Source organism: Mytilus californianus, unplaced genomic scaffold (assembly GCF_021869535.1).
Source record: "Mytilus californianus isolate M0D057914Y unplaced genomic scaffold, xbMytCali1.0.p SCAF_13, whole genome shotgun sequence".
Lineage (NCBI taxonomy): Eukaryota > Metazoa > Mollusca > Bivalvia > Mytilida > Mytilidae > Mytilus > Mytilus californianus.
The window spans coordinates 32705966-32850144 of NW_026262615.1; the positions used below are offsets into that span (position 1 = coordinate 32705966).

General features: G+C 32.9%; 2 protein-coding genes across 2 annotated transcripts; both read left to right on the plus strand.

The window, feature by feature from the left end:
- Positions 1–10845: 10845 nt before the first annotated feature.
- Positions 10846–32581, plus strand: LOC127723526 (uncharacterized). Its single transcript, XM_052230166.1, has 4 exons — positions 10846–10908; positions 23215–23439; positions 24280–24345; positions 32197–32581. Exons 1-4 carry the CDS (start codon positions 10848–10850, stop codon positions 32400–32402), a joined length of 558 nt encoding a protein of 185 aa, XP_052086126.1. The 5' UTR covers positions 10846–10847; the 3' UTR covers positions 32403–32581.
- Positions 32582–43536: 10955 nt separating this feature from the next.
- Positions 43537–121400, plus strand: LOC127723527 (uncharacterized). The gene is made up of 11 exons (XM_052230167.1): positions 43537–43645; positions 44391–44531; positions 46268–46393; positions 47329–47407; positions 49046–49179; positions 54088–54112; positions 55023–55108; positions 55394–55465; positions 56147–56350; positions 57802–57867; positions 114790–121400. Exons 5-11 carry the CDS (start codon positions 49083–49085, stop codon positions 115005–115007), a joined length of 768 nt encoding a protein of 255 aa, XP_052086127.1. The 5' UTR covers positions 43537–43645; positions 44391–44531; positions 46268–46393; positions 47329–47407; positions 49046–49082; the 3' UTR covers positions 115008–121400.
- The last annotated feature ends 22779 nt before the right edge of the window (positions 121401–144179 follow it).

Consider the following 144179-nt stretch of genomic DNA (forward strand, 5'->3'; position numbering starts at 1 on the left):
CACACGGTATGAATGTAATTGCATTATACACGGTATGGACGCAATTCCTGTATGTTATACAGTATGAAATGGCAATGACCGATAACAAAAGAAAGTTCACTCTTCTTATTAAAAAGCCAAAAAATTCAATAATAAAACACTGTCGGTGGCGATACTGACCAAAAGTTATTTCTAAACAACAATCGTACATTTTAAAGAGATTATTTGTTAAATTGTGTTATTAGAAATATACATGCAAATACACGATGTTTTATGTTCAGTATTTATCGAGATAATTGTGTTTGAAGCGTGTGAAAATGAAATCTAAATCATGTTAATCTTTGCTGCATATTGATAACAAAGATTGGAAAAAATCATGTACATTCAAAATTTATAGACCTTTCAGGTCACGTGAACATTCAATATCAATCTATTGTCTTTTCGTGAATAAAACAATTTAAAAGTCTGTGGAGGTAAAACATTTATTTATTTTTTTATAAATTAAGTTATCCGTTAAAATTTTTTTACAATTATGTATACAATTTTAGTTAAAGGTCGTCCAGATTTATTTACACTCGATGTTTACATCGGAGTAAGGTCCGATAAAAAAATAGTAACTTAAAGTGTTAATCTTTGCTGTATATCAATCAATTCTTTTGGATTTTTTCCCTGAACTGATCTAGTTGTATACATATATGGTTACTTGGCAGGTTTCTGAGAGGTAAACAGCCAGTAAAAAATAAAATAGATTTAAGTTTATACTTCATGCATTTATTCGCATCACACCATTTTTAACAAATTTTACACCAAGCTCGAATGGCCTGCTGTACTCGTCGTTCGCTTTTTTAAAGAGGAAAATGACAAAATTAAATGGAAATTTTGTTTTTATTTCAATTTATTTTTATTTGTACTATTTAATAGTGAGAAAGTTTTCTCGTGATATTTTAATTGAAAGCGTGCTTGCTAAAACGGGACAAACATTGACAAGATCAAGTTACCAGTGTTTAAGGGAGGTAACATTGTGTCACAAGATTACCAACTGTATGGAAATAAATTCAAATTCAAATATTTATAGCCATATAAACTTCAAACAATAAGTTTGTGACAAATACAAAATAATTAGAACAATACAACAGAAATTCACACATATATATATATATATATATATATACATATATAAAATGACTGAATAATTGCCAATGATAAATCTTACGGGGAGATGGATCATATAATTATGATACAATACACTACAAAATATAATATATAACAAGTCTAAAAGGGTACAACATCACCAAAAAATAACAAAGAAATAAACAAATGTTAAATATTTCGGATAAGTAATATCCTTTATCAGTAGACTCATGAAGGATATCTGTTATCCGAAATATTTAACATTTCTTCATTTTATTGTTATTTTTTTGTGATGTTTTACCCGTTTAGACTTGTTATATACATATATATTCAATTAAGACTTGTTCATATATATATACATATATATATACAAGTCTTAATTGAAAACAACGTTCAAACCTATGATTGCGTTGGATAAAAACCGCATTTTTATACGTGTGCATGCAAAACAAATTTATTGGTAGAGGTGTCTAAATACAGCACAAACAACATTTTCTGCTTACCCTTCCGGAGCACCTGAGATCACCCCTAGTTTTTGGTTGGGTTCGTGTTGCTTAGTGTTTGGTTTTCTATGTTGTGTCATCTGTACTATTATTTGTCTATTTGTCTTTTTATTTTTGGCCATGGCGTTGTCAGTTTGTTTTCGATCTATGAGTTTGACTGTCCCTCTGGTATCTTTCGTCCCTCTTTTCCAAAAGACCAAAAAAGTGAAAAAGTATATTTTAACAAAACGGATTGGACTAGCAGGTCGAACAACAGATGTTCTTAAACCCTGCTGACTGCCATGACGATTGCCAAATAAACGGATCACAAGATGTAACAAAATGGATCTTAATTATTAATTCAATACCAAACAGAAAACAATATACTTGCGGAAAAGATGGTATACCGCAAACATAAGGTGCAAAAAATGGTACACAATATCCGGATTTCGACAATTAATGTATCTTCAGTGATGTTAGGAATCGAAACGGTATTTGGAAGGCCATATAATTTACCTCAATTTAGGATTGACTCTTGGATTTTGAAGAGTCGAAATAGGATAAACGGATATATGAACCCGAAGGCAAATATAATACAAGCCCAAACGAAAAAATATAAACAAGTCTAAATTGAAAACAACGTTCAAACCTATGATTGCGTTGGATAAAGACCGCAATTTCTATACGTGTGCATGCAAAACAAATTTCTTGGTAGAGGGGTCTAAATACAGCACAAACAACATTTTCCAATATATATATATATATATATATATATATATATATATACGCATTCATTTAATAACAGCAAATAGTCCATTGTCCCCTGTCCCCTGTCCACAATTCTAATGACTTTTTGATGTAGGACCCCAATTTATTTCCTTGTGACGGTGATGATGGATTGAGTACAAAAATAACCTTTCTTCATCAGACAAATCTTTAACAGAAAAGTTTAATTTCAAATTGTCAAAAAAGTTGTTTCTCAGTTCCCTATTTAATTTACAATCTAATAAAAAATATTTTTTCATCTTCTAATATAAAGTAAAATAACAAAAATACTTAACTCCGAGGAAAATTCAAAGCGGAAAGTCCCTAATCAAATGGCAAAATCAAAAGCTCAAACACATCAAACGAATTGACAACAACTGTTATATTCCTGACTTGGTACAGGTATTTTCTTATATAGAAAATGGTGGATTCAACCTGGTTTTATAACATGTATAACTAGCTTAACCTTAACTATGTTACATTTAAGGCATAATCTCTGCTCTCTAGGAAAATAAGAATGTCATCCGTTTTCTATATTTAAATTAGGGCCACTAATTAATTGCTGTACATTACACGGTATGATCGTAATTGCTGTTTTTTTTTATAGCAATCATACTCGAGTTAACCGTAGTAAATTGTTCTTGATTATAATGACTTATTATTATTCTGAATTATTTTTATCTAGAATAATTACAGTATTTCCAATACGATCTCAGTTAATCGTAATTGTTTTTGTCATGAAAAATATATTTTTGTATAGAATAAATGTACTGTTAGACTTTCAAAATACAGCAAAGGCTTACCGATGAAGTCACAAGTCATTGTTAGTAGAGAGTATGTTTTACAATGTGTTTCGATAAATGCATTTAATGAGATAGGAACATACGTTAATAAAACATCCATCCAACAATCAAAGCGAAATAAAGACCATTTTTGACAAGCATTTTGACTTTGAACAGGCATATTAATAGGTTTACACAATTTGCGACAGTTAAACCTTCGCTGGACGTCCGCAAAGTTTCAAATACAATAAAGTTATCTCTAAAGCGGAACGTTGTACATCTTGACCGACACACCTGTATATTGGCTGCCAACCGATTGTTTTCTTCATTTTTTGGTTAAAAAAGTTTGTTGATAATAAAAGATTATGCTGAACTCTTTACATTACATAATAAGAAGGGAAGATATAATTGGAGAAATGAAAAACCGTAAGTCGAAGCGAACAAGCAGGCATCAATATGAACTAATAGAAAAACGACGTCGTCGCAAAGACAATCAAATCAATAAAATACTACATATAAATCTTAAGGTTGGGCAGCACGAACTCAAACAAAACACGGGGGTGAACTTATGTGCTTTTGGAAGGATAAACAGTTTCTGCTGCACTAGAAGTTAAGTCTGCTTTTCAAAATCTGTGTTTAAACCTCATCAATTCTATACAGTGGCCTAATAATATCCATTTCAACTTTCAAAGTCTTAGTTTGGTCACCAGAAATGTCTCGAAAGATACTAACCTGGCTTTTTGATTTGCCTACCATTAGACTCATCAGTGGCACTAGAATCAAAATATGAAGTTAGTGGCGCTCGAATCAAAACACTGAATTAGTGTCGCGCTAATCAAAATATTGAACCACAAGCACTCGAATCAAAATATTTGAACCACTAGCAGTAGAATCAAAATATTTGAAAGACCATTGTAAAAATTTAAACAAAATTATGTGCTTTATACAGCTTAAACATGTTAAAATACAACATTACAAGCAAGAGTAAACTAAAAACAAATCTTGTAATTAATATTTAACTAAATGAAAACAATTCTTTGTACTGTTTTTGTTATGTTAACCTTTTAATCTGGTATTGTATATTGAGTTGTACCTCTTTTCCAAAATTTGAAGTTTCTATACAAATTTCCTTAATAGATTGTTGCTGCTTATATGAAAACGAAAAGGTAACTTAATGAATTGTTCCACAAAAAAAGAATGTTTTTTGCAGAGATAACCACAAGTTACATTTGAAAATTAAGAAGATGTGGTATAATTGTCAATGAGACAACTGTCCACCAGAGACCAAATAGAAGTTAATAACTGTAGGTCACCGTGCGGCCTTCAACAATGAGCAAAGCCTAATACCCCATAGTCAGCTATAACAGGCCCCGAAATGACAAATCAATGTAAAACAATTCAAACGAGAAAGCTTACGACTTGACTTATGTAATAAAAAATAATGAACGAAAATCAAATATGATATACAGCAACAAACGACAACCATTGAATTACAGGTTCTTGACTTAAGATAGGCATTTACAAAATATGGCAGAGTTAAACATGTTTGTGGGCGCTCAACTCTCCCCATAACCTAGGACAGTGGTGTAACAGCACAACATAAGAACAAACTGTAAAAAGCAGTTGAAAAGGGCTTAACTCATCAGATCGTTACATAGAACAACAAAAACAGAAACAGAACGTTGCAGGTATATATCTATACCTCATCCCTAACAACAAAAAAGACGGTAAGAACATATATGCGAGTAATCGCAGTTTCTGACAGCTAGTTAAAAGCCAATAACAACTAAAAAAAAAGACTAACATATCAATCAGTACACATTCAACATCCAATGGATTTAGTAAAAAGACGTCATTGACAGTCAGAGAAAAAACATGACATTGTGAAATGCAAAAGTATAGGTATCGACAGATTGAAGTACCGTGAAAGTACATATGTGTAATATTGAGTATGGGTTTAATTTACTGATAACAAAATCAATACTTATACCAATAAAAACAGTATTGAAAGATTTAATTACAGTATTGAATAGGTAACATTTTAAAATAAGATTATTCGAAGGATTGATTAGTTTACCCGGATCGTATCTAAATTTCCGGGCAGGTTGACAACATCACCATAAATTGTAGGATGTGCTTTTTTGTTTGAAATAAGTTTTCTACATATACAGCCAAACTAGTTTGCTAGCAACACCCCTTAACTTTGGACAGTGGTGTAACAGTACAACATAAGACCAAACTATAAACATCAATTGAAAGGGCTTAACTCATCAGATCGATACAAAGCAGAAAAAAACATCTAACAGATCTGAGAGTACTCGTAGTTACTGACAGCTAGTTAAAAGACAATAATAACTAACAAAACAATTATGAATCTAAATTAAAAAAAAAATTAGTACACATCAAACGTCGAATTGATTCAGTGTGAAGACGTCATCAACAGTAAGGGAAAACACGACCTTGTGCAATTCTAAGATACAGGTATCGACAGATTGTAATAGCGTGAATATGCATATGTATATAAAAATGATATTTAGTTTTGTTTTACAGGTGCAACAAAACTTCCAAACAAAATATTCAGATACATGGAAGAATTTAGTAAAATTGTCCCGTTTGTCGCAAGCTGTTGTGTCAAGTTTTTAGTATAGAACTGAAATAACTTAATCTAGGAAAGGACAGTTATTACCGTTTATATTTGATTTATAAAAAGTAATTTCCTTTGGGTAATTTTCGGCAGTCTATTTAGAAAATTATTGACTGTTTAACGTAAAATATCATCAAAATAGCGGTAAGCTTTGTTAAATTTATCAATTAAATGCAATTTAGATTGGTCTTTACTAAGTTTGGCTATAAACTCTGATTCAGAACAGTACAAGAACATGTCTTCTATTAAAGGGGTGCAATTGGTGCCCACAGGAATTTGTTTCATATGCTTTCCGTCAGCGTCTCCCGGGTTCTCACTCATGGAAAGCATGACCTGGTTTTAGCATGGAATTATTGGTTATATTTTAGTTTTCTATCGTGTGGTGTTTAATGGAGTTGTTGATGGACTTTCAATATTTTGCCATGCTCTGACATATATTATGTTTTATATACTAAACTTCTTAGTTGTTGTAAGGAGCACAATATTTGCCACTCAATATGTAATTAGAAAAAAAACTCTTTTCATTCTAAACTTCCATACTTCGTCGTATATTCGGTTTGTATGATTCAAATTCAACCAAGGTTTACAAAATGGATAAGATAACATACATGTACGAATCCGCTAGTAAGGTTCGTGTTGTTGAATCTTTGGCTTTTTGTAAGGTGTTTTGCTTCCTCGGTTTATCTGTTAGTTCTCTTTTGTCATTGTGTTTATTTTTGTTGTTTTTTTTGACATTATTATCGTGATTGTTTCATTGATATATTCCTCCAATTTTTACTTTGTGTAGTCTCTTATTAACTGATATAGTTTAATAAGGGAAAATAATTGGAATGAAATTACAAGCCTGGTAAGTTGATGTTTGGATCAGAAGCTCGTACTCATGAACATCTTATTTGCCGTTTTCGGTTGATTGCTATTATCGTAGTAACTAATGGACTATAATTTTATTTTTTCACTTAATCATTATTTTCGAAATTATCATATCAGTTAAAACTTTCGCCTGCAAGGCACACGAGGGGGCAAACCAACTAATTGAATATTTTATATGCAGAAACAGGGTTGCTAGTTACACAGTTTTTATAGACGACTTGATTGCTCGTTACCAAGATCAAACGCTTAAGATTGAAAACAACTCTGCATGTTCAGTCAAAACCGTTATTATATATATATATTTATATTTTCCGTTTAAACGGTAAAACAGTAAGCAAGTTAGTATTCTTACGACATTTTTTTTCTCTGAATACCTTCATCAAGTCAGCTTGCGAAAAACATATCGGAAAGAATAAATATACACCAGTATTCAAAAGTTATCACACCTTATCAGCGACAATTGAAAAGAAATCGAAAAACATCCTAAACTAAACAAGATCTTCCCCGAGCATCCCGTGCTGGCTTTCTGTAGACTTTTCTTTGTCACTTCGTCAGTGGGCTCTTGCAAGGGGTGTGGAAAGCAACGATGTCTGACTTGCAAGCAAAGACTGAAAACTTAGACTTTTGAAGTCACTTTACTTCTACAGAATACGCCATATTTTATTCAAATGCCGCGTATCTTCTGCAGAGTAAATGTAGTAAACGGTATGTTGGTGAGTCAGAACAGCCATTTCCCAAACGTATTAACGTCCTTCTTAGTGACTATTAATGCAAGCAAGACCTTCCTCTCAGTCGACTGACTATTACCATTATAGACCATAACACTGCTTGGTCTAGGGAGCGGAGATTCACTCGGGAATGATTTTGGATAAAAAACATTATAAACGTTGTCAACAAACGTCATCAATAAAAAAACTGTAGTTCTAATCGCGCAGTGCTATTCATTTGGGTAGTATCACTACACAGCCTCTGTTGTAAGTCCTTTACTATCGTCAACTATGACATTATAGATTCATAGTGGTTTAAATCGCATGGAACTATTCATTTGGTATGTTTAAATATGCAGCTTAATTGTAACTACTAATCCTCCGTCAAAATTTGAAATTTAAAAATCATACCAGTTCAAATCAAATAGAGCTATTAATTTTGGATGTATCAATAAACAGCCTATGTTGTTATCACTTAAAAGAGAGGTGAAAGATACCAAAAGGGACATTCAAACTCATAAATTGAAAACTTTCGTCACCTGTAAAATTTTAGAATTGCACCAGTTCATATAGCACATTTCTATTCTTTTTAATTGTAAGTCATTTTTTAAATTTTATAACTATATAAGCGTTGTTCGCCGTTTTTAGTTGTAAAACGGTACATGTTGTTTTAGTTATAGGTTGCACTTCTGTAAATAAAGACAATGCAATTTCCCATAGGACCTCCCTTTACGGCTAAAACTGTGCCACTTTTACTATGAAGTTTCGTAAAAAATTATATCCTAGAATGGAAAGTTGATATGCACGACTATTTTATCCAAAGGTCAAAACATAGGGATGTGCGGCATATTTTCAACATGTATATCCCCTGAACTTATAAGAGTTTAAACTAATACTTAAATTCTGTACTACCCCTTCCTTCACTTTGAGTCTTTCTCAGAATTCAAGATTCACCGCAACCATGTGTATGTTTACTGGTAACATTCCCAAGTTATGTCTCTACGAGATGAAACATAGAGATCATATCTGGGAACCAGTACGTAAACAAAACAAAATATCCATAAATATCATATATTTCCCCAAAAGAGGCGTGGTTTGTGAAACAGCTGTATTTACTAAGTGCAACCTATAAATCCGAATAGATTAATATGATTCATTTTACATCACTATAATTATACTGATGAAGGATATCTGTTTCCTTTTTGTGATATTAGTGTTGTTTTGGACACTTTTTCAGGCGTACAATTAATTTTTGTATTGTGTACAGAGAGAGAGAGAGATACAAACGTACTTACTTAAAAGAATTTGAAACAGTGTCAAGAATTATATATTTCACTAAAATTATGAAGCAAGAAACGTTTTGACATTTTTGCGATTTCCTCCATCTTGGGACTTGTCAAGACTATTGCGCTGTTATGAACACCGTCCTTAAAGGAGGACCATATCTCTGTTACATGAAGTAAGATTTGACACAGGTTCATAGGAGAGTTAACTTGCCATCAAACTTAATGTGAAATATTTTAATATTTTTTTTATCCAGTTTCTTTACCTATTTCTTTGAGGAGACTGATCAATAATATAATTTTCCTCAAGCGAATGTTTCTAAATGTATACACGGGATTTTTCTGTAACATGTTTGTTGGATTTAATGCTTGTAAATGCTGCCTCTTTCGCAAATACTGTTTCCAGTTTGTCCAATATAGTTCTCTTGTCAATTGGGGCTAATTTTACGATTAAAAAGTTTCAGACCTGCATGCCATGTTTGCATATGATTTACAAATTTTGAGTTTGAACGCTTTTTTAATTCCTAGTTTAAATAATCGTAATTTTCTATAGAACATCGTGCGTCTCTACATACAATGAAGTTTAATACCTTTTCATCCGTGTCGAACTTGTCTTTATCATTTTCAAGTTATATTCTGCTGTAAATGATGGAAATGTCGTTTAACAATTTTTTCAATTTTGTTTTAAATAGAATCTAAAGATTAGATTTTTGTTGAAAGTTTTTGGAAACGACGGATCGTAAGTAGCTAGGAATAAAGTCAATACTATTTGTTCGTTCTTTATGTGCTTGTAACCTTGTAATAGATGTTTCATTTGCTCGATTATTAACATCTTTTATTAATGACAAATTATATGTATTTGACATGTTTGATTCTCATTCATGTCTTATTCAAATAAATATTTACATGTTTGAGACATATGTCATATGTTTATTGTTTCTAACTACCGGTCGAAGAAAATTGAATTTGATTTTTGGTAAATGGAAAATACCACATATTATAGAGAAAAAAATACCACACATTATAGAAAAAAAATACCACACATAATTAAGAAAAGACTTTCATCTTTATTCAAAAAGGAATTTTCTGATCCATTGTCACTTTGTGCTAAAACTGGTTTGTGATATGAAAATGTAAAATAACTATTAATTGGTTCACGTCAAGCTAAATATATAACATACAAATGATAAATATTCAGGATGGTATTATTATAATGTAGTGTGAAGACATTGATTTTGTCCATGGCCAGCATATTGAGTCTGATGTTTGATAACCTAAGTAAAACGGGGAGGAAGAAACCTATTGGGACATTCCGAACTCATAAGTCAAAGAAAAACTGACAACGCAATCATGGCAATGACAAACAGTGAACAGATCAACATATAGACAAGCAACAGCCAAAAACACTTTAAAGAAAACCAGAGGCTGAGCAACACGAACCCAACAAAAACCTGGCTAGATCGCAGGTGCTCCAGAAGGTCATTCAATTCTGCTTCTTTTGTGGCGCCCGTCATGTTATCAAAGTGACAAACCATTTGAAAACTTCATACAAATATATGTGACTTTCTCATGCATTTATCTTTCCCAAACAGTAAAATGTATGTTCTTAGTACACACATTGACGCTGAATGAACTTTTTAAGTTCAGTTTTTAAAAGTAATAGGGGTCAGTGTAGGAATTAAATGTGAATTTACATTGTTTTTAAATTAAGCCATGTGAACGGCTAACGAATGCCATATGAATGTTTCAATAGACCAAGTAGACGGATCTTTATTAATATGATTAATTTGTACTAATGAAACAATAAAATCAAAAATTCGAATCTAAAGAAAAACAAGTTAACATTTAATTGAGAATACAAGTTTTAACGTTGTAGGTACAAGGACATACGTTCTAGTGTTGAATATCTATAAATAGAAATAATATTTCCCAATGATTATTTATAGCTAAATATTTGTTAATCATGTTTTTCACTTTTTTTGTCAATACTCATCATATAATTTAAAAACCGAAAGAGTTCCTATCACGTCTGGTCAGATTTCTACTTGCATTTGAAAGTTCATACATTACATTTGCATAACACAATAAGATAGACTGAAAAGCGGAAAAAAAATCTAAATTATGAATAAACTCTATGAGCGGAAAAAATCTGAAATTATAAATATACGTGTCAGTCCGCGGTAAAAAAAAATCAATGTAACAAGATGGAGACAGACGGTACAACCAAAAGGACAGTTAGTATACATACACGTATGCTTGCAAAAAGTAAGTCTGATTTAATATTTTTACAAATCTTTAACGGTTAATTATTTAAATGTTATCAACTAATAAGTATCGATATTATAAGCAAACATAGGGTCTATTTTATAACTATGATATTAAAGATACATAATTCTTGTAACACGTCTATGCAATTATGAATATTAAGGATAAATAATTTAAAAATAATCTGCTTTGCTCTCCTATGATATAATAAGCTGAATATTTTTCTCTTCTTTTTTTTTTTAACTTAAAATAGTCGCATTGGATTGTGTTAAGTTCTGTCTTCTAATTGCATGTCATTGTTTTACAATAAAAATTCTTATACGAATCTAGTATTTCAATAAAATCAATAAGATCAAACCTCAAAAAACAACATTAACTTATGAAGCATGAACATTAGGTGTTTTATGAGAGATTTAAGTTCTATTGAATACAAAAGGAATTGAACTTAGTATGTATCTTAAACGCTCTGAAATGTTATCATCTTTTTATGTAGATTTTTTTTTCTAAAATGATTGTGTAAGGGACATACTAGTTTATGTTCTTCATTTTCATTTCATCAAGTGTGCAATTGATGATCAATGCATATATGTTTTGCATATATTTCTCTCTCCATCTATATCTAATTCAATTTTGTATGTAACACGTCTTGATTGGCTGATAGTTATTTGTCTATCATCTCACAGACATAATTTTGTCATTTGACCGTGACGTCATAACGCGGGTTATTCATTATATCTTTTGCAACATTAAAAACGTAGGGTCTTGCGGCATTTTCGGCCATTGACATTGCCTTGTTTACAAAAACTGTAGATTAACACTAAATTTTTTATACTCATCCCCATTACTTTTAAAACAAGTAGAAAAAAAAAGTGCATTCAGCATATTTTTCAACCCTAGTTTTGATCGATCTATCACAAAAATATTTTGTCCAAACATTAACCTCCAATCAAAAGAGCACAAGACTTCATTATTATACAGAGAGCTCTCGCCCAAATGGGCAGTCCTTTATGACGTTTATGCATTCACTTAATTTACCTCTATAAGAGAAATTGTTTCCTCATTTCCTATTTTTGTTTGTATTGATCATGTAATTGAACCAATTATCAAGTTTCAGTTTCAGTACAAGATTCATAAATGATAGAGGAAAACGTATACTTTGTCCCATAATGCGGCCAATATGTATTTTGTAAATAAAGTTGCCCATTGACTAATTTAAACGAATGATGTAAAATAATATGCTCAATAAATATGAATTGATTTCTGTGTTTGCTTTGACCAGTATTGCAAGTGCATCTAGGAACTAAAGTCTTGGTGTACTTTTAGTTCAATTATGCCTAATATGGAAGTTTTAGTTATATACCCTGGAAAAAACCCATAAGGCTTTTCAAAGGCTTTTCAACCAGTTTCATACAAAAAAAATCAACAACAATTATGTTTCATTTTACTAAATCTGTGTTTTAATTACTTGTAAATTTCTAAAACTGTAACTGACAAACACTCTGCAGTAATTCCTGTTATCCTAACTTCAGTTTTTTTTTCCTCCAAAGCTTGACAGCCACAACTGAGTAGAAAAAAATGCCAAATTGATTGAAGAAATGCAAAGAATTGTTTGAAAACATGTCTTCATACGGTCAGATTATTCAAATGTTAAAAATACATGAAAAGTGCTTAATTTCTAAATCTTAATCTGCAAACTTAACATGGGGAAGAGATCTAAAAATTTAAATTTATTCCTGGTTTACCTTTAGCAATCAGGAGCTTTGATATATCATTCATTAGTTGACGTACAAATGTAGCCCTATTGTTTGCAACATTAAAAACATAGGATCATCCGGTATGTTTTGGTCATTCACATGCCACAAAAATAATTATCTATTTGCGTTTAAACTTCTTGCATGGCGTTGAACTATCGAATATATTGCGAGACACAAATTGTAAGATCCTACTTTTGTTTAAGTCCAAAAGCATGAAATCACAATTGATATTTTTTATGTACACTCTAAATAATTCTGCTATTCACAAAGTATAATTTGTCCGTTCCTAAATACAAACGTTTACATAAAACAAAAAAAGTTGGACTATTAAGAAAAAATACCTTTATATAGAAATAGGAAGATGTGATATAATTGCCACTGACACAACTCTCCAACAGAGACCAAATGACCTAGTACAACTATAGGTCATCGTACGGCGTTCAATAATGAGAAAAATCCATACCACATAGTCAGCCATAAAATAACAAATGTGAAACAATTAAAAACGATAAAACTAACGACCTGATTTATGTACAAAACAAATATGATATTAGCAAAAAACGAAAACCACTGAATTACATGCTCCTGGCATAGGACAGGCAATTACAGAATGTGTGTGTGTGTGTGTGGGGGGGGGGGGGGGGGGGGGGGTTAAACTATTCTACTTACTTGGTACAGAGGTGTGACAGTATATAATAAGAACATACTTTAAAAATCATTTGAAAAGGGCTTAACTCATCAGATCGATACATCTTAGTCATATATATATATAAAAAGCCGTACACGTCCAATAGAGTTTGTGTAAAGACGTCATCAACAGTCAGAGAAAGGCATCACCGTGTGCGATGCCAAGATACAGGTATCGACAGATGAGCAAAATAGAGGTATTTAATCCAACAAAAGGCAAACTTATTTATATAAGATCCGTTAAAAACATACTGATATTATTTCAGTAATCATGCAATCACCACGTTTTCGTTTTGATAGCAATTCTCTGTAACCACCAACCAAGATGCGGCACACATAGTCTCAGATTTTCTTGAAATTTTGTTTGTTGTTAGCTATTGATAAACAAACAAAAAATATATTGACAATTTTTTTAATGTCCCCGTTGCCATGGTAACGGGTCCCCTTGGTTTTTGCCCCAAAAATGCATATTTTAACGAACAAAAAATGACCAATTTTAAGCAGTTATCATGCACATATTTCAATTTTGATGAATATTTTGACTTTTGTTAATTGAAATATAACACTTATTGAGTAAGATGAAAGATGAAAACTAATTCTGGTAAAAAGGGGAGAAGGGGGTATCACTGATTTAAATAATAGAGTTTTCAATGTATTCAAAAAGTCAAATTATAGGCATTTTGAATGACATAATTTCACACTTTTGCATCACAACCAATTATATGGAAGTAATATATGCAAACTATCACTGTTGCCCAGGAATAATTTATAATCAAAGGTTTGGGAAATTGGTTGCTGGGGTGGTTGCTATGGGAACATAAAATTATCATTTTTGTTATTTTGTAAAAGAATTTTGACATTGTTTTTAGAATTGCTCAAAAACAGTGACAGATAAAGGATGAAAATGACTTGACACATGTTGTGCATTCAAAGACCAAAATTGATGACCTTGACCTTTGACCTTCAGTCTTTTTTATTAGATTTGTTCATTTTTGTTAAGAAAATGTAACAAATCAACCCATACAGTATATATATAAAGTCTTCAAAATGATTATTGCTTTTATTTGGTAATAAAGCAAAAGTTGGAGGTCAAGGTCATGTCATACATTCTTGGCAACGACCCTTATTTGATATAAAAGAACCATACATAGTTGGGTTCGGATTAATATAAACTATAATATAGATTCTTATTGAAAGATAAGGGGTCAATATTGGAAACATAGACTTTAGCAGCCATTTTCGTATAGTTATAAAATGCCTAGCAACCATCATTGTATTGTTGTCTAAGGTACAAATAATGTGAATTCCGAAATATTGAAACTAAACTTGTAATTATTTCTTCCAATTAGACTTTCGAATTCCTTTTAAGAACAGTAATTGTGTTTCTTAAATAATTAACAAACATGATTTTACTCATGTGAAATTCAGCTAATCACCAGCCACTTTTGAAATACAAAATTAATGCTGTTTGTTCCAGGCATATAGACATGTTTATATAAAGTAGTAAGAACAAGAAAGGAATATTATGGTTAGTTGGTATTGATCAATCGTAAAATTTCCAGAACAGTTGGACAACATAAAATGTCAGCTTTTAGCAAATTTCGTAACCCAAATAACTCAGTCCCTATTGTTATATTTTAATGTTTTGTAAATATTGACCTCTGGTTAAATTGGCTTTATAACTGTTTATTTGTGTACAGAGAAAATTAATGACGCAAGGCTAATTTGACAAATGGCTAGTTTTATTATCTGCAGTTAAAGTTAAACTGTCAGATGTAATAAAGACAAGTAGCAATGTCTTGGGGTGTAGGGTAATAAAATTAAATATGCCTATTTGTTTGTCTAGAGATGCAGTAATTAAACTCTATGATAAAGGTCAGTTGGTCAGAGACTGGCAGATTGTTTATCAGCTGTGATACTGGAAGGATGTGATTTTCCTTGAAGTCTTGAATCAGTAGATTCTGGAGGACTTGTATTTAAAGTTTATATGTTTTAACTTTGTAGCTAACTTTGTCAATAAGTCGGAAGTAATGTACATTTGTTAATAAACTTGTAAATATATATCGCATTATTTAGTTACTGGAAATTACCACAGGATACATTGTCGTGCCATAGTATGGTTATGTCCGTCCGTCTGTGTCGTTGTCGTTCTTCCCCTCGGTCACGATACAATTTTGGGTGGCAGCGGTGTGGATATTATTAACATGGATTAGTTTATTTCTCTTATAAGAATTGATGTGCTATTTGAAATTTAACAATGTATTTTCGCAAATTCTATTCTGTGGATTTATAGTAATATTCAGATAATATTGTGTGAGAGGATTATTGCAAATGGAATAAAATATTTCTTGTGTGTAAATAAAGCAACTTTGATTAAATTGTTAAAAAAATGGATAAACGTGATTCTTCTGATAGAGAAATTTATTTCGGAGGTGCAAGACCTAAAGTATCAATGGATACAGGGATAGCATTAAGTTCAACCGTGTTATTAGCTTCAACGCCTAGAATGATTGAAACCAAAGAGAAATACAGGGTTTAACTAAAGAGTATGAAACTCTTCAGGATTAAATTTCAAGTGCTCTGACCCCGAAAAGATCATCAATTCCATCTGTGTTCCAACCTTCTCGTAATCAAGGATCGAATTCACATAAGCATATGGGATCTGAAAAGCCAGTTGTCCGACCCTCTAAATATGATGGTTCTGTTTCTTGGGAAGATTATAAAATTCAGTTTGAAATGATATCCGATTTAAATTGTTGGGCGGATAATCAGAAAGCAATGTTTCTTGCAACAAGTCTAAGTGGGAATGCGCAAAGTGTTTTAGCCGATATTGATCCGATGAAGCGTAAAGATTATCAATCGATATGTGCAGCATTACCAAGTAGATTTGGAACCGAAAACAGAACAGAGCTTTTCCGTGTGCAGCTTAAGAATATCCGTAAAAGAAGAGATCAAGAATTGCCTGAATTGGCGCAACATATCAAGAGACTAAGCCGTAAAGCATATCCAAAAGCTCAATTGGAACTACAAGAGATGTTGAGCCGAGATCATTTCATTGATGCATTAGATGACGCGGATACACGGTTGCGTATACATCAAGCTCACCCAAAGACACTAGAAAATGCAGTTAAGTTGGCTGTTGAGCTTGAGGCTTTTAATATTGCGGATAAACAGAGGGACAAACCTGCAAGTGTTCGAAATTTTGCTATATCGGAAAGTTCAGAAGTGTCTGGTCAAATCAAAACATTATCTGATGTGGTAGAGGAACTTCGACGTGAGCTTCAGTTTCTTAAGCGCGATATGAGTCAACAGAGACGCGGATTTAATAACAATAACAACAAGCCGGGGAAAAGGGGATGTTGGACTTGTGGAAAGACAGATCATATTAGAAGAAATTGCCCTAATGATGACAAAAGTCACACAAATTCTCAACAAAAAGACAGAGTTAGAACCGGTCGTGTAGCGAGTGGCGATGGAGGAATGTATATTCCTGGTAAATTTCAAGGTACAAACGTTCAATGTTTAGTAGATACAGGTGCAAATTTGACAATTTTGAACGATAAGGTATACGATTCTCTGTCCGATGGAAACAGAGTGGTGTTGCGTCCAACACATACAAACATGAAACTTGCCGACGGTAAACCACTTAAAGTTAGGGGAATAGGTAAAATGAACGTTGAAATTGGGAGCACACGTCTCACACACGATGTGTGGGTAGCTGATATAGATGAAGACATAGACTGTATTATCGGTTTAGACTTCATGAAACAAAATATGTGTTGCATTGATGTGGCTAACAATACAATGACTGTTAATAAAGAAGAGATATCATGTGCAGTATTAAATACACAGGGTGTGCGATGTTGTCGAGTTGCTGTGTCAGAGACAACAGTTATTCCGCCGGGTGTCGAGCAGATTATTCCGGGGAAAGTTATTGATATTGGTTATGCTCCAGAAAGTAGCATGTTAGTAGCTTCAAATAAATTTGTGGAGAAACATCAGCTCCTGTTGGCTAAAACAGTAGTTAATTCATCATCAAATGTCGTTCCGATTCAAGTTTTGAACGCAACAGATAAGTCTGTTAAAGTGTATGGAAAAACTATTGAAACGCAATGTGAAGCAGTAACAGTACTTAACGAGTCAGCTTGTTCTCTAGATTCGTCAAATGAAGATATTCCAGAACATTTATCTAGTTTATCATGTTTATATACAAACAGTATTAGTGACTTGGTTTACCGTATTCAAAATTCAGAACCAGTAAAATCAAGAGTTGTTCATTACAACAGATCTGGACTAAAACCGTATTATGGAGAATTTGGCAATTGGCTAAATAAAACTGTAATTCAAAAAGACACCGAGTCTCACGCTACCGCAATCGAAGAAAATAATTTTGAGTCTGACATAGAATTAAGTCAAAATGAACAGTGCGATATGTCTAATTTTCCAACTGACAATATTGAATACGGTGGCGGACATCGTGTGAAACGTCCACCCAACAGATTCGTGCCTGATTAGAAATTTGTTGAAGAGATAAACTATGAACATTTAAAATGAACATTGAAATGAACATTGCATGTTTTCATGATTATGATTGAATTATTTGATTTATTTTATTGTTAAAATGTTGAAATTGATTTTTGATACATTTTGATTTTTCCATTTAAATTTTATTGCGTATTTTTGTTTTATTTTTGAAAGTGGTCTTCCATACTTTAATAAGTTAAAGTAGTTTTTTTTTTACATGTGGGACACATTTTTTTCAAAGAGGGAGGCAATGTAATATTCTAATGTTTTGTAAGTATTGACCTCTGGTTAAATTGGCTTAATCAACTGTTTATTTGTGTACAGAGAAAATTAATGACGCAAGTCTAATTTGACAAATGGCTAGTTTTATTATCTGCAGTTAAAGTTGAACTGTCAGATGTAATTAAGACAAGTAGCAATGTCTTGGGGTGTAGGGTAATAAAATTAGTTATGCCTATTTGTTTGTCTAGAGATGCAGTAATTAAACTCTATGATAAAGGTCAGTTGGTCAGAGACTGGCAGATTGTGTATCAGCTGTGATACTAGAAGGATGTGATTTTCCTTGAAGTCTTGAATCAGTAGATTCTGGGGGACTTGTATTTAAAGTTTATATGTTTTAACTTTGTAGCTAACTTTGTCAATAAGTCGGAAGTAATGTACATTTGTTAATAAACTTGTAAATATATATCGCATTATTTAGTTACTGGAAATGACCACAGGATACATTGTCGTGCCATAGTATGGTTATGTCCGTCCGTCTGTGTCGTTGTCGTTCCTCCCCTCGGTCACGTTAAAGTTTTCCCTATACTCTGCTGATCTACGATGGCTCACGTGGAATAAAATCAGACAAGGAGAGGAATTGGATAATTTGAGTTACAAATTTTTCAGTTATTTTACTTCATAATTTTTTTTTAGATAAAACAGTTACAAAAAGGTTTATAGACTTTAAAAGACGATTTTAAAACATTTATTTTTATTTTGCGAGCCTAGCCATCGGGGCAAATAAAATTCTTCATCTCTTGTCGTTTGTCTGAAATTACTGGGCAAATTGCAACCAAAACATATCATTCTTTTTTTCTCCTGTTTTTTTTTTCTTTTCTCTTCTCTCTATCTTGAAGATTAAATGAAAATGAATTATATCAAAGAATGATTTTATGATAATTTATGTATTGGTCTTAAGCTGTTGCAATTACCTAATTGCTACAGCTTTCACAAACAAGGTACCCTGGTATATTAATATCTGTACGTTTAAAGTTCTTTCTTTCTTTTATGATATTTTTGATATTAGGCAAAAAGGCAAAAAAAAAAAAAAAAAACGTCTTTAAGGGGCATAACTCCAATAAAAAAATCAGCTGACGATTTCAACCAAGTCAATATTTTGTAGACCTGGTGTTGTTGACCATTTTTCCTATATAAAATGTTTCTCTTTATCTATTATTGTTTTCGAGATAATTGGGTAAAACAAAAAACAAAATGTAAAAATTCATCGTTTAAGGGCAGACACTCCCGTAAGAAGTTGTCAAACAGTTTTGATGTAAATAGACCAATATTATTTAGGAAGATCCCATCACTTGGAATATTAAAGCTCTTGTCAGATTTTTCTCTATTTATAACAATTTTGATGATAATAGACAATCATAACTTGCATTTTACCCCCATATTCAATTTCAGCCATGTTAGCCAAAATGGGACACATTTTTTAAAGTGCATACTCTAATGATGATTATCGCCAAGTCTGGTTTAAGAAGAAGTCCGGTTAGGGCTAATTTTGGCTAAAATGTTTTACATTTTTAAACACTTAAAGGTGAACTTCATTTGACTCAATCAGTTTGTGTTAAAGATTTGAATTGGTTAGGTCATTACAAATGCTCAAATTCAAGTTTAAATATGAAAAATCTATCAAATATGCAATCAAACGTCACTGTTAAGATGGTTTTTGACTAAAACGGATGTGGCCGAAATGTTCAGTCTCAAAATGTATATATGTAATGCGTTTTCAGTAAATACAATATTTGTTATGCCCCATTTATGTGCATTATGTTTTCTGGTCTGTGCGTCTGTTCGTCCGTCCAAAGTTTTTGGTTAAAGTTTTTGGTCAAGGTAGTTTTTGATGAAGTTGATGTCCTTGAAACTTAGTACACTTATCCTTATGATATGATCTTTCTAATTCAAATGCCAAATTAGAGTTTTAACCACAATATCACGGTCCACTGAACATAGAAAGTGAAAGTGCGATTGGGGCATCCAAGTACTATGAACACATTCTTGTTTAATATTAAGACTGAACACTAGTGCCGTCACTTCCATTGAAGGCATCTAGAAACTCTAAAGAGCCTGTGTCGCTCACCTTGGTCTATGTTTATATCAAACAAAGGACACTCTTTAACATTGAATTTGTAGACAAGAATAGACTTCATGACAAAAATCTGTATTTTGTTGATCTTGTATTTCTAATCTTTAAGTCTGTTTGGTTTCTATCTATCTTCTTTAGTTTTTGCTCAAAACACAAACGAAGATTAGAGTAATCTTTATTTAAGGGCAATCACTCCTATCAGTTTTAGAGATATAAGCCAAAATCTGCATTTAAGCCCAATTTTCTTATTTTTTTAGCCATGTCGGCCATGTTGGATAATAGGCTGGGTTATCAGACACATTTTTTTTAAACTAAGAAGATACCCAAATGATTGTTGCCAAGTTTGCTTGAATTTGTCTTAGTACTTTCAGAGGTGAAGATTTTGTAAAAGATGACAAAAACTTACATAAAAATTGTTTAAAATTGACTTTAAAGGGCAATAACTGAATTTTGTTCATATTGGCTTATTTGTAGTTCTTTCTTGGCTGTTCATTATTGCTGTTTACAGTTTATCTCTATCTATGATAAAATTGCAGATCAAAAACAAAAAACTGCAAAATTTTCTTAAAAATACCAATTCAGTGTCAGCAAGCTTTAGCCAACAACGGGTTTTCTGATTTGTCTGATAATTTCAGGGCAGATAGACCCTATCCTGATGAACTTTTTATTCCAATGTCAGATTTTCTTTAAATGCTTTATTTCCAGAGATATAAGCCAAAATCTGCATTTACCCCCGATGTTCAATTTTAGCCATTTCCGGGTCATCGAACACAAGATACCCTAATGACGATTGTGGCTCAGTTTGGTTAAATTTGTCTCTGTAGTTTCAGAAGAGAAGATTTGCAAAAGTTAACGACGGACGACAACGGACGACAAGTGATGAAAAGGCTTACTTGGCCCTATGGTAATGAAGATCAACAATATTGCACAAGACATGCTGAAAAGGAATTTTCTGTACATTCAGATGCACATCAGCCACATACGATTTGATATACGAAAAAGAAGTGTACACAATGAAAAATAATTTTTCAATGAAAAATAATTTTTCAATGAAAAAATTATAAAATGAGTTATCCATCCTTATTACCAGTGAAAATGATTATTCTGTCTGTACAAAACCTCATGTCCGAAAGCCTAACCCCAACCAAAGAAATAATCTTGTTATCCTCTTAGCAGTTATGTTCTTTTTCTCTTGTTCTTGTAGATTCAATGACCTGTCTAAAAAATAAACTATGGTGTCTTGTGGAGAGTTGTCTCATTGACAATCGTACGACATCTTTCTTTTTTGTATTTGAATGTGTAATCAGTCTCTCAAAATTAAATTTGCCATGTAATTTACTATTCTGGTGTAAACATAAAGGCAACAGTAGTATACCGCTGTTCGAAAACTCATAAATCGATAGAGATAAAAACAAATCCGGGTTACAAACTAAAACTGAGGGAAACGCATCAAATATAACAGGAGAACAACGACACAACAAAGACACAACATTAAAATGTAACACACACAGAAACGAACTATAATATAACAATGGCCATTTTCCTGACTTGGTACAGGACATTTTAAGAAAAAAATACATGTGTTCTTAAAAAAAACTGCATGTTAATATAATTTTTTTTCTGAATTTTGTACCAATGAAACCGAAAATATATTGTTGCTCGGCAGTCTTCCTATATAAATAAATAAATGGTTGCTAGGCACTTGTTCAATATAGATAGATGGTTGCTAGGCATTTTTCTAATATAAAGAAATGGTTGCTAGGCACTTTCCCACTTTAAATGAATGATTGTTTAAAACTTATGTGATGACAACTCCCCTAGCCGTTTTAGGTAAGGTCTATGTACTGGTTTATATAGTCTTGAATCAAATCATGTATGGTTACTAGGTACTTTTTATCAAATAAGGGTGGTTGCTAAGCACTTTTGACATGACCTTGACTTTTTATTGTTTATATGTTAAAATAATAATGGCTATAAACGTCCTGAACATTTTCCACATGTAAGGTATGCTACTTTCTTTTATATTTCCTTTTAAATTCAATTTATATACACAAGGTCAAAGGCCAAGGTCATCAACGACCTTTGACCTTTGGTCAAATTCATGGTAAGTTAATTGCCAATAGATTGCACATCATATGCATTCAATAGTTTTTACTTTTTGTGGATTATTTTAATAACATGGTCAAATTTCAGAAGTAAAAAGGCAAAAAAGATAGATTTTTGTTTCCATAGCAACCATCCTAGAACCCAATATCCCAAACATTTTGTTATAATTTTTTACTTTAAACATTGATACTTTTAATTTATAACCACAGCTTAAATGGAGGTGGATGCAAAAATGTATATTTTGTTCATGCAAAATGTGTATAATTTGTCTACTCAGATACTATGAAAAATGACCTCTGCTCATGTGGTTGTGACAATTTTCAGCAAAAATATTTTTTATATATGACATTGCTGTTTTGTATGTTAAATTTCATGTATCTGAAAAATATTTACAAATATCACCAAATAAAACCTGGTTCTGATTTTGAATAACTTCAAAGTAATTGTTTTGTCGATGCTAAATTCCTAAAAATATACGGGAAAACTCATTTACTTAGTTACAATGGCAACCGTTGCCTAGCAACAATTTGGTCGGCATTCTACTTACTTTTTTACATGATTACATGTTTTGGCTAAGTTTCATGAAAATCGGTGACTATGCGTGCCGACCTCCCTATATAAAATGGTTGGTGGTTACAGAGAATTGCTCTTAATCATATTTACTTTTCGTCTGTTGTTTTGTACAAAAATCAGGCCGTACGTTATCACGTTTGAATTGTTTTTATATTTGTCATTTACGTTTATAGCTGCTTTGCGGGATGAATATTATTCATTCTTGACGGCCGTACGTTGACCTATAGTTGTTAAATTCTATGTCATTTCGTATCTGTTGGAGAGTTGTCTAATTTGGCAATCACACAACATTTTCTTAATTTCATAAAGATGATGATGAAGATGACGTTAGAATGTGTTTAAGATCTGCAGATGGTAGAGAGCTTTCAACGAGTTCAGATTGTAGAGGCTATCTTGCTGCCATGCCAATACCTGTTGATGACGATGAAACATTTGTAAAGAATATAGATGATAATAACGATGACAATGACCTGTCAACAGCTGATCGTTATGCACCCGAAAAAAGAACCCTAATGGTTGCACAACACCCTCAAGGTATAGTGATTTTTTTTAGAATATACAGCTATTGTATATGCACTGTTGTGTTTTGTGTAATTGTGTGATGTATATTCTAAGAACTAGCTATGCACAATGCGTCTCATTTGTTTTTATAGATAAAAATCATTTTACTGGGCATTAAGCAAATACAACTCAATTTATTAGTCATCATGTCAGTTAATAATTTGTAATTTTTTTGACGATTTCTCAAAAGTATTGACAGCAACATGTACAATCAATAATGCAAACATTAATTACACACATCATAAAATACAAACAATATCGGACAGTACAACTGGCAATACCAACTGTCTTAATAGAACACAGATGTAAAACAATATAGTCTAGCTTCCGGCAGGATGACCACCCATTTGAACTAGGGAATAACATACCTAACCTTATTAATATATAAATATGACAGTTGTTTCCCATTCGTGTGATATGTTCGAACATTTGATTTTACCATTCGATAAGGTACTTTCCGTTTTGAATTTTCCTTTGAATTCGGTATGTTTGTTCCTACAGGAGGTTGTTCATGACAGCTACACCTTTTGTTCAATATTGCCGCTCAGGACAACTTTACATTCAGGCATTATGGGTTCTTTCCTTATTTAAAAACAAAATCAAATACAGTTCATCGGAAATCTTAAATAAACATAGCAAACCAAGATTGTAGCAACAAACAAAAGTCGAAGTCTCAAATCGGATCTTATCATACAAAAAAAATTAACATGTCCCACTTCAAGTAGTGCTTATGAAGAAATGCCCTGTAATCCTAATCAGTGCTGACATGTCGTAATGAAATTATCAGTTACAACAAGTCATTTTGCTTTTTAGAGGAAAACACAGACATCCGATCAATCGAACATAACCCAAAAGTGTGGATAGACGCTGATGTTCATGGTAAGTGTTTTGTTGCCATGATGCTTACTTTTGTGATATTCATTTAGAACTTTTTACTCACTTTTCTTGAAGCGGCCAGTTGCAATACGATAATGGTTACTTGGGATAAGTATTAATTCAATTTTGAATAAGGTCGAAAAATGGTTTCATGACATGGTCAAATAAATGAATTTATATCAAATCATTTTACATTGGAAATGATTTAAGAGTTATGGGTTAGTCCAAATGAGATGCCAATCAAATGTAAAGAAATTTTGAACACATGTCATGATAGCCAAACGAAAAACAAGTATATTTTAAAATTGAATTGAATCACATCCTATCACTAGATAACCAATATTTCAGTCAATACTTGCATCTTATGTATCCCAGTGATCTTGAAATTAAAGATACAACTGATACTAGAAGGACTGCTTCATACCTTGATATTTTCCTCAATATTGACACATGTTGTCTAAACTAACTAACGACATTTTAACCACGTCATAGATTGTTGTTTACCATCTACGCCACCAGGTCTGCTCAGTTCCAAGCGTGACCTGTTCTTGAATGTGACTGTTTTGTCGAGTGTGGGTCCAGATTGCTATACGCCGTGTCTCGGTATTTGTATATCCAGCATTCAACTATTTAGTTATGATGTTTCTTTTGTGGGTCTTGTTTGTTTTTTTTGTTGTTATGTCTTGTGTTTGCAGTTGGAGATGACGTATTTCCTGCTCTCGGGCAGTTTGTTGTTGATTTTTTGCGTGTCTGTCCGGTGGGTCGTTTTGTGCTGAGTTGTAGTATGTTTGTTTAGTTTGTGGTTTGGGTTCTGTTTTTTTGCGGTACATTCCGCGTGTGTCTTGTTTGTAAGTTGTTCGCTGTAGTCTAAAGGGTTTTTGTTTTGTGTTGTTTGTTTGGGATAGGAGCTTCATTTGTATGATTTTGGTTATAAACTGGCACAGTTTTTTTGGTTTGTATACGATTTGGGTTTGAAAAAGGGGCCGACATGGTTGAAGAGTGCAAATGGTTACACCATTGCAGACACAATTCCATTTTGATATGCTTGTCATGGTAAGAAAACACATAAAACAACACCATCACAAATTCATTGAAACGAATCTATTTTGTTTTTGGAGATTTGCCTGTGATTATCTGGACGTCACAAACCGTGCGTCACCTTTTGTGACGTTGATACATTCATATGAGACACAGTTTATATTTCGTTTGTGGTAACCAGGTGTGCTGTCGTAAATTCATGGTAGGTGTCAATTGTTTTTATGCGCTTTACATATTATAAAATACTATCATATTATTTATTTATGTATTTCTTTGTGCTGAGTGTTCTTGTGTTTGTTTGTACAGTATCCCTGTCACGTAGTGTAGTCATTTTAGCGGTATTTTTAACATTGCCATACAAGCGGAAAGTTGGGCTTGCCACAAAGACAGGTTCAACCCACCATTTTTTTTTCTTAAAAAAACCTGTCCCAAGTTACAAATATGCCAGTTGTTATCTACAATAGAAAAACAAACGATATAGAGTATCCATCCATGACACAAAATCAGTTCATGCACAAACAAACAAAAAAGACACAAAAAGCAAAGGAACAGCACTTTTATTGCTGTTCTTCATTTCAAAGTCACAGTGAGGCCTTCAACATGGAGCAAAAAAAAAAAAAAAACTCTCACCTTACTGCAAGTTTAAGACGGCCCCTAGTACCGGCTTGAGCGGAATTCCTTGCAAAAATTATTTTGATAGACTTTGTAAGATGTATCATCAACCTATTGGGCCCGTTTAGAAAAGAACATACAGGAAAGTAGTACATATCTAAAAACAAAATAGTTCCTACGTATAAAGGTAAATCATAAACTATGTAGCATATATTTAAGTAATTTAGGTATCAGATGAAAGGTGAAGTACTGGTGATCCTTGTAGAACACACCATTTATTGATAATTTTGAATAATATCAAAATGAATGAATGAATTCTAAAATTGAGGGGACATAAAGCCTGTTTCTCAGTTATAAAGTTTCTGGTTTGTGTATCTAAAAATCCGGTAATCAGTAGTACGGTCTGATGTATAAATACAGGTAAATTGATCGCGCTTTTATAAAATATTTTGAAGTGAAAAATTTAACGTGGATAGGAATGAGGACCAAGATTAGGTGGTGTGCGTCTTATTAAAATTTTAGTTTACATACTGGCCTCAACTTGAGAGAATGATATTTAGTCCAGTGTTGGCGATGTCCACTTGACGTGGCTCGGTACTTGTATATCCCGTCATTGTGTTATTATGCTATGGTAAATTTTTGTATTCTTGACTTTCATTTTTGCTTATGTGCTTTGTCTATATGCCCTTTTGTATTTCTTTGTTGCCTATTTGTTTGTTTTTATATTGATTAAAATTATAACACAATGTTGACTGTTGTACCCTATTTAGACATGTTTACCTATCATGTCTGTTTGTTTTGTTCACACATTGTGTCAATATAATCGAACTTTAAGCGACTGTCATACAAGTGAGAGGTTTAGCTAGCAAAAAAACCAGGTTGAATCCACCATTTTCTATATAAGAAAATGTCTGTACCAAGTCAGGAATATGACAGTTGTTATCCATTCGTTTGATGTGTTTGAGCTTTTGATTTTGCCATTTGATTAGGAATTTTCAGTTTTGAATTTTCCATTTCGGTATTGTTTTTATTATTTTACACATAAGAGAGGTTATATCAAGAATAAATACACCTTAACTTTAACAATACAGAAGAACATACATCAATGAACATATCAAGCACGGGGATACTTTCTACGGCATCAACACAGCACGAGAAACAAACTCCTTTGATATAATACAGTATGTTTCTATGTATAATGGCGTTTGCTTTTGTTGTAGTTCAGTGTTTCTGTTGGTTACTCTGTTTTATTCTTATACTTGATGTGGTTCCCTCGGTTTTAGTTCATTACCCGGATTAGTTGTTGCTTAATCGAATTATGACTTTTGACCTGTTTAATTTTTTTACCCAGAATCGAATATAATTAAAATATTCTGATTTCAGGGCTGAAATAAACATGACATTGCGTATACATAGTGACCTTCTAAAATGTGAGATTATTCAAAGAAAATTTAAACTATACTAAAATAGAACATTCTACAAAAATGAAATTGTATCTAAGGTTATATCGCAGTGTGGTCCGTATAATGTTAATATCATAGTTTCCAGTGTACTCCAGGTCGTGTGAGACCTCTTGGTATATATTTTTTCAAACTTCGTTGGTGAAATTTAGTCTCCTGGACATTTATCCCATATCTCTTCTTTTTGTCCCGTCAGTATCCCGTTGTTGCCGGGGATAAATAAATACTGTTCGTCCTTATGTCTGTCCGAACATATGACCAGTTTGAAAACGCTCTATCGTATTTAATCGTTTTCGAATTTGAATAAAATTTATGCTTGAGCTTTCAACATACAAGGTTGGAAATGAGCCCTGTTAACACATTTATGGGGAAATTAAAAATCTGTTGGTTATTCATATTGCAACACTTTTTGTCTTGCCTGTGACGAAAGACGCAAAATGAAAGACAGTAATGAAAATACGACGACGGCGGCGTACACTTTTTGTATAAAGCGTTATATATTTTAGAAGGAAGAAGACCTGCACGCTTCATACCTTGTATACAATTACCTTATTGTACGAAGTTTCCTTCTGTCATATGTCCGTTGTCTTTGACCTAATTTGCATGGTTCAGTGATTGATTAATGAGAAATAAGATAAAACAATATTTGGTTTACCGGTTACTTGCACCGTCTACATGTCCGTCAGGTAGGGTTCACCTGACCTCGAACTCAATTCAGTAATTAAAATTGAAGCTACGTGGTCCGTATCCATTGTATGGTGAAAATGTCCGCCTGGTAGGTTTCACCTGTCTTGACCTCTTTTTCATGGTTCATTTGCCAATGTTCAGTTTGTGATTTAGTTAAGTTGTTTTTTTTTTTTTTTTTTTTTTTTTTTATTATTTTTATGATGTAAGCAACTATATTTAGTGTATGGATTACAAAGTGTATTCTTTTTGTCAGGGTTTGTAAGACCTTATCGTCAATTGCATGTTGTTTTAGTCAATGTTTAGATTTTGTGTACATGTAAACCAGCTTGTTAGCTTTCCTAAATAATGAAATAAAATCGTGAAGATTCAATAAATGAAGGCTGGTTTTGAAAAGGCCAAAAAAAGTTCTGAAAGTTTTCCAAAAATTGTAAGAATATTTGCATGCTTAATTTTAGCAAGAAGACAAAAAAAAAAAAAACTCGTTATAAGGCATTTGTATCCCGAAGAAAGAAACTGTCCCTGATATCTGTCTTCGTAACTTCACTTTTACAAATCACTACTTCTCTGAAACAATTGAACCAAATTGACCTCGTTTTACAATCAACATGGCCGAAACGGCAACGAATAAAACAAAGGAGGTAAAATGCAAGTTTTGTCTTTAATCTTGAAAACTGCGTTAATAATTACATATAAAAAACGTCTGACAGGGGCAGAACTTTCAAATCATTGAGATCGCCCTACGGTCTATTAATTTTAAAACTGTCAAACGACGATGGCCTTTTTTTACCATATTTTCTTTAATTATTGCCAATTATTTTGAAAATTGCAAAATAATGATAGACACTTCGTAAGCAAACATGATCAACAAATTGGTCAAAATAGAGGATATCGATATCGTTATTTGTTTCATATGGGTCTCAATTCTGTAAAAATAGACAATGCAATTTCCAACTAGAAATCCCTTTGCGGCTAAAACTGTGCCACTTTTTCTATGAAGTTTCGAAGAAAATTATATCATATAACGGAAATGCACATCTATTTTATTCAAATTATAGGGCTGTGCGGCATATGTTCAACAATTTAACATGTTAAAAGCCCTGAACTTCTACGAGTTTAAACTAAAATAATTTACTACCTCTACCTTTCCTTTGATTTTTCCTCAAAATTAAATGTTCGCCTCTACCATGTGTTTCAATACTAGTATCATGCCCAAGTTATGTCTCTATGAGATGAAACACAGAGATAATATCTGGGAACCAGTACGTAGACAAACAAAATATCTATGAATATTATAAATTTCCCCAAAAGAGGCGTGGCTTGTGAAACAGCTGTATTTACATAGTGCAACCTATATGAATATATGAATTATTGCCCCTATTTGATGTTTTTTATCTCTTTTTATGTTTTTTTTTTTGTGGGGGGGGGGGGGGGGGGGGGGTTGGGGTTGGGGGGCGGCAAAAACTATAAAAGATAGAGAAATTACCGGCAATACAAGTTCATCAAAATAGAGATTTAAACCATTAATTTAAATTTGATTTTATTCTACCATATACAAAAGTGTTTACTGTTGAGGATACACATAGACGCAGAGGAGCTATGCGGACTCTTTATAGCCTGTAGTTGTATAAAGGCGGAATATTGAAAAATATTACTGTTAGTTTGGTACCATTTGGTCAAAATAAGCACTCACACATTTCAAATGTTTTATTGGCTTGCCCGTCAATAATTTCACTCATTTGAATCCATATTCATGCAACCTTCAATTCGACACCTTGTTATAAGGAAGAAAAGCATGTCTACACTGAATAGTAAAACGAGCTCGGTAGCCACTAGGAATATAGTATTTCGTTCTACAAACAAAAAATCATTCATAAAAAGGTAAAGAGATTTATTTACTCTTTAACCAGAAATCAAAAAATAAGTGAAAAATCTTTATGACATAATTGCACATGCACATCTATCTGTTTATATTTATGTTTATATCAAGTGATAATATGTGCGTATTGTTATGCGTTTACTTTTCTACATTGGCTAGAGGTATAGGGGGAGGGTTGAGATCTCATAAACATGTTTAACCCCGCCGCATTTTTGCGCCTGTCCCAAGTCAGGAGCCTCTAGCCTTTGTTAGTCTTGTATTATTTTTAATTTTAGTTTCTTGTGTACAATTTGGAGTTTAGTATGGCGTTCATTATCACTGAACTAGTATATATATTTGTTTAGGGTCCAGCTGAAGGACGCCTCCGGGTGCGGGAATTTCTCGCTGCATTGAAGACCTGTTGGTGACCTTCTGCTGTTGTCTGTTCTATGGTCGGGTTGTTGTCTCTTTGACACATTCCCCATTTCCATTCTCAATTTTATAAGACTGTCGTCAGTCTTTGGAGGTCGTATCTCTGGTTAAATAGAATTGCCTGTCCAAATTGTGTGTAAAAGGTCTAAAAATAAAGATATATAATTATTTAAAGGAAACAAACATATGAAAAGAATTAAGATTTGTTAAAATTTGACGAGTTTACTTTAATGTAAATGTGACAGCACTAACAATTTGTATAATTGGATTTCTTTGGATAATCAATCTGGTTCAAATTAAAATCAATATTTCTGGTGACTGTAATTTATTTAATATCTTCACCTGTTGATGCTCTTAAAACAAACAACACTTGTAAACTACTCAGGCTACATGTTTATACAGAGTGGTATATTGAATTTCTTTATCTGTTGTCAAAATAGCAAGTTTTTGCATTTTTCAAAAGACAACTCGTGTTGTCAAACAATTCTTTTATTACTCAAGGGTGTCCTTTGATTATATTTACTGTATGCAAAGAAAGAAAATATCGAAACACTTATCATGTAACAAGAGCATTATGCCTAATTGATTTGAACTGTATTATGTCCCTCTGTACCATAGAAAATCTCAGATATTGAACGTGTATTATTTCTGGTGTTAATTTCTAAGTATGCTAATGCTTTCATAAAAGTAAGACTTACATTTACAAAAATATCAGATTGAGATTGAAATTCATTGATTCATTGACAGAAATTGTAAACTTAAATATTTTTAAGGAACGTTCTAGAAAGTATTAAAACACATTTTATACGCTACAATGTATTATTTAATCTTTCATTTAAAAAAAACAATAAAGATCTGTTTACATTTTTGATGGACAAAGAGCTAGTTAGTTTCAAAATTTTGCAATTTTAAGATTTTTGAAAATACTTTTTCACTTGATTATCTCCCTTTGTTCTGATCACACATCGTTGTCAATATAATGGAATTTTATGCAACTGTCATACAAGTGAGAGGTTTAGCTAGCTATAAAACCATAATTAATCCACCATTTTCTACATAAGAAAATGCCTGTACCAAGTCAGGAATATGACTGTTGTTGTCCATTAGTTTGATGTGTTTGAGCTTTTGATTTTGCCATTTGATAAGGGACTTTCCGTATTGCATTATCCTTGGAGTTCAGTATTTTTGTGATTTTACTTCTTGTACCAACGAAAATCAATAATAATGACATTATAGATTAAAATTGTTCTACTTTCTAGCTATTTTGATTAATTTGTTAAATTTTATACTGCTTTTGAAAATGAAACACTTACAGTACGAAAATGATGTACAAATTGCTATTTTAAAATCATTGATGCATTATGATAAAATGTAAATTAAGACAAGTTTCAAGTAGAATGCTTGAATGTAGTAAGATGAGACCCCACTAAGGGTATAAGCCAACTTTTCCAAATAAAAAATAAAAGAAGTTATCTTTATATGTCTCTAATGATCCAAACGCAGGATAGTTTTAAATATATGTACTTTTATGACTTTCTGGAGCACAAACTATGACTGGATTATCTCCCTTGCAATAATCCTAAAACTATATCTTGTAAAATTAACACCAAATACTGTTTCAATATATTCTTTCAAGTTAAAGAATGGTTTGTTATTTAAAATATCTAATCAAAATTTGTATAAAAAAGGACCTATTTGAATCTGATTGATTATATGATCAGTGATTGCTTATGACAATCTGAGTCTTCAAAGTTGACACTATTGTTTCAGTAAACCTATCACATATGCCGCCACTGCTGTCAGAACATCCAGCAAATGATGACTCAGGAAGATTTTTACCGAACGGAGGAAAATCGATGTCTATGCAATATCAAAAAGGAAATGTTGATACGAATGATCCTTTGCCTGATAGCACGGTTGTTGAAGAAAGTGAGGATTTCCTGTCAGATAAAAATGATCCAAACAGATTACTATAAGTTTTGTCTTAGAAAGAAGGGTAAGACGAAAGGACAAACAGATGTTGAATGTGCAAATAATGGAAATATGAATTTAACAAAGAACTCTTAAATTATATTTTAATTGGCGCTTCATATATTTTATGTTTTAGGTGGTGATTTAAGAATTTGTTTATTTTAAAATGACATTTTAGTCAAAGAGGGTGATTGTTTTTATTACATTTTTTTTTCATTTGTCTTTTTTCTGTTTTTGTTTTTTGAGTTAATTTATTTATCTAATCTGTATAAATCGATAGCTTGCATTTGTGTTGTTCATTCCATGATGTTCAAATTTAAAAAAACGAGTTTTACTCTTAGGATTTGCAGGTTCATTACTTGAATAATATAATGTCTAATCAGGATTATATAATTTTTATCAATGACAGTCAAATCAATTTGTTTTTATGTTTATATACTTTAGACATTTGGAATATAAGATTTTATCAACTTTTTTTTACTCTTGATACTTTATGTTTTAAGATATATGTTAACTTATTAAACATGTTAAACGTCTCAGAAGCTTTTTGTTACTTGTACGTAAAACTATACCTAGCCATGTTAAAATGCATTCTGCCTTTCAAAATCGGTTGGCATGACATCGTTTTTTCTTGATTACTTTTTACAATTTCTTCTCATGAGTTTACGGTTTGATAGCAAAACAACCAATATAGGTCAAAATAGTATATGCTCACTCTGCCTAAGAAGTAACAACCTTGAATTTGGTATAATTACTTTCTATATTTAATGAAAATATATTAATCCAATCATGCCAGTACCGTAGCAATGTCTTCTTTGGATATTTGATTAATAGTTCAAACTAAAATCAACTGTTATAATCTGATACAAATTGGGTACTAAATGATATAGTCAACCATACAATTTTATTTCGAATATGCCTTAACTTGGTCGAAAACACTACAACTGGTCTCTTTATATATATTAAGGCAGTCTGTGTGTTTGTCTATTCAATATAATGTTTATCCACCTTTTAAGTGTTTGACTGTTATGATCTCTGTTATTTTCCTTTTATAACGTTATTATAACCTTTTTCAAGTGTTGAAATCTCTTACTGTATAAACAATAGATATATAAAATTCAAACAATGTACATCAATGTGCTGTAATTTGAAAACATCAACAATCGTTAAGTCTAAAAGGACATGTTCTCACCTATCGTGGTTTGTTAAACTAGTGGGAAATGCATATCATATATTTTAGGAATGTTTTCAATACAGAATCCTAGATTTTGGTTACTGTTTGAGGTAAATCATTTTGTCATCGCCAGAGGTATTCTTTGATTCATATTCAATTTGACTATTATTTAAAACACTTCTCTGAAAAATACAAAGGTAAGCAGGCTATATGATAAGACAATTCACTAGAATTATGATTGTTTTCATATAGGTAGCAAAAATATCAGCAGTATTTGTTGAGATTACGAGTTCATCATCTAATAATATCTTTGGTCATTCTGCTTCAAACATAATTATGGAAATACAATGAATTAACATTTTATACCGACGTTCATGACGAAGGTAAATCAAGAAATGCACTTTCAATACATGAAATTTAAAAATTGTTTTTTTTCAGATAGAGGGACACTGAAGAAAACTCTTTCTTCGAACCGGTCAAAAGGCAAAAAGTGGTTATTTGTCAAATACAAGAATATAATGTGTTAAACAATTAGTCGTTGATAAAGACATTTACAAGTTCTGCTTCATTCTTTCTGTAATAAATACGTATGGTACATAGGTCAAAGCTACGCTTTAGCACATATATGTCTCTCATAGGTTATATTTAGGTAAAATAACTGGACGTTTAGTAAGATTTGGAATTGGAAATCAAGATCTACACATGAAACATGGTATCTGTTGAAAAGAAGATGTAATGTTATAACTGTCATCAACTTGACACGTGGTGATCATCAAAGTTACCAATCTAATAATCTTAGTAAACAAGACGAGATCAGTGGTGCTAGAAACAAAACATACGGAAAGACAAATCCCCACCTTAAAACCCTTACTGTTGTGCCAAATTTGGATAAGCCCATATGTACCTGGAAACATACTAAACTACATAGAAAGTAAAAAAAATGTCAATTGGACTTGCTCGACCATCACGTAATTATTTTGTGGAAATAACAAAGGTTAAATTGTTTCCATGAACCCGATTTGTTATGAGGTATTTTGTTGCTCAAACATAAGTTTCCTGTTTCGTTATTTTCTTTTCTCCTTGGTATCTTTTTCTTTTTCAGAAATTATATAACATATTTAACTATATTAAGATCAGGAGATGTGTTATGATTACCAATAAGACAACTTTGCCCCAAATTTCAAATAAAGGGATGCGATCTATCATTGGCAACCGTACGGTCTTCAACAATGAGAAAACCCGATACCGGATAGTCGGCTATGAAAGGCCTCGACATGCAAAATGTGAAACAATTCGATTGAGGAAACAAATGGCCTAATTTATAACAAAATAATTTACGAAAAACAAATATGTCGGACATTAATCAACGACAACCACTGAACTACAAGCTACTGACTTTGGACAGACGCATAAAGCATGTAGCGGGGTTAGACATGTTTGTAAAGGTTCAATTCTCTCCCTTACCTGGGACAATGGTGTTACAGCACAACTTAAGAACAAACTGATTATAATTGGCTTACCTCAAAAGACTGTTAAGAGGAACGAAAACAACTAACATAAAAACAATAGACACAAAGCACCGAAATACTAGTACTATATATATATATATAGCTAGCAGTTACTTAAAGTTAGTTCAAATCCAATGACATTAAATTATCTTCTCCAAAACTAAGGTTTCAGTCATAACACATCTAACGGATTTGTTATAAGACCTCATGAAAAATAATGGATGCTCAGTGTGAATTTACATTGTTTGCAAGCAAAAGCAATGTGAACGGCAAACTAATGCTATATTAACCGACATGTGTTGAATGTTTGTTCTAAAACAATAAAAAATGAAATGTTTTGATTTCTACAAATAAAAACAGGTTGTAAACAGTTAATCCGAACTTTTCTGATTGGGTTCCATTAATATATCCCCCAGAACTAGAAATTAAAGAAACAAAAGACACGGCTTCCTCCGCCTCATTTTTAGACTTATATCTCGAATTTGACATACACAGTCATCTCAGTACCAGAATCTATGACAAACGAGACGATTTTAATTTTAAAATTATAAATTTCCCCCACCTTAGTAGCAATATACCAACTTCACCTGCATATGGGATAAACATTTCCCAACTTATTCGATATTCAAGAGCTTGCAGCTCCTACTCAGACTTTGTAAAACGTCACCAGTGTCTGAGCAGAAAGTTGATGAGCCAGGGGTATGTCAAAGAACGCCTCGTCCTTTTTCTAAAAAAGTTCATCGGAAGGTACCAAGACCTTGTTGATAAATATTCCGTATCAACTTCACAAATAATACATGATGGTCTTGAAATATAGATTCTGCATTCTGACGTTGTTTATCATCTTAATAATGTGTAATATTGTTCTTTCATTTGTCTTTGTTCTATTATTAATATTACTTTTACTGTTTGGTTTGTTTTCTGTGATATCCATTTGTCGTGGCTAGGTACTTATACATCCCGTCAATGTGTTTGTATTATCTTTCATTTTTGCTGGTGTGTTTTGTATATGCGACATTTTGTGTTTCTGTGGTTCTTATAACGTGACTCTGTACTTTAAAAGATCCCGGCATTATGTTATTGTTCTATTATATGTCATTATGTTATTGTTCTATTATAAATTTGAAAATACTTTGAACGACAAACGACAAATTTATTTTACTCGCGTAGTGGTATTAACCATATGTGGATTCTTAAAAATTCTAAAAAACTTCTGGACAATTTTAAATCTCGGTCTATTTCTGAAATTAATTCTAACATAACTTTTGATTTTTTAACCCTGTATACCAACATTCCCCATGTGAAATTATAAAATTGTTTTGAATAAACATTGAATGACAAACTTTTTTCTAATGTGACGTTTACATTTTCTGACGTCAGACACGCGAAACAATGAATGTGGTTTTTAATTTGTTAGATCTTTTGTGCTTTTTTGTAAATAATTGTTTGTTTTGATATTGTAGCACAGTGATGACTGCTGTACCCATATTTTGACTATTTTATTTATAATGTCTGTTTTGTTCACGCATCGTTGTAAATATAACGGAATTCGATAAGACTGTCGTACAAGTGAGAGGTTTAGCGCTATAAAACCAGGTTCAATCCACCATTTTCTACATTTGAAAATGCCTGTACCAAGTCAGGAATATGACAGTTGTTGTCCATTCGTTTGATTTCTTTTGTCATTTGATTTTGCCATGTGATTAGGGACTTTCCGATTGAATTTTCCTCGGAGTTCAGTATTTTTGTGATTTTACCTTTTTTATATTGACTGTTATTGTTGCTATTTATCTATTGCAATTCATTAAAAATTCTGACCCAATTGCAATTTGTTTAAATCAAACCAAAATGTTCAGCTGGTCTGAAATTGTAACCAACTGCTGTAGAAAACCAGTCAAGTCATCATAATGAAAGGTCATTTGTATAGCAATTCAAAAATTACTACACTTTACTCTTTACAATAACAACATGTATAGACATTTGTAGCAACGTTTTCATAATAGCAATGAAGTGGAATTACAGTCTTATATTGCGTTTTGGTGACATGACTGTGGTTTTCTACAGAAGTTGGTTAAAATTGAATTGTTTGGTATGATAAAAGAAATTGCAATTTGGTAAGAATTTTGAATAAACTGCAATAGGTGGAGAGCAACATTTACACATGTTACAGTCAGGTCACAGTAAAATAGAGCGGAAGTAATGTTGATAATCTATAAATAGAAAGAATATTTCTCAATGATAATATTTCCCAATGATTATTTATAGCTAAATGATGTATTTTCAAATGTTAGATATGTTAGTAGTTATGTTTGTAACCATTTTTGTAGTTTACTGTCATATATTTGAAAACAAAAAGATTTCATAGCATGTCACTTGTTGGATTTCCACATATACATGCAGGTTTATTAACATTCATTTCATATGATGAAAAAAAAAATATAAATAGACTGAAAAGCTGGAAAACCTGAAAATATTAATATCTAATATCATGTTTTATCAGTCAGCGGTTAAATATAGATCTATGAAATAAAACATGGAGACAGAAGACTTGGAAAAGACCAAAAAGACAAATAAAATATATTAAATTATGCTTGGAAAGGGTAAGTTTGATTAAATATTTTACATATCTTAGATGGTTAATTATTCAATATTATAAACTAACTAGTATATTCAATAGTTTAGGTAAATACTAGGTCTGTTTTCACACATGTTGGTTTTCTTAACAAATATTGTAAATATGATATAATAAAATAAGTAATGGTCACAAGTCGTGTTTACAATTTATGAGCACGAAGAATAAATATTTTGAATGGTTTCTGTCGGGTGATAATTCATTACTATTATTAACTCTAAAGGGTTGCGTCGGTATTGACTGTATTCGTGGATGAAGTTCCGCCTACTAATTTGCATTACGGTGTATTTATAATAAGGATACGAATTCCAATATTTTGTTCCAATTAAAAGGTCATATCAAGAGCGATTATATTTACAATGTTTGCAGAACTATATAACTATTAAAATACCAATTTGATAATCAGAGAGAGATAGAGGTCATAGAAACGTTATTAATATTCATAAAATGATGTGAATTGCTTAGTTAATATATGTAGATATATGTATACATTATAGATTAATATGTTAAAACATATTAACAAAAACAGGTTATGTATTCATCAAGCAAACATTGTTATTGTGCGATATGGGTCATTTTAAAAAAATGTCGAATGTTGAAATAGCAAAATCGATTTAAAGATATTAATTCAAACAACCCTCGTCATAAGCAAATCAAAACAAACAGTACTTATATATATAAAAAGATGCAATCTTGATAATGTCATACAAGAATATATTGAAACATTTTTAAATAGGTAATGCAATATTTTGTCTCTCCTGTTATCATGTTCAAAAGAAATTTCGGGTTATTTCAAAGAGGCTTCGATATAATTGTAAGCTTGTTTTTCGTAGCCAATAAGATGGTTTCAAGAGTAAAATTTTCTATCTATTTTCATTCTGTAAAATGATAGATTATTTGTCAATTTTCCATGCTGCACTGAAAAATGCCTCTACAAATTGGTTTTCAAAGATTATAAAAATTACCATCAGTAATGCAAGTCTAAGATAGCAATTAATAATGTTCAGCATGTTTTCTCTCTTTCTAATAAACCAATCATCAAGTAATTCCCTCGCATGTTGGATTACTTTTGTCTTTATATTATTGGTAACAGGAACGTACTTTAATGATATATCACCATATTAAGTTCTGTCCTGTTTCCCTTTTTGTCTATCCTGTAACCGATAGCAGTATTGCATCTGCAAATGCTAAATTGCGAAGATTAAGACGTTATGACCTTTAGATGAGTTCAAAGAACGAAACATTTAATTATGTGTAAAACGATATGTAATTAACAAATTTTTAAAGACGTTATTGTCTATCCTGTTACTATAACCATAGCAACCATAGTAACATAATAGACATAACAGGATAGACAAACTTCTTCATTTTTTTGAATGCTGTTGTGAAATAACTACTCCCCTTGATGAAGTGATAATGTTTTTCTGTTGTGATTTTGGTTTCCAACATGTTATGGCACTTTTTACAAGTATAATATTGGTGTAATTAATAAATATGTTGGTAACAGCATAGAAATGACAAAAAGGTACCCACTATTTTTTTCACTAAATGTCTTGAATTTTTTTTTCTCTACACTGTTATACAAGAAACGTGCTGTGTTAAAAGTTAAGGTTACTTTGCGATTTTGAAATCAACACTGACAAGTTCAATATTCATCGGGAGAATAATTAAACCGTTGATTTAAGTAGTTGTAACAGGATAGACATGAACTTCATGAACGCTGATTAAATTTCATTTGTAGAAAAAAATGCTTCATATAATAATAAAGAAGCTGCGATTTTTCATAAGAGTTATTATTAACATTCTAAAACTAAGTCCCTTTTGTAGATATCAAGGCAATCAGAAAATATGAAAAAAAATCATTTGAAATGTGTTACCCTGACACTGTACGCATATAAATTACGAAAAAATCGGACTTAAATATATTATAATTCTTATCAAAATCGATCTAAATCGTGTTTATTATTAATGTTCCGACTCATAAATTCTACAAACTTTCATTTAAACACTTACAACTGCATTTTCCTTTAGAAATAAAATTTTAGCATAGGTGTACGGAATATTCAACATTTGTTTGAAAATGACCCATATAATGCATACTTCTATACAATATTGATGTTTTATCCGAGCTCGAAGCATTTATTCATATCAGTTTCATCAATTTTAAGTATAGGGAACATTCTACATGCTCGTCTACATGTTCTGATGTAACATGTTCTTTATTTTCAACTTTATCCAATGTGCATGTGTGATCTATTTATATATGATTTGCTTATATTTCTGTTTTATCTTTAAGGACTGAGAACGAATTATAATCTCATACAATGCTTGGTTATAATTTATGTGAATTATTTTAGTTGCAAGCATTTTATTTACTAGAAAAGTTTTAATTGAAAAATAGTTGAGAAATGTACCCTTATCTGATGTAAATGTATTTTCCTTAAAATCTTTCCAATAGTAAGAAAAGGTTTACATATGTACACTTAATTACATACCATACCACCGTTTATAGTTAGGTTTGACAAATCTGGTTCTTTCTATTAATGTATATACAGGACAATCGTGATAAAGTATGATCCAAAAGAAAAGTTTGATGAAAAAATGCATTGTATAATAAACCATCTTTTTGTATTTTCTAGCCTATCAGAAAAAAACCAATACATATGATACATGTAATATTGAAAAAGAAGCATCCCTACTTCAAATATAACAGTAACGTTAATTGAATTTTTTAGTTTACCCCTATGATATGTGTCATAAATAGTGTGTGAGTTTTACCATGTAGATATTATTCTGGTTTTTTTTAATTGCAACTGACATAGTAGAAATAATTTACCAAAATTTACCACCATGACAACTGTATATTAGAATTTTATCATCATTTTGAAAATACAAGTGTAACCTATCCATTATCCTTTGACAAAGTTTTCACTGTTGTTGATGAAAAGAATAATGTAGTCTCTTTGGACGTCAGGGGAAGTTAATTACATCATATCAATTTATTATCGATATTATCTTATGCATTTAACTTATACAGTTGCAAAACTAGTTGCACTAAAGTTTAAAAAAATGCTAAAACAGAAGACGTTTTATACAAATTGAATTGGTTAGAATACATTAAAAATTTAAATTTATGTATAAATCTGACCACAGGGCTCAAAGGCAGGCATATAAATCATAACAAAACAGATATACAATATAACAACTTTCGTTCGTCCTTTCATATAACTATGTTGCTGATTGGAAACGCTTGATCAGAACACAAACATTAACATTATTAAATGGACAGAAGAGTCAGGTCACCTGTCCTAAATAAAGAGGGATAACACTAATATTTCTTTATCTTTAATTATGTCATATAATTAATAATAAAATGTATTCAAATCTTATTTTGAGTCAATGAATAAAATAGGTAAATCAGTAATATAGGCCAACGAGAAAGCGATCACACCAAACAAAAGAATAAAACAAAGGGCGTCGAAATGTTAACCTCTTCACAAGGTTGTCGCACCATTAAGGATTTAGATCTTTGCAATATTCTTTTGAATTTATTCATATTTGATAAACTTTGGATGATATAGAGCTTGATACAATGTATAGACATTTGTCTTTTCCTAAGGACATTATGTTGCCTCATTGATATCATTTGGTTATGTTTGTCGTTACACATGTCGGAAGCTATATCATTGTCGTTACGAATGTAGGTAGCTATCGCATTGTCGTATACACATATTGCCTTTTGACCGGATTTTCGAAGGAAAAATTGGTTTTTGATTTGGGGATGTACGGCGGGCGGGCGGCCAGGCTTTCGGCTGCCAAACAGTGTCCGTTTACCGTCAAATTAAGATATGTTGTTTCCTGTGACCTAATGAAGGTCAAGTTAAATTTTCACGATTTTAGCTTTTCTCGTTGTTGAGTTATAGCCCTTTCCAAGAATTAATTTTTTGATGAAATACTAATGATTACTCCATTTCTGTTTAAAGGGAAATAACTCATTTTTTAAAAGATTTTTAAAAGACATTGTTTTAATGATAAATGACATTTTGGATTTTTTTTCTTTTCTTTTGGTAAATTGTTTGAAGAATTTTGTGGTAGGTATCTTTGTTTTTCTGTATAAACTAATTTTCTGAATGCTATATATAATTTTTTTTTTTGATGAAGTGAACTCCTTTAATTAGATAATAATTTATTTTTATTACAGGATATGTCATTACGTTACATTGTGTAGATAAAGTTGTTGACATTGATGGATAAGTTGCAGATCTATATTAATTTGTGACAAATAAAAGAAAAAATATTTGGAACTATTAATTATATTTGATTATACTTTGAAAATAGATATACGTTGTGTAACATCATATCTAATTTTAGAGAACTATTTTTAGTGGTTAAATCATATTTTTGATTATAATTTGAAAATAAATATATATAACATCATATCTAATTTTAGAGAACTATTTTCTAGTGATTAAATAATATATAATTTTAGAGAACTATGTGTTTAACATTTATTTAGCTTGAGTATTTTCCTTTGAACAGAAAATTATATGGATAAAATTAAACTTTCATTTCCACATAAATTAAATATATATATGGTTCTTTCAAATGCGGAATCTAAACCTTGTTTCTAACTATTAGATTTTTGGGCCCAGTTTTCAAGTTGGTCCAAATCAGGGTCCAAAATTAAACTTTGTTTGATTCAACAAAAATTATACTTATGGAGTTCTTTGAAATGCTGAATCTAACCATGTATTTAGAGATTTTGGATTGTGGGCTTCTTCACCAAATTGGTCCACATTGAGGTCCAAAGGGTCCTAAATTAAACTTTTGTTTGATTTCATCAAAAATTAAATTCTTAGGGTACCTTGATATGCTGATTCTAACAATATACTTAGATTTTCGAAATTGGACCATAATAGGGAAATGTCCAATTTCAAATTATTCAGTTCTTTGACCACATTCATTTTGTGTTACAAACCTATGCTGTGTCAAATATGAAATTACAATTCGAATTCAGAGCTGTTTTAAGCTAATGTAGTGTCCATACTTGCTCAACTGTTCAGGGTTCGACCTTTGCAGGAAATCCGGTTTGCTGTCACTCTGACAGCCTCTTGTATTGATATCCTTTCCTATGCGGTTCTAATTTTTTTTCTTTATCGTCACCTAATTTACTTTCGGATAACCTCTATACGTAGTGTGTAATACTGTTATTTGATGGATTTCGCTTCCTTCTTCTAATAAGAGCGTTTTTAAGAACTATGAAAATAAGTAGATATGGTATGCTAACCAATGAGATAACTATTCAACAAAGTCCAGGTAAAGCGGATTTAAGCAATTATTGGCCACCTACCCTAACCTACATAAAGGCTGTGAACTAGCCACCATTGTCACTGCAAAGAACATAATTAACTGACCTTCAGAAAACAATTTGGCAAATCAAAATTGGTTCCGGTATGTTGTCACCAATAGTGACTTTGTTTTAAAATGTTAAGGAAATTAATTGCCATAATTGAGCATCAATATACTTATTTTGTATGAATCTTCATTAAAATCATGGTAAAATAAGCACTTTTCTTTCCGAAAGACAAATCGTATTCTAACTTGAAAGGCAAGACCGAACTGCACAAAAGGGAACTACAAAAATTAACGTTTGTTAACATGTGAGATAGCGTTTTAGAATTAAAATGTATTGATTAATACAGCTATTTCCTGGGCCTTTGCTTCATCGTTTTAACAGATTTGTATCACGGCTTTACAATGTGTTAACTCAATTTTTACGTTTTGATCATTTTTCATAGGAGGCAATTCTTTTTATTGCAGACATTTGTCAATTGTTTTTTGCGGTAACATCTTTATTTACTCAGCTAGTGTCACCTTGTTTAACAGGTCAAAAACTACGAAAAGGATTATGTTGCTGGACGACACTGTGTGAAGGTAATCCTTCTTAGTTGCAACACTCTATTTACATTAGCTAATACTTTTATGCGTGTGTACTTTACTTAACATTGCCATAATACATATGTATCTGTGTATAGTTTACATATATGTGTCACCCTTTATTGTAGAAATGCGATGGTATTATTATTTTAATAACATTGATGTTCGTGTCATCTTCTTCTTCTTTTTCTTCTTCTTCTTTGTCTTCTTCACTCAGAGTTCAATGAAAAAAATATACCGTTTGCCATAAGATGAAAACTTTTAACGTGTTGTATATTATAATCATAATTTTAATCACTATTTTGATAATATATTAAAAGGATAAAAGGAATTCCATAAAAATTGGACGTAACATCAGATCATACAACCAACAACTGACTCTGCATTGAGCATTAACATGATCATTTACACGAAGACTTATTTTATATTTGTAGGATAATTCCCACCTGCAATATTGTATTATTCGGTTTTAATATAAGAGGTTAATTGTGTAAGAATGTATTCAAGCTCCTACTGCATCTTCACTGAAATAGTATAAGAAGTATAAGAAATCTACTCCCTTTTTTTATTCATAGAAATAAAGTAACGGAAATGGGTGCCAAATGACAAAGAAAAAAAAATTAAAAGCTCCCCCCCCCCCAAAAAAAAAAAATATTAAAATTATGTAGCGTAAAAAGCATCAAGATTGAAACTAAAGAACAAAAGGAGGAACATTTTTAATTATACAAGGGACGTATTTTAGACGAAGGCTTTTTACCATGCCAAACTCAAAATGGAACTGATGTCTGTGAACAATGCCCGGATGGCGAATATGTGCGTGGGGTATATCCAACTAGTGGATTCAAAAGTTCTCCATGTGTTGAAATTCGGCGTTGTTTGCAAGGTAATTGGAAAAGAAGTTTTAAACAAAGTAAACATGCCACCATTATGACACAAATTGATCCCTCATTTAATTTAACGGTACGTTAATATTTACATGGGCGAGGATATGCAACATTAAGAAAATTATGAATAAGGAGTTTGTTTTAAAAATAAAAATAAAGCAATGTGGGCGAACGTTAACGAGATTGCAACCGTATTGCACAATGAAACAAGAAAAACAAAGGCAACAGTAGTATACCGCTGTTCAATAATCATAATTCGATTAAGCAAAAACAAATCCGGGTGTCAAACTAAAACCGAAGGAAACACATCAACTATAAAAGGAAAACAATGGAACAACAGAAACACTGAACTACAACAAAAGCAAACGCCAACATACATAGAAACGGACTGTAGATAAAAACTGCTATATTTCTGACTTGGTACAGGACATTTTAAGAAAACAATGGTGGACTGTACCTGGTTTTATGGCTAGCCAAACTTCCCGCTTATATAGCAATGCTAAAAATACCGATAAATGACAACACTACGTGACAGGAATACAGTACAAACAAACGGAAGAACACTCAGCACTGAGAAATACATACATAGATAATAGTATATTACAACATGTAAACCGCAGATTAACAACGGACACCTCCCATGAATTTACGACAGCACACCAGGACACCACAAACAAAATATAAACTGCGCATCACATGAATGGATCAACGTTATAAAAAGTGACGTATTTTTTGTGACGTTTATAATATCATAGGAAAATTTCTAAAAATAAAATAGATTTGTTTTATTTAAAGACATGTACATGAATATTAGATTAGGAGTGAGTTTGTAATGGTGTTATTTTAAGTAATTTCTAACCATGACAAGAGTATCAAAATGAAATTGTGTTTGTAATGGTGTTATCATTTGTATTTTCTAACCGTGTCGGTTTTTCTTCTAAATCAAAACTGTGTATTAACAAAAAATCCTGTGCATATAATTGCTTTAAACTTAAAACCATATAAATGAAGTAGTTGATTTTTCATCTTAACTTTTACATACATATAGAAAATAAAAATAAAATTATTGTAATATAAGGCAAGATCATATAAGACCAAACAGTTAACACATATGAAAACAAACAACATAAAACAAAAACCCTGTAGACGAACCACGAGTCCATTTCATTTTCAGTACATTAATATACGGTCTTCAACAATAGACCATTGTCTGTTCCTGATGGCAAGCATGATTCCTACGAAAGTGTGAATACATTTGGAAGAGACAACTATTTTCTACAAAAAAATTAATGCAAACAAAATCTATAATATTTGGTCAATGGACCAATCAGATTTAAAAGAACGGACATGGTTTTTTGACAGTAACATCATTTTGCATCAAGCTATGTTTGGTATAATTCAATGTGAATTTGGTTTCTGTTTATGCATAAAAGGTTCAGAGAAGATTAATATTGTTTCTTATATATTCAAATGATTTCCACCATAATGAGAAATCTACAGACGCCATGTTTTCTTTCAACCAGAAGGATATACAAACATTATAAAATATCTATGCATTATTTCTATCAAGTTTAGTACGTCTACAATTGATAATTATGTTCATGGATGAGGGTGAAAACAGTATACTTTAGCTTTCAAACATTTGAATGAGTATTCATAGGAAAAATGACTGAGAAAGCTCTTCGTCCACGGCAAGTGGGACTTTGAAATATTTTCAATATTTGATTATTTATAGAAGAAATACGGGACGATTCTGGTAAATGTGTTTGTAACCGAGCTGAAGGATACATAAGAAGATTAGATAACTGTGAACCAACTGATATAAAGTTTGATAAACCCGGAATCGAACTCAGCGAGCAAGGTAACTGATCATGACATTTATAAAGTTTTGTTTTCAGTTTTTAACACTAGCGAGGTCAATGAAGGTGGCACAGTAGTATTTACATTCCGGAATTTAGGTTGCTCTTTTGTGTACCCTACTTAAGTCGATGTATCTGAACAGTGTGATTGGACAAAAAATACAGTATCTACTGAAGATACTTTCCCAAACTGAAGGATGAATCAGGTGTAGAAAAATAATAAATAATTTTACATACAGGTGAAAATGAATTTTTGAGATTTTTTTCAGATTTTAAATTCACAAAAGACCTGAAAGCACTAGTGGCCTTAAGTATATAAAGATAGCAAAAAAGCATCATACATATTCAAATTAATTTCTGAATAATATAATAAAATTACATCAGTTGACTGTGTATGTAGAATTTTGGGCAGTGTTAGAAAGTGGTGAAAATTTAAAAAAAAGGCTATCATTATCCCTAAAGGCCAGGAAGTACTACCGTGCCACCTTAACTGGTATATATATAATGTACACTAAATTAATTATGTTATTTGTTTTACCTATTCAATTTGTAAGTTTTTTAATAAAAAGATGATTAAGGACAACTAGAATAAGAAACACTATAATAGTAAAATCAACAAATTGAATGGAAGCAACAGTAGTTTTCCGATGTTAAACGATAGAATAAAAAAAGACAAGCGAAAAGATAGCTCTTATAATGTGCTTTCACAAAAATTATATACAGTATCGAAATTTTGACTATATGAAACGATTATCTGATTTATACTAAATTTTTTTTCATTTGAGTTAACGTTTCCGCAATTTATTTCTGCATAAAATTAGCAAATGTTAGTAAAATGTAGAACAATCATTTGCAGCCATTCTCAATGACATTAAATTTAGACCCCAAATCTACCTTAAGCTCTATATATTCATTCTATTTTGTGTTTTTGATACAGGATTCTGTGAATCTTGCAAAGAAAACTTTTATAAAGATATCAATAGCAACGATCTATGCAAACAAAAAAGAAAAATCATGTGAGTACAGTCCATTTTTAATTTTCCAATGTACATTTAGGTAAAAACAATGAATGTTATAATTTATGGGCGCAAGACACATGTTTTTAAAATAACATGCATTAGGTACATGAGGTACGCGTATGAACAAAAGTTTAAAAAGTTAAATATACAAATAACATGCAAAATGGTCGAAAGACTGAAGGTTAACGACCGTGCGAGACCTTCATGAGTATTCAAGTCTCCATTTTAGACTATGTCTGAATGAGTTCGTACCCTACTTTTAGCACAATAAAAACATATTAAGAACTGAAAATTAAAAATCTATTAATGTTGCCAATATGACATCAATAGTAGTACCCCTGTTCTCTGAAGTCGACTAGCAGTGGTGTATGGTATTCGTGCACAGAACACATGTTCGGGAATAACCTTCAGTAGGTACACGTGTGAAAAAAAGTAAAATCACAAAAACACTGAACTCCGAGGAAAACTCAAAAAGGAAAGTCCCTTATCAAATGTCAAAATCAAAAGCTCAAACACATCAAACGAATGGATAACAACTGTCATATTCCTGACTTGGTACAGGCATTTTCTTATGTAGAAAATGGTGGATTAAACCTGGTTTTAAAGCTAGCTAAACCTCTCACTTGTATGACAGTTGCATCAAATTCCATTATATTGAAAACGATGTGTGAACAAAACAAACAGACACAATAGGTAAAAATGTCACAAATAGGGGTACAACAGCAACACGAACCCCACCAAAAACTGGGGGTGATCTTAGGTGCTCCGGAAGGGTAAGCAGATCCTGCTCCACATGTGGCATCCGTCGTGTTGCTCATGTTATTACAAAGCCGGTAAATAATCTAATTCGGTAGGTCACATTCGTGAAAAGGGAACGGGATTGTAGTTACGACATAAAGAACATATCCGATATCATCTGTGAAACGGATATTCCATAACGGTCAACCAACTCGTGATGGCGTCCGTAAAATTTACGAAGTGATGATTTCAACTGCACCATTTAGAACTCTTGGTTTAAAAATGAAAAGGTCACAATTGGGAAGCTGATGTCATCTCTTTTGTCGTAAAGTTTTGTTTTCAACCGACCCTCATAGTCAATTTCTAGATATTAGTCCTAATCGAATGGCAAAATCATAAGCTCCAACACATCAAACGAATGGATAACAACTGTCATATTCCTGACTTGGTACAGGCATTTTCTTATGTAGAAAATGGTGGATTGAACCTGATTTTATAGCTAGCTAAACTTCAATTCAGTTATCATTAGACAAATTATGCATTATCTGTAACTTAGCCCACTATATTATTGTATACCCCTTCTTTCTATAGTATAGGATATTTTTTGTGACGTACAGGACCATTAAATTCTACTGTATATAATTTAAGAAAAAGCAAACAAAGACTTATACAGATGACATCAATACAATACTCTTGCATAGACTTATCTAGTGTAGATATTAAAGATCTGCAGAAGCTAGCCACCATGGCAAACTGGATGTTTGGGTTTCCGTAAATGTGGTACGCTTTTGCCTGTCGGATTCACTCTATATTGTATTCAAAAACAATTCAAAAAAATATATGTAAACAAAGGTATAGTAAGCAGTGTGACTGACGTTGTTTAATTATTTCTAATAGTTGTCGTTCTGGACAAATTGTCGATAACGGCAACACTATGTCAGATCGGACTTGTATTGAAGTAACAACAGTTATACAGCGGATAACAACCGAGAAATCTTTTACCACAACTTACAATTCTGGTAGTAGCAATGGTGAGATATTTTTTAGACAAAGTATTTGAAGTATCTAATACTGATCTAGCTAGGTCTCTACTTATTATCACGAAACATTTCTATTAAATATTTTTTTAGCTTCTAAGTTTATACCTTGACATGGATATTTATTTTGTTCTTAAACGGCACGGAGCTTTAGTCTACCAACATTGGTTGTTCAATTTAGGTCAAAATGTAATAGCTATTTGGTTAAAAGCAATAATAATTCTACCATTAAATTTCCGCATCAAGTGCAAAACATTTGGATTACATACTTTTCAAGCAGCAAACATCCCATGTTCCCCTACGATTTGTCCTTATGAAAGAAACAACATCTTATATACATGTCTAAACCAGTCCGGTTTAGGGATTTTGTTTCTGCTGAATTATGTCTAAACCCACAAATAGACAAACTATTTGCATTCCAAACAAAATATCTTCGAACTAACTTGATCGAGAATCGGACTAGTACCAAGGCTGTATTGATCTTTCCAGTATACATTCAATGCAATAGTCAGTCTTAACCTCCAACCCTGTTTGAAGCCTTTTATATATGCAAAAATATAAAATTTAAACATCAAGATAGAAAATTCATTTGTTTTTTTTTTTCTTTTTTTAAATTCATGTAATTGGACAATTTGTGTTCAATAAATTTCCAATCTTAGGTCTTGAGAAGACCGATTTTGTCTTCAAATAATTAGTTTAAATGATTTTGGATCTAAAAGAAGCACGCCTTGGTTGTCTCTTAGTAGACAGTTTTGATGTGAAAAGTCACGCCTGCTCGAACTAAGACCGAGTCAAACTAAAGACTTAAAGGGGCATTAGCTGTCAAATTCATGTTCACCGATTTGACTCAAATTATCATATTTGATTTATAACATACTATAACGATATCCAAATTATAAATAAAAAGTCTGAAATAAACAATTTTCGATGCATGCACTCCATAATATGTATCAGCATTTCGTGTGTATTGCAGTCTGGACTCCATCTAAATAATCTTTAGAATTTTCAAAATGGGTGCCAAAACCGTGACAATGGGGGTGGGTGACATCCACTATTGCTTGCAATAGCAATTCTAGTTTTAATTGACTTTTCAATTGTTTGTACAAAGCACGCAAGTGAATAACTCTTGACAAAATTGAACCAAACAGGCTGCTAAAAGCAAATTGATATTTCGCTATTTCACTTTCATTAATGTTTGAACAAAAAAAATTTACATTTTATATTTTTATATCTCGTAGCAAATGATACTTTAAAGGTTGATATTTCTGCTAAGCATCTGTGCAAGGAACATCCAGGAGTAAATAATCTCAAGGTTGGCACAGAGTCAGAATAATGTGTGTTACTATGTGTGTTACTATGTTTACCTGATTTAAGTCGGGATAAGGTGTTCGGTACGCGGGGAATCTGTGCATGCTTTGTTCAAACAATTGTAAAGTCAATTAAAACAAGAATTGCTATTGCCCACCCCCATTGCCATGGTAACGGCGCCCATTTTGAAAATTCCAAAATCAAATGCCAAATATATATATGCCGGTTAACATTCCTGTAAAGTTTCAGTAAGTTTGGGGTATTTGGAAATTTTTCACATTTTTGCAGTTTAAATGGTAACGGTGGCCATTTTGGAAATTCCAAAGTCAAAAGTCTCATCTTTACTTGCCAGTTAACATTTATATTAAGTTTGATCAAGTTTTAAGCATTTTGAAATTTTTGAAATTTTTGATGTAGTTACCATGGCAACAGTGTAGTTCCAAAGATAGTGAAAATCATCCAAACTCTGTATATAGTGGACACCAACATTGTATTAAAATTGAATGATTTTAAATTTAGGCATGCCAAACTAATTTACCAAACTCCAAAATTTTATTGTTTCACATTTTTTCGGTTTCCATGGCAACGGGGCATCATGCACACTCCAAAGTCAGGTGCACAATTTCACATGATGGTCCCATTATAGTAAACATTCATAAAGATTGACCCCCTAAATGCTCCGGACAAAAATCATTGGAAGAATAATAATTATAACAAAAAAACGGAGGAAAAGCAATATGTCACCCGACATTGTCGATTGGGTGACATAATAAATGTCTTTGATTGAAACACTCCAAACCCCATATCGCATTGGTCTGAGTAATAACTTTGTAGGACAGGAAAAAACTGTACAAAGAATAACGCTTTTAACCGATTGTAATCATATCATCTTTATATTCTTTAAAAAGTGAAAGAACCGAAACTGATAGTCATAAAGTATTTTGGACATGACTGGCCGGTCTAAAAACTGTCAGTTGGCCATAAGGTTCGGGTACACAGTTATTGTCCTTTGATTTTCGTTGTCCACGAATATAGTCCCTAGTGTGGAAAGTGTGTTACTTGTCGATTTTTTGTATACCCCTTCCAAATTTATTTCTCCATGTTTTATGACTCAAATAGTAAGTAGGGGGGTGAAATGACACTGTAAAAAAAAATTGGGTCATGAATTTTAAAGTAAAGTAGTGATTTGGTCCAGCTGAAAAATGTTAAATATTAGCACTTCGGAAGCTGTCAAAAGATTTGAAGACCCCCTTAACATGAAATTGTCCATATTTTGAGTTAGAGCCGATGAAGTTTTCTATAATTTTGATATAATTTGTCGCAAAAGTAGTACAACACACTGTAAAAATATTATTGAGAAAGCGCAGGTGGGATTTTTTTAATTTTCATTTATTGTCTAAAAGAAATGCACTACGAAATAACTGTGTACTCGGACCTAAGAAGTGAAATCAGGAAATATAGAATCTGTACTTTGGCAACTTCCCTGAATGATTTGATGGTGTCAATTTATCAAATAGCATAAAACTAAAGGATTTAAACTTTTATTTGATGGAATTTCTGCAAAAATGACCAATTTTGGCATTTTATGGTCAAAATAAGCATTTCATAGCTTTTTCAATTTTGATGCATAAGTGGCATTCTGACTTTCTATCTTACAGGTTTTTATGTGTCAATATTTGTGTTTCTATGCTTCAATCCAGTTGTATTACTCATTTGTGAACTCTGAATCTACAGAAAAGAAGATTATCTCAGACAATATGTGCAAAATGTGTTGTATATATGATCCTCGTCTAACGCCCTGTTTGGATCAAGTTAAATGTGAGGAGCTTGGAACATAAAAGTTGAAGTCCATTATAAAGACCTCACTAAATTTGTATAAAAAGCACTTAACAATGTCTTTTGTACCTGTTTTATGTCACATAATATCTTTCTTTTCTTCTGTAGGATAGCAAGTGGTTCAAATATAAGCCTGTTGAGACTAAAATTGCATGCATGTTTTTCACTAAAAAGTGAAAAATCTTTGTATCAGACCATACTGTCTGCAAAAAAAGTTGAATGCAAGAGTCTTTTTGTGCTCAGATTTATTGTATCATGTCACCTGAGTATAGAAATGATAGAAAGGACACAAAATTTTATTTCCTATAGCTTCAATATGCATTTTTAAATGTAAATATGTGATACGGCCTAAATTGACCCTAAATTATTTTCAGTCTTACTTGGCCTAAGACCCTTTTAAACTAATGTGATATGTTATTTGTAAGTTTTCTTTCCATTTAAAGTACATTAAATACATATGTAAGGATTATTTATAACCAAAAAGCTTTACAAATTTAAAATTGCTAGAAAATATTACATCTTCATGTAAGGCCCCCCTTCATTAGAAAACCTCCGTTTTTAGCCACAGGCTCATATAAATTTGACTTTTCAATAATTATGATAAGTCTGATAAATCAAATGAGTACTCTATTGCTTTTAATACATAATATATTATATGTAAAGGCATTTCAAAAGTATTTTTTTGCAATATTTTAATTTTTTAAGCCCCAAATGTTGATAGTTGAAAATTTTCAATTTTAACGTCTAAATTTAACACGCAAAGTTGAATATAGAATTAGTCATATTGTCTATAACATATATCCTATTGCCATGAAACTTTGTAAGCAGTCTTATAATTTAATAAGCTTTAGTCATACCAAGTTTCATTAAGATTGGTCAACTTTTTCCACCCTATTAGGTCCGGGTACACAGTTATCGTCCTTTGATTTTCGTTGTACACGAATATAGTCCCTAGTGTGGACAGTGTGTTACTTGTCGATTTTTTTTATACCCCTTCCAAATTTATTTCTCCATGTTTTATGACTCAAATAGTGAGTAGGGGGGTGAAATGACACTGTAAAAAAAATTGGGTCATGAATTTTAAAGTAAAGTAGTGATTTGGTCCAGCTGAAAAATGTTAAAAATTAGCACTTCGGAAGCTGTCAAAAGATTTGAAGACCCCCTTAACATGAAATTGTCCATATTTTGAGTTAGAGCCGATGAAGTTTTCTATAATTTTGATATAATTTGTCCCAAAAGTAGTACAACACACTGTAAAAATATTATTGAGAAAGCGCAGGTGGGATTTTTTTAATTTTCATTTATTGTCTAAATGAAATGCACTACGAAATAACTGTGTACTCGGACCATAATTGGCATGACTTATTTTCTTATAGCATACTGAACTTCTAATGTGATAAAACAAACAAGCAAAATTTAAATTTGACCGTTATATACGAAATATATTCTTAGCATTATTAACGTGTGTGCAAATGTATCGGTCAATGTTGTATTAAAACACCATAAAGCGTTATATATTAGAACTGAATTACAAGGAGAATAGAATGATGTATTTTTTAATTTCTTCAAAGGTTTCACGTGAATGATTTTAAGCTATTTGCATAAACAATATTTTATTTCTTTTTCAATGACTTCACACTCCAACATACTCATCGGCTCAAAGTATTGGTCCAATATATGACGATAAATAGGAGCAGTTTATGTAATTGACACTATTATTTAATGATACATATATATTCTTATCTTATTATATTACAGGGCTTGATGTTTTAGTTATCATTGGGTATGTATTTTATTGTACTACGCTATGCATAGATTTGTGCCACTGAACATTAATATTATTAAAAGCCAACCAAAATGTTCTAAAAATTCTACCGCACGATATAACAATATATTCTAAAGACATCTGAGTACTTTTTTTTTATAAAGAAAAGAAGAAACTAATATGTTATGAATTGGTGAGTGGTTGTCTCGTTGGCAAATAAACGGAATAATTGAAGCCTTATTTTAACACTTCTTCATCAGTTGAGACTTTATATAAAAAAAAATGGTTAATCATTGGTAGTTGCAAGAGCATTTTATAGAGGGATTGTATGACTTACTCAAAAAACGAAAACAACATTTTATAAATGTCATGCGTCCGAAGCGCTATTTTAAAGATTACACGTTTAGAAATCAGACGTATAAATTTAAACGTTATTTGGACAAAGTCAAATTGCTATTGGTACATCTGATGATCTGGTATGATCATTATTGGTAATAATGCAAATAGAGACATAGAGGATTGAAAGAAACAATAACAAGACCGATTTAGAAATTAAAGTAATAACACAATCATGAAACTGAAATAAAAATATCATCTCGACAGACAACTATAAAGAAGGCAGAAAATACCAACATGTTTATCGAAGCCCATGAGTCGATGATATACAGCACTACAACAAAATGAAAAAGTACGTGAACGGCAGTTTGCTATACACTTCACAGAAATCTATGATTGAGCAACACGAAACTAACCAAAAACCAGAGTAGACTCATGTGCTCTGGAAGTATTAACGATTTCTGCTCAACTATTTACTAATGGCTAATTTCCATAATTATTACTAGTCGTTTGTTTAATGGCAATAAACCATTGGAATAAAAAATGCAAAAAAGCGATTCACAAAATTTTATGTTTAAATTTGTAATTTCAGTATATCCATTGGTTGTATTCTGTTGATAATTGTCATTGTTGTCATCTACAAGATCTACAAGAAAATACAGGGAAAACAACAAGCAGGTATGGTATCTTGTTACGTTATTTCTTTATCATTGTGATGCATAGTTCATTTAAGGACGTGACAAGGGTTATTTCTACAACTAAGCTTCCCTGTCTGTTAGCTTAATAAAATTATCTTTATGTATTTATTACTTCTATTTTTAACTGGCCATCTAGTTAAAAGCACAAGATCTAACACGAAAATTGAAACACTAATATTATGTTTTTCTATTATATTTGTATTACATTAATCAAACAGTCATACGACTGAAGAATATGTTTATTCTTTTATTTATTTTCGCTTAGAAAATATTTGCATAACGGAAAGAGGAGAATCAACCCCATTGAATAAGAACCATACAAAAGAAGATGAATCGCGTAAGTATGAGGAATGTTTGGTAATTGGATCTGACTGTTATAAACATTAAAATGAATTAGTTAGACTTTTTAAAACTATGAATCACGTCGAGTGAGATCTATTGGGACAGTCATCATGGATTTGCTTCTTGTTTCGTAAGTCGGTTTCATATCTTTTTAAAATTGCTGAGATTACATGATTATTTTCATTATTTACATCAATATGCAATTTTTGAAAACATTTTAAAGTCTTCCTAGATGTATTGGAAAATATGTTGCAATTAACAACTTTCGTATTTTCAAAGTATATATGCTTTTGCTACAAGAAATAAGTTTTGTATAAAAGTTTTCAATACAGGGGCGTTATTTATTTTGAATATTACTGCAAATCAAAATAAATTTTACACAAAAAAACCAGAATATGTAAATCCCTTCAGTTTTTAATTTTTACTTTTTTTTTAATTTCTGAAAGCGACTGATCAGCAGAATTTCCCTACAACTTGGTTTTGTACTCTACAAAAATAAAATGGTTTTGCCTCACATCATCTATACATAACTAGTACAAATTAAATACAATGACCCAGGCTTTGAATAATGATTGTACATACTTTATTTTCAGAACAAAAATATATCAGTATGAATAAACGTATACACTGTCTATCCACCTAAAAATAGCTTCATTCATATAGAATGTTTATTAAGTTTCAGGAACCATCGAAATCGCAACTACTCATTTTTATGGTGGCGATGTTGAACGTGATAAAAAATCTAAAGCTGACCCTGTTGATGATGATGAAACATTTGTTAAGGAACCAGAAGATAGTAATGATGACAATCTCTTGTCAAGAGCTGAAGGTGGGGCACCAGCAACTGAATTCCACATATTGTCTGCACAACAGCCTCAAGGTGAGTCGATTTTTGAAAGTACAACATTTCAATATGTACTGCTGTATTTTGGCATTTCATGTCAATTCACTAGACTACTAATGTATAATGCATCTCCTGTTTTATGCATGAACCATATTTTACTTGATATTTGGCAGTTAAACACAATCAATTTGTTTGAAGCAGGCCAAGTTGTCATATCAGTTTCTAATTTGTAACTTTATTCATTATGAACAATAAAATTGAGAATGGAAATAGGGAATGTGTCAAAAAGACAACAACCCGACCAAAGAGCAGAAAACAGCTGAAGGCAACCAATGGGTCTTCAATACAGCGAGAAAATTCCACAGCCGGAGGCGGGTTTCAGCTGGCCCCTAAACAAAAATGTGTACTAGTTTAATGACAATGGACCTCACACTAAACTCCAAAACATATAAATGAACAAAAATTTAAAAGAAATACAAGACTAACAAAAGCCAAAGGCTCCTGACTTGGGACAGGCGCAAAAATGCGGTGGGGTTAAACATGTTTTGTGAGATCTCAACCCTCCCTCTATACCTCTAGCCAATGTCGAATAAACAAACACACATCAATACGCACAGTAAAACTCAGTTTAAAAGAAGTCAGAGTCCGATGTCAGAAAAGGTAACAAAAGAAACTAAGCAAATGACAATGATACATACATTAACAAAGGACTACTAGCAGTTACGGACATGCAAGGTCAGTTGAACAGAGCGATGTGTATTTCAGGAGTAACATTTTAACGAATTTTATAAAAGTATATGGACAGTAAACTATAAGATAAATAATACACACATAAATAATACATTAAAATATTAGCCTAACAGATTGGATAATACAACATACCATACCAACTATCTTCCAAGAATACAAATGTGAATGACCAAAAAGCACCCAACAGTTAACAATACATGGTCTGACTTGGTACAAACACACAATGTGGTTGAAAAAAATAGTTTTACTTGCGCACAAATCTTCTTCTATGACTTTGTCGATCATTGCCCACAAAACAAAACAAAACCAAAACAGAAAAAACATGCACAGTCTAGCTACCAATAGAATGACCACAAACTTAAACAAGGAAATAACATTCCACCTCAATTAGGAAAGCAAGCTCAAATGTGCTAGCTTCTACAGGAAGTTTGTTAAGGCAACGTCGGCTATTGGAGTAATATTGCCGCTCAGGGAAAAATTACTTACAGGTTTTGAAAGTACTTAAATTAAATTAAAAGTATAGTTCTTTGGATCTAAAATCAAGATAAAATCAAAGACTGTAATAACAACTGTGAGCTATGAAAATTAGAATGTGCATATAGTTCGCACCATGATGTATATATTAGAAAGATGAATATCTCCCACATTGTGCATATTCACAAATAACCTGCAGTCAAATGTAGTAGCAAACATTCGTAATAAAACTATCGGTTACTACATGTTATTTTAATATTTAGGTGAACAAACTGACATGAGACCAATTGTACATAGGCCAACAACAAGGGTAGAAGCTCAGGTTCATGGTAAGTAAAAAAGAGGCAGAGGAAACCAAAGGCCCATATAAATGGGTCCCACTATTGCAACAATAAAGTTTAACTATTCAGGTAACGTCTGAGGTATATAAGTGTATGAACGTTGCAGCATCTGTTTAGATTCTTTCAGTGACTATTTTCTATCCTCTGTTCTGCAAAAATAACTGTTCTTTCAAACCGTCCTATTTGGTCATGTAGACATGTAAGAAAAGGTAAAGAGAGTCATAGATCAAAGGATATGCAACAGTAGTTTATTGATTTCAAAACTGGTACGTCTACAAATCAAGGGAATGCAATTTGGTTCAATGAAAGGATTGGTGTATCCTAAAACCCATGCATCACCCGTCATTCCAATCTTGATTCTAAGAAATGTCCCAATAAAGACAACACTTTATACGTAATTTTACAGATCTGATCCAAGACCTGTAAAACATGTCTCTGGTGTGTTGGGACTAAAATCATTCTATCGTAAACTCGTTCTTGATGGCGAACGTAAAAACGGTGTAGTGTCGATTTCAGTCGTTCTTCTTACTAAATTTGTTGGAGATGTTTTTTCCTTGGTAGCCCAACACAGTTAATGAAGTCCGCATAACTGTAACCTGTACTTGCTTGGCGTTTCAAATCAGATAGATAAACGTCAAAAATAGGACAAAGGGTATGTAACTTCTGAGAAATGGGAAATTATCAGTTTTGCCATAGGTCCTAGTTTGAGGTCAGTCTGTGTCAATTTCATGCAAAATACTTAGATGTGAAGCAGTACTCGAATTGTCGAGTGCTTTCGTCGTCTTTGATAAAGCTTGTGTTGGCATCGGTATTCATTTTTAGTAGACGTATATAAGAAATTCGTTAATACGATTCAAATTATTATACAATTATCACGTTCATATTAGAAAAGCTTGTAGCTCGTACAAAGTAGACCAAGGAATGGTAGCGTAAAGGCTGAAAAAAATAAAGATTTTAATGTTATTGCAAAATTATATTGATTTTTTAAAGAAGCCATTTCAAATAACAGGAACCAACATCTGATTAACACTGATGGCTGAATAAAGTTAAGCAACTTTGTCCAATCCGCTATATGATGATGCCTCATCCATATAATACGTTCAAATTTAAGAATGGTTTTATATTTGAAGATTATATAAAAAAAAAAATTTAAATTAATTTTGTAACAATATCAGAATTTTTTTACAGTTGAACAATTACCTCAACTGCTCACAAAAAATCCAGAAAATGATGACTCAGGAAGATTTTTACTGAACGGAGAAACCTCATTGTCTATGCGGTACCATAATGGAAATGTTAACCATTAAAATCAACCCTATTCCAACTACACCTCCTCATAGCACTCTTGATGTAGAAAGTGGGAGTCTTCCGTCCAATCAATATGATCTAAAAAGATCAATTTCTGAGTTTTGCGTATTTGGAGAGGATGCTTAGAGTGACAGGACAACACGATATTAGATGGACAAATAATAATAAAGACGCAAAAGAAAGCAAATAAGAACAAAACTCTAAACAGAACAAATTGTTAATATGTTACATGGGCGTCGGTATTTTAAGATAGGTCCATTTTAACTGAAATGATAGCATCATTGCAAATCACAACTTTGACATTACATATAAATTGCAAGATTTAAATGTTTTAGACTAAAACACATGCCTTATATAATCAGATACCTTCTGCTTTTCCAAGATCGTATATTTCAGTAGCAAAAGGATTAAACCTACAAAAATCTTTTTAATTAATCTAAGAATTAGGTTAATGATACATATAGAAAATATGATACAAGTCTGCATATAACCATATCAAATCTGAAGCAGAAACGAATACGATGACCTGCAGGAACTATATAGATTTACAAATGCGTGTGCAATTCATTGTTTATCAAATGCTAAAACTGTTAACGAAAAACTACGTAATAGGTAAATCTTACCATTGTTTCAGCAATTTTGCATTTAAAATGGTAGACTTTGGTTGTGGGACATAATTCATTTATCAGTATTGTATTTGAAATGGACATTTTAATGAATGCTTTTGATTCATTTATTTGGCAAAACATCAAGATAACCCGTGTTATTTATGAATTTCCAAGTATATCATGTATATATGCAAAAGCGAATTTCACAAACTTGCAGTTTATTTTAAAGAATAACGTACTTAAACTTAGAATATTGGAACAACTGACGAGAGTTGAAAATGTGTCATTCGTGAGCTATCACGATAAACTGATCGGTTCCTTTGTATAACATTTTGAAACATTCGATAGTATATACACTTCTTAAGGTAAAACTGTGACAAAGTAAATTTATTGGGTTTTTTTTTTAACCACGGATATGACATACCACTGTATGATTGCACTTTAAAATGAATGATATAGTTATCATTGTGTAATAAGGGGTGTACAGAATTTTACACCGGAGTAATAAAATCCGAACACCCCTGGTTGCACCAAGATAACTAATTTATTTCTAACGAAGCGTTCGTTTACTTATCTGTTATACCCCGGAATAAAATTGAATAAAATCTTCTGAAGAAACTTCCACTACACATTTTTAACACTGACGTTGTTGCATATTGTCAAATATTATTTTTTTTTTTAATTTTTGGAAAAATTTGATTCTTTGGGAATTTTGAGGTATTGTTTTTTTGGTCCCCGCCGTATGTATTGGGGCATTAGGTGTAACCCTTGACCGTCCGTCCTTCCGTTTATCCGTCCGTTCTATTGTCGTTTCCGCACTCTAACTTTTTTTTTTAATTTTATGAAACGCATACACAATGCTAGGAAACTAAACACGCAGACATAATTTGAATTTTGGTAGTGAGTTATTTATGGTTCTCGAGTTATTCAATTTTTTTTTTTTGTACTTTTGCATTTAAAAATTATTATCATTATTTTTTTTTATTTGGCATATTTTTTATCCCAGGGTTAATTAAGGTGGGGTGTTATTTACACCCGGGTAATTAACCAATCAAATTGCAAGATTGATGCTTCATAAGAAATAACCAAAGATATCATCTGGTTTTTTAAAGCGTTAAAACGTGCAAATTTGAATGGAAAATTATATCACAAATAATTAATTAAAGAAGTTTATTATTGTTCCAAATATATCTGTTTGTGTCAGTGAGGCATTTGTTTTACGGTTAATAACTACTAGACAATCAACAAATGTTACTGAATAAATGTCTATCGATAAAACATAGAGATGAAAAAAATGTTTGTGTTTGTTTGTTTTTTTTTTTTAAGCTCAATTTAAGATGCTCAAAGTTTAAAACACTAGTTGTAATTTATGGTGTTTGCAGTTCAATTACAGGAATTAAATTATATTTAACCGAAATTATATATTCATTAAATACATAAATTATACATTATGTGAATTGATTCGAGTATTATGGTTTGCAATACAAGATTTTATAGACTATTTTTTATTCTTTTTTAATGTTTCAAAAATGAATTAGCTGATTAAAATTTTCTTATTTAAATATAATGTTTTTGTTGCTTTTTCGTTGAAAAATTCCTTGCCTAGTTAAATGCTTCTTATCAGATAATCTCTCTTGAAAATACTTTTGTTCCTATCTTCATCATTATGCCTCACTATATATTTAGGCATGACACTAAGTTCTTGAATGATTTTCATCGTATCTTCTTTGGACTTAAAAGTATTAATAGCAGATACCTATTCCCAATAATAGTCAAATCAAGACGAAGTTCAAATCTCGTAAATCAATTATGAAGAGTCAAATCAAGGTAACAAAGAAAAACTGAGGCAAACTCTAAAAGCAGAGACCAGGTGCGTCGACAGGGTCTCCTGCTATACATGCATCACAAGCCATGCGGATTCATATTTAGTTTAAATACCGCAATCGGTAAAATTACAGATCAGACGACGGTAATGGTATCTAAAGATTTAAGACCGCGCAAGCACGTGGCTAGTGAGTTGAGACACCGACAATTGGTAATCATGACTGAAAATCTGATGTAGTGTCGATTTTTTTGTCGTTCTTCCGCAACTAGTGTAACGTCTCAATTGAAAAAATTTAAAAGCCATGGGGCAGAGGGACTGTTGCTGATGAAAAATGGCAAGTTGACATTTTGACGTTTGCTACGTGGTAAGGAGTTTGACTCATTGTTGAAGGTAGTACAGTGACACATAGTTGCTTACGTCTACGTGATGTGGTCTCTGGTGGAGAATTGTCTAATTGGCAATCATACCACATCTTCATGATTATTTTTATAAAAAAGCTAGTGCTTCGATGTTTACATGATTTAAATGAAACATTTCTTTGGTGAAATTCCATTCATTAAAGTTTGTAAAATCAGGTTGCAACTCAATAATTGATTGATATATTGGTTTTTAACGCTATTTTAAGCATTATTGTTCTATTTCGTGGCGGTCAGTTTTGATTGATGGGCGAAACCGGATTGCCGGGAGAAAAATACCAACGTTTGGTAGGAAAACTGTCAATCCTAGTCAATTAAGATTGGATTCGAACTCACAACCTCAGTGTTGACAGGCTAGTGATACAGTAGTTTGTCTACTTAGTCTACTCGGCCACCGAGGCCTCTGTAACTCATAAGGATAGAGTCTTTGAGGTGAGAGCATTCAAACCTTAATGTTAAACTTAATTTTATTACACATCTCATAGTTTTGCTTGATGCACTGATCAACAGCAAAAATTCAAAGATTGGAAACCATGCTTTGATGGGAACATGTATTAAATATTTAATTTTCATTTATCCTAGCTTTACTTTCCAATAGTGTTAAAATCAGTGTAGTAGTTTTGATCCAATCAAACATATTCGAGAGATTAAAGTTTATTGAATACAAAAGCATTTGAACACAGTAGTTATAGTAAACACTCTGATTTAAGTGGTTTTCTCTTAATTCTTTAAAAAAAAAAAAGGAAAAGTTAACAAATTTTTATTAAGCATATTAAAAAAAATAACTTTAATTTAAAAATATGTTTGGTGAATCTGGTTTCAGGTTTCAATGAAAGGTATGCTAAAGAACAATATTATGATATTAACAAAGAGTAACTTTTTATTAAACTAATTAAATTATATCAAAAATCATATTTTTCCCTTTCTTGTCTATGAGCATATTGCCAATAACAATAAATATCAAATGAGAAATGTACCTTTTTCGGATACGACAGTCACGTTAAATTCTTTTTTAGTTTACACAAATGATAAATATTATTTCTTAAATTGTGCGTGCGATTTTGAAATTTAATGGTTAGAGTAAACCTTTTCTAAATTGAAATTCTTCCTTTTTTATTGCAATTAACGTAAATGAAATCATTTCCCATGAGGAACATCTGTATTCTAAAAAGGTTTGATTGAATGGTCGCACAGAGGCATTGATGTGCAGACATTACAATTTGACAATGCTAGGCACTGTTTAATTTTAATAAAGCATTTAATGATTTTATTATATAGCTCATCAATACAATGTTGTAAATGGTCCACTAGATACAAATGTTAATCCTAGATACTCATAACATTTTAAACATTCAATTTGTTCTCCTATTCATTTACAATAATACATTTGCTTCTATTTAGTATATATTCAAATGGTATATGTCAACCAATTCGGGTTGGTGACATTAAAACGTAAAAAGTGTCGATTTCAGTCATTCCTGGCTCACGAATCTGTTGGAGCAGTTTTTACTCCAGGAGAACACCCTCGTTTAAAAGTCTGTATAGTGAAACATGCAAGAGTGTTACGCATTAATCGAGATATGTAAACACCAAATGATGACCAACGGGTACGTAACTGCTTAGAAATTGAACGATGACAATTAAAGACGGAGTTGCAATTATCACGTTCGTCATTGATTTAAGTTTGAGCTCGTCCGTCTGTGTCAATATCAAGAAATGGTCAAGATATGAAGCAGACCTTCTAGTTTCGATTGTATCTTTAATCTCAATTTTCTTTGAATCTCCAATGGAAAATCACTCTTAATAATGTTGCGTACCAGGACAACATTACTATATTTGAAAGTGACTAAACTTTGCGACATGCGTTTCCGTTTCTGATGATATCATCTTGGATGTATTTCTTTTTGGAATCAGTGAGGTTCTTCACAGAGTTAAATATTTCATTACTTTAAGCAAGGAATTTATATATAATGTATATAGTTATCTCATTTTGTAGAAAAACAATCACAAAAAAAGTAATCATTTGAAGAATTTATTTGGTATTTTATGGGAGAAAGCAGAAATGACCCAGTTGAATAAGAAGAAAAAAAACTTGTGAGATAAACTATAACATAAGATAAGTTTAGAAACATATCCAGTGTCATTTTGTATTTTTTTTCAGGGTCATCATTCAATTTTTGATCGCGATTGATGGGGTGCATTTTTTTCAATCGTTCGATTTCTGTCAAGTATTTGTGGACCTGTACTTGCCTGTTCGTCGTTGTTGAAGCCATAATGTCTTGGTTTCTTCGACATGATATTTGATCGCTGCTTGTTATCTTCTCATCTACCCCTAGTAAGTAAATTGGCGTATTAACATTCAGTACATGTGTCTACATCTGACATTGTTACTAATGTTTTCAATTTTCCTTGCAATCACAATATATTCAGACGTAATTGTGCAATCAATTGACAGGATATCTAGATTTATTTTAGCTGCTTATCCTTATGTTCATTTGTTTAAACTCAAACTGGACTCTAGCTAACAAAACATGCTTAACACCGCCACAATCTATGTGCTTGTCCCAAGTCAGGAGCATGTAGTTTAGCGGTTGTCATTAATTCATAACTATCATTATTCAGCGGTTGTCATTAGTTCATGACTATCATTATTCAGCGGTTGTCATTAATTCATAATTATCATAATTTGTGTTCGTAAATTGTTTTGTTATAAACTAGGCCGTTAGCTTTTTTCGTTTAAATTTTTTCATATATTTTATGTCGGGGCCTTTTATAGCCTACTATACGATATGGGTTTTCCTTTTTGTTCAGCGCCGTATGGTTGCCTATAATTGCTTACACCCACTTTATATGAAATCTGGTGGGTAGTTGTCTCATTGCGATCATATATTTTTATTATAGCTCTTCATCCTTTTAATAAGCTTTGGATTTTCAAATACTTAGACATCGAGCATCACTGAAGAGACATTTATTGTCGAAATGCGCATATGGTGCACAAAAATTGGTACCGTTAATGTTATCGCATATACATAATATACTCATTTGTAGATCTATGCGATTCCATTTATTTCAAATCTGTGTTTGGACATTTGAGACTAGTACTGAACATCAGCATACTACCTCTATCATCAGTTGTTTAAAATGATTAAGCAATGGACAACCCGTAAAAAGGGGTAAAGGAGTAGTGTAACCCAAAAGCACAAGTTATTTCACGGTCAACAAATAACAACGCGTCTTGTTTATGTCGAGCAAATATCTAGTGATAATTTGCACTTCGTGGTCTATTAATCGAGAAAAATAGTGTAGAAATGTAACACAGTGTCCAAAGAAAATGTTTAATTCCTGTCGAAAAAAAACCAAACCATGCAAACAGTTTTTTTCATCGGAAAAAATTCAAGAAAATGTTGTCCATGTCCTAAAAGCATATATGGAAAACAATGGATATTATCATGTACATTTTAAAGAATTTTGTTTTTACAAAGTACAATTTGTCTGTTCCCGAATAAAATTGTTTCAATGTTTGTATAAAACATTGTTGAAGTAATAAAAAAAATATCTTGAAGTTTAAAATGAGGAATATTTGAGTAAAGTATAGGTAAGTCAAATACTTTTATATTGTTGCACGAGATATGCTCTTATTATTTTATTATACTCTGAAGATATTTGAAAAATTGAAATATCCGCATTTGGTTTCCACCGCCCTTTAAATGGATTTGCACTATATCTGAATCCCGATTTTAGTAGCTGAATTAATATTGGAAGGAAGAATTCAATGCATTAACATAAGCATTAGTTATCTGTTGTTCTCCCAAACACAAGTTTCAAGATCTTGCATGACGGCAAATCTTTTGTCATTATAGTATCCTTTATATTAAGTTCTAAGTGATATATTACATATATTAGATACTAGATCCCATTAAAAAAGGAATACTTAACTAAACATTATCAATCTATCTAGAAGTGAAAATACATGATTTTTCTATGTCTTGTCTATGCGTTTTGTATGGGTTTTGCTTCATATAAAAGTAGAAAACATTGGAATACAAACTGTCTGTAGAAATTTTATTCCGTCAAATTCAACAAAAATGTTTTTGATAAAAAGTCCCGTATTCATCGTAGGACAAGAAACTTGTATATGCGTATAGCAATCTGAATAAAAACCCAATGTAGACGATCTTCCAACGAAGGAGCAAAACAGAGGTGTTTAATCTAAAAAAAAAGTCAAACATATTTATATAAAATGCCTTAGGACATACTGATATCAAAATATGCTTATTAAATTTCAGTAACCATGCAATCAGCACGTTTTCATTTTAATCATTTTTGTTTTTCGTACATTGTTTTGTACATATATCAGGCCGTTTGTTTTTTCGTTTGAATTGTTTTATATTTGTAACTTTCGGACCCTTTTATAGCTGACTATGCGGTATGAGTTTTGCTCATTGTTGACGGCCGTACGGTGACCTAATTTGTTAATTTCTGCATGTCATTTGGTCTCTTGTTGAGATTTGTCTCATTGAAAATCTTACCACATCTTCTTATTTTTATAAAGATGATTTTGAAAATGACGATAAATGGTGTTTAAGGTCTACAGATGGTAGAAAGCTCTCAACGTGTTCAGATACTGCTGGCTACCCGGCTATGGCTTTTCCAATTCCTGTTGATGACGGTGACACGTTTTTAAAGAATATAGATGAAGATAATGATGAAAATCACCTGTCAAGAGCTGAACGTGGTGCACCTGAAATAAGAATCATATTGTCTGCAAAACAACTTCAAGATATAGTACATTTTAAAAAATATACAGCTTTTGTATTATTCAATGTTGTGTTATGTGTAATTTCACGTCTATTCCAAAAACTAGCAATGTATAATGCGTCTCGTGTTTTATACATAAAACACATTTTACTGGACATTAAGCAAATACCACTCGATCAATTAGTTGTTATGTCAGTTAATAATTTGTAAACCTTTTTGACGATTTCTCAAAAGTATGGACAGCAACATGACCAATAAATGATGCATATATCAATAACACACAACATAAATTGCAAACAATATCGGACAGTACAACAGGGATTATCACCTGTTTTAATAGAACACAGATGTAAAACAGTATAGTCTAGCTTCCACGAGGATGACCACTAACTTGAACTAGGGAATAACAGTCTACACCTTATTACATGTTGTAAAGAAAGCTTAGAATAATATGTTGACTCATACAGGGAGTTGTCTAAGACAGTGATATATTTTGTTCGATATTGCCGTTCAGGACAACTTTACTTACGGGTATTATGAGTTCTTTCCTTAAATAAAAACAAAACCAATTACAGTTCATCAGCAATCTAAAATAAAAATAACAAACCAAAACTGTTACAGAACTCGAAGTCTCAAAACGATTTTTATCTAAGAAGAAATAACATGTCTCACTTAAAACAGGACATTTGCAGAAATGCCTGGAAATCCAATACAGTGGCGACATGTCGTTATTAAACTATCGGTTACTACAAGTCATTTTGATTTTAGAGGAAAACACTGGCATCCTATCAACCGAACAAAACCCAACATCATGGATAGATGCTGATGTTCATGGTAAGGTTTGTATTTGCATAATTCTTAATTTTGTGTGATATATATTTTAAAAATACTACCCTTTAATCTTTAAGCAGCTAATTGCTATAAGATATAAGATAATGGTTAAAGGGGATAGATGTTAATACAATTTTGAATAATCTGGAAAAATGCCTTTCATGACAAGGTCAAATGAATGAGTTAATATCAAAGTATTTGACATTGGAAAGGATTTAAATTGAATGATCAAATGTTGGAATTAAAACGATGACGAATAAAAAAAAAAAGAGGCGGAATGTACAAAAGGGACATATACACGGGTTCCACTATTGAAAAATAACTGTTAATCATTCAGAAACAACTAAGTTGTATGATTGGATAAATTTTGCAACGTCTGTGTTGATTCTTTCAATAAGCATTTCATATTCCCTGTTCTGCAAAAAGATAGCTGTTAATTTCAAATCGTCCCATTTGGTCACGCAGACATATAAGAGAAGGTTAAGAGTGTAATAGAGTAAACGAGATGCAACAGTAGTTTACGGATATTCAAATCCACAAACCAAGGATATGAGACCTGGTTGGACGACAAGATTAATCTCTCCTGCTATACACGAATCAACCAATCCATAAGTTCTGTTTCACAAATGAAGACGGATATGTTCCAATTGTCGTAACTGCGATCCCGTCCCCTTTTCCTCGGATGTGACCTATCGAATTAGACTTATCACCGGGTATGGACTTACATGAGCAACACGACGGTTGCAACAAAGTCGTGAAGAATAGGATCTGCTCACCCTTCCGATGCACCTGGAATCGCCCCCGGTTTTTGGTGGTGTTCGTGTTGCCAAGTTTTTAGTTTTCTATGTTTTGTTTTCTGTACTGTTGTTTATTTTTTGGTCTTTTTCTTTTTTTTTGCCATGGCGTTGTCAGTTTATTTTCGACTAATGAGTTTGAATGTCCCTTAGATATCTGTTACCCCTCTCTCTGGTAAAAAACACACAATGTGTTAATTTACCTATTTGATCTGAGGCTACAAAAACATGTGTCTAATGTGTTAGTACTTGGAAAACTGAAACACTTGCTATTGGTCCTAGTTCATCTGTGTCAAAGTCATGCTAAAGATTTAGATGTGAAGCATTCATTCTAGATCCGGTTTCACCTTCAATGTTAAGTTCAATGGGATGTCCGAAATGCCCTTTTTAAAATTTGACTGTTTTAGCTAGAGGACTATCTCAAATTCAATATACATGATATATCTGAAGGTAGATATAACAAACTTGTTATTGTGCTCGTCTGTTAGTTTATTTGTTTTAATTAAGCTTCATATAAACACCAAACAATTCCCGCAAGTAAGTAGTTGAGATCAAGCATTGTTTTTTTATGTGGTCTTCGATAAAGATATCTTTTAAATCAATTTTTTTTCCGTGTACTTAAAACAATAAATTTGCACTGTTTGATAAAATGATTTTGTCAATCATACAATGAAGACCGATAAATTATTGTATATGATTTCGCATGTTTTGAAATTTTGAAATTGTAATATTATTGCTTAACTGTAATGATTTAGAAGATCATTTAAAATAAATGGAATTAACCTCTGAATAACATCGATGGCTGCTTGGGATCAGAGACGTTATCCTATCTGCTATTGGATGATTGCTGGTCCGATGTAATTACTCATCAAGCATTGTCAAGGGATTTAACAGGATACACGCAAAGGAATTTTCTTATTACTGCTTTTACACTATGAGTGACACCAAATGTTGTTTATTATATTCCTTCAAGTGTAAGAATGGTTAATTATTTGAAAATCTTCAAACAAAATTAGTATAAAAATGTCTTATTTGTTAAAATATCCGGATTGATTATACGATCAGTGACTGCTTTGTGACGATTTGAGTCTTTATGCCTGACACTATGTTTTTCATTTAACTATTACCTATGCCTCCACTGCTATCAGAACATCCAGGAAATGATGACTCAGGAAGATTTGTACCAAATGGAGAAATCTCACTGCCTATGCAGTATCATAATGGAAATATTGCCACGAATAATTCTTTGTGGGAATTTCCCGTCAGATCAAAATGAACAAAACAGATTACTATAAGTTTTGACCTAGAAGGAAGGGTAAGACGAATGAACAAAAAGATGTTGAATGTAAAAATCATGCCAATATGTTTCATATCAAAGAACTCTATACATAAATGGGTTATATTTTACTGGACGCTTCGTTTATTATATGTTATCCTTTAATTAGTTACATTTGTTTTTAGTTTGTCTCTTTCTGATGTTTTTTGTTTTTGTTTTTGTTAATTTATTAAATTTTCGTAACAGTGGCGTAACAGTACAACATAAGAGCAAACTATAAAAATCAGTTGATATAGGCGTAACTCATCAGATGAATACAAATAGAAATACATCTAACGGAAACACAGAGTGAACGTGGACGGGTACTTATACATCCCAAAAACAAAAAGATACTAAGTACAGATCTGAGAGTACTCGCAGTTACTGACAGCTAGTTCAAAGCCAATAACAACAAATGAAAAAAATCATGTATCTAAGACTAAAATTACCTGTTAAATTTTTATGTTGGTCAATTGTTTAATTTTTTAAGAAAATAATAATAAAAAAATAAATCCAATATTCGCAAGGTTTTTTTTTTTATTAATGTATGTGCACGAATATATTGCGTTAATGAAACCTCAAGGCTAAGTTTGGTTCTTGAAATTCCGAAACAATGCAAACTTATATGAAATATAATATGAGAAAACACCAAGCATTAAAATCTCCCATAACATAAGTCTCTCTGTTTTACTACGTTAGTCATAAACATGCTTTAAGTCATAAAGAGGTACTTTCTTGAAAATGAAAAAATATTCATATTGACTATTATTAAAATCACTTCTATGAAATATACAAAGGTAAGCAGGCTAAATGATAAGTAAATTCACAAGAATTATGAGTGTATTCATATAGGTTGGAAAAAAGCGCAGGAGTGTTGGTGGAGATTACGAGTTCATCATCTTAGAATATCTTTGGTCACTGTGATTCAAACATAATTTTGATAAAACAATGAACTAACCTTTTATACCAACGTTCCTGACGAAGGTAAATAAGGAAAAGCACTTCGCACTCATACAATTTATACAATTTATACAGTGCTATTTTCTGAAAGGACACTGGAAAACACTTGTTCATCCTGTGAAAAGGAAAAGGGTAGATATTTGTAAAATACCGGAAGAAAATGATTTAAATAATTTGGTTGTTGATAAACGGTAGTATAAGGACATTTTAAAGTTTTGTTTCATTCTTTATGTAATATTTGCGTATAGTATATGAGCCTTAGCCATGTCTTAGCACGTATTTGTTATATTTCGGATAACTTAACTTGACGGTTAGTAAGATATTAAATTGAAATCAAGGTCTACAATTTAAATATAGTATCTGTTAAGTACCATGGTGAAAAGAATATGTAATTTTATAACTGATATCAACCACATTATGAAATGATTAACAAGTCTCAAAATATGACACGTGGTGATTACCAAAGTTACCAGTCTTATAATTTTAGTACACAAGACGCAGTGTCGTCAAAACAAGGTCAGCAGTGCTCGAAACGAACAAAAATAGAAGGCCAAATCAACAACGAAGTTGAAATGCACTCAGATTAACACAACACAAACCATGAAGTTGTGCCACATCTGGATAAAGCCATTATACCTGGAAACATACCAAATTATAGAAAATAATGATAAAAATGCAAAAACTAAATAGGAATTCGACTGTACATCAAAGGAGGTGACTTTAATTTTTCCCTATTGTAGACTTTCTACTTTCATGCGCTTTTTCATCAGCACTTGTATGTTGAGTTTTTATAAAAGTTCAAGTAGACATTTTTCTGTTAGAGGTTTGCTGCCTACATAGAAATTAAAACAAAAATGGTTAATTACTTGGTCCACCATTAAATAATGAATTTGCACAAATGACTAGGGATAAATTGGTGCCATCAGAAGTCCCGATGTTTTATAGAGTTGTTCAAACATGAGTTTTCTGTCTAGATATTTGTATATCCCCTGGTATCCCCTTTCAGAAAATATACAAAAAAAAACTGTTCATGACTTTGTATTAAGCCTTATATTTCAAACTACCTTATACACCTTAATTCCCGGGTCGCATAATATTGAATTCGATATTGGATTAGTAGAAAATTCAACACATTATATAGGATAAGATTTTATCTGTATGCAAAACAGACAATTTTTATTCCACGGTCGCTGTGTGTCTAAATTGGGTTGTGATATGAAACGCGGGTTTCAAATAATTCCTAATTGGATCACATATAAAGGTGGTATGGATACTTCTCGACATGTACTTGACTACCATACTGAGTCGAATGTAAACCAGTTAAGAGAAAAAAGTCGGCAGATACAAAGGAGGGATTCAAAATTTATGATAAGACGAGAAACTGACAACTCTATTTATAAAAAAAAGAAATAACAAAATGACAAGGCTTTTAGCGAAGGTCCACACAACACTGCACAGTAACTAAAGACTGATCAACATGAACCCAGACAAAAACCTTGGTGATCACAGGTGTTCCGGAAGGCTGCTTCAACTTTGACAATCATCATGTTAAAAAGGTGACAATCCGTATGAAGACATGTCACTCATTAATACAAATATATATACAAGTTTCTCATGTATTTATCTATTCCTGTCACACACACACACACACACACACACATATATATCATTGGTCTTAGTAAAAGCAACAACACTGAATGCAATTGAAATTTTAACTTAACATGTAAAGGCTTGAATGTAAAGGATTGAAAAGTAATGGTGCTCAGTGTACGAAATATATGTGAATTTACGTTGTTTGTAATAAAAAGCAATGTAAACGGCATATAAATGTCGTATGGCCCGAAATGTTTTGAATGTTTCGAAAGATGGATCTATTTCAAAATGATAAGTGTGTTCTAAAAAAAAATTAATGAACAAATTTTTATTTTATATTTTTTGGTTCTTAAAATAAAATAGGTAAACATTTTATAAAGGGAAATAGATCTATAAATAGAAATAATATTTCCAAATGATTATTTTGAGCCAAGTGATGTCTGTAAAAATGTAATCTTTGTTAGTTATATTTGTAACTATTTTTATGTCATTTTCATCTCATAGATTTTAGAGTTGAAAGAGTGTCCCTGGTTGGATTTCCAAACTCATTTGAAGACATACATTTTATGAGAAAAATGAACTAAATGAAAATAGACCAAAAAGCTGTAAAAACCTGAAACTATAAATATGTTTTATCAGTCCGCGATTAAAAATAGATCGATGTAATAAAAATGGAGGTAGAGATCACCCAGGAGACAAGCAAAGTTCAGTAAATTATGCTTAGAAAGGGTAAGTTTATTAAATATTTTACAAATCGTAGGCGGTTAATCGTTAAAAAAATAACTAGTATCAATATCATAAATTAATGCACGGTCTGTTGTTTTATTAAATGTGATGGTTTTCTTAACAAATGCTGTAAATATGATATTGAAAACATGCTGTTGTCGTAACACGTGTATAAAAATGATAGTCATTAAGGATAAATAATTTTGAAGGTTTTCTAACTTGAAATCCTATTGGTTCTTCACTATTTTTAGCCGTAAATAATTGCGTAGGAGTGAATTTAGTTCCGCCTACTAATTTGCATTATGTTGTGGTTATAATTAGAATACAAATAAGAATAAATCCTTCCAATTAAAAGGTTCTGTGAGGTGCAACTGAACAATGTTTGAATAACTATATAATATAAAGTACCAATAATTTATATATAATTTTACAAGTTTTGAGAAAGAGAGAGTCGAGTTTTCAATGTTTATATAATGATGTTTAATGCAAGTAGATACATGTATACATTGTATATTTAGATGTTTTAAAAAAAAATATATTAACACATACAGATTATGTATTAATCTAGCAAACATTGTATTTGCGAACTATTATACCTTTTTTTGTACTTAATTGATGTTTTCATCTTTGAGTTCGAAGTATTTATTTATACCAGTTGTAACAATTTAAAGTAAATTTAGGTTTTCTTGTATAACATTGTAAAATAATTGGTATTATCAAGTTCTGTTGAACACTGAAATTTTCAAAAGTTATCAAACTTTTATATCAAACAATATTTTTCTCAAAATATTGTATAGTGAACATTCTAACATACAATGCTATTTATTCTAAACTTTATCCAACATGCATTTGTAATTTATGCATATTTGTTTTGCATTGATGTCTATCTTTATCTTTGAGGATTGAGTACGAATTATAACCTTGCACAATGCTCGGTTAACTGTGAATTTTGTTAGTTGAAAAGAAAGCGTTTTCTTTACCAACACAAATTTTACTTTAGAAATAAGTGAGAAATGTACCCTTATCTGGTGTTAGTGTAATTTTTCTAAAAACTTTCCTATTAATTGTTACAAAAGGTTTACATATGTATCCTTAATTATATTACAAAAACAGCCCACATGTATATTAGGTTTGATGAACATAGTTCTATCAAAAGAGGTATATCCATGAAAATCGTGAAATAAAGCTATCCAAAGGTAACGTTTTATTAAAACAAAGCATTTGTATAATGAACCATATTTTTGTGTTTTCTAGCCCATTAGCATAATGCCAACAAGATGAAAAATACCTATTTCATATATAACAATAACTTTAATTGTCTTTTTAGTTTACTCAGTGAAATGTGACAGTGTCATTAATCATTTTAAATAGTAGTAATTATTCTTTTTTTTAATTTCAACTGACGTAGTTAAAATATGAGGTGTATTTGGCAAACTTTTTCTGAATTTTGAGTCCTAAATGCTCTTCAACTCAGTTTTTTATTTGGCCTTTTTAACATTGTGATTCAATTGTCACTGATGAGTCTTTTGTAGGCATAACGCGCGTCTGGCGTACACAATTTTAATCCTGGTATTTATGATTAGTTTATATCCAATATTTAACAACCATGAGAACTGTTTTTTAAACATTCAAACACCATTCTGAACAATACAAGTGTAACTTTTCTATTACCCTTTGACAATATATTTACTGTATTTGATGAGAAGAACAAACGAGTCTCTTTGGACGTCAGGGGAAGTAATTTTTTGTTGAAATCATGACAACTACAACAGGTCAATACAATGGGTATTGTTTTACATTCAAATTATACAGTTGAAAATTACATTGTTATAACTAATTTTAGAAGAATTTTATTATAAAATCAGGTGTTTGGTATCAATTTAAAATTCAAAAGTTTTATTAACTTTATCACATGGCCCCAAGACAGTCATATAAGTTATAAAAAAACAGATATATGATATCATAACTTTCATTCATCCTTTCATGCAACTCTCTTACTGATTGGAAAAGATTGATCAGAACACTAACATTAACATACAAGTCAGTTTACCTCTCCTATAAAAAGAGAGATAACTTTAACATATCCTATTTTTTTTACAATGAAATAATACTATTACAACAATATATTCAAATCTTACATTTTAAGTCATTGAAACAAAGGGCGTCGGAAGGTTTACCTCTTCACAACATGAAAGCACCATTAACAATGATTAAAGGGGCATTTGCTGTCAAATTCATGTTAACTGATATGACTCAAATTCTCATATTTGATTTATAACATACTAAAACGTATATCTTAATTACAAAAAGACTCAACACGACTTTGAATATTTTAAACAGATACAAAAGCAGATACAAGCGTAACTTGGTTGCTCGTGTATGCTAGTCGCACTACTACATTCCGAACGAAAAATCGAGATATAAAGCGCGAGTTTAAGATTGGCGATTTCTGATAGTTTCTTAACCTCCAACATGACACGTCGTCGTGCATGTGCAGTACTTATTTTCGGTTGTGCATGCATTCAACCCATTTCCTTTTTATCATTATATGGCACCCCGATCTTACTCCCCAATCAAAATAAAGGAAAAAAAACAAAAAAAACCTACTAACGTAAAATAAAAGATTCTACAAAAGTTTAAGACTTTAATTGACACAATTAATCATGCAAATACTAACTGTTTTATGGAGTGTCAATAAAATCGTGGAATTATAAGTCCTTTTCGAAAGACAAATCCTATGAAATCTTGAAACGCAAGAACGAACTACAGAAAAGGGAAATACAAAAGTTAACGTTTACTTTAAAGACATTGTTTCATATAAACATTTGATAATTAATACAAATATTACCTCGGATTTTGTATCTTCGTTTATTTTGTTCGGATTTGAATCATGGCTTAAAAATGTTTTCACTTAAATGATACCTTTTGTTCAGTTTTTCAAAAGAGGCAATCATCCTTTCTTGCAGATATTTGTCTTTTCTTGTTTGGGGTAACATCTTTATTTTCTCCAGTGGTGTTACCTTGTTTAACAGGACAAAGACTACGAAAGAGGTTATGTTGCTGGGCGACACAGTGTGAAGGTAAAATGTCTTAGCTGTATAACTCTAAGTACATAAACCAATACTGTATGTACGTATTCCTTACTTATCATTGACATAACGCAGATTGTATTCATGTCATCTTTTACTTTTAAAATGTGATGGTATTACCATTTTAATCTTCTTCTTCTTCTTATAAAAGGTGATTTCCTTTTAGGTTCCATCAATTAAATCAATATGTATATTATGAAATCATTTGTGAAATTTTTATCTCTATATATAATTAATAACATTATACGTTTCTATTCTATCTGTGAATTATAATTTCTTTTTTTCGTTTGGATGTGTAAGAATAAATGAAGATGTAGGGTATACGTCCTTTAGAATGTATTCCAAAAACACAAACATGTTTCTGACTTAAGATAAGCACATGTGAATGGCACCTTAGATCTTTTAACTACTATATTAATATTACGTTCACAAAAGCCAGATAAGACAAAGCAAGTTCGAATCTTATAAATCCAACAAAAGATATCCATCAAGATAAAAACCAAAAACATAAACCGAGGAAATCGAATGAACAATAAAAAGAATAGGGACCGGATGAGTCGACAGATATAATCAGTTGCATACGTTTTGGTCGAACTATATAGTAAATCAAAGAAATAGATTTTATCTTAAGTACTAACTATGCATTTTGCAAGATTTTTTTCTTGAATTGAAAAAGAGCAGTAGCCTTGCCCAAAAATGATCTCTCTCACTGTGTTAAAATTACTGTTGTTGAGAAATGTGTTCATTATGATTTCTTTTCATGTACATGATGTTTACGCCAAGTTGTTAAGCCTTTGTGTTATTTTACGTATTTAATGCCACTTCAGATCTGTATAACCAATGAACTAGAAATACTTTTAACGATGTAAATGCGTTTTATTGTTGTTCATATCTGACACGTTTCTGCAAACTGAAGAAAAATAGAAAGACTTATTTGGTCCTAATCAGTTGCGTCTTACAAGAGTTTACTCAGTGAAAGAAATATACCATTTGTCATAAGATGATGATTTTTATCTGCCAGTGGTACTAGACTAGTTGTATATTATACTCTTATTTTAATGATCATTCTGATAATACGTTAAAAGGATAACAAAAATAACAAAAAATACGGGACAGTACAATATACCTAACCTACTACCATCAACTGATTCTGCACTGAGAATTAACATGATCATTTAACCGAGATTTATATTATATTTGTACGCAGAATTTACACCTGCAAGATTGTATATTCGGTTTTAATATAAGAGGTTAATTGTGTAAGTGTGTATGTATTCAAGCTCTCACTGCATTTTCACTATAATCTTGTATCGGAAATCTTCTCCTTGTGTTATTCATAGAAATAAATAAACGAAAATGTGAGAAAAGCTACAGAGAAAAAAAATACCGCCCCTCCCCCTCCCCCTCCCCCTCCCCCAATAAAACAAATAACCTAACGTTCACGAAACACAAGCACGTAATAGGGGCATTCTTAATTCTATAAGGAACTTATTTTAGACGAAGGCTTTATACCATGCCAAACGCAAAATGGAACTGATGTTTGTGAACAATGTCCAAAAGGCGAATATGTGCGTGGTTTATATCCATCAAATGGATTTGAAAGTTCTCCATGTGTGGAAATTCCGCGATGTTTGCAAGGTAAGTTGAATTTGAGTTTAAGTTTATGAAACAAATCGATTCCTCGTATACCTTAATGGTGCCCTTATATTTACATTGATGTCGATATGCAACAAAGAGAAACATATGAACAAAGGTCTTGTCTTCAAACAAAAATAGATGTTGGTAAACGTTAATGAGACTGGAACCTTACAACACAATGAAACAAGAAGAGACATTACATCTATCAATAAACGGTCTTCAACAATAGTCTGCTCCTGATGGCAAGCCGATTCTAAATAAGATGTGAATCAATGATAATGTATGTCAATGGACCAAACAGATTTAAAAGAATAGACATGGTTTATTTGACGTTAGCATTGTTTTGCATCTAGCTATGTTGGGTATAATTTAAGGTGAATTATGTTTCATTATATGCATAAAAGGTTCAGAGAAGGTCAAATTATCATTTCTCATCAGTTTCAATAGTCTAAGCCCGCATGTTTTCAAATGATTTCCACCAAATTGACAAATCTACAGACGCCATGTATTCTTCCAACCAGAAGGATGTACAAACATTATAAGCTGTTCATGCATTATTTCTACCAAGTTTATATTTTCATGGAAGAGGATGAAAAAGTATACTTTAGCTTTCCAAACATTTGAATGAGTGTTCATAGAAAAGTTGATAGAGGAATGATCTTCGTCTGCGGCAAATGGGACTTCAAATTATGATGATTATTTGATTCATTGTAGAAGAGGTACGTGATGAGTCTGGTGAATGTGTCTGTAACCGAGCTGAAGGATACCTCAGAAGATTAGATAACTGTGAACCAACTGATATAAAGTGTGATAAACCAGGAATCGAACTCAGCCAGAAAGGTAACTTAGCATGACATTCATAAAGTGCTGTTATCATTTTCTAACACTAGTGAGGACAATGAAACAATTGGGTTTGCAGTTGGAATCTATTTGCAATATTGTATTCATTTTTTTCATCTTCTGAACATCGCTGAAAACATTTATCAGAATTTACTGAGGTGATTACAATAACTTCAGATTATTATTTTTACTGAGGTATAGGCTGAGGTTCATAAAGATTTTTCTAAGGGTTTCAACACTCAAACAGCGGAATGAAAAATATCAATTGTTTTAACATATTACATAGTTGTTGGTTTTGTTTATTGCCTAAACTAAACTTTCACCGCGATGTTTTTGTGGTCATTCTGTGTTCAGGGTGTTTTAACATCATATTCTCCAACCACGTGTTGCCCAGGGGATAGTTATTTACCAATTAATATTACTAAGTACCTCAGTCAGTTCAAAACGTTAGTCTTGTCTAATAAGATCTTAAATTAAATCGTAAAATAAACAAATTGAATGGAGGAAAAAGTAGATAATCGATCGAAGTTAACCGATAGAATAAAAAAACAGTGAGAAGATAGCTCCTATAATGTGCTTTCACAAAATTATATATAGCATCGAAATTTTTACTACATGAAACGATTATCTGATTTTTACTTAAAAAAAGAGATAAAATTATATATATTTTTTTGGTTCAAGTTAAAGTTTCCACAATTAATTTCTGCATAAAAATAACAAAAATTTGGTAAAATGTAGAATCATTTGAAGCAGTTTTCAATAAAAATTTAATTTAGATCCTCTATCTACATTAAGCGTTAAATATTCATTCTTTCAAACATCTATGATAACATGTATGAATTTATTTTGTGTTTATGATACAGGATTCTGTGAACCCTGCAAAGAAAACTTTTATAAAAATGAATATAACAACGATCTATGCAAACGAAAAAGAAATATCACGTGAGTACAGCTTTTAAATTTACCAATGTTTTTAAGTAAAACCAACAAATGATATGATTTATGGGCGCATGACACATCTTTTTGAAATACCCTTCATCAGGTATACAGTCACATGACCAAAAATTTAAAACTCAAATATACAAAACGTATAAATTGCAAAATGAACGAAGGACCGACGTAGGTTTCCGACCGTGCAATACCCTCATGTGTAGTCAATGCTCCCTAAGTAGTAGAATAAGGTAAACTGTCCAAATGAGTGGCATCCTAGTTTTAGCACAATACAAAATATTATGAACTGGACATTAAAAAAATATCTTTATCGTGTGAATGTTGCCAATATGAAAGCATTAAGAGTACCTCTGTTCTCTGATAGTTGACTAGCAGCGGTGAATGATATTCGTGCACAGAACACACTTTTCGGAAATAATCTCCACTAGGTACGCGCGTGACCCACAGTTATGTAATCATTTCACAAAAAGGCATTATCTGTAACTTTGTTTACTCTGTTATTGTATACCAACCCTTCCTATAGTATATGATTTTTTTCAAACGTACAGAACCATTAAATCCTACAGTAAATATCTTACGAAAAAGCAAACAAAGGTTTATACAGAAAAGAAGGCCATCAATACAATACACCTAAAAGAAGTTACATACAGTTTTTATATACAAAATACTATATTTAACATGGACTTATTTAGTGTAGACTTTTACGGTCTGGTGAAACTATCTTCCAATTTCAAACTGGATATTTTTGTTTCTGTAAATGTGGTACATGTTTGCCTGCCAGATTCGTTCTTTATTGCATTTTAAAACTATTTAAAAATATATATTAACAAAGGTATATTAGGTAGTTAACTGACCTTATCTAATTATTTATAATAGTTGTAGTTCTGGACAAATTGTCGATAACGGCAACGCTAAGTCAGATAGGACTTGTATTGTAGTAACAACAGTTATACAGCGGATAACAACTGATAACTCTATTACCACAACTAACAATCCTGGAAGTAGCAATGGTGAGATATTTTTTAGACAAAGTGTTTGGAGTATCTAATACTAATCTGGCTAGGTCTTTACTTATTATCACGAAACATTTCTATTTAATATGTTATTAGCTTCTTAGTTTATACTTTGACTGGGATATTCATTTTGTTCTTAATCGTCACGGAGCTTTAGTCTACCAACAATGTTGGTTCAATTTAGGCCAAAATGTAATAGCTATTTGGTTATAAGCTATAATAATTCTACCATTAAATTTCCAAATCAAGTGCAAAGCCATTGGCTTACATACTTTTCAAGCGGCAAACATCCCATGTTCACCTACGATTTGACCTTATAAAAAAACAACGTCTCATATACATGTCTAAACCATTCCAGTTTGGGGATTTTCAATCTGCTGAAATATGTCTTTACCCACAAATAAACATAATATTTGCATTCCAAACGAAATATAAAAACAAAATGTTGGTGGTAACCTCCAACCCTGTTTGAAGCCTTTATTCAAAAAACTTAAAATCTAAACATCAAGAAAGAAAATTCATTTGCAGTTTTTTTTTTAAACATTCATTAAATTGGACAATCTGTGTTCAATTATATTCCTGAGCAGACCAATTTTTTCTTTAAACATTTAGTTTAAATGCTTTTGGACTCTTACAAATAAATCTTATATAGTTGCCAGCAATGTACGTAAATTGTATATTTAACAAGAAATGCATATGACACTGAGGGCTATATAAAGGTTGACAGACCGATATATATTCTCTAAAAAAAATATATGAACCGAAACTGATAGTCATTCATTGTTTTTGGACATGATTGGCCGGTCCAAACACTGTCCGTTGGCCATAATTGGCATGAATTGTTTTTTATATTATACTGAACTGCTAATGTGATTAAACAAACCATGCAGAGTTTAAATGTGACCATTATATACGAAATATATTTTGAGCATTATTAATGTATGTACAAATGTATCGGTCAGTGTTGTATTGAAAAACCATACAATTTTTAATTTCTTTGTCTTTGACTTTTCAATACAATATACTCATCAGCTCGATGTCTTGGTCTTATATATGATGATAGATAGGTGCACTATATTTAATTGAATATAATATTTAACGATATATATAATCTGGATCTTTTTACATTATAGGGTTTGATATTTCGGGTATTATTAGGTATGTAATTTATAATACTACGGTATGCATACAGTGTTTGCCACTGAACATTAATATTATTAACAGTCAATTAAAATGTGCTAAAATCCAGTCACTGATTTAACACAAATTATCCAGAGGCAAATGAATGCATCTTCTTTATTAGGCATGTGGCTACTCACTCTAGCGACAACATTAACAGTAAACTAAAATTTCTTGAAGGCATGTTTTGTATGGTCTTTATATGCTTATCTTAACACAATTCGACTGCAACATATTACAATATCTTCTCCTAATGATCTACTTTTAGAGTACCATTTATCAGAAAGACAGGAAGAAATTAATATCTTATAAATTGGTGAATATTTGTCTCATTGGCAAATAAACCGGATAATTGAGGCCCTTTTTTAAACCCACTTCTTCATCAGTATATACTATATCAATACCAAAATAATTTACCATTGGTAATTGCACTACAACAAAAAGAAAAAGACATGAACGAAAGTTCACTAAAACTTCACACAAAATATAAGAATGAGCAACACAATACCCACCAAAACCAGAGTGGACTCGGGTGCTCTGGAAGGATTAACAGTTCCTACTCAACTAGTGAAACATATTGCATTTCTACTGTAAATATCTGTTGGTGATTCATTAACGATAAAAAGCCATCTTAACCTACAAATGGCTTATTTCAAAATTTTGTTTCATTGTTTGTTTTATGGCAATAAACCATTGAAAGAGAAAATCAAAACACGATTCATATGATTTTATGTCTAAATATACAATTTCAGTGTTACAATTGGTTGTATTTTGATGGTGATAATTGTCATAGTTAGTATCTACATGATCTGTTTTCACAACAACATAAAGGGAAAAAAACAATCAGGTATGGCATCCCAGACCAACTTAAGCATTTTAAAACACAAGTTTGTCAACAGACTATTGTCTCAAGAATATAATTGTTATCGCTTCTTTTTTGCTTTAAGCTTCTCTGTCTGTTAGATAGATAAAAGGATATTTATGTGTTTGTTACTTCTACTTTTCTGTCACTGACCAACTTATTATTAACATAAGCATTAAAACATGAATATAGAATCACTTATTAGAAATATGAAACTTTAGCAATGCCCAATCATGGAAATATGTAATCCATCTTACTGTTCTATTGATGCGTTTCTTTCTGTTTAAATTCGGATGACATTAATCAAGCATATGAAAGGAATTGGAGGAGTTACATTTTTTATTCGTTTGCATTTAGAAAATATTGATATAATGGAGAGAGGAGAGATGAGCCTATTAAATAAGAACCAACCAAAAGAAGAGGAATCGCGTTAGTATAATGTTTTTTGTGATTGTATCTTGCCTGATGCATTTGTTTGAATTGTTAATCCCAATTTATGGTAATACCTGTCACAAAGCTGTGTTACTTAGAAAAACATAAATCCTTGATGTATCATTCCCGTGTTTTGTGGGATTGCTGTCACTCAATCTTTTTCTGGTTGTGCAGCTGTTGTCTTTGGTTTATTTTCTTTGGCTCTTGAACATTGTCTCTCTTCGACTTATGGTTTTTCATTTCTCAATTGGTAGCTTCATACTTAAGTTTTGATTTTTCAAATTATAATTATTCCCCTTAAAGGAACAATCATTTAACTTTATGGGAAGGGTGATGGTTTTTTTTTTTTTCATTCTGAAATATTTTTTAAGCAAGAATCAAGTCATTTTTAACCGGATTTTCGAAGGAAATATCGGTTATTAAATTGTGGATGTACGGCGGGCGGTCGATCGGGCGGACGGGCGGCTGCCAAACAGTGTCCCTACAATAACATGAAAACGCTTTAACATTTTTTTTCCAATATAAATATGTTGTTTCCTGGGACTTAATGACGGTCTAGTTCAATTTTCAAGATTTTAGTATTTCTCCTTTTTGAGTTATCGTCATTTTTAATATCCAAAATTGGTATTTTTAAATATTTGTTTTCTCTTGTTATTATATTATGACTAAGAATAATGTCTTAACTCACAATAAAAAATGGAGTGATAGATTTATTTGAAAATTTTCTGTTTCCTGATAAGATCTGTAGGACTATATATATAAAGTTTGAAATTTACTATTAGGACTGTATAAATGCAGTTTGAAATTTACTGTTCGTTATAAGACATTTTGTAGATAATTAAGTCTCCCTAAACCATATTTATTCTTTCCCCCACCCCCCTTTAATTTGAGAATATGCTTTTATCTTGTAAACAGGTCAAGATCCTCACCCCTAAACCATATATATTCTTGTGTAGGACAAGAAAACAAATCAAATAAAATATTCAGGGAGTCCAGGGGTTCACCCCCACCCCCCTTCTTTTTGAAAACTTGTAAACGCTCAAGATCCCCACCCTGAAACCATATATATTCTTGTATGGCACAATAAAACAAATCAAATGAAATGATAGGCGAGTCCCCTGGGGTCACCCCACCCCCTCCTGTTTGAGAACTTGTTAACGGTCGAGATCCACACCCCTTAATCGTATATTCTAGTTTGGGACAATAACACAAATCAAATGAAATATAGGGGAAGTCCAGGGGGGCACCCCCATCCCCCTTCTTTTTGAAAACTTGTAAACGGTCAAGATCCCCACCCCCGGAACCATATATATTCTTGTATGGGACAATAAAACAAATCAAATGATGTCAAAGGTGAGTCCCATGGGGTCACCCCTACCCCCTCCTGTTTGCTAACTTGTAAACGGTCGAAATCCCCACCCTTAAACCATATATATTCTTGTATGGGATAATTAAACAAATCAATGAAAATGAGGGGAAGTCCCCTGGTGTAACCCCAACCCCCTTTCTTTTTGAAAACTTGTAAACAGTCAAGATCCCCACCACGAACCCATATATATTCTTGTATGGGACAATCAAACAAATGAAATGAAATATAAGGCGAGTCCCCTAGGGTCATCCCACCCCCTCCTGTTTGAGAACTTGTTAACGGTCGTGATCCCCACCCCTAAACCATATATATTCGTGTATTAAACAATAAAACAAATCAAATGAAATATAGGGGAAGTCTATGGGGGTAACCCCTACCCCCTTCTTTTTGATAACTTGTAAACGGTCGAGATTCCTACCCCTAAACCCTATATATTCTTGAATGGGACAATAAAACAAATCAAATGAAAATGAGGGGAAGACTCCTCGGGTAACCCCCACCCCCTTCTTTTTGAAAAAGTTGTAAACGGTCAAGATACCCACCCCAAACCATATATATTCTTGTATGGGACAATAGAACAAATCAAATGAAATATAAGGCGAGTCCCCTGTGGTCAACCCCACCCCCTCCTGTTAAAGAACTTGAAAACGGTCAAGATCCCCACCCCTAAACCATATATTCTAGCATGAGACAATTTCACAAATCAAATGAAAAATAAGGAAAGTACAGGGGGATCACCCTACTCCCCTTCTTTTTGAAATCTTGTAAACGGTCAAGATCCTCACCCCCGAAACCATATATATTCTTGTATGGGACAATAAAACAAACCAAATGATATAAAAGTCGAGTCCCCTGGGGTCATACCTATTCCCTCCTGTTTGATAACATGTTAACGATCGAGATCCCCACCCTTAAACGATATATATTCTTATATGGGACAATAAAACAAATCAAACGAAAATGAGGGGAAGTCCCCTGAGGTAACCCCTACCCCCTTCTTTTTGAAAACTTGTAAACGGTCAAGATCCCCACCCTCAAACCATATATATTCTTGTATGGGACAATAGAACAAGTCAAATAAAAATATAAGGCGAGTTCCCTGGGGTCATCCCCACCCCCTCCTTTTGAAGAACTTGTAAACGCTCAAGATCCCCACCCCTAAACCATATATATTCTTGTATAGGACAATAGAACAAGTCAAATAAAATATAAGGCGAGTCCCCTGGGGTCATCCCCACCCCTCCTTTTGAAATCTTGTAAACGGTCAAGATCCCCACCCCTAAACCATATATATTCTTGTATGGGACAATAACACAAATCAAATGAAATATAGGGGAAGTACAGGGGGTAACCCCCACCCCTCTTTTTTTTGAAAACTTGTTAACGATCGAGATCCCCACCCTTAAACCATATATATTCTTATATTGGACAATTAAACAAATCAAACTAAAATAAGAGGAAGTCCCCTGAGGTAACCCCAACCCCCTTCTTTTTGAAAACTTGTAAACGGTCAAGATCCCCACCCTTAAACCATATATATTCTTGTATGGGACAAAAGAACAAGTCAACTAAAATATAAGGCGAGTCCACTGGGGTCATCCCCACCCCCTCATTTTAAAGAACTTGTAAACGCTCGAGATCCTCACCTCTAAACCATATATATTCTTGAATGGGACAATAAAACATATCAAATGAAAATGAGGGGAAGTCCACTGGGGTAACCCCCACCCCCTTCTTTTTGAAAACTTGTAAACGGTCAAGATCCCCACTCCAAACCATATATATTCTTGTATGGGACAAAAGAACAAATCAAATGAAATATAAGGCGAGTCCCCTGTGGTCAACCCCATCCCCTCCAGTTAAAGAACTTGAAAACGGTCAAGATCCCCACCCCTAAACCATATATTCTAGCATGAGACAATTTCACAAATCAAATGAAAAATAGGGGAAGTAGAGGGGGGATCACCCTACCCCCTTCTTTTTGAAAACTTGTAAACAGTCAAAATCCCCACCACGAACCCATATATATTCTTGTATGGGACAATCAAACAAATGAATTGAAATATAAGGCGAGTCCTCTGGGGTCACCCCGTCCCCTCCTGTTTGAGAACTTGTTAACGGTCGAGATCCCCACCCTTAAACCATATATATTCTTGTATGGGACAATAAAACAAATCAAATGAAAATGAGGGGAAGTCCCCTGGGGTAACCCAAACCCCCCTGCATTTTGAAAACTTGTAAACAGTCAAGATCCCCACCACGAACCCATATATATTCTTGTATTAGACAATCAAACAAATGAAACGAAATATAAGGCGAGTCCCCTAGGGTCACCCCACCCCCTCCTTTTAAAGAACTTGTAAACGGTTGAGATCCCCACCTCTAAACCATATATATTCTTGAATGGGACAATAAAACATATCAAATGAAAATGAGGGGAAGTCCACTTGGGTAACCCCCACCCCCTTCTTTTTGATAACTTGTTAACGGTCGAGATCCCCACCCCTTAACCATATATATTCTTGTATTAAACAATAAAACAAATCAAATGAAAAATAGGGGAAGTCTATTGGGGTAACCCCTACCCCCCTTCTTTTTGATAACTTGTAAACGGTCGAGATCCCTACCCCTAAACCATATATATTCTTGAATGGGACAATAAAACAAATCAAATGAAAATGAGGTGAAGACCCCTCGGGTAACACCCACCCCCCTTCTTTTTGAAAAAGTTGTAAACGATCAAGATCCCCACCCCAAACCATATATATTCTTGTATGTGACAATAGAACAAATCAAATGAAATATAAGGCGAGTCCCCTGTGGTCAACCTCACCCCCTCCTGTTGAAGAACTTGAAAACGGTCAAGATCCCCACCCCTAAACCAGATATTCTAGCATGAGACAATTTCACAAATCAAATGAAAAATAGGGGAAGTACAGGGGGATCACCCTACTCCTCTTCTTTTTGAAATCTTGTAAACGGTCAAGATCCTCACCCCCGATACCATATATATTCTTGTATGGGACAATAAAACAAACCAAATGATATAAAAGGCGAGTGCCCTGGGGTCATACCTATTCCCTCCTGTTTGAGAACATGTAAACGATCGAGATCCCCACCCTTAAACCATATGTATTCTTATATGGGACAATAAAACAAATCAAACGAAAATGAGGGGAAGTCCCCTGAGGTAACCCCAACCCCCTTCTTTTTGAAAACTTGTAAACGGTCAAGATCCCCACCCTCAAACCATATATATTCTTGTATGGGACAATAGAACAAGTCAAATAAAATATAAGGCGAGTTCCCTGGGGTCATCCCCACCCCCTCCTTTTAAAGAACTTGTAAACGGTCCAGATCCCCACCCCTAAACTATATATATTCTTGTATGGGACAATAGAACAAGTCAAATAAAATATAAGGCGAGTCCCCTGGGGTCATCCCCACCCCTCCTTTTGAAATCTTGTAAACGGTCAAGATCCCCACCCCTAAACCATATATATTCTTGTATGGGACAATAACACAAATCAAAAGAAATATAGGGGAAGTACAGGGGGTAACCCCCACCCCTATTCTTTTTGAAAACTTGTAAACAGTCAAGATCCCCACCATGAACCCATATATATTCTTGTATGGGACAATCAAACAAATGAAATGAAATATAAGGCGAGTCCCCTAGGGTCACCCCGTCCCCTCCTGTTTGAGAACTTGTTAACGGTCGAGATCCCCACCCTTAAACCATATATATTCTTGTATGGGACAATAAAACAAATCAAATGAAAATGAGGGAAAGTCCCCTGGGGTAACCCAAACCCCCTGCATTTTGAAAACTTGTAAACAGTCAAGATCCCCACCACGAACCCATATATATTCTTGTATGGGACAATCAAACAAATAAAATGAAATATAAGGCGAGTCATCCCACCCCCTCCTGTTTGAGAACTTGTTAACGGTCGAGATCCCCACCCTTAAACCATATATATTCTTGTATGGGACAATAAAACAAATCAAATGAAAATGAGGGAAAGTCCCCTGGGGTAACCCCAACCCCCCTGCATTTTGAAAACTTGTAAACAGTCAAGATCCTATACACGAACCCATATATATTCTTGTATGGGACAATCAAACAAATGAAATGAAATATAAGGCGAGTCCCCTAGGGTCACCCAACCCCCTCCTTTTAAAGAACTTGTATACGGTTGAGATCCCCACCTCTAAACCATATATATTCTTGAATGGGACAATAAAACATATCAAATGAAAAATGAGGGGAAGTCCACTTGGGTAACCCCCACCCCCTTCTTTTTGAAAACTTGTAAACAGTCAAGATCCCCACTCCAAACCATATATATTCCTGTATGGGACAATAGAACAAATCAAATGAAATATAAGGCGAGTCCCCTGTGGTCAACCCCTCCCCCTCCTGTTTGAGAACTTGTTAACGGTCGAGATCCCCACCCCTAAACCATATATATTCTTGTATTAAACAATAAAACAAATCAAATGAAATATAGGGGAAGTCTATGGGGGTAACCCCTATCCCCCTTCTTTTTGATAACTTGTAAACTGTCGAGATCCCTACCCCTAAACCATATATATTCTTGAATGGGACAATAAAACAAATCAAATGAAAATGAGGTGAAGACCCCTCGGGTAACACCCACCCCCCTTCTTTTTGAAAAAGTTGTAAACGGTCAAGATCCCCACCCCAAACCATATATATTCTTGTATGTGACAATAGAACAAATCAAATGATATATAAGGCGAGTCCCCTGTGGTCAACCTCACCCCTCCTGTTGAAGAACTTGAAAACGGTCAAGATCCCCACCCCTAAACCATATATTCTAGCTTGAGACAATTTCACAAATAAAATGAAAAATAGGGGAAGTACAGGGGAATCACCCTACTCCCCTTCTTTTGAAACCTTGTAAACGGTCAAGATCCTCACCCCCGAAACCATATATATTCTTGTATGGGACAATAAAACAAACCAAATGATATAAAAGGCGAGTGCCCTGGGGTCATACCTATTCCCTCCTGTTTGAGAACATGTAAACGATCGAGATCCCCACCCTTAAACCATATGTATTCTTATATGGGACAATAAAACAAATCAAACGAAAATGAGGGGAAGTCCCCTGAGGTAACCCCAACCCCCTTCTTTTTGAAAACTTGTAAACGGTCAAGATCCCCACCCTCAAACCATATATATTCTTGTATGGGACAATAGAACAAGTCAAATAAAATATAAGGCGAGTTCCCAGGGGTCATCCCCACCCCCTCCTTTTAAAGAACTTGTAAACGGCCAAGATCTCCACCCCTAAACTATATATATTCTTGTATGGGACAATAGAACAAGTCAAATAAAATATAAGGCGAGTCCCCTGGGGTCATCCCCACCCCTCCTTTTGAAATCTTGTAAACGGTCAAGATCCCCACCACTAAACCATATATATTCTTGTATGGGATAATAACACAAATCAAATGAAATATAAGGGAAGTACAGGGGGTAACCACCACCCCTCTTCTTTTTGAAAACATGTAAACGATCGAAATCCCTACCCTTAAACCATATATATTCTTATATGGGACAATAAAACAAATCAAACTAAAATGAGTGGAAGTCCCCTGAGGTAACCCCAACCCCCTTCTTTTTAAAAACTTTTAATCGGTCAAGATCCCCACCCTTAAACCATATATATTCTTGTATGGGACAAAAAAACAAGTCAAATAAAATATAAGGCGAGTCCCCTGAGGTCATCCCCCCTTCCTTTTAAAGAACTTGCAAACGGTTGAGATCCCCACCTCTAAACCATATATATTCTTGAATGGGACAATAAAACATATCAAATGAAAATGAGGGGAAGTCCACTTGGGTAACCCCCAACCCCCTTCTTTTTGAAAACTTGTAAACAGTCAAGATCCCCACTCCAAACCATATATATTCTTGTATGGGACAATAGAACAAATCAAATGAAAAATAAGGCGAGTCCCCTGTGGTCAACCCCTCCCCCTCCTGTTTGAGAACTTGTTAACGGTCGAGATCCCCACCCCTTAACCATATATATTCTTGTATTAAACAATAAAACAAATCAAATGAAATATAGGGGAAGTCTATGTGGGTAACCCCTACCCCCCTTCTTTTTGATAACTTGTAAACGATCGAGATCCCTACCCCTAAACTATATATATTCTTGAATGGGACAATAAAACAAATCAAATGAAAATGAGGTGAAGACCCCTCGGGTAACACCCACCCCCCTTCTTTTTGAAAAAGTTGTAAACGGTCAAGATCCCCACCCCAAACCATATATATTCTTGTATGTGACAATAGAACAAATCAAATGATATATAAGGCGAGTCCCCTGTGGTCAACCTCACCCCCTCCTGTTGAAGAACTTGAAAACGGTCAAGATCCCCACCCCTAAACCATATATTCTAGCATGAGACAATTTCACAAATCAAATGAAAAATAGGGGAAGTACAGGGAAATCACCCTACTCCCCTTCTTTTGAAATCTTGTAAACGGTCAAGATCCTCACCCCCGAAACCATATATATTCTTGTATGGGACAATGAAACAAACCAAATGCTATAAAAGGCGAGTGCCCTGGGGTCATACCTATTCCCTCCTGTTTGATAACATGTAAACGATCGAGATCCCCACCCTTAAACCATATGTATTCTTATATGGGACAATAAAACATATCAAATGAAAATGAGGGGAAGTCCACTGGGGTAACCCCAACCCCCCTTCTTTTTGATAACTTGTAAACGGTCGAGATCCCCACCCTCAAACCATATATATTCTCGTATGGGACAATAGAACAAATCAGATAAAATATAAGGCGAATCCCCTGTGGTCAACCACACCCCCTCCTGTTAAAGAACTTGAAAACGATCAAGATCCCCACCCCTAAACCATATATTCTAGGATGAGACAATTACAAAAATCAAATGAAAAATAGGGGAAATACAGGGGGATCACCCTACCCCTCTTCTTTTTTAAAATCTTGTAAACGGTCAAGATCCTCACCCCCGAAACCATATATATTCTTGTATGGGACAATAAAACAAACCAAATGATATAAAAGGCGGGTCCCCTGTGGTCATACCTATTCCCTCCTGTTTGAGAACATGTAAACGATCGAGATGCCCATCCTTAAACCATATATATTCTTATATGGGACAATAAAAAAAATCAGATGAAAATGAGGGGAAGTCCGCTGAGGTAACCCCAACCCCATTCTTTTTGAAAACTTGTAAACGGTCAAGATCCTCACCCTCAAACCATATTTATTCTTGTATGGGACAATAAAACAAGTCAAATAAAATATAAGGCAAGTCCCCTGGGGTCATCCCCACCCCCTCTTTTTAAAGAACCTGTAAACGGTCACGATCCCCACCCCTAAACCATATATATTCTTGTATGGGACAATAACACAAATCAAATAAAATATAGGGGAAGTACAGGGGGTAACCCCCACCCCTCTTCCTTTTGAAAACTTGTAAACGATCGAGATCCCCACCCTTAAACCATATATTTTCTTATATGGGACTATAAAACAAATCAAACGAAAATGAGGGGAAGTTCCCTGAGGTAACCCCAACCTCTTTCTTTTTGAAAAAGTTGTAAACGGTCAAGATCCCCACCCCAAACCATATATATTCTTGTATGTGACAATAGAACAAATCAAATGATATATAAGGCGAGTCCCCTGTGGTCAACCTCACCCCCTCCTGTTGAAGAACTTGAAAACGGTCAAGATCCCCACCCCTAAACCATATATTCTAGCATGAGACAATTTCACAAATCAAATGAAAAATAGGGGAAGTACAGGGAAATCACCCTACTCCCCTTCTTTTGAAATCTTGTAAACGGTCAAGATCCTCACCCCCGAAACCATATATATTCTTGTATGGGACAATAAAACAAACCAAATGCTATAAAAGGCGAGTGCCCTGGGGTCATACCTATTCCCTCCTGTTTGAGAACATGTAAACGATCGAGATCCCCACCCTTAAACCATATGTATTCTTATATGGGACAATAAAACATATCAAATGAAAATGAGGGGAAGTCCACTGGGGTAACCCCAACCCCCCTTCTTTTTGATAACTTGTAAACGGTCGAGATCCCCACCCTCAAACCATATATATTCTCGTATGGGACAATAGAACAAATCAGATGAAATATAAGGCGAATCCCCTGTGGTCAACCACACCCCCTCCTGTTAAAGAACTTGAAAACGATCAAGATCCCCACCCCTAAACCATATATTCTAGGATGAGACAATTACAAAAATCAAATGAAAAATAGGGGAAATACAGGGGGATCACCCTACCCCTCTTCTTTTTTAAAATCTTGTAAACGGTCAAGATCCTCACCCCCGAAACCATATATATTCTTGTATGGGACAATAAAACAAACCAAATGATATAAAAGGCGGGTCCCCTGTGGTCATACCTATTCCCTCCTGTTTGAGAACATGTAAACGATCGAGATGCCCATCCTTAAACCATATATATTCTTATATGGGACAATAAAAAAAATCAGATGAAAATGAGGGGAAGTCCGCTGAGGTAACCCCAACCCCATTCTTTTTGAAAACTTGTAAACGGTCAAGATCCTCACCCTCAAACCATATTTATTCTTGTATGGGACAATAAAACAAGTCAAATAAAATATAAGGCAAGTCCCCTGGGGTCATCCCCACCCCCTCTTTTTAAAGAACCTGTAAACGGTCACGATCCCCACCCCTAAACCATATATATTCTTGTATGGGACAATAACACAAATCAAATGAAATATAAGGGAAGTACAGGGGTAATTCCCACCCCTCTTCTTTTTGAAAACTTGTAAACGATCGAGATCCCCACCCTTAAACCATATATATTCTTATATGGGACAATAAAACAAATCAAACTAAAATGAGGGGAAGTCCACTGAGGTAACCCCAACCCCCTTCTTTTTGAAAACTTGTAAACGGTCAAGATCCCCATCCTTAAACCATATATATTCTTGTATGGGACAATAGAACAAATCAAATGAAAAATAAGGCGAGTCCCCTGTGGTCAACCCCTCCCCCTCCTGTTTGAGAACTTGTTAACGGTCGAGATCCCCACCCCTTAACCATATATATTCTTGTATTAAACAATAAAACAAATCAAATGAAATATAGGGGAAGTCTATGTGGGTAACCCCTACCCCCCTTCTTTTTGATAACTTGTAAACGATCGAGATCCCTACCCCTAAACTATATATATTCTTGAATGGGACAATAAAACAAATCAAATGAAAATGAGGTGAAGACCCCTCGGGTAACACCCACCCCCCTTCTTTTTGAAAAAGTTGTAAACGGTCAAGATCCCCACCCCAAACCATATATATTCTTGTATGTGACAATAGAACAAATCAAATGATATATAAGGCGAGTCCCCTGTGGTCAACCTCACCCCCTCCTGTTGAAGAACTTGAAAACGGTCAAGATCCCCACCCCTAAACCATATATTCTAGCATGAGACAATTTCACAAATCAAATGAAAAATAGGGGAAGTACAGGGAAATCACCCTACTCCCCTTCTTTTGAAATCTTGTAAACGGTCAAGATCCTCACCCCCGAAACCATATATATTCTTGTATGGGACAATGAAACAAACCAAATGCTATAAAAGGCGAGTGCCCTGGGGTCATACCTATTCCCTCCTGTTTGATAACATGTAAACGATCGAGATCCCCACCCTTAAACCATATGTATTCTTATATGGGACAATAAAACATATCAAATGAAAATGAGGGGAAGTCCACTGGGGTAACCCCAACCCCCCTTCTTTTTGATAACTTGTAAACGGTCGAGATCCCCACCCTCAAACCATATATATTCTCGTATGGGACAATAGAACAAATCAGATAAAATATAAGGCGAATCCCCTGTGGTCAACCACACCCCCTCCTGTTAAAGAACTTGAAAACGATCAAGATCCCCACCCCTAAACCATATATTCTAGGATGAGACAATTACAAAAATCAAATGAAAAATAGGGGAAATACAGGGGGATCACCCTACCCCTCTTCTTTTTTAAAATCTTGTAAACGGTCAAGATCCTCACCCCCGAAACCATATATATTCTTGTATGGGACAATAAAACAAACCAAATGATATAAAAGGCGGGTCCCCTGTGGTCATACCTATTCCCTCCTGTTTGAGAACATGTAAACGATCGAGATGCCCATCCTTAAACCATATATATTCTTATATGGGACAATAAAAAAAATCAGATGAAAATGAGGGGAAGTCCGCTGAGGTAACCCCAACCCCATTCTTTTTGAAAACTTGTAAACGGTCAAGATCCTCACCCTCAAACCATATTTATTCTTGTATGGGACAATAAAACAAGTCAAATAAAATATAAGGCAAGTCCCCTGGGGTCATCCCCACCCCCTCTTTTTAAAGAACCTGTAAACGGTCACGATCCCCACCCCTAAACCATATATATTCTTGTATGGGACAATAACACAAATCAAATAAAATATAGGGGAAGTACAGGGGGTAACCCCCACCCCTCTTCCTTTTGAAAACTTGTAAACGATCGAGATCCCCACCCTTAAACCATATATTTTCTTATATGGGACTATAAAACAAATCAAACGAAAATGAGGGGAAGTTCCCTGAGGTAACCCCAACCTCTTTCTTTTTGAAAAAGTTGTAAACGGTCAAGATCCCCACCCCAAACCATATATATTCTTGTATGTGACAATAGAACAAATCAAATGATATATAAGGCGAGTCCCCTGTGGTCAACCTCACCCCCTCCTGTTGAAGAACTTGAAAACGGTCAAGATCCCCACCCCTAAACCATATATTCTAGCATGAGACAATTTCACAAATCAAATGAAAAATAGGGGAAGTACAGGGAAATCACCCTACTCCCCTTCTTTTGAAATCTTGTAAACGGTCAAGATCCTCACCCCCGAAACCATATATATTCTTGTATGGGACAATAAAACAAACCAAATGCTATAAAAGGCGAGTGCCCTGGGGTCATACCTATTCCCTCCTGTTTGAGAACATGTAAACGATCGAGATCCCCACCCTTAAACCATATGTATTCTTATATGGGACAATAAAACATATCAAATGAAAATGAGGGGAAGTCCACTGGGGTAACCCCAACCCCCCTTCTTTTTGATAACTTGTAAACGGTCGAGATCCCCACCCTCAAACCATATATATTCTCGTATGGGACAATAGAACAAATCAGATGAAATATAAGGCGAATCCCCTGTGGTCAACCACACCCCCTCCTGTTAAAGAACTTGAAAACGATCAAGATCCCCACCCCTAAACCATATATTCTAGGATGAGACAATTACAAAAATCAAATGAAAAATAGGGGAAATACAGGGGGATCACCCTACCCCTCTTCTTTTTTAAAATCTTGTAAACGGTCAAGATCCTCACCCCCGAAACCATATATATTCTTGTATGGGACAATAAAACAAACCAAATGATATAAAAGGCGGGTCCCCTGTGGTCATACCTATTCCCTCCTGTTTGAGAACATGTAAACGATCGAGATGCCCATCCTTAAACCATATATATTCTTATATGGGACAATAAAAAAAATCAGATGAAAATGAGGGGAAGTCCGCTGAGGTAACCCCAACCCCATTCTTTTTGAAAACTTGTAAACGGTCAAGATCCTCACCCTCAAACCATATTTATTCTTGTATGGGACAATAAAACAAGTCAAATAAAATATAAGGCAAGTCCCCTGGGGTCATCCCCACCCCCTCTTTTTAAAGAACCTGTAAACGGTCACGATCCCCACCCCTAAACCATATATATTCTTGTATGGGACAATAACACAAATCAAATGAAATATAAGGGAAGTACAGGGGTAATTCCCACCCCTCTTCTTTTTGAAAACTTGTAAACGATCGAGATCCCCACCCTTAAACCATATATATTCTTATATGGGACAATAAAACAAATCAAACTAAAATGAGGGGAAGTCCACTGAGGTAACCCCAACCCCCTTCTTTTTGAAAACTTGTAAACGGTCAAGATCCCCATCCTTAAACCATATATATTCTTGTATGGGACAAGAGAACAAGTCAAATAAAATATAAGGCGAGTCCCCTGGGGTCATCCCCACCCCCTTCTTTCAAAGAACTTGTAAACGGTCGAGATCCCCACCCCAAACCATATATATTCTTGTATGGGACAATAGAACAAATCAAATGAAATATAAGGCGAGTCCCCTGTTGTCAACCCCACCCCCTCCTGTTAAAGAACTAGAAAACGGTCAAGATCCCCACCCCTAAACCATATATTCTAGCATGAGACAATTTCACAAATCAAATGAAAAATAGGGGAAGTACAGGGGGATCACCCTACTCCCCTTCTTTTTGATATCTTGAAAACGGTCAAGATCCTCACCCCCGAAACCATATATATTCTTGTATGGGACAATAAAACAAACCAAATGATATAAAAGGCGAGTCCCCATGGGTCATACCTATTCCCTCCTGTTTGAGAACATGTAAACGATCGAGATCCCCACCCTTAAACCATATATATTCTTATATGGGACAATAAAACAAATTAAACGAAAATGAGGGGAAGTCCCCTGAGGTAACCCCAACCCCTTCTTTTAGAAAACTTGTAAACGGTCAAGATCCCCACCTCTAAACCATATATATTCTTGTATGGGACAATAGAACAAGTCAAATAAGATATAAGGCGAGTCCCCTGGGTTCATCCCCACCCCTCCTTTTAAAGAACTTGTAAACGGTCAAGATCCCCACCCCTAAACCATATATATTCTTGTATGGGACAATAACACAAATCAAATGAAATATAAGGGAAGTACAGGGGTAATCCCCACCCCTCTTCTTTTTGAAAACTTGTAAACGATCGAGATCCCCGCCCTTAAACCATATATATTCTTATATGGGACAATAAAACAAATCAAACTAAAATGAGGGGAAGTCCTCTGAGGTAACCCCAACCCCCTTCTTTTTGAAAACTTGTAAACGGTCAAGATCCCCACCCTTAAACCATATATATTCTTGTATGGGACAAGAGAACAAGTCAAATAAAATATAAGGCGAGTCCCCTGGGGTCATCCCCACCCCCTCTTTTTAAACAACTTGTAAACGGTCGAGATCCCCACCTCTAAACCATATATGTTCTTGAATGGGACAATACAACATATCAAATGAAAATGAGGGGAAGTCCACTGGGGTAACCCCCACCCCGTTTTTTTTTGAAAACTTGTAAACGGTCAAGATCCCCACTCCAAACCATATATATTCTTGTATGGGACAATAGAACAAATCAAATGAAATATAAGGCAAGTATCCTGTGGACAACCCCACCCCCTCCTGTTAAAGAACTTGAAAACGGTCAAGATCCCCACCCCTAAACCATATATTCTAGCATGAGACAATTTCACAAATCAAATGAAAAATAGGGGAAGTACAGGGGGATCACCCTACTCCCCTTCTTTTTGTAATCTTGAAAACGGTCAAGATCCTCACCCCCGAAACCATATATATTCTTGTATGGGACAATAAAACAAACCAAATGATATAAAAGGCGAGTCCCCATTGGTCATACCTATTCCCTCCTGTTTGAGAACATGTAAACGATCGAGATCCCCACCCTTAAACCATATATATTCTTATATGGGACAATAAAACAAATTAAACGAAAATGAGGGGAAGTCCCCTGAGGTAACCCCAACCCCTTCTTTTTGAAAACTTGTAAACGGTCAAGATCCCCACCTCTAAACCATATATATTCTTGTATGGGACAATAGAACAAGTCAAATAAGATATAAGGCGAGTCCCCTGGGTTTATCCCCAACCCTCCTTTTAAAGAACTTGTAAACGGTCAAGATCCCCACCCCTAAACCATATATATTCTTGTATGGGACAATAACACAAATCAAATGAAATATAAGGGAAGTACAGGGGTAATCCCCACCCCTCTTCTTTTTGAAAACTTGTAAATGATCGAGATCCCCACCCTTAAACCATATATATTCTTATATGGGACAATAAAACAAATTAAACGAAAATGAGGGGAAGTCCCCTGAGGTAACCCCAACCCCCTTCTTTTTGAAAACTTGTAAACGGTCAAGATCCCCACCCCTAAACCATATATATTCTTGTATGGGACAATAGAACAAGTCAAATAAAATATAAGGCGAATCCCCTGGGTTCATCCCCACCCCTCCTTTTAAAGAACTTGTAAACGGTCAAGATCCCCACCCCTAAACCATATATATTCTTGTATGGGACAATAACACAAATCAAATGAAATATAAGGGAAGTACAGGGGTAATTCCCACCCTTTTCTTTTTGTAAACTTGTAAACGATCGAGATCCCCACCCTTAAACCATATATATTCTTATATGGGACAATAAAACAAATCAAACTAAAATGAGGGGAAGTCCACTGAGGTAACCCCAGCCCCCTTCTTTTTGAAAACTTGTAAACGGTCAAGATCCCCATCCTTAAACCATATATATTCTTGTATGGGACAAGAGAACAAGTCAAATAAAATATAAGGCGAGTCCCCTGGGGTCATCCCCACCCCCTTCTTTTAAAGAACTTGTAAACGGTCGAGATCCCCACCCCAAACCATATATATTCTTGTATGGGACAATAGAACAAATCAAATGAAATATAAGGCGAGTCCCCTGTTGTCAACCCCACCCCCTCCTGTTAAAGAACTAGAAAACGGTCAAGATCCCCACCCCTAAACCATATATTCTAGCATGAGACAATTTCACAAATCAAATGAAAAATAGGGGAAGTACAGGGGGATCACCCTACTCCCCTTCTTTTTGAAATCTTGAAAACGGTCAAGATCCTCACCCCCGAAACCATATATATTCTTGTATGGGACAATAAAACAAACCAAATGATATAAAAGGCGAGTCCCCATGGGTCATACCTATTCCCTCCTGTTTGAGAACATGTAAACGATCGAGATCCCCACCCTTAAACCATATATATTCTTATATGGGACAATAAAACAAATTAAACGAAAATGAGGGGAAGTCCCCTGAGGTAACCCCAACCCCTTCTTTTAGAAAACTTGTAAACGGTCAAGATCCCCACCTCTAAACCATATGTATTCTTGTATGGGACAATAGAACAAGTCAAATAAGATATAAGGCGAGTCCCCTGGGTTCATCCCCACCCCTCCTTTTAAAGAACTTGTAAACGGTCAAGATCCCCACCCCTAAACCATATATATTCTTGTATGGGACAATAACACAAATCAAATGAAATATAAGGGAAGTACAGGGGTAATCCCCACCCCTCTTCTTTTTGAAAACTTGTAAACGATCGAGATCCCCACCCTTAAACCATATATATTCTTATATGGGACAATAAAACAAATTAAACGAAAATGAGGGGAAGTCCCCTGAGGTAACCCCAACCCCCTTCTTTTTGAAAACTTGTAAACGGTCAAGATCCCCACCCTTAAACCATATATATTCTTGTATGGGACAAGAGAACAAGTCAAATAAAATATAAGGCGAGTCTCCTGGGGTCATCCCCACCCCCTCCTTTTAAAGAACTTGTAAACGGTCGAGATCCCCACCTCTAAACCATATATGTTCTTGAATGGGACAATACAACATATCAAATGAAAATGAGGGGAAGTCCACTGGGGTAACCCCCACCCCGTTTTTTTTTGAAAACTTGTAAACGGTCAAGATCCCCACTCCAAACCATATATATTCTTGTATGGGACAATAGAACAAATCAAATGAAATATAAGGCGAGTCCCCTGTGGACAACCCCACCCCCTCCTGTTAAAGAACTTGAAAACGGTCAAGATCCCCACCCCTAAACCATATATTCTAGCATGAGACAATTTCACAAATCAAATGAAAAATAGGGGAAGTACAGGGGGATCACCCTACTCCCCTTCTTTTTGTAATCTTGAAAACGGTCAAGATCCTCACCCCCGAAACCATATATATTCTTGTATGGGACAATAAAACAAACCAAATGATATAAAAGGCGAGTCCCCTGGGGTCATACCTATTCCCTCCTGTTTCAGAACATGTAAACGATCGATATCCCCACCCTTAAACCATATATATTCTTATATGGGACAATAAAACAAATTAAACGAAAATGAGGGGAAGTCCCCTGAGGTAACCCCAAACCCCTTCTTTTTGAAAACTTGTAAACGGTCAAGATCCCCACCTCTAAACCATATATATTCTTGTATGGGACAATAGAACAAGTCAAATAAGATATAAGGCGAGTCCCCTGGGTTCATCCCAACCCCTCCTTTTAAAGAACTACTAAACGGTCAAGATCCCCACCCCTAAACCATATATATTCTTGTATGGGACAATAACACAAATCAAATGAAATATAAGGGAAGTACAGGGGTAATCCCCACCCCTCTTCTTTTTGAAAACTTGTAAACGATCGAGATCCCCACCCTTAAACCATATATATTCTTATAGGGGACAATAAAACAAATCAAACTAAAATGAGGAGAAGTCTCCTGAGGTAACCCCAACCCCCTTCTTTTTGAAAACTTGTAAACGGTCAAGATCCCCACCCTCAAACCATATATATTCTTGTATGGGACAATAAAACAAATCAAACTAAAATGAGGAGAAGTCCCCTGAGGTAACCCCAACCCCCTTCTTTTTGAAAACTTGTAAACGGTCAAGATCCCCACCCTTAAACCATATATATTCTTGTATGGGACGAGAGAACAAGTCAAATAAAATATAAGGCGAGTCCCCTGGGGTCATCCCCATCCCTTCCTTTTAAAGAACTTGTAAACGGTCGAGATCCCCACCTCTAAACCATATATATTCTTGAATGGGACAATACAACATATCAAATGAAAATGAGGGGAAGTCCAATTGGGTAATCCCCACCCCCTTTTTTTTTTAAACTTGTAAACGGTCAAGATCCTCACTCCAAACCATATATATTCTTGTATGGGACAATAGAACAAATCAAATGAAATATAAGGCAAGTCCCCTGTGGACAATCCCACCCCCTCCTGTTAAAGAACTTGAAAACGGTCAAGATCCCCACCCCTTAACCATATATTCTAGCATGAGACAATTTCACAAATCAAATGAAAAATAGGGGAAGTACAGGGGGATCACCCTACCCCCTTTCTTTTTGAAATCTTGTAAACGGTCAAGATTATCACCCCCGAAACCATATATATTCTTGTATGGGACAATAAAACAAACCAAATGATATAAAAGGCGAGTCCCCTAGGGTCATACCTATTCCATCCTGTTTGAGAACATGTAAACGATCGTGATCCCCACCCTTAAACCATATATATTCATATATGGGACAATAGAACAAATCAAACGCAAATGAGGGGAAGTCCCCTGAGGTAACCCCAACTCCCTTCTTTTTCAAAACTTGTAAACGGTCAAGATCCCCACCCTAAAACCATATATATTCTTGTATGGGACAAAAGAACAAGTCAAATAAAATATAAGGCGTGTCCCCTGGGGTCATCCCCACCCCCTCCTTTTAAAGAACTTGTAAACGGTCAAGATCCCCACCCCTAAACCATATATATTCTTGTATGGGACAATATAACAAGTCAAATAAAAAAGAAGGCGAATCCCCTGGGGTCATCCCCACCCCCTCCTTTTAAAGAACTTGTAAACGGTCAAGATCCCACCCCTAAACCATATATATTCTTGTATGGGACTATAACCCAAATCAAATGAAATATAGGGGAAGTACAGCGGATAACACCCACCCCTCTTCTTTTTGAAAACTTGTAAACGATCGAGATCCCCACCCTTAAACCATATATATTCTTATATGGGACAATAAAACAAATCAAACGAAAATGAGGGGAAGTCCCCTGAGGTAACCCCAACCTCCTTCTTTTTGAAAACTTGTAAACGGTCAAGATCCCCACCCTCAAACCATATATATTCTTGTATGGGACAATAAAACATATCAAATGAAAATGAGGGGAAGTCCACTGGGGTAACCCCCACCCCCCTTCTTTTTGAAAACTTGTAAACGGTCAAGATCCCCACCCCAAACCATATATTCTTGTATGGGATAATAGAACAAATCAAATGAAATATAAGGCGAGTCCCCTGTGGTCAACCCTACCCCCTCCTGTTAAAGAACTTGAAAACGGTCAAGATCCCCACCTCTAAACCATATATTCTAGCATGAGACAATTACACAAATCAAATGAAAAATAGGGGAAGTACAGGGGGATCACCCTATCCCCTTCTTTTAAAGAACTTGTAAACGGTCAAGATCCCACCCCTAAACCATATATATTCTTGTATGGGACAATAACACAAATCAAATGAAATATAGAGGAAGTACAGGGGGTAACACCCACCCCTCTTCTTTTTGAAAACTTGTAAACGATCGAGATCCCCACCCTTAAACCATATATATTCTTACATGGGACAATAAAACAAATCAAACGAAAATGAGGGGAAGTCCCCTGAGGTAACCCCAACCCCCTTCTTTTTGAAAACTTGTAAACGGTCAAGATCCCTACCCTCAAACCATATATATTCTTGTATGGGACAAAAGAACAAGTCAAATAAAATATAAGGCGAGTCCCCTGGGGTCATCCCCACCTCCTCCTTTTAAAGAACTTGTAAACGGTCGAGATCCCCACCTCTAAACCATATATATCCTTTGTATGGGACAATTAAACATATCAAATGAAAATGAGGGGAAGTCCACTGGGGTAACCCCCACCCCCCTTCTTTTTGAAAACTTGTAAACGGTCAAGATCCCCACCCCAAACCATATATTCTTGTATGGGACAATAGAACAAATCAAATGAAATATAAGGCGAGTCCCCTGTGGTCAACCCTACCCCCTCCTGTTAAAGAACTTGAAAACGGTCAAGATCCTCACCCCTAAACCATATATTCTAGCATGAGACAATTACACAAATCAAATGAAAAATAGGGGAAGTACAGGGGGATCACCCTACCCCCTTCTTTTTGAAATCTTGTAAATGGTCAAAATCCTCACCCCCAAAACCATATATATTCTTGTATGTGACAATAAAACAAATCAAACGAAAATGAGGGGAAGTCCCTTGAGGTAACCCCAATCCCCTTCTTTTTGAAAACTTGTAAACGGTCAAGATCCCTACCCTCAAACCATATATATTCTTGTATGGGACAATAGAACAAGTCAAATAAAATATAAGGCAAGTCCACTGGGGTCATCCCCATCCCCTCCTTTTAAAGAACTTGTAAACGGTCAAGATCCTCACCCCTAAACCATATATATTCTTGTATGGGACAATAACACAAATCAAATGAAATATAGGGGAAGTACAGGGGGTAACCCCCACCCCTCTTCTTTTTGAAAACTTGTAAACGGGCGAGATCCTCACCCCAAAACCATATATATTCTTGAATGGGACAATAAAACAAATCAAATGAAATTGAGGGGAAGTATCCTGGGGTAACCCCCACCCCCTTCTTTTTGAAAACTTATAAACGGTCAAGATCCCCTCCCCGAAACCATATATATTCTGGTACGGGACAATTAAACAAATCAATGAAATATAAGGCGAGTCCCCTGGGGTCATACCCACCCCCTATCCTGTTTAGGAACTTGTAAACGGTTGAGATCCACACCACTAAACCATATATATTCTTGTATGGGACAAAAAACAAATCATATGAAATAAAGGGCGAGTCCCCTAGGGATCACACACCTCCCCCTTCCCTTTTTGAGAACTTGTAAACGGTCGAGATATCCACCCCTAAACCATATATATTCCTGTTCGTAATTTCAAGAAGATTTGAATGACATACAGTGTCAATCCATAGGCGTCACTTATGCATATCGAAAACCAATTTGTACTGGACTTTGCCTAATGTCAGGCGACCATGAGAATGACAATTATTGGAGCTTTGTTTAGGAGACTTCGTAACAGCATCCTGTTACACTTATTTCATGTTACTGATAAGTTTTAAAGATTTTGAAAAGACATTGTAATTTTCTGAATGCTATATATATATTTTTTTAATGAAGTAAACTCCTTTAAAAACTAAGTTTATATTGTCTGTCAATAAACATCTATTTAGATTTCTGATTTTGGGTTTCGTTTTCAAGTTGGTCTAAATCGGAGTCCAAAATTAAACTGTGTTTGATTTCAACATCAATTGAATATATACAGGATTCTTTGAAATGCTTAATCTAAACCTGTATTTCTTTTCATTATCAATAAGATAATACCACATTGAGGTCCAAAGGGTCCTAACTTAAACTTTTGTTTAATTTCATCAAAAATTGAATTCTTTGGTTCTTTGATATGCAGATTCTAACAATGTTTGAGTGTAAAATCATATTTAATTTTAGAGAACTTAGTCATCACTGGTTGTTGTTATTATATTATTGATTATAATTTGAAAAATTGCATCATATCTAATTATAGAGAACTATTTATCCAGTTTGAGTTATTTCCCTTTGCACAGAAAAAAATATGGATAAAAGTAACCTGTGTTTCATTTCAACATAAATTGAATATATATAGGGTTCTTTCAAATGCTTAATCAAAACCTGTACTTAAATATTAGATTTTTTGGCCCAGTTTTCAAGTTAGTCCAAATCATGTATTGCGAGATTTTGGATTGTGGGCTCCTTTATCAAATTGGTCCACATTGAGGCCCAAAGGGTCCTAAATTAAACTTTTGTCTGATTTCATCAAAAATTGAATTCTTGGGGTTCTTTGATATGCTGATTCTAATATGTACGTAGATTTTGGATATTGGACCATAATAGGTATTTAAATGTCCAATTTCAAATATTTCAGTTCTTTGACCACATTCATTTTGTGTCATAAACCTATGCTGTTTCAAATATTCAATCACAATCCAAATTCAGAGCTGTTTTAAACTTAAATGTAGTGTCCATACTTGCTCAACAAATCCGGTTTGCTGTCACTCTGACAGCCTCTTGTTAAAAACAAAGTTATTTTTTAAAGAATATAATTATAGTACATGTAACATTAAATATATTTGCAAAAACTCTCAATCAGAAAATCATTTTTTTTCTCCTCCCTGATCGGAATATTCTTTTTAGTAAAAAAAAACATAATCCCCTCTCGTTGTCTTGTTCAAAGCAAGAAGAAAGCCATTTGCGGATGTCATAAAAACGGATGCATTAAAATATCAAGGTTATTATGAAAGGAATTTTAGATTGAGGAATATGTATGGAAAGGATAGAGAAGTCAAATGTCTTACACTTTTGTTCAGGAAGGGATTTAAATTATATTTACCCTAACAGATCTTTTGAATATTGTAGACTCCACATCTGATACACACCACAGCTAGAATTGATTTTTATTGTTGTTGGTTGTCTTTTCTTAGCTTTTAAGCATACAGATGTTTTTTGTAAGAATTGATAAACATATTTTGATATTTATTATCGGTACATAAAAATAAATCTCCTGATTTATATCTTTTCTTGTTACTTACAATTCGAAATGTAACCTTTTAATATATACATGAAACATAAGAAAATAAAGGAATTTAGACACTTTAAAACTAAGAATCACATCGAATGAGATCATATTGGGACAGTCGTCATGGATTTATTTCTTGTTTCGTAAGTCGGTTTTGTATGTTTTTAAGGTTGCAGCCATTTCTGCGAATGTTTAATTATTTTCATTATTTTCATTAATATGCACTTGTTAAAAACATTTGATTGTCTTCCTAGATGTATTTAAAAAGACGTGGCAATTAACAACTTTCGTATGTCAAAGAATATGTGCTTTCGATAGATGAAATAAGTTTGTATAAAGGTTTTCAATACAGAGGCGATATTTATTTTGAATATTACTGCAAATCAAATAAATTTTACACAATAAAACCAGAATAAGTAAATCTCTCCAGATTTTTATTTGTATTTTTGAAAGCGACTGATCAAAATAATTTCATCTAATACATGGTTGTGTACGCTACAAAAATGAAATGGTTTCCCCTTACATAATGTATATATAACTAATAAAAATTAAATACTGTGACCAAGACTGAATAATGATTGTAAATTTAATTTAAGAAAATATATATATATATATATTAGTATGAATAAAAGTATACAATGTATATCCACTTAAAAATAGTTTCATTCTTAGAGAATGCCTATTAAGTTTCAGGAACCATTGAAACCGCAACTACTCATTTTTATGGTGGCGATGTTGAACGTGATCAAAAAGCAAAAGCCATCCCTTTTGATGACGATGAAACATTTGTTAAGAAACCAGATAATAGTGATCATGACAGTCTGTTGTCAAGAGCTGAAGGTGGGGCACCTGAAACTGGATCCAACATATTGTCTGCACAACAACCTCAAGGTAGAGTCGATTTTTATACGACCACAAAATTGTTTGCGTTCGTATTATGTTATGGTGTTGTCTGTGTCTGCGGCTGAAGACATTTTGGTTCGCAGACAATAACTTGAGTAAAAGTGTATGGATCTCTAGGAAATTTTAGCACAAGGTTCCATACCACTAAAAGATAGCTGGGTTTGTTTTTAGGGGGTATTGTTTAAGCGGTTTTGTAATTAGGGGCCACAAAAGATTAGTTTTACTGGTTCATAGAAAATAAGTTGGTTCGCAGACATTAAATTTAATATAAGTGTATGGATCTGTATGAAATTTTAGCACAAGGTTCCATACCACAATAGGAAGGTCGGGATTGATTGTCGTAGCTGTTTTGTAAATAGCGGCCAGAAAGGGACCAAAACAATTATTTGTCTGGTTTTTAGACAATAACTTGAGAATAAGTGTATATATCTCTATTAAATTTTAGCGCTAAGTTCCTAACCACAATTGGAAGATTTGGATTAATTTTGGGGGTTATTGTCATTACTGTTTAGGAATTAGGGGCCAAAAAGGCCGCAACAAAAATAAATATTTGTGCGGTTCACAGACAATAACTTGAGTATAAGTGAATGGCTCTCTATTTAGTTTTAGCACAAGGTTTCATATCACAATAAAAAGATTGGGATCTATTTAAGGGGGTTATCGTCATAGATGTTTAGTAATACGGGTTCAAAAACGGGGTAAAAAAAGCATTTTTCATGTTTCAGGACAATAACTTGTGTATAAGTGTTCAGATTTCTATGAATTTTACCACAAGGTTCCATACTTCAAAAGGAATGCTGCGATTGATTTTTTGGAGGGTCACGGCCCAAACTGATTAATAATTAGGGGTCGAAAAGGGGCCAAAACAATTATTTTTCTGGTTTGCAGGCAGTAACTTTAGTACAAATGATGGATCTATATTAAATGTTAGCACAAGGTTCCATACCACAATAAGAAGGTTGGGGTTTATTCTATGGGTTATCATAGTAGCTGTTTAGGAATTAGGGGCAAAAAAGGGGCTAACAAAAACAATTATTTTTCTGGTTCACAGACAATAACTTGAGTATAAGTGTATGGATCTCTATAAAATTTTAGCACAAGGTTTCTTACAACAATAGGAAGGTTGGGATTTATTTTTGGGGTTATTGTCGAAGTTGTTTAGTAATTAGGGGCCAAAAAGGGATCAAAAACAAGCATTTTTCATGTTTTCGGACAACAATTTGTGTATAAGAGTATGGATCTCTATGAAATTTTACCACAAGGTTCCATACTTCAGGAAAAGGAAAGTTGGAGTTGATTTTGAGGATCATGGTCCAAACCATTTGATAATTAGGGGTCGAAAAGGGGCCAAAAACTAGGATTTTCTGGTTTTTGGATAATAACTGGAGTATAAATCTCGTTACTACTATTTAATTGTTCCACAATGTGTTATACCATAAAATAAAGTTTGGAATTGATTTAAGGGGTTATGACCGTAACGTTTTAGTTGACAGGGGCCAAAAATAATTCTTTTGTAATACTTTGTAAAATTTGCTTATTTCTTTAGCAATTTCAATGGTGTTTAATTCAAAGTCCTGAATTCTTGGGGTTCTTTAATATGCTGAATCTAATTTGGTAATTATCATTTGGATTTTTAATCTGTTTTTGAATTGAATCATATTAAGGTTCAAAGGGTCCAAAATTAAACTTTGTTTGATTTCTTCTAAAATTGAATTATTGGGGTTCTTTGATATGCTGAATCTAACCTTGATTTAGATTTTTATTTTGGGACCTGTCTTCAAATTGGTCCACATCAAGGTCCAAAGGGTCCAAAATTAAATTATTGGTGTTCTTTAAATGTGTGCAATCTAACAGTTTTGAAATTTTGGATTTTGGGCCCGTTTTTCAAACTGGTCCACATTAAGGTCCAAAGTATCTAAAATTAAACTTAGTTTGATGTTAACAAAAAGTAATTCTCGGGAATTTGTGATATGCTGAATCTAAGCATATAATTAAATTTTTGATTTTGGGCACAGTTTTCAAGAAAGTTGAAATTGGGGTCCAAAATTAAACTTCGTATGATTTTAACAAAAAGTGATTAAATAGGGTTCTTTGATATGCTGAGTTTTTAGTGTAAATGTAGATTATAGATTTGATGGTATTGTTATCATATTGGTTTACATTGAGGTCCAAAGGGTCCAAAATTAAACTTTGTTGGATTTCTTCAAAAATTGAGTTCTTGAAGTTCTTTGATATGTTGATTCTAACCATGTATTTAGAATTTGGATATTGGACAATAATAGGTAAATGTCCAATTTTAAAATATTTAAGTACTTAAACCACATTCATTCTGTGCAGAAACTATGCTATATTAAATATTTAACAGACTCTAAATGTATAGTTGTATTGCATAACTAAAAGGAATCTTAAGTTGAATCATAGTTTAAAATAGATTTTGCTGATTCAGATATATTAATTTTAGTGATTTTTGTGCATGCATTTGTTCTATAGGGTCAGTTTTACTGGTTCACAGAAAAATAATAAATTGGTTTGCAGACAATACCTCAAGTATAAGTGTATGGATCTGTATGAAATTTTAGCACAAGGTTCCATACCACAAAAGGAGGGTTAAGATTGATTTTCGGGATTAATTTCGTAGCTGTTTTGTAATTAGGGACCAGAAAGGGGCAAACAAAAATTATTTTTCTGGTTTGAGGACAATAATGTGAGTATAAGTGTATATATCTCTATTAAATTTTAGCACAAGGTCCCACACCACAATGGGAAGGTTGGGATTAATTTTGGGTTTAAAGTCATAGATGTTTAGGAATTAGGGGCCAAAAAGGCCCTAACAAAAACACTTATTTGTCTGGTTCACAGACAATGACTTGAGTATAAGTGTGTGGATTTCTATTAAATTTTAGCACAAGGTTTCACACCACCATAGGAAGGTTGGGATTTATTTTGGGGGTTATTGTTGTATCTGTTTAGTAATTATGGGCCAAAAACAAGTATTTGTCATATTTCCGGACAATACTTTGAGTATAAGAATATGGATCTCTATGAATTTTACCACAAGGTTCCATACTTAAAAAGGAACGTTTGGATTGGATTTTGGGGTCATGGCCCAAAACGTTTAATAATTAAAGACCGAAAAGGAGCAAAAACTAGGATTTTCCGGTTTCTGGACAATAACTTGAAATTAAGTCTATGGATTGCTATCTAATTGTGCCACAAGGTGTTATAGCATAAAGTAAAGTTTGGGATTGATTTTAGAGTTTATGACCGTAACGGTTTAGTTAAAAGGGCCAAAAACAATTCTTTTGTAATTCTTTGTATTAATTGCTTATATTTTAACCAACTTCAATGGGGTTTAATCCAAAGTCTTGAATTCTTGGGGTCCTTTAATATGCTGAATCAAATTGGGTATTTAGAATTTGGATTTTGGGCCCTGTTTTTGAATTGATCCATATTAAGGTCCAAAGGGTCCAAAATTAAACTTTGTTTGATTAAAAAAAAAAGGATTTATTGGAGTTCTTTGATATGTTGAATCTAAGCTGTACTTAGATTTTTGATTTGGGGCACAGTCTTCAAATTGGTCTAAATTGGGGTCCAAATTTAAACTTTGTTTGATTTCAGCAAAAATTGAATTACTGGTGTTCTTTGATATGCCGAATCTAATTGTATATTTACATTTTTAATTTTGGGGCCTGTCTTCAAATTGTCCAAAATTACATTTTGTTTGAAGTTGAAAAAAATGAATTGTTGGGGTTATTTGATATGCTGAATCTAAGCGTGTATTTAGATTTTTGATTTTGGGCACAGTATTCAAGTTGGTCCAAATTGGGGTCCAAAATTAATCTTTGTTTGATTTCATCAAAAATTTAATTTATATTGGCGTTCTTCAATATGCCCAATCCGCCTGTGAATATGTATTTGATTTTAGGAAAAAAATGAATTCTTGTGGGTCTTTGATATACTGATTTTTATGTTCTTAGACTTCATTCTTTCTGTGTCAGAAACCTGTGCTATGTCAAATATTTAATCACAATCCAAATCGTCAAATGTTTAATCACAATGCAAATTAAAAGATGTATTGCACAATTATTAGAAATTAAAAGAAGAATCATATTTAAAAATTGATACAAACATCACATTCTAATTTTATAAATTATGTTATAATATAGTTTGAAATTAACTGTTCATTATTAGCATGATTAGATATTTTAAAAAATGAAGGTAAGTATTATAGATTTTTTGAAGACATTGTATTGATGATGAATAATATTTTAGAAATTGTTTTTTTTTTTCATTTTGTATGCCCCCGCCACCGTCGCGAAGGGACATTAAGTTTTACCCTTGTCCGTCTGTACGTCCGTCCTTACGTCCGTACGTCCAAAAATTGGTTTCCGTTCTCTTACTTTAGTTTGACTGAACTAAATGTTATAAATCTTATACACAATGCTTAATACCACAAAACACAGATCAAATTTGAATTTGGGTGGCGTCACTTTTACCTTTCTAGAGTTATGCCCCTTTACAAAAGGATAAAATTGCTGAATTTTTCGTTTCCGTTCTCTAATTTAAGTTTGCCTCAACCAAATGTTATGAATCTTATACACAATGCTTATTACTACAAAACACAGATCAAGTATGAATTTTTGTGGCGTCCCTTATACCGTTCTAAAGTTATGCCCTTTTACAAATGAAAAAAATTATTGAATTTTTCGTTCCCGTTCTCTTACTTAAGTTTGCCTCGACCAAATGTTATGACACTTATACATAATGCTTATTACTACAAAACTCAGATCAAGTACGAATTTGGGTAGCGCCACTTTAACCGTTCTTAAATTATGTACCTTGATCATTTTATATGTAAACGGGGGCATCATCTGTGTCCCATGAACACATTCCATATTTATTTGGTAAATTGTGTTAAGAACTTCGTGGTAGGTTTGTTTGTTTTTCTGTATACATTGATTTGCAGAATGCTATATATAATTTTTTTTATGAAGTGAACCCCTTTAAAAACTTAGCTAATTTTGTCCATCAATAAATAAATTAATGAAAGTCTTGATGTACTTGGATATGCTGAATCTAATTGTGTACTTAGATTTTGGATATTGGACCTTAATAATCAAATTTAAAAAAAATTCAGTTCTTTTACCACATTCATTATGTGTCAGAAACCAATGATGTGTCAAATATTTTATCACAATCCAAATTCAGAGCTGTATCAAGCTTGAATGATTGTCCAAATTTGTCCCAACTGTTCAGGGTTCGACCTCTGCGGTCGTATCAAGCTGCGCCCTAGCGGAGCTTTTTATTGAATTTATATATGCACTGTTTTGTTTTTGCGTTTCATGTCAATTAACTAGACTACCAATGTATAATGAATCTCATGTTTTATGCATGAAACACATTTTACTTGATACTAGGCAAGAACAACAATTTGTTTGTAGTATGCCAAGTTATCTTGTCAGTTTCATATTTACAACTGTGTTCATTATGAACTAATTCAGTTGAACAGAGCGATGTGTATTTCAGGAGTAACATTTTAATGGATTTTATAGAAATTGTATGGACAGCAAACTATAAGATAAGTGATACACACATAAATAATTCATTAACAAAATATCACCCAAATATATATTGGATAATACAATATTCCATACCAACTGTCTTCCAAGAACACAAATGTGCATGTACAAAACACACACAACAGTTAACAATATATGACTTTGTACAAACACACAATGTGGTTGAAACAAATAGTTCTACTTGCGCACAAATCTTCTATGCCTTTGTCGATCATTGCTAACAAAATAAATAAAAAACAAAACAGAAAAAACATGCACAGTCTTAATATCATTAGTATGACAACTTAATTTAAAAAAGAAAGTACATACGACACCTGAGTATTTGTGAAAACAAGCTCAAATGTGCTAGCATCTACAGGAAGTTGGTTAATTCAACCTCGGCTGTTGGTTCAATATTGCCGCTCAGAAACAAAAACATACAGGTTTCAAAAGTTTTTCTCTTTAAGTTAATTGAAATAAAACCAACGTAAAATCAAAGAATGTCACAACATACAAAACTGGAACCGATTAGAAAGCATTTGCACATTACTGGCAAAATAATCATTAAGAAGGATTGACGTTTCCAGTTTAACATTTTGCATATGCACTTAATGGCCTGCAATCAAGTGTAGTAGGGAAATGTCGTAATGAAACTATCGATTAATACAAATCATTTATATTTGTAGACGACCAAACTGATATCAGATCAAACACTAATAGACCAACAGCAAGGGTAGAAGCTCAGGTTCATGGTAAGTTTTTTGTTTGGATTATGCTTACTTTTGTGTGTGTTTTTTTTTTTTTAAATAACCAACAAAAAACCCATGCAGCATAACTAGCGATAGTCATCAGATGATGGCTACAAGGATATACATGTATATTAACACAATGTCGAATAATATTGAAATAGGACTTTCATGACAAGGCCACATATGATACTTAACACAGGGCATTTGATATCTAAAAGGATTTAAATAGAATAACTAATTTGTTGGAATAAAAGCGATGACGATTTCCTGTATTAGCAAAATATATGTTGAACATTCAGGGACAACTAAGGTATATAACGGTATACATTGTGTAACTTCTGTGTTGATTCTTTCGCTTATTCTTTTCTATTCTCTGTTCTGCAAAAATGACAGTTCATTGCAAACCGTCGAATTTGGCAATGCAGACAGAAGATGCCGGTTTAATCTACCAATGCTCAAAACTCCTTGATATAACTTATCAACATATTATATAGGAGTAATACGACAGATGTCGCATGTGGAGCAAGATCTTTTACCCTTCGTGGGCAACTGAGTTTACAAACGGGTTTATTTTGGTGGGGTTCTTTTTGCTCAGTCTTTAGTTTTCTGTTTTGTGTTTTGTATACTGTTGTTTGTCAGGTTCATTTTCGTTTTTTTTTGCCATGGCGTTGTCAGTTTGTTTTCGACTTATGAACTTGATGTCCCTTTGGTAGCTTTTGCTTTCTTTTTGCCAACTGAGAAATGGGAAATTATAACTTGGAAAATTAAAATCCTCAAATTTGCCATAGACACTAGTTTGAATTCGGTCTGTGTCAATTGCAGGTTAGGATTTGAAGCATACATTGCAGTTCCGGTATTACCTTTTATAACAAGTATATTAGAATATATAAATAGGAACTCTTTACATCGGTTTTTTTAGCTACAAGACAATTTCAATATATCTGAAGGTATCTTTTATCTTTTGTCTGTGAGAAGAGTTAGTTTAAATCTTCTTGAATTGAACTAATAAGAAGTATAGGTGCGAAATTGGTAACCATTGAAATGCCGACTAATTGGTAAAAAAAACATTCCATTACATATATGTTGTTTATTGAAATGGTCAGCATTTTTATGATATCGTCTTCCATCAATTTGATTTAAGAATGTGTTTTCTTTTCGGAGACGTAACTTGGAAATTCGTATAAACGAATCAAATTAGTATACAATAGACACGGTTTAACTAGAAAATTTGGTCGATCTAACAATTTATTGAGACTAAGGATTACTTTGTAATGAAAAATTCAGGTATTCATATAATAACAAAATTGTAATTATCTAGGCGATATTTATTATATTAGGAATCCACATCTGTTTGAAATCAATGGTTGCGTGAAATTAGAGGCATTGTCCAATCCACTATTTGTTGATTCCTCGTCAACATTATTGATTCATCAACAAATTTTAATCAGATACACACGAATGTATTTTCCTTTCCTCTGCTTTAACAGTATACATGTATGACATCAAATGTTAATTTAGCATATTCGTTAGAATTTTAGAATAGTCGAGGTTTTTTTTTAAATATTTAAACAAAATAAGTTTGGAAAACAAAACATTCCTGTGTGTAACAATATTCGGTTGGTTATATAATTGGTTACTGCTAAACGAACAATATCTGATTATTAAGGGCTGACACTATTTTTATTTTCAGCTCAACAATCATCTCTACCTCAACTGCTTACAGTACATCCAGTAAACGATGACTCAGGAAGATTTTTATCGAACGGAGAAACCTCACTGCCTATGCAGTATCATAATGGAAATATTGCTACAAATAGTGCCATGCCTACTGCCCGTCCTAATAGCATGATTGTTGTAGAAAGTGGGAATTTCCCGTCAGATCAATATGATCCAAACAGATCACTATGAGTTTTTTCCCAAGAAAGAAAGCTTAGATGAAAAGAAAAGATGTCGTATCTGCTGATCTTTGCAACATACATCTTATTTAAAGGAAACAACGCAAGCACTCTTATCTGCTACTACTTTACATATACATTTCATATAATACATGTTTCAGGTAGTGACTTTAGGACATATCCATCTATACTGATACTTAAGTTAAAGAGTGTATTTCAAATCAAAACTTAGGAAATTCTTACAAATAATTTTAGTGGAAATCTTAATCCCTTCGAGTGTCTTCCACATTCCACAAGGTTGTCAATTTCATTAACACCTGTAAGCACATTTTTATTTATTCAGTGAGCTGATAAAGGTCATGACCCGTAAACTCATCCAATCATCTTCTGAGATCATCGGCAACCACACGTTGAAAAAAATTTCAATGGGTCCGGAAAGGGTTAAATTGAATTAGAACAGAATTAGAGAAATATATATATATATATCTATGATTTTAACATAAATAGAACATAAATGCTAGACCTAACCAGATTCCTCCAATGAATTTAAGGACTAGGTTAAGGATGCATATCGAAAAGATATACAGGTATACAGCTTGTAGATAACTAGATTAAATTAGAAGCAGGAAATCAAGGCCAGGACCAGTAATCTATTTATAAATGCGTGTCCAATTAATTGTTTATCAAATGCTAAAAAAAAGTCCAGGGATTACTACGTTGCATGTAAATTTTTCCATTGTTTCATAACATACTTGCATGGAATTACTATAGAAAAGCAATTAGATAGGCTTTTACTGCTGTTCCAAATGCAACGGTTTGTATTAGTGAGGCATTTTAATTACCCTAAACAACTATTCTTTATGACTGTCAACAATTAATATATTATAGAGATGCAAAATAGACGTGAAAATAAATTTAAAAAAAAAGTAACATTGAGCTGAATAGAGCAAGACAGTCTTTTTATAGTTTGTCTTTTTTCTGGTTTTGATTAGTGTTGATTATTTATTTAACCTTTAAGACTCCATAGTTTGCTTTTGTGTAGTTCAATTCAAGATGCTCAAATTTTAAAATACCACATGTATTTTACGATGTGTTCAGTTCAAGTACTTGAATGATATTACAGTGTACTATTAAATCAGCATTACATAATTTCATCCATGACCGTCAAAATAAATGATTTTTATACGACCACAGGTAGTATTTTGTTATGGTGTTGTCTGCGTCTGAAGACATTTTGGTTCGCAGACAATAACTTGAGTATAAGTTGTATAAGTTCATGGATGTCTATGAAACTTTAGCACAAGCTTCCATACCAGTAAAGGATGGTTGGGATTGTTTTGGGAGGCTATTGTCTGTGCGGTTTTGTAATTAGGGGCCAAAAAGGTCAGTTTTACTGGTTCATGGAAAATAAATTGGTTCTCAGACAATAACTTTAGTGTAAGTGTATGGATGTGTAAGAAATTTTAGTACAAGGTTCCATACCACAATATGAGGGTTGGGATTCATTTTGGGGGTTATTGTTTTAGCTGTTTTGAAATTAGGGGCCAGAAAGGGGCCAAACACAATTATTTGTCTGGTTTTAAGACAATAACTTGAGTATAAGAGATATTTCTTAGGTCAAAATTTTAACACAAGGTACCATTCCACAATCGGAAGGTTGGGATTAATTTTGGGGGTTATTGTCATAGCTGTTTAGGAATAAGGGGCCAAAAAGTCTTACAAAAACAATTTTTTGGCAGGTTCACAGACAATAACTTGAGTATAAGTGTATGGATCTCTATTAAATTTCAGCACAAGGTTCCATACCACAATAGGAAGGTTGGGATTTATTTTTGGATAATTGTCGTATCTGTTTAGGAATTAGGGGGCCAAAAAGGGGCCAAAAAAAAAAGCATTTTTCATGTTTTAGGACAATAATTGGTGTATAAGAGTATAGATTTCTATGAAATTTTACCACAAGCTTTCATACTTCAAATGGAAAGTTGAGAATGATTTTTGGAGGGTCATGGCCAATACCGTTTAATAATTAGGGGTCAAAAGGGGCCGAAAACAACTATTTTTCTGGTTTGCAGGCAATAACTTGAGTATAAGTGTATGTATTTCTATTCAATTTTAGAACAAGGTTCCATACCGCAAAAGGAAGGTTGGGGTTTATTTTGGAGGTTATTAAAGTAGTTGTTAAGGAATTAGGGGCCAAAAAGGGCCTAACAAAAACAATTATTAGTCTGGTTTACAGGTTCCAGGTTGGGATTTATTTTTGGGGTTATTGTTATAACTGTTTAGTAATTAGGACCAAAGAGGGGTCAAAAACAAGCATTTTTCATGTTTCAGGACACTAATTTGTGTATAAGAGTATGGATTTCTATAAAATTTTACTACAAGATTCCATACTACAAAAGAAATGTTGGTATTGATTTTAAGTGTCATGGTCCAAATTGTTTAATAATAAGGGGCTGAAATAGGGCCAAGAAACTAGGATTTTCTGATTTTTGGACAATAACTTGAGCATAAGTCTATTTATTGCTATTTGACTGTGCCACAAGGTGATATACCATAAAATAAAGTTTGGGATTGATTTAAGGGGTTATGGCCCTATTGGTTTAGTTAAAATGAGCCAAAACCAATACTTTGTATAAATTGATTATTTTTTTAGCAAATTCAATGAGGTTTGATTCAAAAGTCTTGAATTCTGGGAAGTCTTTATTATTTGAATTTTTGGGTCTTTTTTTTAAATGATTTATATTAAGGTCCAAAGGGTTCAAAATTAAACTTTGTTTGATTTCTTTAAAAATTAAATTAATGGTGTTCCTTGTTATGCTGAATCTAACAGTGTATTTTAATTTTGAGGCCTGTCTTCAAATTTGTCCACATTAAGGTCCAAAGTGTCCAAAGTACAACTTTTTTTTTATTTAAAAAAAAATATAATTCTTGGGGTTCTTTGATATGCTGAATCTAAGCGTGTTTATAGATTTTTGATTTGGGCATGGTTGGCCTACACTAAGGTCTAAAGAGTCCAAAATTAAACTTTGTTTGCTTTAAAAAAAAAATGGTTGGGGTTCTTTGATATGCCGAATCTAAGTGGTATTTAGATATTTGGTTTTGGGCACAGTATTCAAGATGATCCAAATTGGGGTCCAGAATTGAACATTGTTTGATTTCATCAAAAATTAAATTGTTTGTGTTATTTGATATGGTCAATCCAACAGGGTTTGAGATTTTTTGATTTTGTGCTTGGTTTTTAAAGTTGGTCCAAATTTGTGTCCAAAATTAAACTTTGTTTGATTTCTTCAAGAATTAAATCATTGGAGTTCTTTAATGTGTGCAATCTAACAGTGTTTTAGATTTTAGATTTTGGGCCCGTTTTTCAAACTGGACCCCATAAAGGTCCAAAGTTTCCAAAATAAAACTTAGTTAGATTTTAACAAAAAATCAAACATTGTGGTTTTTTGATATGCTGAATCCAACCATGTATTTAGAATTTGAATATTGGAGCATAATTGGTAAATGTCCAATTTTAAAATTATTTAAGAACTTATACCACACTCATTCTGTGTCAGCAACTATGCTATTATTACATCTTTGCTCAGAATCTAAATTCAGAGATGTTATTGCACAATTAACAGAAATTTTAAGTAGGGTCATAGTTGAAAATAGATATAACATCATATCTGATTTAGAGAACTATTTTTGTGGTTTACATCACTGGTTCATGGAAATAAATTGATTCACAGACAATAATTTTATTATAAGTGTATGGATGTGTAAGAAATTTTAGCACAAAGTTCCATGCCACAATAGGAGGTTTGGGATATTAAATAGTTAATCAAGCTCTACATTTATAGATTTATTATAGAAATTTTAAATTGAGTCATAGTTTAAAATAGATTTGCTGATTCAGATATATATCAATTGTGGTGATTATTGTGTATGCATTGTGTTCTGTTTAAAGATTGTTAACATGTTTGAATACTTTCTTATGGTTGTATATTCCCTTGGAAATTAAAATAAACCTTCGTCTATCTGTTGAAGTGAAAGTGTAAGTAAATGAAGTTTTTAAATACAATTGTGCCATACATTATGTAATGTTACATCTTAATAAAAAAAAATGTTATTTTTAGATAAACTATTTTTATAAAAGGATATATTTCATTACAATACATTGTGTAGATAAAGTTGTTTACACTGATAGAAAAGTTGAAGATATTATTTTGGACAAATGAAAGAAAAAATATTGGAACTATTGATTATATATATAAAGTTTGATTACACTAAGTGTTTTTATATGATCTAAAATTTCTTTGCCTTCTTTAATTTTTGTTGTTGTTTGTTTTCCAGTATCATAATTGTTAAATACCATGCCCAGACTGAAAAGAAAATCTACATTAATGATAAGAAATGATCGTAAAATCAATTACACAATTATAATTGGAGTGACAGATTTATTTGAAAATTTTGTGTTTCTTAGGTGTTGTTGATGATAAGCTCTGTGGGACAAATAGATCTAGTTTGAAATTTACTGTTCATTATTAGACATTTTGAAGATGATTACAGATAAGTTTTATAGATTTTTTAAAGACATTATATTAAAGATAAATGATAACATTATTTTGGAAATTAATTTTTTCTTTTCTTTGGTAAATTGTTTGAATAATTTTGTGGTAGGTTTGTTTGTTATTTTGTATAAACCAATTTTCTGAATGCTATATACATTTCAATGCCCCCACGGTAGCGGAGAGGGCATTAAGTTTTACCCTTGTCCGTCTGCACGTCCGTCCGTACGTCCAAAATTGGTTTTCGTTCTCTAACTTTAGTTTGTCTAAAATACTATGAAACTTTTACACAATGCTGATTATCACAATACACAGATCAAATTTGAATTTGGGTGGCGTCACTTTCACCGTTCTAGATTTATGCCCCTTTACAACTGGAAAAATTGCAGAATTTTTTGTTTCCGATCTCTAACTTTAGTTTGCCTCCACAAAATGTTATGAATCTTATACACAATGCTTTTTACTGCAAAACACAGATCCAGTTTGAATATTGGTGGCGTCACTTTTACCGTTCTAGAGTTATGCCCCTTTACAAATGAAAAAAATCAGCGTTTCCGTTCTCTAACTTTAGTTTGCCTCAACCAAATATTATGAAACTTTTACACAATGCTTATAATACCACAAAACACAGATCAAGTTTGCTGAATTTTTCGTTTCCGTTCTCTAACTTAAGTTTGCCTCAACCAAACGTTATGAAACTTATGCACAATGCTGATTACCACAAAACACAGATCAAGTGAATATTGGTGGCGTCACTTTTACCGTTCTAGAGTTGTGCCCCTTTACAAATGGTAAAATGCTGAATTTTTCGTTTCCGTTCTCTAACGTAAGTTTGCCTCAACACAATGTTATGAAACTTATACACCACAATGCTTATTACTTTAAAACTCTGATAGAGTACAAATTTGGGTAGCGTCACTTTCATTGTTCTTGAGTTATGTCCCTTTATAACGTTATATGCAAGCGGTGGCATCATCTGTGTCCCATGGACACATTCCCCATTTATTTATTTTTTTATTTTGATGAAGCGAACTCTTTTAAAAACTAAGCTTATATAGTCTGTTAATAAACATGTATTTAGATTTTTGATTTTTGGCCCCGTTTTCAAGTTGATCCAAATCTGGGTCCAAAATTAAATTGTGTTTGACTTCAACATACATTGAATATATAAGGGGTTCTTTGAAATGCTGAATCTAAACCTGTATTTAAATTTGGATTTTTGGGGTCAGTTTTCAAGTTGATCCAAATCAGGGTCCAAAATTAAACTTTGTTTAGTTTCAACACAAGTTGGAGATAAAGGGTTCAAACCATGTATTTAGAATTTGGATGTTGGTCTCAGTTATCAAATTGGTCCTCATTGAGGTCCAAAGGGTCTTAACTAAAACTAATGTTGGTTTTTTTTTCATCAAAAATTGAATTCTTGAGGTTCTTTTATATGCTGATTCTAACCATGTACTTAGATTTTTGATATTGGACCATAAAAGGTAAATGTCCAATTTCAAATTTTTCAGTTCTTTGACCATATTCATTTTGTGTCACAAACCTATGCTGTATGAAATATTCAATCACAATCAAAATTAGAGCTGTTTTAACTTAAATGTTGTGTCCATACTTGCCCCAACTGTTCAAGGTTCGACCTCTGCGGTTGTATCAAGCTGCAACCAGTGGAGCATTTGATTTTTTATGTTTATATCCATTTTATGCATACATTATGTGAAATTATTCGAGCATTATAATTTGTGATACAAGATTTTATTGACTTTTGTTTTCTTAATGTCTTAGAATGTGTATTATCATAATATACATATGCTGGGTTTTTTTTGTTGCTTATTCGAAAAATAAATATATTTAGCCTAGTTAAATGCTTTTTATAAGATAGACTTTCCTCAAAGTACATTGAGTCTTAAACTTGTCAATGAGTCTTCCTAAATCAATTTGCATGACACGCGTTTCTTAGTTAATGTTCATCCTTTCTTCTTGGAACGAAAAGGTTTGATAGCAAACAAAAACAACAAAACAATAATAGTGAAATGAAGGCGACAGTATTTTACCGAATTTCAAATCTCGTAAATCGATCAAGAAGAGGGAAATTTAGGTAACAAACACAAAATGAAGGAATCGCATGACATTCAAAAGGAACCAGACTAGGTGCGCCATCTGCCATTCAAATTTAAATTCAAATTCATTCAAAATGTCACAATCAGGAATTGGACACAACTGGTGTCGTATAGTTCAACCAATTCATGATGATGACTCTAAACTTTTGTAGTGTCTATTTAAGTCGTTCCTTGACATAACTCGGTTAAAGCAGTTTGTATACGGCCGGAAATATTTGCGTTTGTATTATGCTATGGCGATGTCTGCGTCGTCGTCCGAATACATTTGTCGTTCATAGACAAAATGGTTCGCAGAAATTTTAGCACAAGGTTCCATACCACAATAAGAAGGTTCGAATTGATTTTGGGGGTTATTGTCGTAGCTGTATAGTAAATAAGGGTAAAATAGGGACCAAAAACAAGCATTTTACTGGTTCGCAGACAATAACTTGAGTATAAGCATATAGGATTGATTTTGGGTTTTATTGTCGTAGCTGTTTAGTTATTAGGGGCCAAAAACAAGCATTTTTTCTTGTTTCAGGACAATAACTTGTGTATAACTGTACGGATCTCTATAAAATTTTACCACAAGGTTCCATATCTCAAAAGGAAGATTGGGATTTATTTTGGAGGTCATGGCCCAAATCGTTTAGGAATGAGGGGTCGAAAAGCGGCCAAAAACTATGATTTTCTGGTTTTAGGACAATGACTAGAGTACAAGGGTATGGATTGCTACTTAATTGTGCCGCAGGGTTTTATACCATAAAAGAAAGGTTGGGATTTATTTTGGGGATTATGACCTTAACGGTATAGGAAAAAAAGGGCCCAAAAACAATACTATCGTAATACTTTGTATAAATTGCTTATTTATTAACCTATTTAAATGGGGTTTAATTCATAGTCTTGAATTCTTGGGGTTCTATAATATGCGGAACCTAACAGGTCCTTAAGAATTTAGATTTATGGCCCTGTTTTTGAATTGGTCCATATTAAGGTCTTAAGGGTCCAAAATTAAGCTTTGTTTGATTTCATCAAAAATTGAATTCTTGGTGTTCTTTGATAAGCTGAATCCAACCGTGTATTTAGATTTATAATTTTGGGGCCTGTCTTCAAATTGGTCCACATTGATGTCCAAGGGGTCCAAAATTACACTTTGTTTGACTTAAAAAAAAGCATTATTGGGGTATTTTAATATCCTGAATCTAATCGTAAATTTAGATTTTTGAATCAGTATTCAAGTTGGTCAAAACTGGACCCCATAAAGGTCCAAAGTTTCCAAAATAAAACTTAGTTTGATTTTAACAAAAAATCAACTATTGTGGTTATTTGATATGCTGAATCCAACCATGTATTAAGAATTTGAATATTGGAGCGTAATTGGTAATTTTAAAAGTATTTTATCACTTAGACCACATTCATTCTGTGTTAGAAACTATGCTATATAAAATATTTAATCAGAGCTGTATTGCACAATCAATAGACATTATAAGTAAAGTCATAGTTAAAAATAGATATAGCATCACATGATTATCTAATTTTAGAGAAGAAATATAGTTTGAAATTTACTGTTCATTATTAGATTATAGAATGGTCAAGTAGAGCTGTAAATCTGTCATCTGATGCTGATAAAGGGACAGATAATATTTCATAACAAACAGATGTTTAAAACAAACAAAAAAACTGAGTCTGTTTATATGTAGAAATGATTATGTCCAGTTTCTGATATTACCACTCCAGGACAGGAACAATGAAGTTAATTGAAGTTTTGTTTATTTTAACATTTTTATAACTTATCATGGAAATTGAATATTCCAATAAATAAAGGAAAGTTTGTGATGTATTAATTCCCTATACATTAGCTTATATGTGTAATTGTTTGTTATATTTCAATGTATTTCATGAGGGCCTCAGGGAATATTAGTTTTACAGCTAACTGTGTAATCCTCTTTAAATAAAGAAATATAATTACATGTATTATTATTATTATTATTATTATTATTATTATTATTATTATTTAAAAAAAAAATGGAAATTTTTATTTTGCTTCCTTTAAAAACTACACACAATTTGTATTACATATTTACGTTTGTAATTAATTCCCATTTATGAATATGGATAAGTGTTATGTATCTACTATTAATTCATTCATGCTGCAATTACCACCTATTTTTAAGAAAAGAAAACATGTGGTATTCATCAACTAGCACACTTATAATTGGTGTTTTTTTAAATGGTGTGGCTGACAAACTGATCCACGATTATGTTGATGCAATTTTTTTGGGGATAACTGTAAGACTGTATTAATGGGGAATGATATTTTGGAAATTGCTGAATCTAACCTTGTACTTAGATTTTGGGTTTTCAGGGCCCTGTTATCAAATTTGTCCACATTGAAGTCCAAAGGGACCAAATTAAACTTTTTTTGATTTCATCAGAAATTAAATTATTGGGGTTCTATGATATGCTGAGTCTAATCGTGTATTCAAATTTTGGATATTGGACCATAAAAGGTAACCGTCTAACTGTAAGTGCATATGTAAACGTCACATCATGAAGGAGCGGGATATAACTAATGAGAAATGGAGAGTTGACCATTGGAAAGTTGAAATCATTACGTTTGTCATAGTTTTAGTTTGAAGTCGTCAATCTCTGTCAATATCGAGGAAAAAATCGAGATATGAAGCAGACTTTTTACTTTTGGCAGTATCCTTAATCGCAAGTTCAATAGGATATATAAGATGTAAGCACTTATTTAAGTGTGGGTTATTGATTGACAGACCATCATCAGTATATCTGAAAGAGAAATTAAAAAACTTTGCAAGATGCTTTTTCTCTCTGTCTTTGAGAATGTTCTGTGTGAATTCAGCTTCATATGAGTACCAAAACAGTCGGCTAGTAGTGTTGCACAATAAGTACCCATTGGAATATCGGCTGTCTGTTGAAATATCAACCATCAAACTAAACAAATATGTTGTTGATAATAAAGGTCCATCATTTTGATGATATAGTCTTCGGTGTATTTGTTTACAAATCAGTATGGTTCTTACCTAAGTTTGAGATTTCATGACCTAATACAAGGAATTTGTATCTATATTTCTCATTTTTGTAGGAAATATTTTACGAGTGGATGTGGTCGATCTTTCAATTGGGCATGGGAAGTAATAGTGTAAAACGAAGAAAAAACAAAGGTTTTGATATTACAACAAAATTATAGATTGTGATTGCAGATTTTGGAGAAGATCTTTATATTTTTTAAGAATCCACATCTGATTGACACCGCTATATATCGTTCTTTATTGGAATTTTTGTGAAATTCAATAATTCAGTATATAAAGATTGGATATTTCTGTGCTCCATTTTATATTAATACCAAAAGAGAGAAGGACGGATTTGTGATTTTTTTTAAATCTCCTCTTTCGTAAATGATGAAAGGTACTTGTTGGATTCCCTGTTTTGCTGTTCATCCTCAAGCTTCTCGAAAGGTTCAGAATTCTGCGAGATAATTGTACATCGTAGAGTTGTAATGCGCTTCTGAATAAAAGACCGAAAAGCTTTGATCCATTCAGATAAAGTTTTTGGTTTTGATTCATCTGGCTCGCACTTTATCCATGTTCTGCCATAGTCTACAACTACATCAGTCCGTAACCTGAAGTTCTTCTTTTAGTTGATGGACTGGGAAATTCGATATGTCGGGCCTTTGACTAACAACTCTCAAAGTTGTGCATTGTTTACGATGCCACCTTTTCAGTTCTAACATGACTGAGGGACTATATTTGAATGGGAACGATACACAAAAGCAATCGGGACGATCGGATTCTAAATTCTTGTGGGTAAATGTCTCTAATACCCTCTTGTGGTTGAAAGTCTTGAAAGCAATATGCTTGGCATAGGTATATAAAATGACAGATGTAGTTTATTTTTGGAGTAGTCATGTATTGTTTTCTGTACAGATTTTTCGTGGAAAATATTGTTAATATTTATACATGTATGTCATTCAAATCCTTATAAGCAAATTCTACATGAACAAAACTACATGTTTCATCATCTTTAGACGTAGTTGTCTCTTGTTTGAATAGCCTGTGGCTAGCAATGTACATGATTATTACAGCCAATCTGTACTTAGCAGAATTTGTATCAATAACGGAAATGTTTTGAAATGGAGAATTGAGCTTTGATGAATTTGTGGAAAACAGTTACGTTCGACAATAGTGAATTCCCAATGTATATATGAATAGAGGATAACAAACCATCTAGAGTCAAGGTGTGAACTGCAGGTGGTGCATACGTTCGATGACCGTGACTCCTATGGCGTAGAAATAATTTTATTTTCCAATATATATATATATATTGTTTTCTGTTTGGTAATAAATCAATAATAAGATCCATTTATTACACCTTGTGATCCGTTTATTTGGCAATCGCCAATGGCAGTCAGCAGGATTTAAGAACATTTTTTGTAAGACCTGTTAGTCAAATGCGTTTTGTTAAAATATACTTTTTCACTGTTTTGGTCTTTTGGAAAATGTTGTTTGTGCTGTATTTAGACCCCTCTAATCAGAAATTTGTTTTAGCATGCACACGTTTAAAAATAGCGGTTTTTATCCAACGCAATCATAGGTTTGAACGTTGTTGCAATTTAGACTTGTTTATATATATATATATATATATATACAAATCTAAATTGAAAACAACGTTCAAACCTATGATTGCGTTGGATAAAAACCGCAATTTTTATACGTGTGCATGCAAAACAAATTTCTTGGTAGAGAGGTCTCAATACAGCACAAACAACATTTTCAAAAGACCGAAAAAGTGAAAAATTATACTTTAACAAAACGCATTTGACTAGCAGGTCGAGCAACTGATGTTCTTAAACCCTGCTGACTGTCACTGGCGATTGCCAAATAAACGGATCACCAGATGTAACAAAATGGATCTTATTATTGATTTATTACCAAACAGAAAACAATAAATTTGCGGAAAAGATGGTATACCGCAAACATGGAGTGCAAAAATTTGTACACCATATCCGGATTTCGACAATTAATGTCTCTTCAGTGATGTTAGGAATCAAAACGGTATTTGGAAGGCCATATAATTTACCTCAATTTAGGATAGACTCTTGAATTTTGAAAGAGCCGAAATAGGATGAACGGATCATATAAATCCAAAGGCAAATATAATACAAGCCCAAACGAAAAAATATAAACAAATCTAAATTGAAAACAACGTTCAAACCTATGATTGCGTTGGATAAAAACCGCAATTTTTATACGTATGCATGCAAAACAAATTTCTTGGTAGAGGGGTCTAAATACAGCACAAACAACATTTTCCAAAAGACCAAAAAAGTGAAAAAGTATACTTTAACAAAACGCATTTGACAAGCAGGTCGAACAACTGATGTTCTTTAACCCTGCTGACTGCCATTGGCGATTGCCAAATAAACGGATCACCAGATGTAACAAAATTTATCTTTTATTGATTTATTACCAAACAGAAAACAATAAATTTGCGGGAAAGATGGTATACCGCAAACATGAGGTGCAAAAATTTGTACACCATATCCGGATTTCGACAATTAATGTATCTTAAGTGATGTTAGGAATCAAAACGGTATTTGGAAGGCCATATGATTTACCTCAATTTAGGATAGACTCTTGAATTTTGAAAGAGTCGAAATAGGATGAACGGATCATATAAACCCGAAGGCAAATATAATACAAGCCCAAACGAAAAAACATAAACAAATCTAAATTGAAAACAACGTTCAAACCTATGATTGCGTTGGATAAAAACCGCAATTTTTATACGTGTGCATGCAAAACAAATTTCTTGGTAGAGGGGTCTAAATACAACACAAACAACATTTTCCAAAAGACCAAAAAAGTAAAAAAGTATACTTTAACAAAACGCATTTGACTAGCAGGTCGAACAACTGATGTTCTTTAACCCTGCTGACTGCCATTGGCGATTGCCAAATAAACGGATCACCAGATGTAACAAAATTGATCTTATTATTGATTTATTACCAAACAGAAAACAATAAATTTGCGGAAAAGATGGTATACCGCAAACATGAGGTGCAAAAATTTGTACACTATATCCGGATTTCGACAATTAATGTCTCTTCAGTGATGTTAGGAATCAAAACGGTATTTGGAAGGCCATATTATTTTCTTCAATTTAGGATAGACTCTTGAATCTAGGATAGCTACTGAACTATTTCACCTGACGAACAGGATGATCCTCTAATTTGTACAGGTCATGCTCTTTCGCGTCAATTTTGTACATACCTCGGGAGTCAGTCACTTAATGGGGGTTGAAGTATTGAGCTACCGAGCGAGTATTGGCCGGTTGGCTGCGCATACTGCCATAAAGGGAAAGAGATTATCGTTCCTTGATATATTATGCATTTCACTTTTCTCAAAGTACGATATTCGTTTGTTACCAGTTACTATTTTGTTACATTTTGTATTTCACCCAGATGATAGACGTAGCATAATTTCACTGCAATTTGAGAAATGTGACGCTAGGATTTCCAAGTGTACACATGACAGTTGACATGATCATTGTGATCTGATCATAGCTTGCTCGGCTAGTATAATTTGTATATTGTTATTGATATCCGGCATTGAACCAAATTCAGGTCCGTTAACTGCAGAGTCAAGGTCTTGTAGTAATAGTAGTTTCAATGACGTTTTTTAAAACATGTAAAATGCAGTTTCATTTATGCATCTTAATATTCAGAGTATTGTTCCGAGGATTGAGTTGATTGCCGCTGAATATTCTTGCCATGAAATACTCTCGTTTACCAAAAGCTGGCTTTCTCCGCAAGTAAGCAATGAAACTATTTTGTTACCGGGTTATAGAACACCAGTCCGAAGAGATCGGGTGGGGAAGGCAAGGGAGGTGTTAATGATAATTTGAATTGTTCTGAAAGGCGAGACTTAGAAGTCTTTGATATTGAATGCATATGCCTCGAAGTTAAATTCAAGATCAAAAATATCTTTACGGGACCTTTTACGTCCCACCTAAGAGTAGTCCACAGGTATGGGACAACATAGAGCAGTCTATCGACCTTGCCCTATCTGTAATTTAGATATCAAAGTTACAGGTGATTTTAACACCAACCAGTCAAGGAATACCACTAATAATAGAATTAGTATGATAAAAGCACAATTCAGTTTACACCAACTTATTTTCGATCCAACGTATATACAGAACACAGTTATTCTTTACTTTACCTTATTTTAGTTAATGACCCCATTTGCTGATGTCGGGCCCCGTTACTGGATCAGATTCGATATTATTTACCTGTTATAGGTATCTTACTCAACCCTGTAAATTACATTAAGTTTTTAAGCGTAAAGTTTACATGTATGATAGAAGTGATTATGACTCATATAGACACCATCTCACACTTGTTGATTGGGATGCTTTATTTATTACAAATGACGTTATTGACAAGGCAAATAGAAACATTTCTAGCCGAATAATTACAGTCAGAAAAGATAAACCACATTATCTCACCGCTAATATCAAAAGGATGATTCGTAAAATAAATCGTGTCCATAAACATGATAAACATGATAAAATAGCCAAAACACAAATTGAGCTCCGGACTGGGCAACATTTCGATTAATTATGAATAAATGTAACAAACTAGTTTTAAACTCGAGGACTGATTATTTCAAAATTGTCATCCAAAATTATATCTGAAACTCATGATGGAAACAATATTGGAGTCTTATTAAATCTTTTATGAACAGTGACTCCAGTATCAGTCGCAATATTCCCCCTTTACAGATATACGATGATCTGATCTGTGAAGATACAAAAAAGGCAAAAATAGTTAATGCTTATTTTTGTAGTCAACCAAATCTTGATGACTCTAACACACAAATGCCAGACATTCCTGACACACGAACAAAGGGACTTGGCTATATGGTAATATCTGAGAACGAGGTAGCAGACATTTTGAAGATTTTGGACGTATCAAAAGCTTCGGGACCAGATTGTATAAGCCCACGACTTCTGAAGGAAGCATCTTGAATTTTGAAATACCCTTTGTGCAGGTTATTTAACCTGTCTGTATCACTCAACAAATTTCCTTCCGACTGGAAATGTGCTAATGTTACCACTGTAATTAAAAAATGACTCTCCAAGTGACTACAGAAACTACAGACCGATCTCATTGATAAGCGTTATTGGCAAAGTCATGGAAAGATGTGTTTTTTTAAGCATATTCATAATTACTTACTTGCTAACCAGATAATTACACATAACCAATCAGGTTTCCCACAAGGGGACTCAGCCATTAAGCAATTGCTCAATATTACAAATGAGTTCGGGAAGGCATTAGATGACGGTAAAAAAATTAGAGTAATTTTTTGCGACATAAGTCCGGCAATTGACAGAGTTTGGCATAAGGAGTTGTTGAGAAAATTAGAAGCTATTGGCATTAAAGGGTCTATTTTGGCATGGGTAAACAATTATCTTTCTGATAGAAAGCAGAGGGTCGTAATTAATAATAATGACGAGTGTGGCAGTATAAAGGCTGGAGTACCCCTGGGGACAATCCTGGGACCTCTGTTATTTTTGATATTTATCAATGATATCATATCTGATATACAGTCCACTATTAATTGTTTGCTGGTGGTACAAGTGTATATTTGATAGTAGATGACCCCCTAGAATCGGCTAACAACTTGAATAGTGATCTAGCAAAAATTCATAGATGGTCTTTAAATTGGCTAGTGACCTTTAAGCCTCAGAAATCCGAGACCATGACTATTTCACGGAAACTTCACAAACCTGATCATTCAAAACATAACATGGAAAACGTAGCTGTAAATAAGATATCCACCCATATACACCTTGAATTACATATTTCAAACACTGGCACATGGCATAAACATATTGATGTAATAACCAAAAGGGCATACATACGATTGAATGCTCTACGAAAATTTAAATTCATCCTTGAGAGACGAACACTCGAGACAATATACCTAACATATATATAAGACCATTATTAGAATATGCTGATTTATCTGGGACAACAACACAAATCTTTTGATTGATAAGATTGAAAAAGTACAAACAGAGGCTACCAGGATCGTAACTGAGGGTACTAGGTTGGTGTTTGGATGAAAAATCATATTACTTCGGAATATTTATCAACCTTAGTTCCAGAATCCCATGCAACCATGCATAATAATAATACGAGAAACTCGTCACTAATCCCCTCTGTTCGAACAAGAACAGTCCTTTATTCGAATAATTATTTACCAACAACGGTACGTTCATGGAATCTTCTCCCCAAGAATGCTAAGAATAGTACTTCAGTGGGGGCTTTCGGGAATTGTGTCAAATATCGGGTGACTAAACCTCCTAAATTTTTATTACATTGGGAAGCGATTATGTCAATTTTATCACTGAAGACTTCAAATGCAATGAAGTTCTTCAAATTAACATCTTTTTTGTTAAAACTATAGTGGCCTGCTAATAAAGTACTTCAGTGGGGGCTTTCAGGAATTGTGTGAAATCTCGGATGACTAAACCTCCAAATTGTTATTACATTGGGAAGCGATTAGGTCAAATTTATCACTCAAGACTTCGAATGCAATGAAGTTCTCCAAATCAACATATTTTTGTTAAAACTATAGTGGCCTCACCATTTTGTTTATGTGGTGCTATAAGAACAAAAGCGCATTACTTGTTGCACTGCCCCGATTTCACTTCATGCGTGAACAGCATTTTTATAACATCAGAATCATACATTTCTTGTCAGAAGACGATTCAACGGAACTCAGCTATGAACAAAAAATTGAAATATTATTGGCAGATCAAACATTCATAATCAGTAGCAAAAGATTTGTCATATGATTTCAAACATCTTGTTCAACAAGTCTACAGTGCATTTTTGTATCTTAAATAATTGTGTCTGTTCAGAAACATGCACTTTATTATTGTATTTCCGATGTATCTAATTTTTTTCTCTATTCTTGAGTTCACAACCTTATTATATGTTTTGTTTGTTTTCCATCTAGTGTAACATTGTTTAATTTTATACATTCTACTGTTTGAGTATTACAATATTAAATGTTCTTATTTGAATTAGGAAACGGATTAATACAAGTTTACAGCTCGTTTCCGGCTCCTATTAATTATTCAATTGTAATTATTTGAAAATGCCAAATTGTGTACATTATTAAACTTGAATTTAATTAATAAAATATGTTTACACTAATGTCAACAGCAGCATGTACGCATTTTGTTTCCCTTGTGTGTTTTTTATTTTCATATTCGAATTGAATACCTAGATCTCTAGGGTCCACGATACCAATAATTTCACCAAGAGGAGCGTTGTGAAGCACATTGTTTGTTACGTTGAAGCATCTAACCGAAATTTAAACTCTTTAAATTTCAATTTCCAGTTTAATGAAAAATACAAGGACATTGATTGTCAATACGACAACTACCCACCATTGATCAAATGCAAGGGATGTGAAGACTCTTTTGAAGGACAAGGAGCGTAGCTCTTTACCACACCGCTTCTGCAAATGATGACATTTTGGGTCTATATAGTATATTCTGTTGCCTAGCAACCAGCATAATGGTGGAAATAGACTCTTAAATATGTTAAATATACAGCTTAGGGATGTTCGCTCCTCTTGTTTTTGTATTTTTGCTATATTCAGTATCCTCTGGTTTTATCAATGTCAAATGAATGTAGTATCATTAAAAAAAATCTCCGCAGATCTCTACTTTTCTTTTCAGAATTTTATTATATATAGTTTAAAAAGCCATATTTGAAAATTCTATAAAAGCCTTGTTATGTTTTCGTAATTTTTGAAAGAAAAAGGGTGCCAATGTTAAATGTATCATGTGTATGAAAAGTCTAGAGGTAATTATTTCCCACCAAATCTTCAAAGGCTTATATCTCCTAGACAACCACACAGACCCTTAATTTGTTTCTACTTTTCTAGTTCCTTTATTTATATACTATCAATTTGTAACGGTCTTTACACAATCTTTTTATTTTGAAACAGCTAACATCCTTAAATCTATCCTTGTACGACTTTGTCCCCAGCAGAGCTATAGAAAAACAGTACATCAGCAGTACAATAACGGGTGTTACACGGACACTTTTAGATGATACACGGACACTTTTTATAGTTGTTACACGGACAGTTTGTATGAATAGAATTACTCGTGCATAATCAGTGAGTTCATTAGCACTTTAGATTTCAATTAGATATGAACTTTTTGTTTCACCGACATATTTCCTGTCTTTTTTATTGAAATATTTACGTTGGCATCAATAACTATATTTTTTTAAAACAATTCCAGTATATTACTATTCATATCAGTACACTAAGGGATTACCCATTTAACTTCAAAAGGGGGGTAATGGTTTTTTCCCAAAAAAATTTCTGATCCCCAATTTTATGAGAAAAAATATATTGTGGTCAAGCAGATGACAAAATAATGTTCTGATTCCTGATTTTCCGAATACCGTATATTATAGTGCTAATTTCGAAAAAATATTTTGGTGATAGCATTGAAATACTAAATAATTTTCTTACTCAGAAAAAAAACATACCCCCCTTTTGAAGCTAAATGGTTGGTACGTAAATGTATTATTTTTTCAATATATGGACATGAATAGTATTCTGGACAATGCTGAAAGTCAAGAAATGCTGGTACCGATAAAAAAGACAGGAAATATATATGTAAAAAAATCAAATCTAATCAAAAGATAAAATACCTATTAACTCATCAATGCACGATCGATTCCATACATAAAAAGTGTCCGTGTAATACATGTTCAAATAGGTAGCAAATCTTGAAGAAAATCATTCAACTTATGTCACCATTTTTGGACGGTAAGCTGCGATTGGATCATATTTCGACACGTGTTTAATCCTGATCAACACTATTAGAGACATATAAAAATCTATAAGCATGATTTTTTTTTTTTCAAATCCAAAATATATGCCTATATATATCTAATAACAAGACAAAATTATATTTTCATGACATTTCATTCACTAATGAAATAGGAAATTCATTCTTTTTAAACATTTAGTTTGATATTGAATTCATGTATATTGAATTCATATATATTGAATTCATATATTTGGGAGCAAATGTAGGATTTTTATTATTTCTTAAGGGGGAATGGGGGAATGGAATGGCACATCCTGCATTTTTTCAACAAAAAAAAGATCAAGACTATTTATTATAAATTTATTTTACCTCCCCCCCCCTTTTTTCCATTTTCCCCCCAAATAAAAATAAAATGTTAGCTTGTTTACCTCTGAAATTGTTTTCATACATTACTTACTTGCGAAGTTGCATTTAAAAAAATCTTAAATGTGTATGACATTCATATTTTACTTGACATGATTCTTTTTATTAAATTATTAGAATCTTGAATTTCTTTAGAAAAAGACTCTCGACTGAAGGTAAATGAAAACAAAAGTTTGTTTAACTGGTATATGGCCATTTAAGTTTCTAATCTGTTGAATTTTGCTACCTCTTCTAAATGCAAAATGTGCTACTTTTTTCTTGAAACGTCGTACAAGTCAGATACAAAACAAAGGTAAAAAAAAAAACCAGGCCGGAAACAAACTGCCTTATAGTTCTTCTGCACTTGTAGTCAGGTCAAGGTCTTCGGCTATCGCCTCGGACCTTCACCTGACTACTCGTGCAGAAAAACTATCCGGCAACGGTTGTTACTTGCCTGTATTTTTGTTACCTTTGTATTGTATCTAATTCATATTTGAAATCCACCATTTTAAACATGCAGTAAATTATACATGACTTTATTGTATACTCTGTTTAAATTCAAGAAAACTGATAATATCAATGAAATGAGATGTGAACAATACGTAAATGAGACAGGAACTAGTCGACACAATTATATGTATAGAAAGAATATATTGGTACCATTATATTGAGCAAAAGCAAATGAGAACTACACAATTGTATCAACTACTCGTTACTAAATATGAATCGCCATTTTAAAAGATATATTAGTTAGTTTTGTCAAAATATAGTCATAATTGGTTCCATTTTTATATAGAAAGTTGTGATGACGAACTATGTCTCGTATATTAACTGCATTAAGGGCGCTACGTACCGTGATGTATAAGGGAAGGAAGGGGTTCATCATCGCTCCTATAGAAATACATCAGTCAAAAATAGCCAAACATTTGTTGATACAGATGGCTTCAAACAATGTCAAAGTTAAAAGAATTTTGCGGCATCAAGAGAGCTTTATACCATGATATATCAGTGAAGGAAGGGGTTCTTCATCGCTCCTTCAGAAATACATCATTCAAAAATAACCAAATATTTGTTGGTATAAATGGCTTCAAACAATGTCGAATTTAAAAGAATTTTGCGGCATCAAGGGAGCTACATACCATGATCTATCAGTGAAGGAAGGGGTTCTTCATCGCTCCTACAGAAATACATCATCCAAAAATAACCAAACATTTGTTGGTACAGATGGCTTTAAAAATGTCGAATTTAAAAGAATTTTGAGTTAAGCTTTTTTAAAGTTAGTAGCTTACTTTACTCCTGTCTGTCTGTCATTACGTTGGCCTTTAAAATGTGTTCATGAGTCAGCGTTGCAACGTTCCTTCAGTCTTATAGATATATTGCAGATTTGATCTCGTCAAAATATGCGTGAACCATTCCCAATCGAACATTTATAAAACAAAAATTAAATAAAAATCGATCCACAAATGTATCATACAGATAACGCATTTCATTGGTTCAAATATGTAATTTCATATTAATTAATATCAGCATAATTTGTTTCTATATAAGCTATAATGTTAAGTTTTTTTATCGATTAAGAATAATTCATAAATTGTGTCAAGAATATAACAGTGTCCTCAATATCATGTTTCCTATTTTCATCATAGATTTATGATAATAATATTAATGTCCTATATATTGCAAACTTGATATAAACGTATAAAAATTGAAAGAAAAATCTGTATACAACGATAAAGATATGAATTAAGATGTTGTCACCTCAGAAATGAAAAAGCAAAATTCCATTTTATTAAAAATCGAACAGGGCTAAATGTTCAACGATTATTATTTTTCTGTTTAGAGTTTAAACTGTGAGAGTTACATCATTTCATTTTTGACCTGCCTAATACTTGAAAAGTAACTGAAATAGATTACGATTTGTTGCAAGTTTTCTCTCCAAGTGTGACACAACAAAGAGTGAAGATGTGATAGACGGATGCCAGCAATCAACATTATAGGGACGATATAAAGATTGTGTTACATGTACAGATATTCTCGAAACTGTAATTAATCAGATTCAGATTAACGCTATGTTTTCTAGATTTACGAGGCGCGAGAAAATAATAGGCACCAATAATGAGTCGTGTTATCACTGTCATGATATATACTGTGTACCGCAAGTGAATATAAAGGTAACAGTAGTAAAATTGTCATAGTTTGTATTGCTATTTTTTATAGTATTATTTTATTTATGGTTCTGTATTCTTGTCAATGTTTTTACTAGTATTATTTCTATGATGTATCTGTTTTGTTGACATTTGCCTTATCATTATTATTGGTATGCTGTATTTGTATTTAGCCATTGTTTCTATTATCAATATTCTTATGAAGTATCTGAGTTGTTGACATTGTTCTGATCATTATTATTTCTAAGTTGTATTTGTATTTTCTCTAATTCTATGGAAATTTATCCCTTTCCAAACACATTGTATAAAAAAATTTAATTAATGTGTGGTTGCCAGTGATCTCAGAAGATGATTGGATGAGTTTAAGGGTCATAACCTTTCTCAGCTCACTGGATGCATCAAAATATGCTAACAGGTTTTAATAAAATTGACAACTTTATGGAAAGTGGAAGGCACTCGAAGGGGATTTTAGTTTAGCAAAAAAGGAAGATTTATTTTTTAATCATTAGAGAAACAGTTTCTTACATAGTTACTCGTGGATTATCGGATTTATCCAATCTCGATAGTTAAATTATAAATTTTAAAGTCCGAGCCGAGGCTCGGACTTTAAAATTGATAATTTAACTATCTATATTGGATAAATCCGATAATCCACTGGTATCAATGTAAGAATCTATATATAGCCACTGTTTCTATTTTATTATTTATATGATGTACCTGTTTGTTGACATTGGTCTAATCATAATTATTTCTATGCTGTATTTTAGCCATTGTTTCTATTATTATTATTCATATGATACACCTGTTTTGTTGACATTGGTCTAATCATAATTATTTCTTTGCTGTATTTTAGCCATTGTTTCTATTATTATTATTCATATGATGTACCTGTTTTGTTGACAATGTTCTAATCATTATTATTTCTATGCTGTATTTGTATTTTAGCCATTGTTTTATTATTAATATTATGCATATGATGTACCTGTGTTGTTCACATTGTTCTAATCATTATTATTGGTATGCTGTATTTGTATATTAGCCATAGTTTCTATTATTATTATTCATATGATGTTTCTGTTGTGACATTGTTGACATTGATTCTGTTATAAATGTCCCTATAATGTATAAACGCAAGTGTATTGTTGACTTTGTATTCTTTTTAATTATTTCTTTGATGTATCTGTAGTGTTCAAATAGTTTCAGTTACATGTTGTATCGGTTTTGTTGAAGTTGTTTCCATTACTTTTATTAATATGACATATATGTATTGTTGATTTTGTTTCTATTAATTTTATCTAAATTATATATATGTATTGTTGACATTGTTGTCATTTGTTTTTTTATTAATATGATGTAGTTGCATTGCTGACATTGCTTTTATAATTTTTATCTATAATATATGATGTATATATAGTGTTGACATTGCTCCTTTTATCATCAATACATCTCTTATATATCTGTAGTGTTGACATTGTTTATGTAAATTTTATTGATATGAGGTATTTATAAACAATTGACGTGTTTGTATTGTAAACATTTTTCGATTATTTTTAATACTATGATTTATCTATCGTTGTCTAAAGTGTTGACATTGAATCTATTATTATTATTCTTATATCAATGATGTATTTGTTGGTATGACATTGTTTCCATGTTTTGTTTTCAATGTTGTGTTTGTATTGTTGACATTGTTTCTATTCGTTTTTATTTCTATTATGTACTTGTATTGTTGACATTGTTACCCTTTTGTTTATTTGAATGATAGATTTGTATTGTTGATATTGTTTTTTTTTTTTTATTTTTAAGCTGTATTTGTATTGTTGTCATTGTTTATATTATTTGTATTTCTATTATGTATGTGTATTGTTGACATTGTAACAATTTTGTTGTCAAATCAAACGATGGATTTGTATTGTTGATATTGCTTTTTTTTAATTACTTATTTTTGTCTATGATGTATTTATATTGTTGACATTGTTACAATTTTTTTTTTCATTCAAACGATGGATTTGTATTGCTGACAGTGTTTCCATTATTATTGTTTCTATGATATATCTGCTTTGTTTTTGTTGTTATTATTTCTATATTATATCTGCATTGTTGATATTGTTTTATTATTATTGTGTCGATGATATGTATCCGTATTGCTGACATTGTTTCCATTTTTTTAAATATTTCTATATTAAAGCTGCATTGTTGACATTGTTTTGATGGTTATTGTGTCTTTGATGTGTTTGTATTGTTACATCGTTTCCATTTCTATGAATTCTTTGATGTATCTACAGTGTTGACATTGGTGATATTTCTTCTATTTCTATGTTGTTTCTTTATTATTGATAGTGTTGATATAGCTTTTATTGCTATGATGTTTCTAAAGTGTGGATATTGTTGATATTGTTTCTATATTGTTGATGTTGATGATATTGTGTCTATATTGTTGATATGATTTCTATATTATTGATATCATTATAATTTCTATGTTGTATCTATATTAATGATATTGTTTGTATTATTACTATAATATGATGTATCTATTTTGTTGATATTGTTCTCATTATTATTATTTTTATGTTTTATCTTTAACGTTGATATTGTTTCTAATTCTATTATTTCTATAATGTATCTATATCGTTGATGTTGTTGAAATTGTTTCTATTACCGTTTCAGTTGAAACTATTAAATTTGTGTGACACCTTTGAATAATGTTGTGATGAATTTTGAACCAAATGCAGTTTAAAAAAAACTCAATGAATGAATTAAGGAAATGTTCTACTGAAAGTTATTGCATACAACAAGGGGAGTGTTGATCACGGAATCAGTTAACAAGAACTAATCAAGACTTTAAATTGTGTGCGCCAGACTTGAATCCGTCTAAGAAAGACTCAACAGTGATGCTAGATTCACAAACGTTAACGGCCAAACAAATGCCAAAGTTGATGACCATTTAGGACCTGAAATTCCAAAGGGTTTGCTTAACACATATAAGGTAATATATTCATGGGGTAAAAAATCACAAGTATTTCGATCAATTAAAAGTTTTGTTAATAGATAATTTAAGAATACAGATGAATGTTATAATATGTTATATTTGCTTTCATCGGCATTGACACAATCACGTTGTATATCTTTTGTGTTTTCGTAATAGCTTAATCCCCAATTTCTCTTTTTTAAGTATTTATTTAATTCTTTTTTATTCCAGCATTTTAACATAACGTTTACAGATTTAAAAGGGAATTACTTTAACCATAGTGTTATTAAATGGGTGCTTTCATACTAATCCTGTACTAGGTTCAAGCACAGTTGCATTTAGTCAAGATGAACTGTTTTGGCGCGAGGCGGATTTTATGACACATTTTTTTTTACAAAAGACTTGAATTAACCAGACAAAGCTGACTTAGGATAAACACGTTGTATGAAGATGCATACGTGATCAGAATGAATGTATGGGGGTAATTATCATTTTAATGCAAGGAACATGAGGAATGTCGAGTAACCCAAAGAAATAATAATGTGCAATGTACATATCTTTTTTTTTAATCTAAAGAATGTATTATGTCTAGTACTAGTATTCTCCCATAGAATGTGTTATTCATATTCTTGTAATTTGATCTCTGATAGATATCTATTTTAATGACAATAATGTCGTATCACTCTGTTTTTTTCATTGACGTTTTAAAACAATAATAAAAAAAGCATTTGAAGATCTATAAATTGTCGTCAAAAATATGAATAATACATATGTATCCCTCCTTGGTACAAGACATTTTAAGAAAAAATGGCATGTTGAACATGGTTTCACGGCTAGCCAAACCTCCCGCGTATATGGAAATGTTAAAAAATATCGCTAAAATGACAACACTACGTGACAGAAATACAGCACAAACACTCATCATAGAGAAACGCACACACAAATAATATAAAAGTCGACACAACATGAAAACCGCAGAACAACAACGAACATCGTCCATCAACAATAGACAAGAACAGGATATCACAAACAGTGACACACTTACGTAACGAATATGCAATCTGGAACTTCATACAATTTACCTTCTCAGTCCAAACAGTTTTCATGACAATGACGGTATTGGAAGGCTAATCTATAATTATTTGGACTACAACCGGTAAGACATAACACATTATACAATTGAAATCATAACAGAAACATCAAAAATAAATAAGGTATCAATTGAGATATGGTAACACCTACGACGGAGCATAGGGTATGTTACTGCTGAGAAATAGAAAATTGATAATTTGGTTGTTGAAATCATCCTGTTTGTCATAAATTTTAGTGTGAAGTCGTCCAATATTGAGGAAAAGATCAAAGTGTGAAGCAGTCCTTCTTGTATCAGTAGTATCCCTAATTTCAAGTTCACTGGGATATATGAAATCCAAGTACTGACTTAAATATGGGTTATTCAGTGATAGAACATCATCAATATATCTGAAAGTAAAATTAAAGAGTTTTGCAAGGTGCTTTTTCTTTTTGTCTTTTAGAAGGTTTTGAATGAATTATGTTTCATATGAGTACAAAAACAAGTCGGCCAGAAGGGGTGCACAATTAGTACCAATTGGAATATCGACTGTCTGTTGAAATATCAATCTTCCAAACTCAACAGATATATTTTCGATTAAAAAGTCCAGCATTTTGATAATATCATCTTCACTGTATTTTCTGATAGAATCAGTATGGTTCTTCACAAAATAAGAATTATTATAAATCAAAGCAAGAAATGTATATCTACAATTCCCATTTTTATAGAAAAGATCGGTTTAATGAGATGGTGAAGTCAATCTTTCAATTGAGCATGAAGAATAGTAGTGTAAAGTGTAGAAAAATCAAAGGCTTTAATGTTGCAGAGATTGTGATCACATATTTAGTAGTAGATCTTTAGAATTTTTGAAAATCCACATCTGATTGACACCACTGGTTGAATATATCTCATCACAATATTTCTGAAAACCATCTTTTAGTGTAGAAAAAATAGTAGTCAACACTTTAGAAAGATGTTTAGTCGAAGGCTTTATCTGCTGGAACAAATAAAAATATTTGTCATGCATAGAGCATGTAGAGGTTAAAGCATCCACAACCTCCGAATTCTTGAAAAGGCTAGAAACCCTTGTGCTCATAGTACATCGTTATTTCTGAATGCGTTTCTGAATGCATGTTCGAATAGCTTTGATCTCTTCAGACAAAGTGTCCAGTTCTGATTTGTCTGGTTCGCGCTTTACCCATTTTCCATCATAGTCCTCAACTGCATTCATCAGTAATCTGGAGTTTTTTTGTTGATGGGCTGGGGAATTCTATAGTTTGGTCCCTTGGCTAACAACTCTCTTAGTTGTTCATTGGCAACGATGCCAAAGTCGCCAGTAATAGCATGACCAGCTTGACTATAATTGTATTTTAACGATGCACATGAACAATCCAGAAGTTGGATTTCACATTTATAAGGTTAAAAGCCTCTAAAACCCTATTTTAAAAAAATATTGCTAAATTAATATTAATAGCATTTAAACCTATGTTGGCGAATTCTACTTTAAAATTAATTTTTTCCTCATCTTTGGAAGTAGACGATACGGGTTTAAATAGTCTATGGTTAGCAATGTTCATGATTATTGCAACTAATCTATAGAACACAGAATAAGAATCAATAACGGAAGTAGTGTGGGCCTCTTGAAAAAGTAAATACAGTTTAAATAATGGAATAGAGTATAGTTTAGTTCTGATATGGTGAATTCATATAGGCTTTGGAAAAGACGATATCAGACTATCAAGTGTCACAGTGTGAACAGTAGGTGGTGTATACTTATTGTGACCATGACTTCTATTTCGTCGAGCAGAAGTATTAACGAATTGTAATTCTACAGTACTACACCTGGGACTAGACAATATACCTTCACCATCAATGTTGTCAGTGCATCCATAGGGAATGGCTGTTCCCAACTCTTTAATCCAAAAGTCTTCTCTTTGTAGACGATATGGTGTGCTCAATATAGGGTCATTTGTTAAATAATATATTTTCTCTATAATCCGGATGAGTCTATTGTAGTCGGGAAACTCGACAAAGACTCAATTTTAGAATGAATGACCATCGGTCTAATGTTAATGATCATAATAACAACAAATTTCTATATACACATTTTAATCAGCCTGACCATTCTATTGTTTCAATGGAATAAACTCATCATAGATACCAGGATTGAAATTATGTGTTTGCGCCAGACGCGCGTTTCGTCTACAAAAGACTCATCAGTGATGCTCGAATAAAAAAAAGTTAAAAACGCCAAATAAAGTACGAAGTTGAAGAGCATTGAGGACCAAAAATTCCTAAAAGTTTTGCCAATTACAGCTATGGTGATCTATTCCTGAGGTAAAAAAGCCTTAGTTTTTCAGAAATTCAAAGTTTTGTATACGGTTAATTTATAATTATGACCATATCAATGATAATTCATGTCAACACTAAAAGTGCTGACAACTAAGACTATGTCGTTTTCTACTCACAAGCCTTTAATTTATGAAATTGACATTATAATTATTATTGAGACAATTATTATTTTTCATCTACGTAACTCGATTTGTGCTTTTTTCGCCACTGTTTTAAAACTTTATTGTATTCATTTAATCAAATTACCTAATTCAATTTGTTTCTTGTCTACAAAAGAAATCCCTTTAAGTTCCATTTTTGCAAACACCTTTGAAAGTAGCATTTGTTGTTTTATGATCTCTCGTGTAAACATCTAAAATGAATCCAGATGTGCATGTACAATTAAAGATTGAATACTATATGAAAAACGTATTTCCCTGGATGGTTGTATATACACTTGTATTTTACCCTAGGGCTGTCTTCGTGTTGTCTTTTGATAATTCACAGTTTGAAAGAGCATATCGTCTTTTGAAAATAGATCAAAGACTTAAATTATTTTTTTTTTGCGATTGCATACATGTGCAAGGACTATTTCGTTTGCAATTATTGCTTGTGGTTTTTAGTACGTATATAGCACTATATTATCAATCCAATATTTTTAAGGATTTGTGATTCGTTAAAACTTGATCATATGTACATTTGTAATGACTCCGTTTGGACAACAATACTGTTGTGTTTAGCTTTTCGTAGGTCAAAATCAGCATAGTGCACAGGGCATACAGCATATTACAGCAGAATCCCCAATTTTACATTGTTCATGCAATAGTTGTTGATTAATAATGTTACAATTCTAGCCTTTGGTTGAGATCAAAACGATTTTAAATCGACCTACAGAAGCATATCGTCCTCAGTCAATATACTTCTCTTAGGTCGATATAACCTCGTATCGACCTCATCGAAAGGCTATAATTGTATAATCAAAAATTGTTCTAGTTTGTTTATATCATTGAATTTGGTGGGTTTGTTCTGCACTAGATAGGTGAACATAAATAAATATTAAATACGCAACAAAATCTCTGTTTCCGTGTTTGATTTGTCAAATTTATGATTCTGACGCCAGTTGATTGGACATCAGTTTAAAACAGGTGTGACTATTTGTAACTTTTTTTCAAATTTGCTATTCTTTTAGACAAACCTGTGTGTAATGATGCTTGAATAATGGCAATGACATTGAAATATTTTTTTTTAAATGTATCTTAATCTTATATAAGATATAAATATGATGATGTTGCAACTGTGGGGTTGTCATAAAAAAGGGGAACTCCGAACATGAAAGAAAAATAAAATCAGGACATATAGTTTAATTGAAATTCAAAATCAATGTTCACTTTTCAAAAGAAAATGTTATTTGTTATCTTTGAATAAAATTGAGAATGGAATTTTGGGAATATGTCAAAGAGTCAACAATCCGACCAAAGAGCACACAACATCCGAAGGCCACCAATGGGTGTTCAACGCAGCGAGAAAATCCCGCACCCAGAGGTGGTCCTCAGTTGGCCCCTACATAAAATTGTGTACTAGTTCAGTAAAAATGGACGTCACCCTAAACTCCAAAACATATAAATGAACTAAAATTTAAAAACATACAAGACTTACAAAGGCCAGACGCTCCTGACTTGGGACTGGCGCAAAAAAAAATTAAAGTT

What these genes read in the sequence shown, in the direction of transcription:
- LOC127723526 (XM_052230166.1), top strand. Translation starts at nt 10,848, where the DNA reads ATGGAGACAGACGGTACAACCAAAAGGACAGTTAGTATACATACACGT. An exon ending in TACACGTATGCTTGCAAAAA is followed by an intron (nt 10,909 to 23,214) that starts GTAAGTCTGATT and finishes AATTTCATAAAG; the next exon opens with ATGATGATGAAGATGACGTT. An exon ending in GGTTGCACAACACCCTCAAG is followed by an intron (nt 23,440 to 24,279) that starts GTATAGTGATTT and finishes TTTGCTTTTTAG; the next exon opens with AGGAAAACACAGACATCCGA.
- LOC127723527 (XM_052230167.1), top strand. Translation starts at nt 49,083, where the DNA reads ATGTCAGATCGGACTTGTATTGAAGTAACAACAGTTATACAGCGGATA. An exon ending in ACAGGGAAAACAACAAGCAG is followed by an intron (nt 55,109 to 55,393) that starts GTATGGTATCTT and finishes ATTTTCGCTTAG; the next exon opens with AAAATATTTGCATAACGGAA. An exon ending in GTCTGCACAACAGCCTCAAG is followed by an intron (nt 56,351 to 57,801) that starts GTGAGTCGATTT and finishes TTTAATATTTAG; the next exon opens with GTGAACAAACTGACATGAGA.